The sequence below is a fragment of the Lissotriton vulgaris genome, chromosome 10 (assembly GCF_964263255.1).
Source record: "Lissotriton vulgaris chromosome 10, aLisVul1.2, whole genome shotgun sequence".
NCBI lineage: Eukaryota > Metazoa > Chordata > Amphibia > Caudata > Salamandridae > Lissotriton > Lissotriton vulgaris.
Window position 1 is genome coordinate 147,144,008 of NC_141698.1, and position 144,179 is coordinate 147,288,186.

General features: G+C 41.7%; 1 pseudogene; it reads left to right on the top strand.

Annotated features, from left to right (window-relative positions):
• The first annotated feature begins 48,206 nt into the window (after positions 1-48,206).
• Positions 48,207-111,088, top strand: LOC147684852 (lipase maturation factor 2-like; annotated as a pseudogene).
• The last annotated feature ends 33,091 nt before the right edge of the window (positions 111,089-144,179 follow it).

The following is a 144,179-nucleotide window of genomic DNA, read 5'->3' on the forward strand; positions in this document are numbered from 1 at the left end:
GAATGTGAGAGTGGCTGTATGAATCATTGTGAACTTGTATCAAGGATTATATAAGAGAGTAAATATGTGTTAGTATATGTTTGAATAAGTAAGGTGTGTATAACTGTATAGTTGAGGAAATGGAGGTGTGATTGATTCTTTGCATGACTGACTAGGTGTGTGAGTAACTCCATGGATGTGTGACAGTCTGTGAGTGCCTGTTTACACTGAGTGTATCTAAGGTTATATTAGAGTCTGAAGATGTATTATCACATAAATGATATCATCAGTGATGTAATCAGTAATGTCAAATGAGATGTCAGTGATGTCATCAGTGATGTCATTTGAGATGTCATCAGTGATGTCATCAGTGATGTCATTTGAGATGTCATCAATGATGTCATCAGTGATGTCACTGACCATGTCATGAATGATGTAATATGTGACATCATTAGCAGTGGATTGCGGGTCCGCGATATATAGTTAGTGCAACTAACTATATATGGAATTTCAATGGTTTTGTGCAAATAAAATAAGGTTTTTTTAAATGCTAATCCCTAACTATATATGGTCTATAACCTATGGTTTTTTCAGTGAATTTTCAAGGTTTTGTAAATGCAAATTCCTAACTATATATGGTCTATAACCTATGGTTTTTTCTGTGAATTTCATTGGTTTTTTAAAAGCTAATATCTATAGCTGTAAAATATATTATTTATTAAGTGACGTATCACGTAGCCCGTGAGACGCCTCATGATGCATCGCATAACCGTGACGTATCGTCTCTGCAGCGCAAACCAAACCCAAAACGTAAGCGCGCCAGAACACGCTTAAAGATATATATATATTTTTTTAACCTTAATTAGACAAAATCCACACGTGCACATATCACAAACGTTCAAAAAACACAATATGTCGGACTCCCGTTATGCTGCCGGTTAGCTGCCCGGTTAACGTACCAGGAAGCACCTTTACCGCGAAAAATCACATTTTTTTTTTCACCCCCCAAGGGAACTTTAATAGCCCCCTCATCAATCCTAGGGGTTCAGGAGGGGTCTGCCTTACCCCTTTCATTTACACCTTTTTTTTTTTCCACCTCTTGTCTCTCGATCCCACAGAGAGACAAGATGGCGGCCGCTCCAGACTGTTTACAATGATAACAGCCAATCAGCTTCTCCTCAGACTCCCGTTACACTGCCGGTTAGCTGCCCGGTTCGCGTACCAAGACGCGTCTCTACGGCGAAAAAATCGGATTTTTTTTTTTTGGGCCCAGCGTGGCTCTATAATATCCCCTCATCAATCCTAGGGGGTCAGAAGGGGTCTACCTTGCCCCTTTCCTTCATTTCCCCCTTTGTTTTGGCCTCCTCTTGTCTCTCGATCCTACCGAGAGACAAGATGGCGGCCGCTCCGAACTGTTTACAATGTTGACAGCCAATCAGCTACTCGTCAGACTCCCGTTACACTGCCGGTTAGCTTCCCGGTTAGCTGCCCGGTTCGCGTACCAAGACGCGTCTCTACGGCGAAAAAAACTGAATTTTTTTTTTTTTTTGGGCCCAGCGTGGCTCTATAATATCCCCTCATCAATCCTAGGGGGTCAGAAGGGGTCTACCTTGCCCCCTTTCCTTCATTTCCTCCTTTGTTTTGGCCTCCTCTTGTCTCTCGATCCTACCGAGAGACAAGATGGCGGCCGCACCGGACTGTTTAGAATGTTGACAGACACCGGAGAGCCAATCAGCTTCGCATCGCAAAGTTCCGATAAGCGAAAAGTACGCGAACCGGATCGCTGCCCGGAGCGCTGTTACAGATATATATCTTGATTTAAACGTTAATTTCTCAAAATCCACTGAAGCACATATATTGAGACCTAGCAAAGGCACATCGGGGTAACAGTCCCTACAATTTTGCCAAGTTTCGTGCAAATCCATTCAGCCGTTCGAGCTAAAAGTGAGGCCAACCGCCCTATGGAAATTAACATGGGAAAAACGCGTTTTGGGACCCCCCTTTTTTCTCAGCCCCCCCTTGACGAAACCCCCCCAAATTTCTAGGAGCTGCTCAGAAACAAAATGTGCCATTTTCCTGAAAATTTCAGCCGATTCTGTCTACAAACGCCAAAGTTATTAGACATAGAATTTTCAGAAATCCCATAGGGAAAAAATCCTAACTATATATACCTACTGGCGACCGCCAGTAGGTAATATATATATATATATATATATATATATATATATATATATATATATATATATATATATATATATATATATATATATATATATATATATATATATATATACATATATATGGAAAAACCTCCGTTCTCCTGCCACAATCACTTCTGACCTGATCGCGCTGGAAACAGACACGGACCACACTTGGATGCTGGTTAGTTTCGTTTATTCAGCTGTCGCCATAACGTTTCGGCTGAAAAGCCTTGATCACATGACAGCGTAACCTTGTTTTTTTGGCGTATTTAAAGTGCACAGTGCTCATTCGTGATTGGTTCATTTGAATTTTCACAACCATAGGGTAGACACAATTGACGGACTTACACATCACATTAATACGATATATACACACGTATTTACAATGAATGTTTACAGTTATTTACTGTCCACTCTCTTTCAATATTGGGATAAATCCCTAAATATTCTTAAACAATTCCGGGTTAAATCCCTTTGTGTAATTAAAGAATATTTACCACATTCCTAAGGTGTTGCCACACTTTTGCAGTCCTGGGTTAAATCCCCATGTTGGCCTTTTTTCCATTACTGTGTTAAGAATTATATTCAACATTGCATTTGATATTTTATTTTTCCTTGCATTATTTGTGTTCTTACCCATACCCATATAAAAGTGCTCCTGTGCAAAAAAGTGTTTAAAAACTGTGTAAACGAGGGCTATACATTTTCAATTTAGATAGTTATTTCATTGTTATTGTTTGTAAAGCCAACCTTTTTCCCTCCTCCATTGTACATCCCACTACACTTATGTTTAAGTTTTTCATTTTGCCATTAATGTACCCAGTTACATCACTCTTAGTTATCATTTGCTTCAGGTTGCTAATTTAAATACTATGTATCAGTAAATATGGTCCTTCTACTTATTACTCAATTGTCACATGTGGTTGGTTATATCAGCGAATATGATAGTTGCCAAACAGATTCCGTATAAAATTCATTATTCACAATTTATATCCTGTTCACCTATATACAACTATATATACACACATACAAGTATACACCATTATTCAAAAATATACATCTATATATCGCTCATTTCTAATTCATTTATGTACATCCTATTTACATACTTATATTGTTGACACTTCTTTATTTTTCATACTTGGGCATTTTTACCATTCATAATCCCTAGTTATGCAAACATGTGTACAAATCCTCAGTCAAATTCAGACCTACAGGCTGTTTACTATTAAGCTTGAGTATGTAGTTGGTTTCCATTTTACGTAATTTGTTTTCCCTATTGCCTCCCCTCCTGCTCGCACTTACAGCATCCACCACCCAGTATTTTAGATCCTTGTTGTTGCTTTGGTGTTGACTTTTAAAATGCCTCGCCACGGGATAGGTGTTATCCTGCGTGGTTATCGCCCTTAAATGCTGCAATATCCTTTTATGCACGGGAAGCTTCGTGCTTCCCACATATTGCCGTTTGCAGGGGCACTCAAGGACGTAAACGGCATAGTCCGTTTTGCAAGTCAGGACTTTTGTGATGCGATGCTCTTGATCACTAAATCCGTCCTTGTACATTTTTTGTTCACACCATGAACACATGCTTTGCAGGTTTTACACCTAAAAAAGCATTGATTGTTCTGATACCAAGAACTACTGTCAATAATTTCTGGGCAGGTTGCCACCAATCTTTGTCTCATGTTGGGAGCTTTGCTGAAGGTTATGGAGGCTTTCTTAGGGAAATCCTGACCTATTAAAGGGTCACTGCTGACTATTGGCCAATTTTTGTTGATAATTTTTCGTACTTCCTGATGTTGATTGCAGTACCCCACTATTATGCGGAATGGTTCTTCCTGTTTGTCGTGGTCAGGGTTAGTTGCGAGTTCATTGTCTGATGCCTCAGCCGAGGCCTCTCCAATACCTAATACCTAATACATCCTTACGGTCCTTGACCATGGATTTTCTAATTGCCTGTTGTATGACCCCTTTGCTATACCCTCGCTCCATGAACCGCTTGGCACATTCATCATATATATATATATATATATATATATATATATATATATATATATATATATATATATATATATATATATATATATATATATATATATATATATATATATATATATATACATATATATATGAACGCACAGTTGTGGCTGTTCCCCGAGCCTCTGTTTCGGCGGGCACATGGCAGGGGTAGCCACCCCGTCAATATTAACACAGTTTCACCGGCAGGTTCCCTCCTCCAGTCACGGGAAGAAACCACACAGGAGCCGTGGCCTCAATTCAAGATGCAGTTTATTACGAGCACAACGACCATTGTGGTTTCTTCCCGTGACTGGAGGAGGGAGCCTGCCGGTGAAACTGGGTTTATATATATATATATATATATATATATATATATATATATATATATATATATATATATATATATATGTAAACATATAAATCAAACTTCAACACAGTCCCTAGACACCACAATGTAGGCAATCAATACACTGTGGCGTGCACATGTAACATAAAGATAAAAACCACACCTCAAAGGACTGACACATGTGTACAAGAATAAAAATAGTCATGAATCACAACCTCTACAGAAGATTGTATAACCAGGCAATATTGACATATGGCAATATAAATAGAGCAACAAAGGAGAAGAAATAAGAATTGTAATGAGTAAAAGGAATAGCAACATAGAGGGTTGTTGCTAGAGACAAGAAACATAATAGTGATGAAAAGGAACCAACGATAAAGTCGTCTATTGGTAATCCACACCGATACCCATCTAATACTGGGTCCCCATTGATCTCATGGTAATAGGTCACACCATCTGTTGATAGCCTAACCCAATAAAATATAAGTAAAACCAAATGCGACTTGACCTTCAGACCCAGCTTTATCTTTGAAACATTAAGACAATAGAAACATGTTGTGCAACCTCACACCATAAGAAAGCAAACTACACACACAATATATATAACTCACCTACCAGCCCCACCTTAGAAACACCTTAAAAATAGATAGAAATTAATTTACCTGAACCGCCGAACAGCAGCACCCAACCACAACTTCTTTTCTCCTGGAATGACCCAAAACAAAAACAATAGATGACTAAATGTAGTAAGAGGTAAAGAAAAAGGCCTCCAACTAAAACGTAAAAAAAGACTATCCTCCATAGGATTTAATGGGAGTAATTTAAGGAATATATTAGAAATGTTTATTAAAATGTTTAAAAATGTGTAACACAATGTTCCAAAAATTATTTAATTAAAAAAAATATATATTAAATATTATTACATATATCAAAATTATTTAATATACATTAAATAAATGTTTGTTAAATACCAGCATGAAAATGTATATCAACATGTTTCTACAAATGTTGAAACAATGTCTATGTGAATTAATAAACAATTACTCACATTTTCTTCCTGCATGTAACACGTTTTAAACAATTTATTACACAGTAAATAATAGTGTCACACGTGTAATACTATTCAGTCAGTCAAAACTTTATTCGGAGACATGTAAATCATGTCCATAAAAGTACATACATATAATAATAATACATGTTAAAAGAAAATACACTTTACAATCCCAATCCGCAAAAAAATACAGTATGATACATATAACGATTCAAATAACACACTTTAAAAAGTTTCCAATGAATAAATTATTTTAGAAATTATTTTAAAAATTCATGCTTTTCCTAGAACTAATTGCCTTGAGTAAATAACTAGCCGTATAAAAACAGATGTCAGGGTGATGCAAATTAAAAAGTAATTTCATTGCCGCTTTGATGGTTCTTGCTCCGAATTTAATAAATAAAGGTTTTAAAAAGAATTTACGATATTCACTATACAGGTTACATATAAGTAGAAAGTGCTCTGTGCTTTGTTCTGAAATGTTGTCGCACCGACATGGACCTGTAGGGCGCATCTTAATCTCAGGGAATGCAACCAATAGGTGGACCGTACCCATCCTCATCCTGGTAAGAACAAACCGATGTTGCCCTTTAGTTACCTGGAAGAGGTAAGGGTGTAGGCCCACAAATTCGTTCAATTGGTTGTAACGTATACAGGTGGAAAGTTTGAGATCATCCGTTGCTCGTCTTTCAGCACAGTGATTTAAAAAGATTGATTTCAGACTGTCTTTAGAAAGATCCAAAGCAGAACAGTGATCTAATGTAACGTTTAACCCAAACACATTAGAGAAGGATTCAATTGTGTATTTAATCCATGGGATTTTGAGAAAATAGTCTAGACGTAAACAATCCTCAATGATAGCCCTATTAAATGAGGTTTCGTCTTTCATCCAGACCGAACGCCATAGTGTCAGAGGTCTCAACAGTAATAGGTCATTTAGATGATTTAGTCCTAGTTCTTTGTGGACCAAATTATTAGCAGTGGATGTCGGGAGACACAATAATTTTTTCAGAAATTTATTCTCTTCTACCTGTAAAGGTTCTACCCTGGATACCCCCCATACCCCTGCTCCGTAGAGAGCAGCCGAAAGACACCTAGCTTCAAAGATCTTAAACATTTCTTTGGGCCTTCTACCACCTAATTTGCTTGCAAAAGCAAATATTCCATTGGCGCTCCTGATCATTTTGTCGCGCACCACCTTATGCTCGACATCCCAGCGACCATTTTTGGAAAAGGTAACCCCCAGGTAGCAGAAATTTTCCACACACTGCACCACTTCACCATCAATAAGAAACCTATAGGGTTTTTTAGTTTTAACATTTCTAGCTCCACACTCCATCACATATGTCTTGCTCTTGTTAATGACCAACTTTCTTTTTTCAATAAAGGCCACAAAGTTGTCCATCAAAAGCTGTAGACCCCGAGGAGTCCTAGAAAGCAACACAGCGTCGTCCGCATAGAGTAACACGGGGATGGTACTTGTGTTTACTCTAGGGGCGTCCGCTGGTGCTTTCTTAAGGATCGAGTCTACTTCATTAATAAACAGAGTGAAAAGCAGGGGTGCCAAAACACACCCTTGTCTGATACCTCTCCTGACCCTGAATTTGTCTGTACATTCGCCCGAAGGCCCGTACCGAACACTCGAGCTAAGCCTCTCGTACAAACGGGCCAGAAAATATATAATTTCCCTAGGTGCTCCCATTTCTAGCAAGGTAGTCCATAGTATGGCATGATCAACCAGGTCAAAAGCGCTGCTCAGATCAGCGAAACAGAGGTAGAGTGAACCATTTTTTGCTCGGGTGTATTTCCCTATCAGGAGTTCCAGGTTTAAACATTGTTCAATGCAACCTCTTCCTTTCCTGAACCCATATTGGCACTCTGTCATTATCTGATTAGACTCTGCCCATTCTTCTAATCGGACGAGGAGTACACGGCTCATAATCTTGACGGACGAATCCAGCAATGAAATTGGCCGGTAGTTTTTAACGTTTCCTCGGTCCCCTTTCTTGTGAATGGGGACTATTATTGATTCAGACCAAGTACACGGGATACTATAGCGAACAGCAGCATTAAAAACTTTGACTAGTACTGGCCCCCAAGTCTCAGGTGCGGATTTATACACATCAACTGGAACACCGTCGGGTCCCTGGGCCTTTCCGCCCTTACTAGCCCTGATACTACTTGGAACCTCCTGTAAGGTGATATCTAGGCTAAGTACTGGCCAAGAGCAACTTGTCGGCAACATTACCATATTGGAATTAAAAATGCCGGAGAAATGCTGTACCCATGATTCCTTACCTACGTTTGAGGTTAACACGGGGAATTTATCATCTTTTAAAAAAGGGCTGTTTACTACTGTCCAAAAAAGAGTACAATTTTTCGAAACAGCCGCTAGATCAAATCTCTCCCAAGCTTCCTCTCGTAGTTCAGCTTTCCTTTGCTTAAGAGCTAAATTATAGTCAGATCTGAGCTTAGCTACAGCCGTTTTGTCTCTAGGTTTGGTGGATAATGCCTTTTTTAGGGTCTTCAGGGCCACAGTACATACATTATTGAACCATCCCCTGGCTTTATTGTTAATATTTCCAGCAGCCCTAGTAAACTTACCACTAATAAAAACATTGATTTTAATAAAGTGAATAATACAGGCCTCCATATTTGACTTCTCATCAATGATTGATGTAATGTCATTTGAGCAGCATGAGATAATGCAATTAGAAGTTACTTCAGCTTTATCCCCAGCCCACCTTATTCTGAATCCGTTCGGCCTATGTACATCAATGTTTGTGATAGGGCTACTATCTGGAATTATGCAAACTTTCCAAAACCTAGTTTCAATAACAAGACAGTTATGATCACTAACCATATAGTCTACAACCTTGACATCAGAACTAAAATGAGCTAGTTCGGAGGACATACAAATAAAATCAATTACAGTGTTCGCCCCCCTCCCTACAAAAGTTGGCAAGCTATCACCCTTCCCATCCTGCTCAATCTCTAGAACCTCCATATCATAGGCGAGTAGGAAGGAGTTCAAAGTTTCTCCATATGTATTGTGTGGGAAATGTGTAGCTGGCTCTCCAACACGGTTCAAAGTGCCACACAACTCTTGATTAGAGAGAGGGCAAACAGAAATATTAAACTCTCCAACATATATAAACTCAAAAACTGTATTAGAAGCTTTCATCAATTGTTTGATTCCGATGTCTAATTCTAAAATAACCATGTGTCTGCTAGCATCAAAAACATTATTATACATATTAATCAATAGAATGTTTTTGTCTGCCTCATCAGCTAACCACAGCAGTTGGGAATTATTGCCCACGGTGATATGCTCCTTCACCCTAATTCGCATTTTCGCAGAAATCAGAATTAGCAAACCACCTTTGGCCCTCCCTGAGGTAGTTGCCACTGCTGGTAGCTCATATGCTACAAAACCATCAAGGCCCTTAAAGTTTAGACACCAGGTCTCTTGTAGACATAAGATATCAAATGTTCTGATTAGTTCTAGCCACCCTAATACTTCAAATTTAGAGGCTAGTCCTGCTATGTTCCAACTAGCAATATGGCAAGATGTTGATGCCCCCTCTAAGATATTGCAAGGTGTACCCACAGACTTAAGCAGTGTACTACCTATAGTATTTGGGGACAGATTTAGGTCTACTCCTGCGGATACTTCGGCAATCTCGTGTCTGACCTCTTGTCAATCGCAGTTATTAAGACCAGACAGGGCATCAAACCTGTTTTGTAATAGCAGGCTTGGTACTAGGGGAGAAGCCCAACGGTTATGCATATTCAAGTTGTTGTCCCATCCTAATGCTGGCGTTTTTGGTAGGGTTACATTTTGCTGTTCCCCATAAAAGAATTTGAATGTTAGGGGAACCACCGTACCTCTTCTACGCTGAGGCGGAAGAATATGCGTTAGGACATTTGGGAGTACTCCAGGGTGTGCAAAGGTCACCGCCACACAATCCCCTTTAAATCTTTTGGGGCGATTCCCAATCCAGGGAACGCGTTTGACTGCTTTAATATCGTGTGCCAGTTGCTGTATCCCTCCAGGTGCTAACCTCATATTACCTGAGAGCCAATGGAGGGCCTTACTAGTCAGAGAGCTAGATGACTCGGTGGTGCCGGCGTCCAAAAGGGGAACATTAGCTAACACCAGCACAACAGGTGAGGCTTCCTCAATAAACTGCAGTGGGTCTATACCGTGAACTTGTACTTGTGGTAAATTTACTATCAACGGGCGCCCTTCTGCTGTTGTTACGTGTTGATTATCTTTTGGGGCCGGCATATGGGCTTGATTAGTCAGCACACCAGATGGCCCTTCTCCAACTTGGTTAACCCCTTCGGTAGTATTTCTTGTTGTTAATAAGGTATTAAGACTGCCTATTTCCTCCGTCAACTTTGTTTGCACACCTCCAAGTCTTTTTATTTCAGCCTGCAATTTATCAATTTTAGAGATCAGAGGTTTTACAATTTCATTAAGTTTACCCTCTAAAACCTCAAGCAGTTTACTAAACATTTCGTCATCCCCTCTGTTTCTTAAAGTCCCTTCCCCTACAGCCTTTTGGGGAGCTCTCGAGGAGCCTGGGGATAATGTTCTTTTCCTTTTCACTCTTGGCCTTGGACCGCCCTGTTTCCGCTGATTCTTCACACAGGCACGCACAGGCCGGGGTGTGTGCTCAGTCGGAGGTAAATCGTCCTCCACAGGACCAATTACAGTTTCTGGGTCTGAATCTATAACATTGTCAAAGTCTACATCCAGAATAACAGGGGATGGTATCGTGATCAATGGCTGGCTACCAGACTCAATAATAGGTGATGCATTTGATGAAACCCTGGTTTCCACCAGCACGAAAGGGCTATCGTCAGTCGACAGAGGTAAAGTAGGGCTTAACCTGCGCAGATCTGGTGACTGGCTTAGCCCTAGTGATTCCCTCCTTTGTTCGTTTATTTTCTTTACTGTTTGCACAACATAGTTATCCATGGTGTTTGCGGGCAGAGCAGCAGGTTTCTTTTTGGACATCATCTGTATATAATGCAGTTAACAAACAACACAGGGACGACAACGGAGTCTTACTTGTAGGAGCGTCTCTGAAGGAACAGGGGGTCGGGCCCTGCCCCTGCCTCTTCCTGCCGATGACGGCCGTAGACGGCCCGCCCTTTGCCCGGGCTTAGCCCGGCGTCCCGCACGCGTCCCGCGCAGCGGTACGTTAGGTCAGTTATGTAGAATATGTGACAACCTGGGGGCGGGGCTCTCAGGGTGCGCAGACCAGCTGACTCGGGTCACGCAGGGACTCCTGGACAAGCGAGTCCCTGCAGCGCACACACCTGAGGCTGATGACTTTCTCCCCTCGCCTGTGCAGGCAATCCAGGCAGCAAACTTTCACGCAAGGCGCTACGGCGGGTCCGAGTCCACAAAGAAGCAATGCGGACAGAGCAGCAGAGTCCCAGAGCGTCCCGCAGCAGATTCAGGCAAGGCGTTTCCCACAGGTGCCACGGAGGGAGGGCACTTATCCCGGTTACCAGCCTGGGGGCGGGGCTCTCAGGGTGCGCAGACCAGCTGACTCGGGTCACGCAGGGACTCCTGGACAAGCGAGTCCCTGCAGCGCACACACCTGAGGCTGATGACTTTCTCCCCTCGCCTGTGCAGGCAATCCAGGCAGCAAACTTTCACGCAAGGCGCTACGGCGGGTCCGGGTCCACAAAGAAGCAATGCGGACAGAGCAGCAGAGTCCCAGAGCGTCCCGCAGCAGATTCAGGCAAGGCGTTTCCCCTCAGGCAAGGCGTTTACTATTCAATATATATAAAACAATGTATGTTACTTACCAATATATGAATGTATGTAAAATGTGCTTTTAAATATTGCAATGTTAAAAAAAATTAAGAGTGGTTATTACTGAAAATGTATTCTTGAACATTTTGTCTGCATTTGTTTAAAAGCTATAAAACAACTTTCTTTCTTATATGTATAAAAATATATAAAAACTTGCAATAACAATTTTTTCTTCAAAATAAAAATACAAAAAAATGATGTACATTTTATTCTACTAATAATGTTTATTGTACAAATATTAAAACATTTCAAACACTATGCTTTCCTACCATATCCAATGCAAAAACTACTATTACAAATTACTAAAGACTACAAACATAGCACACACTACTCCTACTACACTACAAAATAAGCACATATGTATACCACCAAATGCATACATCTTTCTTCTCACAGTACAACACAACTCACCTCAAACACAAGGGGCTAATTATGAGTCTAGCAGTCCACGTACTACCAAACTCATTGGGCCGGGACGGCGGAAGTCTCTTGCGTGCCCTATTACAATTAGGGTGGTTGGACCGCCCTTGCCCAACCTCAGCTGCCATGGAACCACTGTCCCATGCTGGTGTTGCAGCAGTCAGGAGTCATCAATATGCTTAGTGGGACCGTCGTGGCCCTGCCACACATATTTGGAGTTTCCTCTCCACTGGGGGTGTCGTGGAGGTTCCTTTTCCATGAACACCATGGTGGAGAAGAAACAGAGGGGGGCCTGCAGGGCCCCCTGTGCCTTCTTCACATGTGGATGCATATAGGCGTGTTCAAATGTGCCCCATTGTATACATGCACCCCAGTTCCTGCAAAGCATGGACTTAACAGTCCATGCAGTGCAGGAACTGCTTTTGACGTTTCCATTGCAGTGCCCATTTTTGGAGGCACTGCCATGGGAATGCCAAAAAAGGCCCATCAGACAGGAGGAAACTCCTAATCTGGCAGGCGGCCTGACCACGGCTTTGGCAGTGCAGTGGCGGTGGGGGACCCGGAAGCACACCGCCAATATCTTAATCAGGCCCAAAATGTGTTTAAAATACTATTCCCACTCAACAATGAAATACTTGTGGGAAGATGTTGGATAGTAAAGGGGAAACATTTATTATTCCCACTTCATTATCACTTAACTCAGGAAAAGTGCTAAAGACTAAACAGGCTACATTTACTACTCCAATTCCAATATCACTTAACTCAGGGAAGGTATGGACCATAAAAGGGGCAACATTTACTATTCAAACTCAAATATAACTTAACTCAGGGAAGGGTCTTGATACTAAAGTGGTAACATTTACTATTCCCACTGCAATAATACTGAAATCAGGGAAGTTGCTTCACACTAAAGAAGCAACATTAGCGATTCCCACTACAATAAAAATTATGTCAGGGAAGGTTTTGGATACTAAAAGGGGCAGCATTTGCTATTCCTACTCAAATCTAACTCAACTCAAGGAAAGGGCTGGACAGTAAAGGCACAACATTTATTTTTTCCATTCCAATATCACTTAACTCTATTATTTCCAATACATGTATTAACCGATAAATATATTAAAACCATTACACGAAAATATATACGCTCATTCACCCCACCCCATCTTCCAACCTCATGGATATAGAAATTATAATGTCCCCGCCTCAAGAATGCTCGAAGTTGTATAAATTGCATTTACCGGTGTAAAAACAAGGTTTAGGGATGCCAGCCCTTTGTTAATAGGGGTGTATACTCCCATACAATTATTTATATATAACCGATATTAAGGAAGATCGCATCCTGAAAGATAAAAAAAGTAACATTTAAAAATCCAGAGTTATTTACAGTGGACAATTTCAGAAGGCATCTAAATAAGGCATACAGCAGTAAATAAATAGAGACTTATAATAAATCCAAATTTGTTTAACCCCTTTGGTGCTCATGATGAGCTCAGCTCGTCATGAGGCACAGTGCTCCTGTGCTCATGACGAGCTGAGTTCGTCATGACCACACACCTGTTTCCATTGACCTTCAGCACAGGAGATAAATACCTCAAGCAGCCAAGGTGTTAAAACAAGTAATCATTTGCGGCCCTTGCCGTGCACACCTTCTAAATATGGAGGGAGCATACTGTACTGTAACATAGAAGGAATAAGGCGCAGAAGGCAAACTTAAAGTGTGATGTGCTAGCCTGTCAAGGACTGGTATTAATCTGTGGCGACTCTGTAAGTGTAGACCTGATAGAATTCTTGAGCTTCACCAGCCTGGCTATGTTACATGCCATGTTTTTGGTGAAGTACAAATCTGAGGCCTCCCTACAAGTCCTAACACCCTTTGCCCTGAAAATAGGGGATTGCACGCAGCGTATATCGGCAGACAATTTGGGGCAGCAGCAAATATGATGTTGCCAGGATTCTTTATGGCACTTACATTGCCTGCATAAAACACCCTCCTCCTTGTGTGCCCAAGCTGGATGAAAGTCTAAGGTCCACAATCGGAAAGGTTTTCGACCGACCGAGTATGATGCGAGTTAGGAATATCCCAATCCGAACCCCCAGCATTCGGAATGACCGAGCCATATGGAGCAGAATTGTACATCTCTACTGTAGGAAGGTACATCCTGACTATGGTTGCCCCCAACTTTTTGCCCTGTGTTTTAGCTGGTTTTGGACATAGTCGACCTGGGACCCTACCAATCAGGACCCCAGGCCTACTGCTCTCTCGTTAAAATGGATTCCATGTACCCTAGGTACATTTCCAATTGGTACTGGGCCACCTTATCAGACCCTGTAACTCAGGGCATAGGTGTACCCAGGGCCGCCAGGGGCTGCAGCATGTATTATGCCACCCCTGGCTGGCCTCCTAAATTTGACACAACTGGCTGCACGACAGCTGGGGCGAAGACGTGTAACCACCCTTCGCTTTAGGTATAGTAGCTCTATATCTAACCATACAATGGACACCCGAGTTCCTATCAGTCACTCCTATGGCAGGCCTTAACGATCCTGAAGGCAGAGTGCGTGGGCTCGTGTGAGCTAGGTTCAGGCCCGAGCCGAGCCCGGTTGCAGCTTGCGGAATCAAGACCCAATAGCTGTTCCATGATAACGCGTACCATAACGGTAACTCCGGTGTCGCGTTATCAAGGCATGTCGAGTAAGGTGTCATACGAATCGGGGTGCTGCCCTCTCACCAATTCTGGCGATGAGGTTAGCATTCCACCCTTCTAGAGGGACACGACATGTACGTAACTGTGAACCCCGGTTAAAGTTAACTGAAGCCTCAGCTCCACAAAATGGATGCTGCCACCACAGACACAAGTCTGACCTCCTGCTGCTGGGAGTCCTTCCAGCGAGGAGCACTCGGACAAAGGGTTTCCTGTCGAGGGCGGTGTTCGCACCGTCCCAGACGGGGTTTGTGTATTCTGGGTAGGTAGGGCTTTGGCGAGAAGGTGACTGCGGAGTGGCACCCCGGTGCTCACTACGCATCTGCCGGTTAGAACCAGTTCCAGGGGCGACAGCCCTGGCCTGGGGAAAGTCCGGCAGGGGAGAGGGGTGTAACTACCCCCCTTCCTGGTCCCACCCTTAGGGCAGGACCTAGTCATGTACCCACCCCTTTCTTTAGAATAAAGACCGGAGCGGGGACCCTTCCAAATTAGATCATCTTTGATTCAAGAACTACTTTCTACGAAAGGACATTCAAGACTCTTCTCAAGATTTCTCCCTTGTGACTAAGGAGTAGTCACCCTGCATCAGCGGGCACCAACTAAGAACTCTGCGGTTTGCTGTAAGTCCTTCCTCAAGGAATCCGACTGCCCAGCTCGACGAGAACCGGCTTCCCTGGCACCTCTGACCTCTACCCACGTCATCAGCTCAGCTGTGATCTGTGGGTGCGACGAGACCTCGAGGGACCGGCCATCATCAGAACCTGCACGCTCTTAAAACCAGCACGACCATCGAGGTAACTCTCTGGTGAGTGCTCTGGGGTCCGAGAAGCCCCGACCCTGAGCCGCTCCAGCACCGAAGTGCAGTCTCCCAGCATCTCCACGATCTGCGTGGGGCCCTTCTGCTCGCTGCTCAGCACGTTGTCTGGTCACTAGCCGCTGGCTTGTGCCCTTCTGTGACGACATCCGAGAATCATCACTGCTGGTCTGGTTGCTCCAGACTGGCCCTTGCTTCCATCTTTGCGAGAAGCACCCCGGACCCTCCTGGTCCACTCAAGACGCCATCTTAGGCCCACCACGTGGCCCTGAGATCTGCCAAGGCTTGTTGCCCCATCCTGGGCCCAGCGACGCCGACAGCATCATCCTTCGTGGGACAGCTCGCACCTCCACCGTGGTCGCCGACAACGCCTCCTGGTCCGTGAGACTGCAGAGCCTAGCGTCGCCCACTCACCTGGTCGAGGTGACGGCCAACCGGTGCCTTCCTGGTACCCTCTGACTACTGGCTAGTAGTACGAACTTGGTCCCCTCTGCTTTCAGGTTTCATCAATCTCCGATCCAGGCTTGGATCTCTACGAACTATTCAGCACTGGTCGCCGGCCAGCAACTCCTTTTCTTCCGGCTCCTGGCTCGTCAGCGAAGACCCCGACGCCTGTAAGACTTGTGCAGCCGCAGCCCTCGTGGCTAGGTAACTCGGCATTTCGGTGCCTGCATAGCCTCCTTACTCTAGGGTCCTGAGTCCCTCGCTTCCGACTTGCCTTATCGGGTCCGCCCGAGACCTTAATCTTTCCGTGTCCTCGGACACTTGTTTTAATTGTGCACTTGAAGTATTTGCTAAAGAGATTTGGTTTGTGCTTAGTACCCTGTCCTCATAAAGAGTACAGGGCTGTTGTGATTCTTAATAAATATACTGTTTATTTTCATAACACTTGTGTGGTGTCCTTTCACTGGGTGTTCAAGGGGTACATGTGTGGTAAACAGCTGGCTTAACGCGCCCTCTCAAATCTTTAGCCTTAGACTGCTCGTATCCACGCTACTAGGATAGCTGGTCTATAGGTTGACTTACAACCAAACACCATAAGGGTCGTTGGAACGATACATAGCGGTCGCTAGAATAGCGAACGTTGCATATCGGGCCAACTTCTCACATTGGTGAGCAGCGGTTGGGATTTGAGCTTGCTGTTGTTTTACCACACGTATCCTAAGAATATCTTGTTGAAAGATCGCACAAGTACTGTTAGTACATATAACCAAAAGCTTAGAATACTCTGAGTTCTACTGAACCAGCTGTTGTAGCTCCTCAAGGCTTAGCACACCTTGGCTACAACTCTTAGCAAGGGTACAGTAGGGAAACACGTAGTGTAGGTAGGTGCATCACTTACACCACACTAGAAACAGTATGTCGGACAAAGGAGGAAACTCTGGGTCTCCCCTTGTGTCAGTTGACCCTCCACAGGTCATCCCTTCAGGATATACTGTGCTGAGCTTCAAGGAGTTAAGACGACTGTGTCACTCCAGGAAGATTCAGCAGGGGTCTAACCCCACAACGTCCTTTCTGATTGGTCTCTTGGAGACTTATGATGCCAGAAGAGCTGAGAAACTTCGTAGCTCTTCTAATCCAGAAGGAGACATGCCTCCCCTCGAGGGAACCCGGGACGATCCTGACCTCATCCACCTCGCAACTGAGAACAAAGATGTGGAGGAGGATGAGGATGAGGATCTCTCTGGGGATGAGGCAGATAAGGGACAGGTAGAAGTCGTCAGACTAAGCAGGTCCAACTTAAGCAAACATGATAGCGGTACTGGGGGACCCCTGGGGCCACTATCAGGTCAGCTTAACATTGGGAATGGACGAGCCCGATCTCTGTCAAGAGACTCTGGCAGATCCCTTCAAACCAATGGCTCCCACAACTCTTCTCAAAGAGGGATGACGTCCCCTCAGAGGAGAGTGTACGAAGCTAAGGAAAGGGCAGCTAATCTGAGGATCGAAAGGGAAGAACTTGCCCTGGCCAAAGAAAGGCTTGCCTTTGCTAGAGAGCAACAGTTAAGTGGGGCAGTCCCCACTGGTGGCAGCAATGTACCTAGTAATAGGGAAAAGAGTTTCGATACGAAACACCTTGGTAAGATAGTGCCCCCCTTTAAACAAGGGGACGACATCCACAACTGGATTACTGCTTTGGAGAGGGCCTGCACTGTGCAGGGTGTTCCCCAGAGTCAGTGGGCAGCTATCTTGTGGCTCTCCTTTGAAGGAAAAGGAAGAGACAAGCTCCTCACCACAAGGGTGGAGGATGCTAACAATTACCAAATCTTGAAGAATACACTCGTTGAAGGGTTCGGCCTAACCACTGAGCAGTACAGGGTGCTGTTCAGGGATACCCAGAAAACGCAGTCTCAAGATTGGTCTGATTTTGTCGATTGTGCCACTAAGGCTTTTGAAGGCTGGCTACTGGGTAGTAAGGTTACTGATTTTAAAGGATTGTATAATCTAATTATGAGAGAGCAAATCTTAAATAATTGTCAGAACCAGTTATTACATCAGCACCTGGTAGACTCTGATCTGACCTCTCCACAGGAATTGGGTAAGAGGGCAGACAAATGGGTCAGAACCAGGGTCAGGCCTAAAAACCAGGGTGGTGACCAGAAAAAGGAATCAACCAAGCCTCAAGAGAAGGGTGGGGATAAATCCACAGAGAAGACTTCCCAAGGGCCCCAAAACTCCAACAAGGGTGGTGGGTCCCAGAACACTCCTTCAGAGCAGAAGAAACCTTATTGCCATACCTGTAAACAGGTGGGCCATTACAAAAGTGATGCCAAGTGCCCTAAAAATAGCAATAAGGAAAACATACCCCCAAGTAACACTCCCAGACCTCCTGTTACCACTAGTGGTAATCCCCCAGGTGGTGGGAGTGCCCCCAAGAATGTGGTGGGCATTACTTTGGGCAATCAGGTGGACTATGGCCTAGCCAGGTCCCCTGACCACACTCTTGTCTGTGAGACTGGCATGGGGTTTGCCAACTTCACTACTGGACCCCACATTTTGGGAAAGTATAGACAAGAAGTTTTAGTGAATGGTCAGAAAGTTGAGGCATTCAGAGACACAGGGGCCAGCCTCACCATGGTGAGTGACCATCTGGTCCCCTCTGCTCAACTGACCCCTGGTTGTACTTATCAGGTGACAGACATTCATGGAATGAAGAGAAGGCATCCCATGGCAGTAGTCAAGCTCAGCTGGGGTAATGTCACAGGGCCCATGAGAGTGGCAGTGACAGATAACCTACCTGTAGATTGCTTACTGGGGAATGACCTGGAACTCTCAGCATGGGCTGAGGTGGAGCAAGAAACTCATTCCAGAATGATAGGCCTATCCAGACAGGTTAGTGGGGCAGTAATAGCTACAGCCCCAGTCCAAGCACCATTCCTCCCTGAAAAGGTTGGAAGGGCAGTGGTAGCCACTGCCCAGGCTCAGACAGACTTTCCAGAGCAGGATAGGAGAGCTGTGACAGTCACAGCCCAAACACAGACTGAGTGCCCTCCTGAAAAGGTTGGCAAGGTTGAAATGGTCTCAGCCTCTACTCAGACAGATAGTGAGGTTGTGAAGCCTGAAACGATGGATCACTCCACTCAAACAGAGAGCATTGAGGAGGAAGAAGAGTCTTCCCCCTCCCAGACACTAGGTGAGAGCCAGCCTCCTCAGGGAACTGACTCTACCCCTGTTGAAGGAACTGCCCCAGAGGTAGTCAGGCCTAGCCTGGCAGAACCCCTGATGGCAGTGGACCCTTCCCAGGTGGGACCCAGTCTGGAGCAGGTAACCTGCACCTCTCTACCCTGCCTCAGTCAGCCCAGGGCTGAAGAGGACAGGGAGGCCAGCGGCGGACCCAAAAGGGCCCCCTGTCCAAAAGAACCCCTTAATCAACAGATTAGGATCACTGAAGCTGGTAAACCTAGCCAAGTGAAAATAGAACAGACTCCTGAGGGATCCCCCTCAAAAGTAGTTAGGGAACTCCCACAGCTGGACACTGTTGGGCACAGCCAAACATGGGGCCTAAAAACCCCAGACCTGACCTGTCCCTCCAGTAAGCCAAACAGAGGGACTCAGCCTCCAGCTTTAGGTAGCCAGAGGCTGACCCTGAGAGCTCAGTGCATCTCAGCTAAAGAAAGAAAGGCACACATGATGAATGGTGATTGGAGGAAGTTGAGCCCAAAGGTAGAGGAGCCTCACTTCAGTACTCCATCCCAGCATCAGCCTTCTTCTTTCCCAAGACACACCAGAGGCAGAGATTCCCTATGGTGGAGACCCTCAGATACCCTTAGGGTGAGGGGTTGCCTAGTGGACCATGACACAGGGGGAAACCAAGCCAGAGCTGGTCCTTCCTTATATGGCCACTTAGGTAATAGAGGCTTACCTGGACAAGGATAGCCTTATCTCCTTTCGTTTGGGGGGGGGGGGGTTGTGTAGGAAGGTACATCCTGACTATGGTTGCCCCCAACTTTTTGCCCTGTGTTTTAGCTGGTTTTGGACATAGTCGACCTGGGACCCTGCCAATCAGGACCCCAGGCCTACTGCTCTCTCGTTAAAATGGATTCCATGTACCCTAGGTACATTTCCAATTGGTACTGGGCCACCTTATCAGACCCTGTAACTCAGGGCATAGGTGTACCCAGGGCCGCCAGGGGCTGCAGCATGTATTATGCCACCCCTGGCTGGCCTCCTAAATTTGACACAACTGGCTGCACGACAGCTGGGGCGAAGACGTGTAACCACCCTTCGCTTTAGGTATAGTAGCTCTATATCTAACCATACAATGGACACCCGAGTTCCTATCAGTCACTCCTATGGCAGGCCTTAACGATCCTGAAGGCAGAGTGCGTGGGCTCGTGTGAGCTAGGTTCAGGCCCGAGCCGAGCCCGGTTGCAGCTTGCGGAATCAAGACCCAATAGCTGTTCCATGATAACGCGTACCATAACGGTAACTCCGGTGTCGCGTTATCAAGGCATGTCGAGTAAGGTGTCATACGAATCGGGGTGCTGCCCTCTCACCAATTCTGGCGATGAGGTTAGCATTCCACCCTTCTAGAGGGACACGACATGTACGTAACTGTGAACCCCGGTTAAAGTTAACTGAAGCCTCAGCTCCACAAGATGGATGCTGCCACCACAGACACAAGTCTGACCTCCTGCTGCTGGGAGTCCTTCCAGCGAGGAGCACTCGGACAAAGGGTTTCCTGTCGAGGGCGGTGTTCGCACCGTCCCAGACGGGGTTTGTGTATTCTGGGTAGGTAGGGCTTTGGCGAGAAGGTGACTGCGGAGTGGCACCCCGGTGCTCACTACGCATCTGCCGGTTAGAACCAGTTCCAGGGGCGACAGCCCTGGCCTGGGGAAAGTCCGGCAGGGGAGAGGGGTGTAACTACCCCCCTTCCTGGTCCCACCCTTAGGGCAGGACCTAGTCATGTACCCACCCCTTTCTTTAGAATAAAGACCGGAGCGGGGACCCTTCCAAATTAGATCATCTTTGATTCAAGAACTACTTTCTACGAAAGGACATTCAAGACTCTTCTCAAGATTTCTCCCTTGTGACTAAGGAGTAGTCACCCTGCATCAGCGGGCACCAACTTAGAACTCTGCGGTTTGCTGTAAGTCCTTCCTCAAGGAATCCGACTGCCCAGCTCGACGAGAACCGGCTTCCCTGGCACCTCTGACCTCTACCCACGTCATCAGCTCAGCTGTGATCTGTGGGTGCGACGAGACCTCGAGGGACCGGCCATCATCAGAACCTGCACGCTCTTAAAACCAGCACGACCATCGAGGTAACTCTCTGGTGAGTGCTCTGGGGTCCGAGAAGCCCCGACCCTGAGCCGCTCCAGCACCGAAGTGCAGTCTCCCAGCATCTCCACGATCTGCGTGGGGCCCTTCTGCTCGCTGCTCAGCACGTTGTCTGGTCACTAGCCGCTGGCTTGTGCCCTTCTGTGACAACATCCGAGAATCATCACTGCTGGTCTGGTTGCTCCAGACTGGCCCTTGCTTCCATCTTTGCGAGAAGCACCCCGGACCCTCCTGGTCCACTCAAGACGCCATCTTAGGCCCACCACGTGGCCCTGAGATCTGCCAAGGCTTGTTGCCCCATCCTGGGCCCAGCGACGCCGACAGCATCATCCTTCGTGGGACAGCTCGCACCTCCACCGTGGTCGCCGACAACGCCTCCTGGTCCGTGAGACTGCAGAGCCTAGCGTCGCCCACTCACCTGGTCGAGGTGACGGCCAACCGGTGCCTTCCTGGTACCCTCTGACTACTGGCTAGTAGTACGAACTTGGTCCCCTCTGCTTTCAGGTTTCATCAATCTCCGATCCAGGCTTGGATCTCTACGAACTATTCAGCACCGGTCGCCGGCCAGCAACTCCTTTTCTTCCGGCTCCTGGCTCGTCAGCGAAGACCCCGACGCCTGTAAGACTTGTGCAGCCGCAGCCCTCGTGGCTAGGTAACTCGGCATTTCGGTGCCTGCATAGCCTCCTTACTCTAGGGTCCTGAGTCCCTCGCTTCCGACTTGCCTTATCGGGTCCGCCCGAGACCTTAATCTTTCCGTGTCCTCGGACACTTGTTTTAATTGTGCACTTGAAGTATTTGCTAAAGAGATTTGGTTTGTGCTTAGTACCCTGTCCTCATAAAGAGTACAGGGCTGTTGTGATTCTTAATAAATATACTGTTTATTTTCATAACACTTGTGTGGTGTCCTTTCACTGGGTGTTCAAGGGGTACATGTGTGGTAAACAGCTGGTCTAACGCGCCCTCTCGAGTCTTTAGCCTTAGACTGCTCGTATCCACGCTACTAGGATAGCTGGTCTATAGGTTGACTTACAACCAAACACCATAAGGGTCGTTGGAACGATACATAGCGGTCGCTAGAATAGCGAACGTTGCATATCGGGCCAACTTCTCACATCTACAGGCTGCGTTTCCGAAGTACTGCTTATAATGCTGGATACAGACAGACTTTCCGAATTGTGCCCTCCATCTCGAATCGTCAGTCAGAATCAGACTTTTGGGGGCCCGTAGCAGACCCCTTGCGCCCGGAGCATTTCCAATCTGCCTTGTGGGGGTACCCATAATTCCCCCCTTACCAGACATGCTCAGTGTGTCAGGCACCAGGGGGTGACTGCCACAGGGTGCCAGATTTTCCCCAGCCACTCCTTTCTTCAATGGAAGCCTATGCATTTGGTCGGAACATAGGCTCTGTAACAGCAGGAGGGCTGCCGCCCCAAAACACATGCCGCCCCGGGGCAGACCACCGCCCCCCCCCCCTGCCATGCCACTGAGTCAACGGCTTCATTTTCTTTGCCATTTTAGCTACATGATGTCGGACAGTACTGAATGATAAACCACTATTTATCACTTTACCCAGTAATTTCTGGAAATGTCAAAAATTCTCTTTTGTTCAGGTCTGCATCCATTCAGATTGTACTCTTTATATTGTAATTGTGTTGTCGTGCTTTAGGGGCCTTTCCCCAAAGGAATTTAGGAGTACATAAAGTAGTACTCCTGCAACACTCTTTTACATCCTTGTATTTGCCGTTGTAAATTAGCCATAAAATATCTTAAATGGGAGTAAAATATAAACACTCAGGGACAATTAATATACAGTGCTTACACCCAGAAAGGATTGTGCCCTCCTATCACTTTTACCAATAGGGAGTTGGATGCTTCTTGCCAATTTACAAAGGTATGTAAGAGTATGTGAAAGATAGCTCCTCTAGTATCACTTTCCCTGCTCATGAATGTTTTTGTGAAAATGCTGTGATGTGTTTCCGGCCCAAGAGACTTTACGAATTGTGCCGTCCATCTTGAATCGACAGTCAGAATCAGACTTTTGGGGGCCCGTAGCAGACCCCCTGCACCTGGAGCCTTCTTAATAAGGCTTGTGTGTGTACCCATGAGCCCCCCCCCCCTTACCAGACATGCACAGTGTGGCAGGCACCAGGGTGTGCCTGTCAGAGGGTGCCGGATTTTCCCCTGCCACTCCTTTCTTCAACGGGAGCCTATGCATTTGGTCAAAACATATGCTCTGTAACAACGGGGGGTTCGGCCCCCAAAACCATGCCGCCCAGAGCGGACCGCCCCCCCCCCCCACCCCCCCTCTTGCCATGCCACTGAGTAAACTGCTTCATTTTCTCTGCCTTTTTAGCTACAGCATGTTGGACAGTACTGATTGATAAATCACTATTTATCACTTTACCCAGTAATTTCTGGAAATGTGAATAATTCTGTTTTGTTCAGGTCTGCATCCATTCAGATTGTACCCTTTATATTGAAATTGTGTTGTCAAGCTTTTCCACACAAGAATTTAGGAGTACATAAAGGTGTACACCTGTAATTAATATACAGTGCTTACACCCAGAAAGGGTTGTGCCCTCCTATCACTTTTACCAATAGGGAGGTGGATGCTTCTTGCCAATTTACAAAGGCATGTAAGAGTCTGTAAAAGATAGCTCCTGTAGTATCACTTTGCTTGCTCATGAATGTTTTTGTGAAAGTGCTGTGATGTGTTTCCAGCCCCAAAGCCTATTATTTTTATCACTCGCAAGTAAGAAAAATATCAGAGCTCACTTCATTATCTCCCTTAATGTATTGCTGTAGCATTATGGGCCACACTTACAAAAATTCTGAACTGCGATTTCCAAATTGTGATTCTTACAGAATCACACTTAGGAAATTGCAATTCCTAATATACAAAAGACTTCTGGGCCTATTACGATGTCAGGCGGAAAGCCCTCGCCTGACATAGTAATCGGGCCCTAAGTTATAAAATAGTGAATCCTAGTGGGGTTGCAAATCAACCTACCTCATGAATATTTATGAGGTAGGTCGCAATTTGTGACCTGTTAGGAATCGCTGCCATCACATGGATGGCTGCCTGCTTGGGTCAGAGGACCACCATATCTATGATTGCTTTTAAATAAAGCAATTCTACAAAATGCAGCCCGTTTTCCTCAAAGAAAAAACATGGGATGTGTTTAGCTAAAGAAAATCAAACATTTACATTACATTTTGTAAGAGTTGGCAATTGTATTTGTACATTTTTTATATTCTCAAAGTAGAAAGGATCCCAAAGAGACCCCTTCCTATTTGTGAAGTGTTACAACTACCTTTAAGCAGCTGCTAAAAAAATTATATTTTGTGACTATAATTCAGTCACAAAATATGAATGACGACTCCGCGATTCGGTATTTGGAAGGGATGCCCTGAACATGCCCTTCCCAATTGCAGTAAAAACAATAAACATAATTTGGTGTTTGCATATTTTAACCGCTTCACTGCGGCGGCAATTCCGCCGCAGTGCTAGGGGGTGGGGGGGCCGCGCGCCTCACCTGCGCTTGTGATGGAACCGCTCCGTCACGCGCCTCGGGTGAGCTGTGCTAGTGACTGAACGGTTCCGTCACGAACGCGCCCGCTCAATAGAATGCGCCTCGCAGGCGGAAATCAGCGCCGCACAGGCGCGTCAAGCGGGCCGTGACAGAACCGTTCCGTCACTAGCACAGCTCACCCGAGGCGCGTGACGGAACGGTTCCGTCACAAGCGCCGAACGGGTTAAAAAGCATTTGTCCAGTCGTAATTGGCTCAATTCTGCATATCAGCCAAACACTGAAATACTTTGGACATTTGGCCTATTGTTCCCCCTGGAGAATATAAAACACCTTTGATGGTTGTTTTTCTTATGCGCATGTGCACATACACACATACACCTGCATGCTCATATGCACATGGGCACGCACAAGCACATGTGCGTACACACTCCCACCCAAGCATGGAAGATCTAAAATTTACATACATTTGTCTACTTCTTGGAAATGCAAACTCGCTAGCTTAATCCAACTTTTACCTGTATAAATCTGTACTTCCACATGTCTCTAATGCTGCATAATTTCCATCACATAGAAAGCTCAGATGTTCCTAAACACCCAGTGGTGTAACAATAGCTTCCGCAGCTCCAGGGATGCGGGGGTGGGGCCTCAGCTTCAGGGGCCCCCTTCAGCACTGTGCACGGCTGGCAGGCACCTGGCCTGAGAGCTCCTGACTGGGCCCGGAGCGTGGGGGCCCCATCCATGTTATTTGCAGGGGGTCCCCTCCAATGTCTTTAAGCCACTGCAAACACCTGTGCACACTGCACAGGGCCCACTCAATAGAACATAACCTGATTTAACATGACATCATTTCCATTGCACAAATCCCCAGACACGCCGTTGCCTTGTCCCCTAATTCACAAGCTCATAATTGAGCTGAAGCTACCCCAGAGGGTTCTTCCTTCAGTTTTGAACACAGCAGTCATCTCAGAGGAGCTTACATGTCATAACGAGAGACAGGAAGGAACACAGCTCTTCCCAGGGCGAAGCAGTCGGAAGCAGGTAACGACATTTTGTTGACTATCACAGTAAATGTGCTAGAAATTACAATAAAGATTACGAACTGAGACCTGTGCTTCTGGAAACTGTGACGCCTGACAATCCTTGTCCTTTAATTAGTAGAATCCTTATTTGCGTACGATTTTTCTGGTATGACAAACAGAAGGGATTGATTTTTCAAGGACATTGATGAAACTTAATTGCAATAAGAGATGCAGAGCATCCAAATCGTGTCGTCCCTCTGGCAAGCACTGCCTCACTTGGAACTGTATTTTTTGGCTGCTTTCGTTTACTTAGCCTTCAGCAGTTTTCATTTATGTTTGCCAGACGTCATTCATTCCCAAATTGTTCAAAGTACTGATCTGTCCTCAATAAACACAGAGCCCAATTTAACTTGTAAAAACTGAACATGAACGTGCAAATATTAAGATATGGATTAGAAGCTGGTACATTATTTTTAGGAGGTAATTTAACACCTCGTCAACTTGACTAACATAAAACAAAAACTTTATTTACGTGCATTAAAGGTTAATAAAAAATTTAATTTTGCCGAATAAACAATGACAGGGCGGAGCCCATAAATGCTAGATCTGTTCTAGAGACACAAGCCATGGTTCTTTTTAGCAGACTGGAAGGATACAGGAGAGAAAAAAGGTTGGTTGATTTATTACAAAGCCATAAATAATTGGAATCAAAGACACCTTAAGATGAGTGTGTAGAAATACATAGGAATAAGCATGAAGCCAAATCTGCATATCCAATTAAGACGATGTGGCATAGGCAAAACAATGTATTCAAGAAGCAGAATGCAGGGGATCAGAAAGCATGAATCCAAGTTTCCCTGCATCGAGGGTTGATGAGTAAAAAAGCATTAATCCATCTCTACACTAATGCTAAAATGACATCCCTACTTAAGCATCTTAAAAAGGAGGAATAAAAGGTGTCAGCATGTGTAGTCTTCCTAAGAAGTCTCTCCACAGTCAATGGGTCATGTAGCATGAAGCTACAAAGACATAGCTTGTTCAACAATGCTCTCTCTCAGAAGGCGTAAGAAGAAGTGGGCACTTTTCCTACTCCCAACAGCACATTATTTAAAGTATCTTTCCTAAGAGTCTTTGTGGGTCATGCCATCTGCTCTAGGTACAATCCTAAGGGTAGTTTTCCGTGGGATAATGATGTTCTTCTCTCGTAATAATTTGTCCATGGTTCCCACAAAGACATTATTCTAGCTAACGAGAACACGTCTTTCTCCTGCAACACAATACATAAGAAAGAACAAATTCTACAGCACACACAACATTCATCTATTAATTCTAAAATGAGAGTTTCAAGCGAGATTTATTTCAGGCCTACAAGATTTAGCTAACATAAGAAACCAATAAATGAGCTTTACAAATTTGTATAGGAAAATAAGGAACATTCACTTAATGCATTTACCTACAATTAAAACAACTCAATTGTTAAACACGTTTAGTAAATTAATAATGGAAAGGGAAGACCACTCAGTCCCCCCGAACGTATGGATGGGTGCCCTGATCCCCCCGGGAAACCATTTTTGGCGGGGGGCGTGGTTCAGCTGGTATGCCCAAAGCGGCGTAGCCGGAGCATGCCCTTCCCGCCCAGAAGGGGTTGTCCTAGACACCCACAGGGAAGGCCGTGCCTCATGGGCATACCTGAGGAGGGTCCCCGCCCTCCCGCAGATGGATAAAAGAGCGGGAATCCGAAGAAGCGTCCTCTTGTTCCAGTGCTCTGAAGGCTGCACCACTCGTTGCTCGTGAGCCCTCGACGGAACAAGCGGCAATTTTGGCCCACCCACCAGCCCCTATTGCAATGTTTTTGAATAAAGTGATTTGTTGATGATATCAGATTGTATTAAAGAGATGCAGTCAAGTTGTTTCAGCATTGAAGGAATGTGTATAGGCCTTTCTTCCTTTGTAGAAAAGTAAAATATCAAGTAAGGTAATTGTCTTGTGCTTTAGGACCTTTTTCCCTTTGTAGAAATTGAAAAGTTGATGAATCATCAAGCTGTTTTAGGTGGATTTTCTTCCCTTAGTAGGTAAAACAACTGTCGTATTTATTTTTTGGTCGGGCGGTAAGGTCATGATCGGTGAGCAGTAATTTCAAGGTCCCTAGGGGGGGCGCCACCCAGAATGGATGGGAGCGCCTGGGGGGAGGCGGCCATTGGCCCCGCCCACGGGGAGGCGGCACCCACTACGGATGGGTCACCTAGGGGGAGACGGCCATAGGCCCTCCCAGGGGGGAGACGGCTAGATGCCACTCCTACGAATTTCCCGGGGGCCGGATATCCGCGACGGCGGAAGAGAGTGTGGGGAAGGGGGGGGAGTCCACGCTGTCCTTTTTACAGATACCTCACACGGGGACTCAGATGACCTTTAAGATGGCGTCGAGTGAGAGGGGGCCCCCACGACAAGGGTAGTTACAGTTGGCAACGAGGGTTAAGTCCTCTGCGCATGCGCCACTCACACCGTGAGGGCGGGAGTTTGGTAGTAGGGATCTGACACCGGTTAAGACCTTGCTGTTGGCCCTTAATGCTAGGATGTACAATTTTAATTTAGAAGGTATACATTTTCAGGGTGCTAGACTCGGCTAGGAAACCTTTGTATTAGAGAGCTGTTAAGGTTAGCCAAAGAACATGTCTTCATCAAAATATAATGAAAGTAAAATTGTACATAATTCATGAAACGTTTTAATTAAATTTTTTTAATTTTGTTTCATATTTTAATGAATACGGCCGGGGGGTAACTTCCCCCCGCCTTCCAAAAGCTCAAACCAGTGTCTGTCTCCTCCCCTTGGGGAATTGGTGTTGGGAGGGGGTGGCGGGCATCCCGGCCATATAGTCAGTTTCACAACATGAGCTTTTCACGTTAATGTTTTCTGCTAGTTACATTCACTTTCTACATTCATTCTCCATGTTTCTTTTCAAAGGTCTAAGCACATCATGTTTTGAGTTAATACAATTCAAATTCTAACACTTCATGTTAATACGACAAAAGATGATATACGGGTGCGCTCTACACGTGTGATTATAATGCACCCCTACAAATAAAATGCAATTTTTGCTATATCAACATCAAAGGCACTCCGTGCTGGACATATAGGACTTCCATTACGGTCACAGCAAAACTAGGGGTGGGAGGAAAATTCCCTTCCGCCCATGGAACTTGCAAAATGTTGGCATTTTCACGTTCCGCGCGGAACACGAAAATGTCAAAACGTCCGCAATCCACGGCAGAACGGAATTGTATTGCACAAACGGTGTCATCTTTGTGGATAAATATGCAGGGCAGGAATATTTCTGGCACAGTGCTCCTGTCACAAAAATTAAACCTCAACAGGAAGCACTTACAGATATAAATAAAGCAGGTGTCTGAGTTTAAGCTCAAATTCAGTAACTCATTAATCAGCCCAAAAAAATTGTGAGCTTTGTCAAGGCTGGGCAGGTGTAGTTTCTGCGCATATCTACCGTCGAAAATTAGATGTGATGCTTGATGGAGGCCTTTGCATCCTTGACTTTCACGAGCGCATTTCCCGTGCAGTTCGTGTGACCAGAAGCTTCTTTATCCTCAGCTGCTGCTCTGATCGGTCTCTGACCTTTTATAAACACAAGAGGCATGTGTAAACCCGCAGAGAAGCCCCGCCCCCGAAATCTCCACGAGCACGCGAAATTCTGTGTGTTTACAGAGATTTTTTGCCGTTTCGCGGAATTTTGCAAATGGCAATTTCGCAAATTCTGCCCAAATGTTTACCCTGAATTTATTCTTTTGGGTTCTATATCATCTCATTCCAGACTACCCACTTCTCTGTATACTCAACAACAGCATCATGGGTCAGTCGTTCAGGAGGGGGCTTTTTTACCGCTGGTTGACCCCACCCCTTTTCTTGATCTTCACCAGGGTGCCATCAAGAATGTCAACCCCTCAATGGGCTTCTTCTTGTTTTTCGTGCACTACTTCCATGTATGACCAAAACCGGGCACAAATATCTTAGGGCATTGTTGGGTTGGGGTGTAGACTGTTGATCACACTCTCCCTTACAATTGCACATCAAGATCTTATTGTCGCGCCCAAACTCTGGTGGCCATGCCTGCTTCCAAAAAAGAGCTATACGATGCTTCATTAAGGTGGCCTCTAGACTGAACATTTACATTTTTTTCTAGTCATGGAAATTAGTTAGCTGAGTTTGCAAATCATATGCACATTTTAACAAATGCTCTCCATGTTTTGTTTGCGAATAATGCATTCTTAGGGGAAACTGTTTGTATGAGTAGCCCTATAAATTCCTATATGTTGTAATATAGTTAGGTGTTTTATATGATTTATTGCTCCCAGCGGTATGAAATAAAATGTATAGCTGGATAAAGTTTGGCAGGAGAGACCTGTTGATATGGTCTTTGAGCATTTTTAAGTCCTATCTTGGGATAAACATGTGTGTGTCTTATTTATAACTTGGCTCAATTATATCTGATAATAACCTGTTTACATTAACCATCCTGCCATAGCTTATGATGAAGCAAGGTGTGCGAAATATGCTTACAGTGAAACTATAAATAAAATAAGGTGCAAAGTTAAATACGGAATTTAGAACATTGGTGGTCCTTTTTATCAATGTCAAAATGCTGTGAGTACAGCAATATCGAAGAACGGAATACAGAGGATAAGTATATCACTTTTTAAAAAATAATAACATTTTAAATATTGATTTTTAAAGTAGTGTATTGAATATCATTTTTAGTATGGTATTTATTAGATAATTTTGTAAGGTGTAGTGGGGTTTCAGGTGGTTAGTACTTTTTGAAAATATGTAAAGTATGCAATGTTTAATGTAAAAATTAATTTATGGCATTTTTTAATTATTAAACTATTTATTGCCACATGCCCTAATTATCAACGTGTCTTTTCATACCTTCGACCTCTACCCAAGGTTGTTAGTTTGTCCAGATGGTTCTCCTAACTAGAATGCTACACTGCTAAAGGAATTCACTGTTTTAAACACATAGGCTTTTACCAGATACAACATTTCAAATAGAGCATTCCACTTAGCCATGGAAATTGATGATCATATCTACCCATAAGCTTTCTTCCGGAATCTCATCATATTTTTATACACATTATATTGAGGGTCTATACCTTGGAAACTCTGCTCTCTAAGTATATAATTGAGTCTTGTGCTCACAGCTCGGTAATGTAGCAACATAGTCATCTCTTCATCTACAGTGAGTCTCTAGGAAAAATCTCCAGGTGATATAAAGACATGAGGTTTTTTTCTGATTCGATCTATGCTGTTGAATATCATTGTCAGGCTGGCTAGGTGATCTTGTATATATAACAGCATGTCATTGACACAGAACAGTATCATCCACTCTACCCTGAATGTGATAATGCCCTGTTCAGCCAATTCCATCCTGATGAACTTAGTTAAAGGCTATATAGCAAGAGCAAACAACAAAGGGGAGAGCAGGCATCCTTCTTGATTTTTTACCTGCAAGTAAAATCTCTAGAGGCTTTTTGCCATTAGTGGCAGATTTTGAAACCTCATCTCTGCAGTAAAATAGGGTCTAATGTGAATTGATTGCAATAATCTTACCAAGTACCCGCAGGAAACCCTGTAGAAAACCTTCTCAGCATCTAATGTGACAGGTGCTACGTTGATCATGACTTTTCATATGGTTGTTGAGTTGCCAAGAGCCTCGAGATTTCCACAATAGAAAATGTGTCCTGAAGAGACCCTTTAAGAGTTTGAGCATGATACACTGTAAACCCTTCAATACCTCAATACTGCTGAATGATAAGCTGTTCCTGAATGGTTGCCTGTCAGAATATAAAATACAGAGATCTCAACTGACACAAATATTGTGTCCTAAATATGACTTACAGAAATAGTGTTCAATTGTATGTATTTAGTCAATTATTATTACCAATGGGTGATATTTTTGTAAACAATATTTAAGAATTGATAGGTTTGTCAGACAATAATTTGGCATTGATATTCTGGTACTATACCCCATGAACTGTACTACACTCCTAAATCAGACCGTTGCAGTAATTTCGTAAATCGTGGATTGTAGAATGGGTAAAGGCTGTGTTTCATGTACTAGGGGCATACGTGCTTCATTTCAGGGTTAGTTAGGACTGAGCAATCATGAGAGCATTCCTTAGGTGTGGGGAAACTCTAAATTACTATATTCTTGGTGCTCAGGAGGCAAGCTATGAAACGGAGAGATATTGGTTTGTGATTTAGAATGTGTCTTTTCTCCTAAATAGGAAAGCTGGACACATTTTAGAAATAATCAGTTGCTTTGAATAGACTGTACGTATTTGGTCTATCATAATAATTTCACCAATGCCACAGTGCTCTTAATGAAAGTGCACAAATCCCTCATACTTTTACGATGACCTTTGGAACACCCCTCATCAGTTCAAAGGGGATTTAGCACTTGAAACCATTGGCCAGTAGCTGCTGGTATTGAAATCGTATCTCTTGGAAACTAAGGTTGCCAACATCATTAAAGTTATGAATCTCTAAAACCTAGAGTACTCTTATAGATATTACGGTCTAACTCCATTTTGTGGCAGTCACCTTGGAAATTTCTAATGGTGATACTGCAGGTTCTTTTAGGTCCCTACTGATAGCATGGCTGTCATAAGCCACCTGCCTGGATCCCAAATGATTCCAGCGACGATAGTTCCCAAATCCTCCCAAGATTGCCCTTGGTTTTCAGAAGGAGACACTGCTCCATTGGCAAATCCCAGAGCGAAAGGGGTTTGGATGGAGAGAGCATGTAGAGTCAAACATGCTGTGGCTCGTCTACTCAGCAACATTGCAGCAGGCATTCACACCAGTCTGATGAATGGTACTGGCAGATATGGTATCTATATTAAACAAATTATAAGGCTTTAGTCTAGTATTACCTCTATCTCTTAAGGCATCACCACACAGAAGCTTTTCAAATCTCAACCATCCTTTAGTTTTGTTGTTGTTTTGTTTTCATTGAGATTGTCCGTAGAGACTTCTTTATCGCATTTTTGGACACTCTAGTGAGTATGATTTCAGCATCAAACCCACAAGAAAATTTGGACGGGGTTAGCTTCACCCAAGTCCTCTCTGGGAGAGACCTGCCAACAGTATGTACCAGCTTGAATAAAAACACTGGTTACCTTTGTCAGCAGCATGATGTTGTGACTGAGCTCAGCGCATAGAATCAAGTCTGTTAATGTGCCTCTCCTTTTCTTCTTGTTTTTTTCCATCCATTTGTGAGACTAATTCGGGACGTTCTTTGAGGTGAGGTCGAAGCCTGAGGATCAAGGGAGCTGGCAAGACAGAGTCCTGAAAGCCAGAAACAGGTAAGTGGTGGTCGAAGAGGCTATGCAAAGGGGAGGGGTTTGGATGGTCTTTAATAAGACTGCTTTAGAACGTTCATAAAGGTCACATTCTAATTGTTTGTAACAAGGAATAGGCGCAGATAACTTGAGGAGGCTGTCTCCTAGAAGGTGCTTTAGAATGTTCACAAAGGTCACTTGCTTATAGCAAGGAACAGGTGAAGATAATTAATTTGATGAGGCTGTCTTTTAGAAGGTGTTTTAGAATATTCACAAAGGCCATATTCTAATTGCTAATTGCTGATAGCAAAGCACAGGTTCAAGGGATCAATTTGAGGAGGGCTGTCTTCCAGAAGGTTTACGTTGATGTCATCTATGCCGGTTGCTTGATGCTTATTCTGGTGGATTTTCTGGATGTTTTCATGGCGCCTTAAACCTGACCTTGCATGTGCATGGTAACACATTTGTAAAAGCTAATAAGCCTTTTTAAACAAACTGAAGTACACTAGCTGCAGCTAGCTATTACCAACAGCATGGAATATGATCAAAAGTTAGGGTACAAGACATTTGTTCATTCATAAGTGTTGGGAGGAATGATATGAGTGATGCTGGTAAATTGTGATAGTCACAAGAGGTGAGCTCTGGCAGGAATCCTGATAATGGCTGTAGAAGCATTTGCCCATTCCCAAAGAAAATTAGCTTTCAAAGTTAACAATTAAGACTTTGTGCCTCTATGAATGTTAATACAACACATTGAAGTTGAATTATTAATGAGTACCTTATTCTTTGGGTGGAACACCGGGTGAATGTCTCACAGCTCAGAAGCATTGTTCAGAATACGAAGAGAAGAAATTCTATACATACATAAGGAACACATACTACCACAACATTGGAGGACTGGCCGCTTTTAGTGTTATGAAGCAGCCTTCCCAAACAAGTTTGCACATTTCTACTTACTTAAGGACATCATAGATGTAAGTGGGGGGTCTGAAGCCAGCCATAACTGTTACTGTGAATATTACAGTCATATTCACTTATGCCATATCAGTTACTACATAGTGGTGGTTTCTGTTCCTCTCCACAACCTATTCAGACACACCAGGGTTACTCCTACCTCTATTGACTGGTCTCCTCTGTGGCTTGCATGCATGTTTACATTCCAGAAGATTTGACTGCCAAGATTGTTACAAATCAAGTGTTCAAATGTTTTTTTTTGTTAATTAAATGAAATGATAATTACTTGCCAGCTTGGACAGATGTGCCTAAGGTTGTCTTAACAGGCTTTGTCTCTCTTGTAAGAGGTTCATGGTTTCACCACTTTACGCAGTCTGGGCACATTGCTTTTCCTCTCCTTAGCACACTTCAGGATATGGCCAAGAGTCGGCAGTCCACCAATGCGAATCATCATACATTTTTCTTTTATGTGCTTTGAATACGGTGTCACAATGTATGATAGGCTGCACAAAAATATGGAATTATTGAAAATCATCCAAGCATGTCACCATTTTGCAGAGCATTTTTGTCCTAACTTCAAGATAATTTCCTCATGCCCTGTGTTTAGATATCTTTTAAGTGGTATAGAAAGTAGGGGACCCCTCTATAAGAAATTGGCTAGTTATACATAGGGAGGAGAAACTAGTTTGAAAAGGCCTATAACTAGACAATGAAGTTAAAGAGATATATATGTCTTTTGCCCCACTATATATAAACTGTCACCAACCATAGAAGTGCATTTTGTTCAATATTTATTATTTATGAAAATATTTTTTTTCCTTTTTTCTGGTTATTAAAGATAAACATTTTTTAAATACATTCTATTGCATTTGATAGAGAGTTAATATTTTTTATGAACTTTCTGATTTGAGTCTAAAGAAGCACACATAGTTGAGCATAAAAAAAGAGGGAAAAAGACATGATTCAGGCAAAGCGGTAGATGAAACTACGCGCGTTTCGGCTGTGGGGCCTTCATCAGGTAATCCATCTTTGGCAATAGCTGGCTCATGATATGAGAGAGAACTGATTTAAAAAGCACGAATGTCTTCAGAGCTTTGTATTCCACACGTCGTTGTATATCAGGGATAAGTACATGTATATAGCAGAAGATTGAGTCTTAGAGCTACAAGTTTAATCAGTTTGTCATTTGTTCCTATGTTGTTTGTGGGTCTGTTATCAAAGGATGCTGATGTGCCCACCATAGACATAAAGTCTGCATCACTAAAGCCAAAGGTTTTGAAGTTAGCCATGTTTATGGTTTCCTTACTTGTCAGAAGAGGAATTTAGCAAAGGAACAAACCAAGTTATTGGCTGATCCTAATTTTAGGAAGACAAATCTGTTATTATTTATATGTGGCTAGAATCATATGACCAAGGACATGTATCTGAAACTCAAAAATGTAAGTAATAGTTGTTATTCATTATGTTAAAATAGACTGGTTATCCAAATGAACATCCCCTCATAGAACATTGATAAATCATTTCTCCAAAATAGTCGAGGAGGGGATTTTACAATGCTACAATTGGTTTCAGCCCAGAGAGGTTGATTTAGAGACTCCTCACTAGTTCACCTGCGCTAAAGGCACAGTTTTATTTAAGACTCTTGTCTTGCTGCACCTAGTTTTGTTAGTCCAACAATCAGTCTTGAGCTGGTAATGCAGATCTTGGAAGATAAAATGAATGCTTGTACTTATTAGAAATGACTATGTGTATTTATTTCGAATGTTTGAATTTTATATTGCATATTCAATATTGCCACTTGGTCTTTGATATGGATATTTTCTTTTCCCCCTGCCCCCTCCCATTTGCCGCCTTTTCTCCTGTACAAAAAAGCTAAAAAGCGTATTTTCCGATTATTATTGTGCAACAATCTCTGTCTTATTGTATACATTTATTGTTGTGTTATCTTACTTTTATGATTGTATAATTTTCAATAAAGAAATATTGTGTTGTGCATAGTAAATTTTCTACTATGCAATGCCCCACAGCCACAGGTGATAGTAGGCAACAATTTGTTGTTGTTGATTTTCCGCATGGGTTCCAGTGTGTGACCCATTAAAACTTTGTAGAGAGTGATGAAAGCTGAGAGCAGACCACCATCTTTGACTTTGATTTGCTGGTTATGAGGAAGAAAGGAAACTCCGGAATCAGTTATTACCCAGGCATTTATATTCAATATGCCTCACGACTAGGCAATTCTTTAGCTACCATATTAAATTGTTCATGATTTTCTTTTTGCCTATTACAATAATTTTGGTTTTGTTGAGATGCACCTTTAATCTGTAGGCGATAGTGGAATCATGTAGCCTGTTGAGAAGCCTCTACAGACCTATTTTAATTTTGCTACAAGTACAGCATCGTCTGTGCACAGAAGATTGAATATTAATCATCTTCTGATTCTTAATATATTTCTAAAGTATTTTTTTACTTTTTCACTGTAGATAGATATTTGTTTAATGCATGGACATGTTCCATGTCTATAAAGATGCACAGAACACACCTGTGTAAAGTAAAGTGTGATTCAAAACTAGACAAAATGTTTCTTCCAAAAAATAGGAGCATTCACATTTTTAGAGGTAATTCAATGGAGATGCAAAGCTATGATTGTAAGCCTATCAGCAGCATGTGATTGCTCATCTGGTGCACTATACACGTTAAATGGCACAAGATGTGCCAGCTATGGATATACTTCACAGTGTTTTTTTTACCTTAGGTTGCCTCACTCCAGCTGGAGAGAGAGGCTCCTGTAAGTCTCTCAGGAGCTTTTACTGTGATTGGCTGGTTGCAACATGAGGAGAAACCTTGCCGGCCATGTGCGGCGTGGGATTGGCTTTTAGTATGGTAATAAAATATTAATTTGCATATAAAAACAACTAGAAATTCCCTGAAAAACCAAAAATGAAAGTAACATTATAGTCAGGTGAAATGTTCGGTAACAATGTAACATTTTAAACTCTAAATACTTTAGGAATTAACTAGTTATAGTTTTCGCAAGTAACTAACGTAAGTAACATAAACATAACATAACATAACATGAGTATTTGTAAAGCGCACGTTCACCACTACGGGCATCTTGGCGCTGAAATAACAGATGTTTGTTGTTACCCAACTCAATGGTACTCATTTTATCGACCCCAAATGGATGAAAGGCTGAGTGGACCCGCCGGGATTTGAACCTGTGACCATGAGGTCGAACACAGGCCCCTGCAGTAGACGCATTAGTCCACTGAGCCACCAGACCCGGTATAACTCACACCCCTGCCATGCATTGCTAATTACCTCACATATTACATCACTAATGACATCTTTCATGACATCATTATTTACATCACTGCAACATCTGCAGTGAAATTTTGATCAGAAAACTCTAGATGGCAAGGACATAACTTATAGTAATCTTATGACACTACACTGGAATTTTGCAGAATGAAAATATGGGTGGTTCTTACAGCACAGTTTGACATGCTTTTTTTCTCATAATCAGACCTCCATTAATAGTTACGCTGTGCTCCAGGTGCACTATTGTATGTATATAGTACTGGTAGGTGTACAGACATTTATTATGAATTTTTCGAGTACAAGAAAGGTTTCATTAACATACATTACAATTGGACTGTGATGGAGTTTGCTGAGATACAGTTTGATAGAGTGCTGCTTAGCAATAGTCATGTCTCTCATAATTATCAGAATCATTTATTTTTGTTATACTATTACACATTTTAAAATGTATTTATAGTGGTTTAGCCAAGTGTACATATACTTTCACTTAGAGAGTTATCAATTTTACATCTAACATTTCCTAACTCAGCTTCTGTATATTGTCTTTCCCTATTACCTTTCAATCTAAAATTGAACAGATAGATGTATAGTAAAGCAAAACGAAGGAGACTGTGTTACGTAAGGTTCATAAAGAGTAACAGAACAGAAGCCCTAGATAGAATTTAAGGGCATTAGTGTCAGGCAGAGTGTTTCTGTAAGTTTAAGAAGAGCACACCTGCAGTTAAGGTACAGCCACTACATACTATTTACCAACGCAAAACACAACACCACAGTAGTACCACAAAACAACAACACATCACCATGTCAACAGCACAATTGTGTAGTGGTGTTGTGTTGATATGTTGTGTTTGTTTTTGTTTTGTCTTGTTCATGGCTTGCTGTTGCTCTTGTTCCTATTATTGTGTTGTTTTGTTGGAACTGTATCATTTTGTGTTGTCTTTTATTTTTGGCACAACTTTAGCAACTTCTGTTAGAGATATGGTGGAAAATAAACAAATACTACTGTAAATGAAAGTAAAATAACACTCGTCAATATCAATAACTTTACACAATACCAATCAGCCCCTTACAGTAACAACGTGCCCTGAAATACCACCTCCCAAGCTCGCTCTATTTGTTTCAATTGTACAACTTTGTAGTGGAAGTAATGTCCAGAGCTTTAAGGATTTATATTTACTAACTTGACTGGACTGTCCAGACTCTTCTCATACTGTGTGCTTAGAATTTGCTGTGATGGATACAGTCTTCATATCATCACCTGACATATTATCTCTTACATATTGGGAGAACTCACCCTAGAAGACATTTTGAGGTTGTTTAGGATCAGCTTGTCATATATGACATTTCTCTGTTTTGTAATCATAAACACCAGACCACATACAATAATTTGACCCCAGTCAGTGATATTCTTCCACTTCAGTATAATCTGTGATGTCTTGAATACCATTGACAAGACCATAAATCTCAGAATAGGTGGTGAAAACCTGAGTGATTTCTTCACAGCCCATCTGCTGAGTCTAAAATATAAGAATGACTCATTACAGCATGCAGCTTTTTGAATATAGATCTGGGATTTGTAAAATTAAGTCTAAAACTGGCTCTGCCTTTAGAAACCCTTAACCCAGTGGCCTGTCCACCACAGGGTCTGTGAATTACAGTAGCAATACTCTGGAGTATGATTACCTCAACTGATTTTTCCTTCTTGGGTCCACCTTGCAAGGAATGGTTGTCCCTTTTAGGGGCATTTTGCTTTTTCTTTTCAGAAAGAAGCCCACTTTCATGAACTGATAAAAATCAGAAGAGAATGTTGGCTGCCCCAAATAAATAGGGCCCCACTCAGTGTTCCACGGTCATAAAAGTTATCCACAGGTGGATGCACTTTCATCACAAATATCCCCTTAATGCAGGCTGAGATATCTAGATATAGCAGGTGGTCCTCCGTTGAGAGAGTGGAGGCTAAAGTGTCTTCTAGTTCTGCAGGTTTGAGGCCATTTACAGTGATCTGCTCCATGTGCCAGCTTCCCTCACCACATCTGCACATTGCACCAGAGGTGGTACCCATTGTTTGAACAATGTAAGCATGTGGCTTGGCATTAAATGAAGCTGTTTTGTGAATATAGTAAATCTCAGACTGAAGATCCCTCATATGTGAAATTTGCTGTTTTTACGCACTGCATTTTCTAAATAAAATTAGTTTTCAAAACATTGAGTGCCTTATTGTAGAACATACTGTTTTGTTGGTAATTTTAAAAGAAACTATGGGCCTCATTTTGGAATTGGCGGGCAGAGTTAAAGGAGACAGGGTGGCAGAGGACTTCGCATACTCCGCCCTGTTTTTATTCTTTCAACCATATTTAGTGATGTTTATGAACATCTGTATAGATTGGCAGAAACCAACACCATCATCGTTCTTGTCAATGTAGAAAAAGTTTGACCGACAGCTCCATCAAACTTCGATGCTGACCGTCAAATGTTTTCAAAGTTTTTACTTTTTTTAAATAAATTCCCAAAACAGGAGTTTGTTTTAGAAAAATCAAAAACTAATAACCTTGTTATCATGAGAGTTTTCTTCTATATTGAGGGGGTCATAACCACAAGGATATACTTGGCAGTAACGGACTGTAAAATCAAAGCCATCTGAACAGCCATTCTAAGTAGGTTGGACGGTCGAATCGCTTACCTCTAGCTGCCCCACCAGTTGAATGGCTTACTTTCGATGGCCCAGTTGTGACTGAGTACCCACGCCACCAAACTCTAACTCAGGCTCATTTTAAATCTATCTATCTATCTATCTATCTATCTATCTATCTATCTATCTATCTATCTATCTATCTATCTAGCATAGATGTAACATATATAATATATATTGCAGAGTGTAATATGCTATTTTTTTACCACTCTTGAATGTGGGGACGGACCATGACTCACATGAGGTGACATCTTTAGTTGGTCAAATAAATGATAAAAAATAGCATGTTATACTCTGCAATATGCAAATATGATTTGCAGCATGTCATTTTCCATGTGAAGTTTTTTAAAAAAAGGTGCGTAACCAAAATCGTGATCGAAATTATTACATTTTGCACAGTAAAGGAGATTCACATTGAAGATTCGTTCTGACTAATAGCAGAACTGTGTAAATTAAGTGCTACATGCAAACTGTGAGGCAGTAATCAATGTGTTTCCTTTGAGATGTCATTGTTGATGTCCTCAGTGATGCCATTCAACTTGTCACGAGCAATGTAAAATAGGAAGCCATAAGCAGTGCATTGCAGAGGCGCAAGTATTAATTAGCTCAAAGAGGTCTCCCAGGCCCTGCGTCCAACCTCCTTGGGTGCCTAAACTTCCACTGTATAAAACTTTCAGCAGAGCATTGGGCCACAGGGCCTGGCCTTCAGACATTCCCTGTGTTGAACCATGCTTCAGACAAGCAATCCCCATCTAGCATGACCTTTGGCTATTCTCAGAATGGGTTTGGACACACAAACTCCAGCTGTAGAGGGCCTTCAACAGCCCCACTCCTCATGTCTTGCTTTTCCTCATCTATCCCACTGCACCTAAAAAAGAAAGAATCAAATGGTGAGAATTAGAAGGGAACGCAAACAGATTGTTCCTAGTCTCTCCAATCCCAGATTCCTGATGGATTTATTCCTGGCTGTGGACACCAACTTCATATTACAATGTTTCTCTCTCCAACAGGCGTATTGTGAGAGGAAGGAGCTATGTATCAGTGCTACAGGAAGGAACCAAAGACTGTTTAAATGTTTTCTTAGCCTATAGGAGACTAATAATGAGATTCTTGCACTGCCCACCCTGCAAGTAAGAGAAATGATTCAGTGTGCCAGAGCAATGCTAATTGACTGTTCAGCAGCACTTCACAATGATCTGAACATAGAGGCCAGTACTAAGTGCTGACTCTATTCTAACTAGCTATTAGGCTACCAAAATCTGGGATAGCGCAAACACCATCACTCCTTTACTTCAGTCCTCCTACTGAGTTTGTGGAAAAATAATGAATCTGATCCACAAGTTGACTACGAAATGTGAAGATTACAGTTCTTCTTTCCAGTGTAATTTTTCCACCTACTCCCACAGTTGACAACATGTTTCTGTAACCAGATCCAAATTTCAAAAGACAAGTTCCATTGTGTGATAATGCAACCAGAAGATCAGAAAGGTGTCATTAAAATAGCAAGTGATCCAAAGCACATCTATTATTTAGGCTGGTATTGTGTCTCTCCATAACTGCAATTCAAATATTGATTTGAGTACAAAAGGAACAATTCAGAAAGACAGTCATAGGTATGTGTAGTAGTTTTTCTATGGTATTACTTGATGTACACCTAAATGCAATTTTTAAAGGTATGGACATGGACCTATGCACATTTAAGCCCTATTCTTCTACGTGTCAAGTTCTCTGCAAGAGTCTGTAGAACTATGTATCATAGTTCAAAATTGTAGGTGTATGTGTGGGAGTGGCAAGGGGTAGTGTCGGGAAAATCTATCACAAAGTGGGAGAAGGAATGGGAAAATTAAGCAAAAGTACAGACATGGATCTATGCCTATTTTAGTTCTCGCTGTGATGTGCAGTGTTTTCCGCAGAGAGTGTTTAGATCTAAACACTGTTGGTCTACATTTGAGGTGTAAACGGGGGTGGCTGGTTGCTGTTGGCTTTGGTGCGCCACTCGCCTAGTTTCCTGCATGACAATCACCCTCATTTTCAAATTCCTAGTACATTGTTATAATGATAAGTACACAATTAGTGGAGTCTGCCTGTCTGTCACAATCTGACCTTGCTTGAGGAAGGGTTTGACATCCTGGTACTTTTCACTAGCACATACTAGTGCGCCTGTATCGTCCTTCATGACTTTTTTGGCTAAGCCATGCCTTTCCTTGATCCAGCCCTGGCCTGCCAATCTCCAAGGCCTTCTTGTCACACCCTTAGATGATACAAAGCAAGTGACACTTTTTAATGAATCCCTGGGTGCTTTAGCTTACAGCCCTCTACTGCCCACTGCTGCCTATCAATTTATTAATTTCTTTTTATTTTAAAAAGTTTTATATAGCGCTTGCTAGACCCGGAGGTATCAGAGCGCTTTACATGAGCATCAGATCATAGTTACAGGTTACATCGTTACAAAGGTTACACAGTTCTTAGAGCATGGCAACATAGTTACTTGTAAGGTCGAGATAAACAATAAGCACAAATACGTAAGGGGAAAAGCAGGCAAGGTGAGAGATTCAGGGGAGGGGGGTTGGAGCAGGGGAAGTAGACAGATAATGAAGGCGGGAAAGAGGAGGGGAGGGTGAGAGACACTGTATGGAGAGAGGAGGGGAAGGGCGACGGGGACACAAACCGGTAGACCAGTCAGGGCAATGTCCAAAGTCCAGTAAAGCTGTGATCCCAGGGGAAGCGGTATCCCTTCCTTATCTCCATTGCGAGAGGCTCCCTTTATGCAGTGGACTCTTTCAGAGGGGTCTCTGAGACTCCAAGGCCTACATACTGGATCCTTCCGCAAAAAGGGGAGAGGGAGTGCTTTGGCAAGGGGAGCCATACCATACCTCAAGTGTGAGTGGCTCCCTTGGCGCAGTGGACTCACATAGCGGGTTCGCTGAGACTCAGGGAGGAGGAGTGCTTAGTCAAAGGGCACAAAGGACAGGGGGGTAGGTAGAGTAGCAGGCACGGGGAGAGAGGATAGGAGCTAGGGAAGAGACAATAAGGAGAGATGAAAAATCACTGAGTGGCCAAAGATACTGCCTACGTAGGAACCCTGGGCGGGACAGTCTCTTACCATTCGACCTGGCAGCATCAGAGTCATTACCTCTGAAGACTCTATGTTGTTAGGTCACATGTAGTAAACATATACACTGTACATGCTTTAGTTGTGCACACACAGTGTATCTCTTTAAACAGGTATCTGCTTTCACTTTCTCTTTGCTGCTGCTGTGTCCCTTATTCAGTCAGATCTGCAAAGAGGACACAACCAAGGGGGGGGGGGGGGGCATATAAACGCTATATCGCACTGGTCCTGAAGAAGGAGCCCGCAGGTGCCTTGCATTTCATCACAGGTAAGTTGGACTCCCAGTGTGCTTGATCGACTCCTCCAGCCAGTCCATCTGTGTCCCCAGCTGTCTTGCACCAGAACACCCTTGAGCAAAAAAACCTTGCCCAGGGCAATCCCTAGCAGAACGATTTTGTAACAACTGTAAAAAGTTATACGGTCACTGTTTACATTTCACAAGTTGTACATCATGGTTGCTTTGCCCAGATACTGTGTTTCGGTAATATTTTCATCAATATTGTATTGTTTAGAGAAAATGTTAACTGAGTCACCTCTATAAGAGCTCTAGAGTTGGAGCTGAATGAGATGTGATCTTTTAACAGTTCTGGGTCATGAAGGTCTGTAGACCATGTGCTCATCCATTCACTGGCCTCTCTGCTGAGCACACCAAGCATTGGTCACATAAGTGCAAAATAGAGAGGGAGTGTGACTGGGAGTAAGAGTGAGCTTGAGTGACTAACAATACATGTAAGAGAGTGTGGAGTTAGAATAAGGGAGTTTGAGTGAGGATGAATGAGTATCAATGAGGATAAGAATTGTGTGAATGTGAGTGTGAGTGTGCTCGGGAGTGTGTTACAGTTATGAGTCTGTCATACAAGAAACACCCCTCTTCCGCCTGAACAATACTAGAGGGAAATTGGACTCACTCGCTGAAATTCAGGCCAAGTATTGTGGCTGCCACTTGGTGTAAATGTTGGACTGGACTGAGGAAGTGGTTGGACAACAGGGAATATCTACTACAAAGTTGGAGGAGGGATGGGAAATGATGCTGGTCACAGAGAGTGTCAGGCAAAAATACACCTAAAAATAGTGTTTTATAATTTACCAATATTACACTCACTTCTACTACATTCGTAAACAGGCCAAATAAACTCAAATCTACATCAGCTGAGCCTTGGAATAAGCCATACACCAGAATTGCCCTCTGCTAAATACTACAAGGGAGTCACACTTCAATCAATGAAGTCAGAGAATAACACAATTAGCAAAAATATCTACACCTAAAAAAAAGAAAAACAATATTTATATAACGTTAGCAAATTCAGACACTAATGTAAATCACATTGCATTGTAAAAATGTAAACATTACAAATGTGCATAAAGAGAAGATTACAAATATGTAAATTGTTAAATACATTTTTTATTTAAAAAACCTATGACTCTTATCACAACTACTTCTACCTCAGATATTCTCAAGGATTAATCTGCTTTAGAGAAAGGGTTAAACAGTGATGAGTTGTCAACAGGTTTGTCTGCACCCTTTCTATCTAATATAGACCAGTAGTTAAAGCGCATTATCCTAGGTAATTTGATAATATATTCTGTGACTTCTTCCATCTAGTATCCAGAAGTTCCTCTGCTGATAGCGATGAACGCTGCCCTCTTTCTATGTAGTGTGAAAAGGAAGTGAGAAGTTGTGAAATTGTGGTCCTTGAACCTTTGTAAATTTTCTCGACCCAAATTACTAAATTGGTGATGTCTTACGGAACAAATGAGACACAAAATGGGCACTGAACTGCAAAAGGAATTTTTCTGCTGTCACAAAGGGCAGCTGCACTGCAGTTTTTGTGTATCTCCGCTGCCACCCTAAGCTGAGGCAACCCTGACTGATAGTGGGAAACCACAATTTATTGCTGGCTGAAGTCCTGTCCAATCCATGTTGAGCAGGACACTCTGTGCCAACCATGGAGGCAGAAGTATAACCACGCATAGGTGAAATCGAGGGGATAATTCATTTAAAGGTAGGCTCAAAATTTCACTCTACCAGCGGAGTTTGCTGAATTTTTCCCACTTCGCATTTCTCTTGGAGCCTGGAGTTCTGACAAAATCCCACCAACTGCCACAATGCAATTTTTTTTCTCACACGTGGCTCACCAATGTTAAGTTGCAAGCAAGAATTTGCATACCCTAGAGCTATTTGCGGGCGCTGGAGCGCATCTACATGAGATTTCTCAATGCAGGGCGCAACCATTCTCAATGACAAAGGTGCTGCTTGGGTAGAAAATCTACTGGAGTGGTAGAAAAAGCACTGTCTGCTGCATTGTGCCATTTGTGCTGATTTTACAGAGTGGAACAGCTTCTGTCGCTAAGAATCAGTGCAAACAGCACAACATGCTTTATTCTGCAACGCAGTAATGACCATGGGGCATATTACCAACAACTAGCGATAATTATCGCTGTGTTGGCTTAGCGGCAATATTTTTATCACCGAGCTGCGGCGATTTTTATCGCTTAGGAACCTTGCTATTATCAAGGTTTAGCTCCTAAGCAATACAAATCGGCCAAAATGCATGAATGTCGCTGAAAAGTCAGCGATAATAATGCATTACCAAGCTAATGCTCTTAACCATGTTATCCACCTACCATTGGATAACATGGCTAAGAACTGCTCAGGGGCAGGTGTTAGATTTTGGAGCTAATCGCGCTTAGCGCAAATATCTCCAAAAGTTGGTAATAGGAGATAGCGATGTTAGCGACTGTTTCCAGTCGCTAACACCTTGGCACGCCCACTTTGCTTGTCATTAGTGATAAATATCACTGACATGCAAAGCGAGGCCCAAGATGGTCGCTATCTCCTACTAGCTGTCGCTAACTGGTGTTAGCGGCAGCTAGGTAATAGGGAGATAATTTTATCTCTGCTTTCTTGGCTTTTAAAGCTAAAAAAGGGGAGATAAACCCCCTTGATAATATGCCCCCATGTTAATAAAAAGTTTGACAAGGGTTCATGGTCGCCTAGTTCTTAATTGACATACACCAGCATCCCTTTTAAAATAGATTAATCCAAACTGCAAGAAAATAGTTTTCTGCATGGCCAATGAGTCACACTGGCCTCTTGCCATTTTAAAATGAAAGTGGGCAGAACTCATTACCATCTTGGCAAACAGGCTTTCCACAACCAGTGTAAACACATGATTATGCAATGGTTAGGTTTCTGATGAAGCGCTAGCAGTGGTACCCCATGGGCACCATAATGCACACTTTGGCAGCTCTCTTTTCCGAATGCCTGTTTTATGAACCTGCAGCTCTTTTTGAAAGACCAACACTAACCCACTGGCTGGAAATCAATACTGGATCTACTTTAATGAAGGGTCAGGCTTCTGGTCAGCAAAACGCATAACGCTACATTTTTATTTAGCCAACTGTTGACATCAGGCTGAATTATGTCTTTGTAGGTGGGAGAAAACAGTTAGGTTATTAAAGAAAATGACAGCCAGTGTTTTATAATGATAGTTTCCCAGGTCACTGAAACTCACCAAGGCATATACAATTACTGCAGTGCAGGGCGCATTTTATGATAAGATTGCTTTGAAGTTCAGAATCTCTGAGAAAATGTTAGGAAAGAAAAGGCATTGTGTTGTGCAGATTTGTACGTCCCCAATAAATACTGCTTCTGCTGCCTGATGACTTTTTTTCTTACAGGAACAAAGCCCAATACCAAACAGCACTACACAAATGAATAGTATAAATCCCAAGGCCGCCCTGTTATACACGGATTACAAAAAAGGAACAATTGCAACCATGGAAACCAGGAGTCTGTATATGGTGTTAGTCACCTGACCCAGAGAAGTTGTTTTCAAAGATATATCTCATGCTAAAAAAAAGGTAAGAAGTTATCACTCAGATCCATTATTTGTGGACTTAGGTGCCTATTTATGAGGCTGTTCGCATCGCTCTTGCACCATGCAATGTGGTGCAAGAGCGGTGCAAACCTTAAGACAGATTTGTGAAGCCTCTAAAAGCCACTTTCTGTGACTCTGAGTGGCTACAAATATCTGGACTAACACAACGCAGCACAAATCGATGTGTTGAGTTACTCTGCCTTGGGAAGGCATTTCATGAGCTTTGTGGGAGGTGTTCTCATGCAACTCCCATGATTTTTGACACATTCCCAGATTTAGAAAATCAGACTGATTGTTATCTGTAACTGCAATTAATATTTCTTAGGTCATTGACAGGTACCCCACAAAGCAGTCCGCTATTGCTCCTGCGTTATGAGGTAGGTAGGAGAGAAATTTCGGAAAAGGCTAAACTACGTCCGATTCTATTCTGGCGCAGACTTTGGACTACGCCAGAGCTCTCCCACTACGTGGATGGGTTCATTGATGTGATTAAAGCTGACCATTATAATAAAATCAGATGGTTTAAAACTTTAAAAAATGCATTGTTTAATTTAGGACTAACCGGTAGATGCATCAACGTTTGAAAATGCGATTTCTTATCTGCGAAAAATAAGGAATCGCATATAAAGAATCGCAAATGGCTATGCATCATTTTTTTCGCAAAATTTTTGCGTGTCGGTAAAATTCGCATTTTTCACAAATTCGCATTTTTTATGCGATTCCTTAACTGCGAAATCGCTGTTTGCGGTATCGCATAATGCGATTTCACACACATGATGCATCTCATTTACCGCCAACTGCCTAAAAGCCAGTACAGCAATTAGGCGCAGCTGCCCCTCAGTTAGAAGGTGTGGTAAGGGCGTTCACAGTGTGAGCTGTTCGCGGCGGTTGCTGTTGGAGTCTGGGACTTGCCTTTGAAAATGGAAATCGAGAATTCCGTTGCCGAGGGGCCTGCTCGAAAACGCAAAATCAAGTTCTCTGATCAAGAACTGGAAATACTCATCGAGGAGGTGACTGCAAGACATGAGCAGCTGTTTGGAAAGCTGTCTCTTAAGGTTCCTGAACCTGTGAAAAGGAACCTATGGATTGCAATACAATCAAAAGTAAATGCAGTCGGAGTGGCACATCGTGACATCAATAATCTCCAGAAAAGGTGGTATGACCTGCGCAGCCGTGCAAAAGAGAAGCTAGCCAAAAGAATGAAATCTTCAAATCTCACCGGCGGCGGAACACCCAGGGATACAGGAAACACTCCCCTAGAAGAAATGGTGGAAGCCACACTTTTGCCGGAGACTGTAGTCGGAGTGACGAACATCGACACATCGGAGATTCCAACTCCTACTGAAGGTAAGTGATTGCTATGTGTGTTAAAAAGTGTGACTTCAGTCACTGAATTAACAAGTAATGATGTGTGTGCTGCATTTTGAATTAAAACTGATCTTCCTGAGTCCCAAAGTCTCTCCCAGTCATGATTAGAAAGACTTAGGAGCAGTGCATTGTGGTAGTTGTAGGTCTTTTGTTGGACTACATAATGATGAAGATTAGCATCACATATAAACATCGCCACATGCAAATCGGAAATAAGACACAACATCATTTTGAGTCAATTCATTCTTGAACTTTATATAGATATAGAGTAATGTCATTGCAAACAAAAAGTAACAAATGTTTTCACATTTCGTTGATCCATAGAGCAATTACAAGATCTCATCGAGCATGACTTAAGGGATATGCACCACTCCGAAGGGCCTGATAATGAAAATGAAAATGCTCCCAGTACATCTAATGCTCATTCAGTGCCAAGTGAGAGAGAGCGAGTGCGTCAACTGCTCCAGACTGATTCTGAACCAGAGCAGAATGAAAATGTGACACCAAGCCAGCCACAAACCACTCCAGCAGTGTCAAATATATCGATGAGCAGGCGTAGGAGACAGCAACAGTTCAGACTGAGTCGAAGTGCAGCGCATGAAAGTGGAGTGGATGCTGATGGAACCTTCACAGGCAATCATGTGGAGGACAAAATTTTGAAGGTGCAGCGTCTGCAAGGGAAAGACATTCGGATTATCAAAGGCAAAATGGGTCACATAAGCGAACAAATGGGCACTCTAGCAAGCAGTATGAATGCGATGATCAATGTTATGAAAACTGGCCATGAATCAACAACATCAAAGCTTGACCGGATTGCTAACTCTTTGGAATTGATGTGCAATTTGTTTAACAAACATCAAAAGATTTCTGCAAAAAAACAGGAGAAACTCTTGAACAGCATGCAGACACATTACAAGGAAATAACTTCCCTTACTAATTGTACCTGTGCCCTCTGCAAACAAACACTATCCACACAGGTACTTTTGATGAAAACTTTCAAACACATACAAAAAGGTGTGGGGGCATCCCTAGCGACATCAGCCGAAACACAGTCCAAGGCATCCACTGGAAATGTAAATGAAAATGAGGAACGGGGTGACACCAGTGCTGAGAGTGGCACATCTCAGCATGCCTTGTGTGCCACACGGAGAAGTGTAAGAAAGCAGAGTGATGCCACTCATGGCAAAATGCTTACTGTGAAAAGTCCTGGAAAGGCATTAGGAGTGCGTGGCCACAAAAAATGACATTTTGAAAAATCTTGCAGGGTATGCATGAGTGCCATTTTTGTTCAATTCTACTTGTTCATTGGACCCTGGCTGGTTTTTTGGCCGACAATTTAATTTAAATTTCAAGTTGAGTACGAGTCATGTAGGCATTCATTTTATTTGACCATTAAAATGCACACATTTATCTCAACATGAACTGTTTGGAGTTTTTCTTACCTCTTTCAAAAATAATGCTGTGTGATCTCTGCCCTTCTCCTCCTGCCCTCTGCTGCCTCTGGTCCATGTGCTCTTGGTTGAGGTTGTGGAGGCTGATTTATGTTCGGAGGTAAGACATCGTCCTCATCAAGTTCGATTCCCCTTTCCGTTGCTAGATTATGTAGCATTGCACATGCAGCAACAATTTTGCAGCAAATGTCTGGTTGGTACTGCAATGCTCCTCCAGTTTTATGTAGAATCCTGAAGCGTGATTTCATGACTCCAAAGGTACGCTCTATGACATTCCGTGTTGAAATGTGCGCCTGGTTGTAGTGCTGCTCTTTCCTTGTAGTTGGGTTCAGGTATGGAGTTAATATGTAGGACCTCACTCCATAAGCACTATCTCCTGCAATAGAAAGCAATGTAAATGTAAGGTAAGCATACATGTGTGCAGTTCAATTCAAAGTCTGTAGAGTTGAATGAATCTTTTACCTAGTAGGTATCCATCTCCAAATTCACCTGAGAGCAATCTTGCATGAATGGCACTATGTCTAAAGATGAAGGAGTCATGGGCACTTCCAGGGTAACTGGCAACTAGGTCTGTGATTATGGTTTTTGAATTGCAGATAGCTTGAATATTAAGGGAATGGAAGCATTTCCTGTTCCGATAAATATATTCATTTTCAGAGGGAGGACAAATGGGAACATGTGTACCATCTACACAACCAATTACATGAGGGAATTGTGCCATATTGTAGAAATCCAGTTTGGTCTTCATTAACTCCTGGGGTGTGGATGGGAATTGGATATGTAACCTTATTCGTTGTAACATGGCATTTAAAAAGGAATTAAAAAATCGGGAAAGGGAACTCTGAGACACGCCACCAGCAATGGCCACTACCCCCTGAAATGACCCCGATGCAAGGAGGTGCAACGAACACAATACCTGCACATGGGTAGGTATGGCTTGTGTCCTGCGTGTTTGCCTCTGCAGGATTGGGTCCAATTCCTGAATTAAATCTAATATTAAAGTGGCATTCAGCCTATATTTCTTGAATATCTCAGCCTCTGTCTGCCCCAATAACGTTATGCGCACTCTGAAGATCCTCTCCTCGATGAGCCTTCTCCTCCAACCTGCAGCTGCTCTCAGCCTCTGTCTGCGTGCCAAAAAGTAAAGTGCAGCCATCTTGAAAGGCTGGGTCATGGTCTGAGAGGTCCTTATATGCAGTACAGGTGATTGACAGATCCACTCCTGCCACTTGCTGAAATTAGCACCAAGTTTGAGTTCTTCTTATTTTTGCATTTCCTAATAGCGATTTTTGACACAATCGCAAATTGCTAATTTTGATGCATAGCATTTTTTCGCAAAATGACACGAAATCGCAATGTTAGCGAACTTTTTTGGAAATCGCAACTGAAAATGCGATTCCTAAAAATGCGAAACACTGCCAAATAATGATGCATACCGATGACATGCTTTGCATTCGCAAACGGCCGTATATTGCGATTCGCACCGTTTGCGAATGCGAATCTCGTTGATGCATCTGGGCATAAATGATTTATGGACCGATCCTGCTGGGGCTTTATTTCCCACTAAGTCTGTTTTAAAAAACATTTTTTGGGAAAATGTTGTTAATAGGAGTATGCTTAGTACTAACAGTGGGACCATGACCACTAGTTTCCTAGAAGTCAAGATGTACCCCATTTATGAAAAGTATTGGGATTACATAACGAACCCCATGGACAGAAAACTGCTATTCCAACTGAGGGCAGGCTCGCTCCCCCTTTGTAATTTAACATCTAAATGGAAATCTGGGGGCGTAGCAATTTGTCCAGTCTGTGGGGTAGGAAATGAAACTCTAGGTCACTTTTTGTTTTGTTGCCCAGCATATTCCGCCCCAAGGCGAGCCTGGTTGGCTCCTATGTGCAGGAATTTAGGCACAAAAAGTAGCTTGGTGGCGCTGCGTATTGTAAAATCCACTACTGAAGATTGGATTAATATTGCCATTGCAAAGTACTTGGGGTGGGCATGGGTCTTAAGGCAGAGACGGTTGGTAAGTTAATTACCACTACCAAGTTGATCAGAGACTGCTAGACAATTGTCTATTCTCTGTAAATGCATATTAATAGCCCAGAGACTGCTAAACTAATGTTTATTCTCTGTAAATCTTTTTGCTGACCAGAGACTGCTAGACTTCTGTCTATTCTCTGTTAATGTTTATTAATGTATCATCGGTTTGAACTCTTAATGTTATAGATTTTTGAGGATTTTTATATTGTCATTCTGATTATCATCCCTCTGGTATTTTTAATACTAATGATCTTTGCACCTGTATATATGATGTGTCATAGTTTTAATTGTGTAAATTGTGTAATGTGTCATAGTTCTTTAAATTGTCTAAATTGTGTAATGTGCTTCGTCTAATTGACTCTGTAAATTTAATTGCTTTTTATTATATGTTTGTATGTCTTGCTTTTATGAGTAATACTCGAATAAAGCACTTTGAATTGAATTGAAAATCAGACTCAGAAATACTTTATTCGATTTTAGCAGTATATCAAATCATAAAAGCTTCACAATATATATACACATTTCATAATATACATAATCACCCTCCATTAAAAACAATTTTTAAAAAAGCATTAAAATAATACATTGTCGATATAAAGCAGTTCATATTATATACATATAATCTATATATATATGCTTACGGGCAGCTACGTGCTCTAGAAATCCGGTAACATTAACATTAACATTAATTGTCTCGATCAGATGCATAATCAGTTATCATCATTAACTTCCGTTTCTGCAATATACTTTTTAAAAAAAACAATCATAACCATGATACAGTTCTCACTCTCTAATTGCAGCAGGCTTAAGTACGCAGGTCTACATTGTCGCCAATAACCCTGTCTCAAGTATTGTCTAATCCATCTTCTGCGTTCAATATTGTAATGTTTACAGAATAAAATCAGATGGAAAGTGGATTGTCTAGACAGATTATCACAGGTGCAGGGTGCCAGATTCTGTGCCCAGTCATTTCTTAAAGGAAAGGTTACCAGGCGAAAAAATAGTTCAAATCTGAACCGTGTTAATATAAAAGGGTCAAGGCCCACGTTGCAAATAGTTAAATAGGGTTGAATCAGTTGGCATGTTAGGGTCATTTGGTGTTGAATGACTGTACATTTCAAGAGTACACCTGAGGTTCTTAATATTTCAAAGTGACTCATACATAGTCTTTTCAGATCTTTCCTTGATATCCCGCTATTATTATCTGGGTTACTGTATAACTCTGGTCTTTGCAAGTCTGAGAGGGTATTCTTAACATACATTAACCACGGAATACATTTTACATTATCCACGGCCATCGCATCCTTTATAATGTCCCGATTAAGTCCCAAGGCTTTCGCCGTCCATACCCTATGCCAGAGTAAGATTGGTTAAAGTTTAATAAGATCGGAGATGTGATCCAGACCTAACTCTGCGTGACAGCTAAATGTTGCCGCACCCTGCGGCAGCGCTAATAAATATCTTAAAAAACAGTTTTCAACTATTTGAATAGTTGGTGCATTCTGGAAACCCCAATACCAGCCCCATATAGAGCGATACTCCTACATTTTGCATATACATTTTTAGAAGGATTTGCATTGGTCTTTTGCCCAGTTGTTTAGAGAAATTCATAAGGGCCGCTATAGAGCGTTTAAATAGCAGGGTTCAGATCTTTATGGCTGCCCCCCACAGGCCTGAACCATCGAGCAATACCCCCAGATAGGGGAAGGTTTTTGTACATCCAATTGTGAGGCCATCCACCTTAATTTCCTTATGTTCGGCCCGCCCCTTCCCACACACCATCATAAATGATTTTTTGGCATTGATTTTTAGCCCCCTTGACCCCATAAAATGATTATATTTTGCTAATGCCCTTTTGGCACCCATCTTTGTTCGGGCCATAAGCACTGCGTCGTCCGCATAGAGGAGTGAGACAGCCTGTCTCTCACCAAATCTCGGGGGTCAATTGTACTGGTCTCCAATTCCCCCTCCAAGGCGTTCGTGTAAATGGAGAATAGGAATGGGGCCAGCACACAGCCCTGTCTCACCCCCTTCTCTATGCGGAAAGGCCCAGTGCATTCTCCCTTTGTTCCGTATCTCACCCTTGCTGTAGCCCCAGAATACAGCTGGCGAAGGAATAGTACTATGGCGGGTTCCACTCCTATTTCTTCCAGGGTTTGCCATAACTTCGCATGACACACACACAGTCGAAAGCGGATTTGAGATCAAAGAAGATGGCATATAAGCGTTCTTTCTTCGCCTGTGTGTATTTCCCCTGAATTAATACAAAGTTAAGAACCTGTTCTACCGTACCCATCCCCTCTCTAAAACCGTATTGAACAGGGCTCAGGATGTTGTTGTTGTTTGTCCATATATGGAGTTTATTTAGGCCCACCCTGCCTGCTAGCTTCATAAGGGAGTCCAATAGGGAAATTGGCCTATAATTAGATGGGCTCTCTCTATCCCCCTTTTTGTGTATCGGTATTATCACCAATTCGGACCAGGTTTTAATAAATCCTATTGCACAACATGACTGCCGGACACGCGTGCATATTGGCGCCCACAAATCCGGGGTCAACTTAAAGACATCATTTGGTATTCCGTCAGGGCCCGGAGCCTTGTTCCCTTTACTACTGATAATTGCCGTCAGAACTTCGTCAAGGCAAATTTCTAGGGCTATCGGTGAGTGGTCCATAGTTGGTGCATCGTTTCGATGATAAGACTTGGACTTTCCCCCTCCCTTTTGTAAACATTTGAGAAGAAGTCGATCCATGCCCTTTCATCAATGGCGACCTCTACTGTTGCCATATCCTCCTTAGTGAAATAAGGGGCTCTAACTGCTTGCCAAAACAGCTTAGGGTTTCTGCTTTCTGAAGCTAAAAGCAGATTTTGCCATGCTTGTTCTTTAAGTTCCCTTTTCCGTTGTGACCTAGCATGGTTATATGCCCTTCTACAATTTCTTATTAATTCATATTCTCTAGATTTAGCGCTAAGCGCGGCTTTTAGCTTGGTATATGCCTTTGTACATTGGGTATCAAACCACCCCGTGGGCTTAGCATGCTTTTTACTGGTTTTAATTAGAGTATCATGTATTACTGCAGTGATACTTCCAAAGGCATCCTGTATTTCTTTATGTGTGGACTTTTCGTCTAGGCAGACCTGAATGTGTGGCAAAGCTTTAGTGATAATCCCCTTGTTTATTTTCACTGGATCTAAAGCACTCCACTTTAGGCTAAAACCATTTAGTCGTGCCAGTGTTACATCCTGCACCCATGCCAGAGCCTCGATGGTGGTGGATTTATTGGAAACTGGTAGGGTTAGATAAAGACTAATAGGCATGTTTTCACTGAGGCCATTTGAGTGGATCTCAAACTTCTCCACCCGGTTATGATGTTTATTAGGGACTAGTATAAAATCAATGACCGATTGTAGGCCATAATATCATTTATTTTTTCCCCTTTCTCTGAGTGTGTGAAATGATTCGCACTATTACTTCCTTCCCACTCATCTTCTCTGGAACTACATGCATATGAATTACAAATGCTGATGTTAAAATCCTCTACCCACACAACAATTATAGCTCTATGTAATTGGCAAAGTACAAGTGATTTAAGTCTTCCATCAGATTATTCAATACATCCACAAAATTTCCGTTTGTATTATTATAAAAGTTCACCACCAGCAAGCCTAGCCCCGATATTAGATGGATGGACACCATTTGATAATAGGGGGAACACTTCAGCATTTTTATCCCCCGCACTCTCAGTAAATTAGATACATATACACAAATTCCCCCTTTGTGTCTACCATGTGCGGAGTATACCGCCAGGATGTGAAAAGTCTTGTAGCCATCCAGGTGTTTTTCCCCTATAATCCATGTTTCCTGAATGCAGAGTATATCAAAGTCATTTATAAAGTCCCTCCATACTGTGTTAGAAACCTTGTTCTCCAAACCACAGGTGTTCCTGAAAACTACCCTTACCCTGTCTCATAATGCCGCTGCCTTTGTAAGTGGGGGGTTAGTATTTTCATTAGACAAAGGCACAGCTACTTTTGCCCGGGTCACCACTACACATGCTGGTTTCCCAGTGGGCTTATCATCACTTGCTTTGGGGATAGCTTGTATTCTATTCAAATTAGTTTAATCTGCATCGATATAGACCTCCACGTATGATGTAGTTCCTAGTGCTAGATCTTGTGTATTATGGGGTTCTGTTGGTACACCTCCTATTTCTTCCCCTTCCATGGAAGTTACAACCCTACCCTCACTCTGCTTTTGAATGCAGCCCTTATGCTTATTATAGCCCTCGTTCCTTCCGCACCGTCAGTCACAGTCATTTAGACCGGACAACACTGTAAATCTATTAGGCCCTAAGTACCTATTAAACCCCTGTATACCCCATCTCTGTCCTCCTAATTTCCCACCCTGGTATCCTTCCTGTCCGTGGGCGACTCTCCTGACTTGTTGCCAATTATTCCCGTTAGCAGGTCTTGTTTGATTTATGGGTCTGTAGAAAAAGCCTAGTGGTAAGATCTCAATACCTTGACCCCTAATCCCCAACAACAACCTACTTCTCTCATAATCCTCTCAACTGGTGCTTGGCTATTAAAATTAATCACCACACAGTCACCCTTTTTTGATTTCCTAGATCTGCCAAGCCAAAACACCTGTCTAACCATTATGATATTCGGGCCTACCATCCTACCCTCTGTTGTATTATTAGACAGCCAGTGCATAACCCTATTTCTCAGCTGATTTTAGTTCTCTCTGGCTCCCTCCTTAAGGGGTGGCACATTTCCTAGTATTAAGACCAGTGGTGCAGACTGCGGTGGTAGGTTGAGGGTCCGGAGCTTGGCAGGGGTGCTTGCTATTTCAGCTACACTTCTTACTCCCTCATCCTTTGTGGAACATGTGTTTACCCCGAGATTCCTCTGCTCTTTAAGTTTAGTGTTCTTCTCACTACCTGTTTTATTCCCTGTGTTGTTCCCTGAGTCACTCTTTGTTCTGATCAATCGTATCCCTTCAGCTACACTGGCTGCTTTCAGACATGTGGTGGGGAGGGTAGGTTTACCCTGCTTACTTTGCTCATTAACATGTCCCCTGTTTTGCTTAACTGATTCTAGATTCCCTGGCCCATTTCTATTGTTTGCAACTACCTTATAGAGATTGTCCACCATATCATTTAGGACCTTCAACCTCTCAATGAGTGGGAGAGTGAATGATCTTAATAGGTGATCCATATGTGCTATGGTACAAACCCCGTCACTATCGGCTGTGGCTAGAGGTTGGTAATCAATCTCTGGGGAGGGTGTAGATAGTGCTAAGGGCGAGTTTAGTCTAGGAGGGCTAGGTTGTGTAGCCTTGGCTTTACTCGAAGATGTTTTCACCAATTTATTAGTAGTTTTCGGGACTTTAGGTTTCCTACCTACTTGACACTTCCCTCTCCTTTTCCTTTTTCCTGCTTGCTTGGAGCACACAGGTCTGCTATCATTTGGCATTGTTTTACTTTTTAATACTATTGAATGGAATTCCTCTGAGGAGACACTATTACAGGTCGACAAGTTATCGTCAATGGTGGATATAGCCTCATATAGCTCATTTCCTGGGGATATCAAATTAACTGCAGTAAGTCTTTGGCCATCAGCATCCTCTGGTGTACCCGCATCTCTTATTGCACCTAGCGACAACCTTTTTGTAGCACCAAGTTCCAAGGATAGCCGCTTCTCCATTAATTCTATTTCCCTCCCCAACACCCCGGCTGCCCTTGTGAAGAAGCTTTCTAAGGTCCCAATTGTACTGCCACCTGGTCTCATCAGTTCAGTCTTTCTCCCCTTTTTAGATTTGAGGGCCATCTCACTTTGAGAAATGTGAGGCCGAAAGTTCACTGTATTTAGGTCACAGTCACAATCTTCCCTGTCTCTTTTTCGCCTCTTACCCGTCAGACGCCAATTTTTAGGGGGGCGGCCCAGCCCAGCCTCCTCCGGCCTCCGAGGGCCACAGAGGGCCCGCCCTTTGCCCGGGCTTAGCCCGGGGCTGCCCACGCGCTCCCGTGACGTGGGGGCTGTCCTTTCTTTTTTAAGCGCCTCCGGGCACAGAAACGTCGGTGGCGGCTTCCGCCGCTAAGTCCTCTGGGGGTTGCACTCCCCCCTCCGCACAGCGGTCGCGGAATGTAATGCTGCGGCGGCGGGAGGGAGGTCAAAGGAACCTGCAGCCGTGGAAATCAGGTAGGTCTAGTCACGTTTAGATTGCCCCCACAAGTGTACTGATAGCAATAGCAAGACATTGTACACCTGGGAATGCACCACATTCTTACACCTTCTAGGGGAGGGGTAACAAGGAGAAATATCTCTATTTTTCCTTGTTTCTTTCGTTATGTGTGCTGCATTCTCTAGCACACATTGAAAGAGAAATTTGCCTCCCAGGATTGTTTTTGTGCAGTAGTGTGCCCCTTCTCCTTTCTGGCAACAGCAAATGCAGGCCTGGAGCCAGACAGGGAGGAAAAATGAATAGTCAACCTATCACTGTGAATTCTCATTGCCACAGAGACCAAGGTCCTGAATAAAGGCCTCAGCTTATTCCAATTCCCAAGATTGCCAAATTCTGGGATAACTGTGCGCTTCACAATCCTTTCGGCAAAATATGACTGAGGACAGTTTTTTCAAGACAAACCTAGTCCAGAATGGACAGACAATCATCTAAACAACCCCTCTAGGTTTAATCCTACAGCCAACATAATCCTAACAAAATGCTGGTTTTCGAACAACAGTACTTGAGGAGGTAGCCAATGGCACACAGGGATCCACCTTCCACAACTTGTCCAATTTGGATTTGGCAGCCATAAAATCCTAAGCCAATGACATCCGGATCACCATAAAGTAGGCTGACAACATGGCGCCATTGTGAGCATGCCAGTTTGCCATCAGAAACTACTATAGGCCTATCTTCAATGATCCCATGGTACGTTTGAGTACCCAGATCACCCCAATGGTATCCACCACTGAGACACATAAATGGATCAGCAAAAAAGAGGCTGACTTTTTGGTGAATACCCAACCCAGGACCCTCTGTTTTTATACTCTCCCTAAAATAACAAGGGGATCTACCCACGACCTGGGAGACCCCTAGTCTTGGGGATTGACTCCTTATTAGAACTTTGCCAAGTTTCTGTGACCACTTTCTGCAACCTTTGGTAAAAAAGACTCCCTCATTCATACAGGACACTAGAGATGTGCTTAATCTTATCAAAGATACCAATAACACATACTGATTGATTTACTAATAACACTTGAAATTGAGGCATTCTACACTAACATCCCCCAAACTGCCACTTTGGAAGTGGTTGAGAGAGTGCCCTACTATCTGAAGACTAGATGCCACCTACTCGAGTAAGCTTTATCACAGAATGTGTCACATTAGACCTCATTGACATTTTTTTCCAGGATGACAACCATCTCTACCATCAGACCCAGGATTCTTCCATGGGGAGTACTTTTGCCCCTAGTCTGGCATGCCTCTACATTTTAGTCTTGAGGAAGAAAATATTTTCCATGTATCCAATCGCTACCAGACCAATATATCCCTCTGGTGCTGATACATTGCTGACATCCTTCTCTTTTGGAAGGGAGACAGGGTCACATGTGATGCTTTTTGTGATTAGATTGACACTAGTAACCTTTTCTTACACTTCTCCAGCAATGTCTCTGATGAAAAGCTCCCCATTTTAGATCTCATGGTCAACTTGGAGGATGGGGGAAGACTGAGTATGACAACGTACAAAAAGCCTACAGATTTCAGCATTGTTCTTCTCTATTGCAGTCACCATCCAGAGGCATTTAGTGATAACCTCTCCTATGGCTAATTTTTCCATACATGACTACAACACAAATGCACAATTAATATCTGAGAACCTGGTGAAACAGGATTACATACTTTAACCCCATTCACTCCTGAATCAAGCAGGATACGGAAGATAATGAAAAAGCACTGGGGTATCTTACAGACCGGAGACCTCATCATACCACAACCCAGGTTTGCCTTCAAACGCACCTCAGATTTCAATGACATACGGGTACACACAAGACCTTGGACACCCGATATGTCTAACTAAAGGTTAGATTGGGTGCTTCCCCCTGTGAGCTGCCATTTTCCCTCCGGCTCATGTGCAGTCTGGTGTCCTACCACTGCTGCAAAAGAGGTCATGCTGACAAATACATTCACCTGGACACAAAAACAAATACTAATTGCAACACAAAAAACTTAATTTATACAGTGAAATTATCTTGTGAAAAAAAGTATATAGGTATGACTACCAAACCAGTGAAGACACTCATTATTGTACACTTTAGAAATGTTAGATGCCAGAGGACCAGCACTAAGATGTGCACAAATTTTGTTAACCATGGCCATCAGCTGACAACATAAGGTGGATGGAGCGTGAGGCCGCCCTAACTTTAACAAAGGGGCCATCTTTAAAAGGGATTTATAAGTGACTCAGTAACCCTTGCGGTGGTCTCCCCTGCCCCCTTTCTATCTCCAAAGTGGAGGGAGACATCAGCACTGCCCCCTTATCCCACTCTTTATGACGTGGACAGTGGGTCTCCCCTCTCGGCAGACAGAACCGGGTGCTTCCCCGACAGGCCTCCTTTCCACGGGGTGGTCTGTAACGCGAGGCAGACCTGCCTCACCATGATGTGGCTATTGGTGCAGCTACTGTGCCCACAACTGAACTGCCACACCGGGCATAACCAGTTCCTATGTTTGGATAGACCCCACCAATTGGGGCTGCATCCTTTTATTTTCAAACACCCCAATTTCTGAAAGTCCGGATGGGATTTTAAGGTTAATTAACTACTTTTTTCACTCTTCCAACATGGCTTCCATGCACTACCGGTTGTGCCGATGACCCCGCTCATTAACCAACTGCATACAATTAAGAGCAACACACTGTTTGAACTACTGACCTACCCGATGCCTTCACTTTTGAGACCCCGGCGATGGTGTAGTTCATTTGGTGCATTGTCAGTCTCGCTCGATACCAGGAATTATCTTGTGGCCTCCTGTAGTCTCAGTGATATCGCAAGGAGACACGGAAACTACCCAACTTGGGTAAGTGACTCAGCATCTACCCACTACTGTGTATGAAAACGTTCCTCCATCCATTCACCTGCAGAGTGTCACCTGCCCGTCACATGCTCTGTTTTTTCCTGTTTTACACTCATTGTGTGACACTTTTAGGGTTGCTAACATATATAAAATGTTTGAACTGACTAGATGATAGAGCTCTGTTGTACTTATGTATTCTTTTTTTCTGATTTCAGGTCAGCTCTTAAGGCACCTTTTGTAGGTAAACCTTCATAGGGTATGTAGTGTTTAGATTACCATACATTCCACCCCAGGTTCCAAACTTTGTGTAGATCAAAATCCACTGGTCCTGATGAATTGCCCTTTTGATCATTATTGACTTCTTGAAGGAAAGAAACATGTCAGCCTTTTAACTTTTCTGGCCAACAGAGATCAATGTCTCTACTGGGAGCCTCCGCCTTTTTAACTGGACAAGCATACTCAACGATTAAAATTAAATACAGCGAATTACCTTCTCTATATTATATCACACTTTTCATGCACAAACACACTACAATTAACAAATCTACACTTTGTATACTTGCACTTCACATATGCATTGGGACAAAAGATCTCCAATAAAGAGGCCCCTTGAGGGTGCCCCTCAGGCATTGCAGCACCGGCCCGACGAGAAGCAAAGCCTTTTGATGAAGCATGACACCGCATTGGTGTGTGAGGGCCCTAGTTACTAAAGGAACTGTCCCCCCACCTTCTGAGCCTTCTTCTCTGACCTGATATTTTCCCTCCTTCCTACCCCAGGAACTGCATAACCTTGTTAGCACATGACAACATAACATTTTGGCTCTCACGCTGGCTTCTCTTTCACCTCATGTTTGCAGCAGAGGAAAGTGAAGCTGACAAGTGGTTGCCCCACTTGGTGGGGACAAAGATAACTTGCCTATCACTGCGAGAGTGTATGCTCATCAGTTTCCTGTGTGGTTTCAGTAGTTCTCAGATGTTGCCATCTATGTGATTAAGTTTGCCATCCTTCTGCTCTTCTTTGTTCCTGTTCGCCAACTGAGGATCTTCTCTAAGTATGGGCGAAATGCGCGAATTTAAGATCCGCAAAATTTGCGAATTTTTTTCTTACGTGTTCGCAGGCTATTTTGCGTATTCGCGGGCCGCTTGCAGCGCACAGACCGCGAAGTTACCCATGTGACCGTACATGGGCACGGCCATCTTGTGCGCGTTGCGTATTTCCGTTTCCGGGCGCTATTTGCAAGCTTGCGTTGTGTGCAGGGCGCGATTATGTGTTAGCTTGCGTTTTTGCGTGCTCGCAGGGGAAATATCGCGAGTACTTACCCACGCGGTCCTCAATGGGTGCGGCCATCTTGTTTTTCATTCATTGCTATGGTCCTGGGCATGATTTTTGTATCCAGCTTGAATCTTTGCCATCCTTTCTTTGTTAGAAGTTTTTTAAAAATCTTTTTTACTCATTTTCTATCCCTCTCTTTTTCTACATCTATATTTTGTGTTTTTTTCTACTTTTGGTTACTTTAAAATTACTTTTTTTTACTCTTTTTTCTTTTCTTTACTTTTTCCCTATTCTTTCCTTTTTTTTATTTTACTTTACTGTCCAGGACCATGGCAAAGGGAGCCAGCAAATATCTGAAGGGGAAGGGTCCTGCACCCCGTAGCCAGCTCCCTTGCGGGCGCTTAAGAGGGGAGGATGTGACGGCCAGGGAGATTTTCAGCCCGGTGGAGGTGGCTGCACTGATCTTTTATGTGCAGCACCACCTCCCCAAGACCGTGGCAGCAGGGGGCAGGCTCCCGTCAGTGTATGGCCTCCGGGAGCGTCGCCAGCTGTGGGCTAAGGTGTGCCGGGCCATGCGGAGGGAGTCGAGGGTTCGGCGCACCTACCATCAAGCGACGCACCAGTGGTCGGACCTCATTGACCGCGAGCAGGACTTGCTACACCTGCTAGGTGTGGAGATCCCTGGCCTTGGAGAGTAGCTATTTAATAACTACTTTTTTTTCTTCTGCTCTGTGTTATATTGCTAATATATGTTTTTCCCAAAGAGCAAGAATGCTGCCGATTCGATTACATTGCAGGTAAATTTAACATTTAAATAGCTTCTGTGATTGCAGGTGCTTGCCCGCTCAGTGGCGTTGCTACTGTGCTTACTTGTTTGCAACTTTATGCTTATTTGAGAGCAGAACTGCGTAATGCTAGAGAGACTAGAGACTCAAGTCTAGTCCTTCCTTTGTACTCCTGCTGCCAGTAAGAAGAGATAGTGGTGGATTGATAGGTTGAGTATATTATGACTTGTTATTTAGTAGCTGTACATTTTTTTAGTGGTCTGCAATCATGATGACGGACTGTGTTTGTCACGTCACGTGCTGTTGAGTGCTGGAAGTCGTAGTAGAACCTTTTTGTTGTTGGTTTAGTTAGTGATTTACATAACTTTCCAAGTAGACGGTCTTCGAATCCAGCAATACTGTACTATCTCTCCTAGTTGACCAGATCAGATAGGTCAATCAATACATGTAGTGCAATTGTTGGTAATTTGTTTCCCCAAGATAATTTTAGATTGTGGTCAAAGAAATCAAATATTTAAAAAAAAACAATCATCCATGTTTGTGTTTATTTCATGATCATTAGCACCTCCCAGGGGCAAAAAGACTGAAACTCCGGTAGAACAAGGTGGGCAGGAACGGTCCTCTGCGGGCTCTTCTGCTGGCCCCAGTAAGTTCTTCTGTTGTTAATATTAATAATTATACTTCCCTAACTTTTTTACAGGTCCTATTCATTCAAAATTATTTCCTAATTCTATTTTTTACAAAATAGTCTTTGATCTTCTTGTAGACTGTTTCTACATTCGTATCCTGCCTCTACCATCACTCTCTGTGCTACTACTATTATTTACTATTATTATGAGTCGGTCTGTGTAGGTAGCTATGCTTGCCCAGTCGGCAAACGGTGTTAAACAAAACTCTGACCAAGGCACTGAGTGCAGTCCTCTGGGTTGCCCTTGCTGTCTATTCCAGTCTTCTTAATGTAAGTGCTTTGACAATTTCCAACAACAAAATGTCAATGTGTCCAACAAGAATAAGCTAGTAATTGGCTTTTTTGATTTGATAGGAGCACATACCATACCGCTAGTGTTTCAGGGACTATTCTGCACATACAGAAGTATGGACAAGAGAAATAGGACATTGTTGATGATAGGTGCAGTTCGACTTTCCACATACCTCAGTCCAAACAGAAGTTGAACCCCCAATCCACTGAACGGCTATCTAGTGTGTCTGACATATGATTACGTTACGACCCACAAGAACAGAAGAAGAATACCGCCGAGTCCCGGCCTCAGAGTCACAGAAACATGCCTGCACACTGCAGCAGTTTAAAGTTCAAACCCTTCCGCTCACTCAGTTGTGAACAAAAACCACACAGTGTTTGTTAGTTTTAAAGTTTTAATTTCAAATAAGAAATAAAAAAACTATTTCTTCATTTTTGATAGCGCAGTATTGCGAGCGAGCACTGGTGATGAGATAGATGACGTTAAAGTTTAAACAACATTCCCTTGAATCAATATACCTTAACACATCAAATTATTAGAATAACTGTGCATGAGCCCACACCTTTTTTAAAGTACTTAAAGTACTGCTGGTGATGAGGAGTAGGTGGTGAATTGTCCTGTTGGCAGAAGGGCATTGGAATCTTCTGTATGTAATTATAAAAATGGTGCACGTTAAAAAGCAAGCATTCATCAGTTGTGCCAAAAAGTGTAGCATTTAATGGCTAACCATATAAAAGGTTATCACCCTCCTCAAAACCGTCACTTTTTTTCATTCCCAATAATTAAAAATTGGTAACATAGGGGGTATTGTATGGCATCTGTAAATATGACATGCTTTTTCTAGACGTCACAACATTGGATCCGGCACCTAACACCAGTGCCGGGGCCAGCAGTGCAGAGGGGTCCACTCCAGGTGATGCGGCGGCGCCACAACAAGTCCCACCAGGAGGAGTTGGGGGGGAAGGCTCAGCGGCGGCGTACGGTGATAAAGTATTATACTCCTTACTTATTGACATTTTTGAGAAGGCTCGCAAAGGAGTGTATATGATGTACTGTACAGTAGACAGTACACTAGTACAAGTACACTGTACTGTTAAGAACAGTTACTAATTTAGAAGTACATTTTTGCCAATCACGGAGAAGACAGTCAACCTTGACTTAGCCATAGCATTAGCGGCGGTAGTTCTCGGGTAAGCAATGGCCCCTTCTATGACTTCAACTCAGCTAGGAAACTTTTATCGTGAAGCCAAGTCATATCAGATGAACTTGAGGGATGTGAAGAACGAAAAGGGAAAGAAGGGCGAAAGGAAGGACGAGCGAGTTGTAACATTTATGACTGTAAAGAACGACACGTGTTTTTGAATGTAGGCAGATGTGGCTGATAGGAAGGAATCACATGCATGGCTGCTTGAAGCAAGGATGGTTGGAGAAGAAAGAAAAGATAACTGCATGTGTGGGTGAATCAGAGAAAATGCATGTGTGGTGTGCATTGCAATATATCATTTGGGTCAAACTCAAATGCAAGTCAAGACAGTGGTTTACCAAATAAAATGAAAAGGGTGTTAGTTGGTTGTTGAGAAAAAGTAAACTTGGTACAGTTGAGACAATAAGAAGAATGATAGACGTTTACTTTGGGAGCCTGGATGGTATCTTCTTCTTCCTCATAGATAGCAGAGGTGTATGTAGTAGAGCAGACGCTCAGTGGATGAAGAGTGTTACTTTGAACAGCATGTCCGTGCCAGAGTAGCAAAGCTGAAGAAATCCAAATACTAGAAGTTGTGATTGTTCAGAAATATTCCCTTGACTAACAGTACAGTAGTTTACTTTGCAAGCACAGCATATATTGTCAATGTATTGTATGGTTGACATTATGTCAAGTAAAGTTCCTTCCTACGGCACTTATGGGTACCACACTCCTTTTTTATTTTTTTTATTTATTTTAGTTCCACACTTCCAAAACATGGTAGACATTTAGCAATACATACTTTCCTTATATGGTTTTTACACAGTAATCATACATTATTTAATCCGCCTATCACACTGGGTCATATCACGAAACTTCCCCATCAAAAAAATAGCCCTGAAAAGACACAACTGTAGGTCTTTTTAACATTAATTATGCAATGGTGTAGCTAGTAAAGTGCATTACTACATTACTACTACAGTTATTAGTCCATATACATCTATCTTTGTATTACAAAAAGAAAATAAATCATCATTAATTATTCAAATAAGTCAAAAATACATAAGACCCAATTTGCGTTTTTTTGCCCCCTTCGATGAATATAGACTAAATTCCAAACTTGCAATTCTGTATAACTTGGCCCTCCACACCTCCAATCTTGGAGGTTCCTGGCAAAGCCAGTCACCAGCTATACATAAACGAGCTACAGTCATTGCTAAAAACACAAAGTATCTGAACTTGTATAAGCTGCCCCCCTTGGAAACCTCTTGACCCATCCCTAGCAACATCAATGCAATGGTTATCCGAACAGGTGTTTCTAAAACATCTGATAACAATTTTTCCATAGCTTGTATGAAGGGAAGCAGTTTATCGCAAGTATAGAAAATGTGATCTATATCTGCTTCGGGTGAAGCACATCGAAAACATTTACCATCATACCTAATACCCCATTTTTTCATTTGTGCCGGCGTATAATATAACCTAAATACAGTTTTATAGTATTGTACTTGCAAATTTGCTGACATAAGTGCTTCCATTGCTCTTCCAATTGCTTCCTCCATTGCTATATCTATTTCATTCTCCCCAAGGGTTTCCACCCAGTATAACATATGTTTTTCCAGGTCATCCTTCTTTCTTGAATTTAGGATTTTATATAATCCACCAATTCTACTATGAGCCTTTAGAGCCTCCATCAAAGGGTTCGATATTATTTTGATATGCTTTTTAACTAAATAATCTCTAATTTGCAAAAATTTGAAAAACTGTGTTTGAGGTATACCATAGACCTGTGTCAATAAAGAAAACTGCTTAAGATTACCAATTTGATCATACAGATCCCCTAACGTCTCAATCCCTTTGACCTGCCAAGACTTCACCACACTGTCATGGCAAATAGCCGGGAGCAGTTTTTTCGCATTTATTGGGGTATAATACGTTATGTTTCCTAGACCAATTATTTTGCGTACTTTCTTCCAAACTTTTCTAACTGCTGCTACCGTCTTAAATTTCGTTTTTTTGTAGTAACTCCATTCTATCTCCTTAAAGAGACTTCGATTTGCTGTTATTCCCAAGGTCAAGTGATACATCGAAATATTTAGACTCAATGTTATTGCATTGCTTCCCTCTTCACCTCCCATTAGTAAGATATACATCTTTTGCAAAAAAGCAGGCATAATAATACAATAGAAAGTCAGGGACCGATAGTCCCCCTCTATCTTTTGGTAGCGTCATAAGCAACATAACTCTCCATGGTTTACCAGGATTCCATATAAATCTAGCACACAATGCCTGTAGTTTTCGAATTTGGGCCGGCAATATCTCTAGTGGTATAGATCTAAAAAGGTATAAAACCCTTGGTAGTATATTCATTTTCAGTATGTTAGTTCTCCCAATTAAGGTAAAATGTAGTCTCCCCCACTTCTCTAAAGATTCCTCTATATTTCTATATAGCGAAACCCAGTTGGCTGACACTACTTCCTCCATAGCTGCCCTTATCTTGACCCCAAGTAAGTTGCTTCCACCACTACTCTGGGATCATCAACCTTCACTGCTAGAGAACACACTAACTGTGTCTTTGCTGCATTTAACTTGTAGCCAGACAGTTGGCCAAAAGTCTTAGCTAAACGTTCAATTTCTACCACTCCAAGAGCCGGGTCTTCTGTAGTCACTGCAATATCATCTGCAAAGGCAAACACTGTATGAGGGATACCATGGACAAAAAAAGGTTTAATCGCCTCACTACTTTTTAACATACCAACAAAAGGATTTATATACAGCGCGAATAAAAGAGGCGAGCAGGGACATCCCTGCCTTGTTCCTCTAGTTATCTGCACTGCATCAGAAGTCATATCCATTGCCGCAATCCTAGCATTGGGTGCCACATAACGCGTTTGTACTGCTATCATAAACTTATTTGGAAACCCCATGTTCTCCATCAGCATCCATAGATAATTCCATTCTACACGATCAAATGCTTTTTCAGCATCGAGTAAGATCAGCCCTAGGCGGCGTTTCTCTACCTCTGCTATATCAAACAAAGTAATAACTTTATTGATATGTGCTACTGTTCCTCTCCCTGGAATAAATCCATTTTGATCTTCAGATACTAATGAGGTAATGACTTTTGATATCCGATTTGCTAGAATTTTGGATTAGATATTTCCATCACAATTTAAAAGTGATATAGGGCGATAAGAACCCGGCTGATCTATCTCCTTTCCTTTCTTGCTAAAAACCACAATAATGGCTTCATCCCATGATTTCGGTGGTGTTCCTTCTTGGGCAGCCCTAAATGTAGCTAACATCAGTTCTTTAAGTTCCTCAAAAAAAACTTATATATCTCCCCTGGTAATTGATCGGGCCCTGCTGCTTTACCCATTGCCAAAGTTTTTACAGAGAAAGCTACCTCCTCCTTTGTTAGCGGGGCCTCCAATAAATCAACCATTAATGGGTCTAATTTAACAATTGATCCTAAAGAAGTCAGATCAAGTTCCTCCGCATTGATTTGTTCTGTTTTATACAATTCTGAGTAAAAGTCATGAAAAATTGCCAATATATTTTGAGGCCCCTTTTTTAGAATCCCTGTTTTATCTTTCATAGCAGGTATATTCCGACTAGCCTCCTTCATACGTAATTTCAATGCCAAGGGTCGTCCAATGGCTTTACCATACTCATGGCAGATCATGCGATGTGCCAAGTTCTTCCTAGCATTTTCGTTATCCCATATACTCAGTATCTTTACTCTTTGTTTTGCCACCTCTACCTCTAATACTTTAACATCTCCCTGGGCAGCTATCCCTCTCGTTAAATCCTCCTCTGCCAATTGTAGTCCCCTATATAGCTTCTCCATCTCTGTTTTGAACTTTTTTAGTCGAGCAAGCCCAAAGCTTAAAACCTCTCCCCTAAAACAGGCCTTAAATGTGTCCCAAACATTATTAACTGAGGCCGAATTTATATTAGTTTTAAGAAATTCTCCTATCCACTTCTTCTTATAAACTATAAATTCTTCATTATAGTATAATTTTCGATCAAAAGTGAATTTCCTTGGTGCAATCGGAGACCCCCACCCTCGAACTGAAAGAACAATAGGTGTATGATCGGACAAAATGTTGGGATACATATACATCTTTACCTCGGATAGATGAGGTACTTCCACAAAGAAATAGTCCAATCTAACCTTTTTCTGGTGGGGATAGGAATAATAAGTAAAGCCAGGGTCCGCGGAAACAGGGCACTCCAAACATCCACAAATCCATTATCCTTTAACAAATTAAGGAGAGCCCTGCACACCTGCGGCTTCCTACCTTTATAAATCTTCATCCCCCCATCAATTTCGTATTTTGTTAAACTAATGTTCATATCCCCACAAATAATCAGGGGGGTGGCCCATGTTGCCAGCTCTTCATGTACTCGATCCAACACCCCAGAATCATCAATATTGGAGCCATAAATATTGCATATTGTGAAATTACCATGTTGTCCCACACACTCAACCATCGCCCACCTTCCATTTGTGTCTGTTGCTTTCCGGCGTATCACAACCAAATCTTTTTTAGCTAAGATAGCTACTCCCCGCATCATACCGGATTGCTGTGAGGAAACTAAAGCAATAAATCCCAATTCAGCTAATACTTGATGTTTATTCCATGGAAGATGGGTTTCTTGTAAGCAAAACAAGAAGTCAGAACAGTCCCTTTTACTAACTAGCGAAAAAGGATAGTGCTTACTCATATAGTGCCGCCATAACTCAAGGGATCTTTACAATTAGAGCCACTCTTAATAATTGTCACAAGTTATAAAAAAACAATTAATGAAAAAAACAATTCAGGTAAAATATTTTTGGTAATTTATTAAAAAATACACAATATAAAGCATCAATAACTGTGCCACAGTACGAAGTAAAAAAGAGTGTCAGCATCATACAGAAATGATGTACATCTCTACAATGTCCACAATACAAAATTTTAAAAACAGCAAAAAAATTTAAAAAACCAAGTTGTCGACGCAGCGTTTCGGTTTCTAAATTGACACCTTCATCAGGACAGGGTTCTATGCAATAAAGAAATAATGAATTAACACAACATTTTCTATAGTCTCACGAACTACATATATAAAAAAGCAACCCATCACTCTCTTTTTTTAAAACATCTTATCTGGTTTTTCACAGTGATCTTATGTTGATGGAGCAAAAAGGGCATATTTCTCACACATCTATTTCATTCTAATGAGAGGAACTTATTTAAAACACACTAACAGCAGCAGTCAAATACATTGTGGCACAACACACAGTGGCAATTAGATCCCCTGAGCTACGTAGAGAGTTCTCATGGAGGGTACTATATAGGGCAATGCCTAAATCCTGGCAGTTCAAGTATGAGAATAGTTTGGCTGTCAGTTTGAATGTGCAGCTTGTGGTGTGTTTTAGACTTACTTAACAAACGGACTCTATTATCTTCGAGCCGTATCTTCCTCTGCTTCAATTTGAGGTAGACAATCCTAGTTGATCACAGGTCATCAAAAGAAATTCGAATGGATTATAGCAAATGGAAAGGAATCTCCTTCTGTCTGGAATTACACGAGACCTTCCATTAGAAAAACAATTTCACATAAATCTGGATGTCATTATCAGTGCGAGTCACACCAAGTTACCTTAATATTTTATTGGAGTTTCATTTCTATAGAGGAAAAAGGAGCCACCGGTATATAGGACTGTTATTCAAGCTTCCTTTGGAAAATTAAGAAAAACAGGGTATTCAAATTAGGTCCCTGATGTGCAAATTGTGCAAATTATATCACGGAGTGTCAATTCCCAACATTACTGCTCCATAAATACGGAGGACTCACCCCTTTTAATAAGGGACCGGCGAAAAAATGCAGCACGTGACTGGATGTCGTCAGGCTCTTTTCTTTATAGAGGGATTCGGATGATAGTTCATTAAGATTGCATGGGGTTTTTTTTCTGCATTCACCACCTTGAAAAAAACATATAATATTGACGGGTTTATCAATTCCCCACTAAGCTTATCAGTGTATTGCACAAACTGTCTCCATATTTAAGCATAACTATTTATGCAATTATCCGAAGTCTTTTGTAACAGTATTTCCACATTTCCGATGTTATTTATAAATTGGGGTTCTCTAAAATGACCATGTTATATGTGTCAATGGTCGCATGCATTAAAAGTAAACCACCTTGCTTTTAAATCTTTGCGTTTCTTCTTCATAGGTATAAATCTCTGGTTCACCATGACCCAGTTTTAAATAAACTGACTAACTAACATTGCGAGACCCGAAGTTTATTTTTTTAAAGATTAAGCGAGATGGGTGCTTTTTCAGTCCCACTCTTTGTACGAAGGCTGAACTATTAGCACTCCGTCGGGGCCGCTATCATAAAGGATCACTCCTATTCAAATGCGCAGCCAGACAGTGATTATAATGTAGCCTTACTATAGGCGCCCGGAAAAAACTAGACGACATCCAGAACGATGTAAACAGCTATAAAGATTATCTATTCAACAAAAAGAGTAATAAGTTTGGGAAAGATGTGGAAAAATACAATCCGGAACATGTGTATCCCTATCTTCAAAAAGACTTTTATGATCGTCCAAGAGAGTCTTTTGCCAATCGTAGACCTTGGCAACAAAATCCAAATCAAAATTTTCAAAAGAAAAAAGTAAGATTCTTTGACACTTCCTACTCAAGCACAGACTCTGAGGCAGAGAATCAAGATGAAAGTAGAACCACTAACAGAGATAGGGAAGGAGTGTCAAGTAACACTAAGGATACACTTCCTTTTTTAGCTCAGCGCCAATCCTATGGACAACAGAGAGGGAGAGGCAGAGGGAGGGGGAGCTATGCCCCTCAACCTCAGCCATACCAACGCCCCTACACCAGGAGCCAGAAAACTTGGAACAAGTAAAAAAAGCCCCTATAATTAATCTATCGGACACTATCCTCACCGAAACAGAAACTAAACTTTTAGAAAAGGGTCTGGGCTTCGCCATAGCATGCCCAATAGATAGATTTAATCTGGAAAGAGATTTACAAAACTTTTTTAGAAAAATTAGATTATTAACATTCTTTGAAGGCAAAGAGAGAGCCCCATCTACCAATAAATCAGGTCTTAAACCGAAATCAACTTGGACCCCCCATATTGGCCAAACAAAAAAAGACATAGAAGCCTTTGAAAGGATTGTAGAAAAAAGTGTAATGGATCTTCTAGATCAGAAAAATTGGATTCAATTTAATCTGACTAAAGAAGAGAAAGAAGCTTTAAAACACTTAGAAAATTGTCCAAAATTAACTATCAAGCCTGCCGACAAAGGCGGAAGTATTGTTATTATGAATACTGCCCAATACAATGCCAAAATGATCGTGATGCTAGATAATAAAGATCACTATCAGAAAGTAAGTAGGAATGATTGGTCTCAACTAAAGGATGTAATTAAACGCACATTAGACCTAGCTAAAGAAGATCTTGTTATCTGTGAGGATGAATACAGATTTCTATGGAACAGTAATCCAACCATACCTGCCCTATATGGACTACCTAAAGTCCATAAGTACCTGTATGACCCACCAATGAGGCCCATTGTAGCGAGCATTGGCTCACTGACGGAGCCACTCAGTAAGTACGCGGACGTCTTCCTACAACCATACGTCACAAAACAACAAGCGTACATTAAAGACACAGGGGCCATAATCCAAAAAGTGGAAACCTTACCATTCAACCCTGAAACCCAGTATTTAGTGACCCTCGACATCGAGGCACTGTATACAAACATACCTCAAGACAGCACAATAAATATGATCAAAGAACTTCTCTGCCCGATAGACAGGGACCTAAACCCACAGGAAATATTCATCATTGATTGTGTCAGCCTCGTTCTTAAAAATAATATCTTCATCTTTAATAAGGAATACTATAAACAGATAAAGGGGACCAGTATGGGAGCCACCTGCGCTCCTAGTCTGGCTTGTCTTTATGTAGCACAATTCGAAAACATTCACATTTTCAACCCTGCAGCCCCGTTCTTTGAAAATATATCTGAGTGGTCCAGATATATTGATGATGTTTTTTTTATTTGGTCAGGACCTGAGAACACTCTTAAAGAATTTATTTTATGGCTAAACCTGGGAGATCCCAATTTAAAATTTACAGCAAATTATGATGCCCATAAATGCGAATTCCTTGACATTGTCATCAAACATGAAGACAAAAAACTCCAAGTAGAGCTTTTTACTAAAAAGACGGACAGGAACACCATGCTCCACTACTCTAGTTATCATCCGCCATGCCAGAAGGATAATATACCCTTTGGGCAATTTTTAAGACTAAAACGAAACTGTAGCAATATGAAAGACTTTGAGAAACATGCTGCTGTGTTAACTAATAAGTTTGCAGAAAGAGGCTATCCAAAGCGCATGATCAAACATGCCTTCAAGAGAGCTAAATATTTTAATAGAGAGAATCTTTTTTCAAAAAAAGAGGATGAACAAAAAGAGAAACGCTTAATATTTGTTACCAACTACAGCAGTATCAGCAACAAAATCAAAAATATAATAAATCGTAACTGGAAGCTGATTAATAAACCCAATAAAGAAAAAATAGCTAAACCAATGTTTGCGTTTAGACGCAACCCCACCATAAAGAAAAGCCTGGTACATACCTATAGAGAGTTACCAACCACCACACAACTGAGTATAAACAACGCCCCTCTTCCAACTGGAACATTTCCGTGTGGAAATTGCTGTAATTGTGAAAATATCATCAGCGGTGATCATATTGAACAAAACAATGTAAACCATAAAATAAATTCATTCATCAATTGTAGGTCAAAAAACTTAATTTACCTGATAAAATGCCCATGCAACTTGCTGTACGTAGGAGAAACCAGTCGTGAAATACGACTAAGAATAACTGAACACAAATCAGCGATTCGAACGAGAAAACGAGGCGCCCCTCTAACTGAACACTGGCAAGAGGCCAACCACACAATTAAAGATCTCTCTTGGTGTGGTTTGGAAAGCATCCAAATGAATCTAAGAGGTGGCGACATAGATCGTAAAAGAAAAAGACGAGAACAATTCTTCATGTCCCGTTTTAACACCGTGAGAACCGGGCTTAACAGTAAAGAAGACTGGGAGCGCATTTTATAAATTTAGGGTAAAATGTATTGATGCTCGGACCTCTGGCAACATGTAGTGACCACTCAGGATATTTCAAAGGTGGTCGGATACATGCCAACTGATTGATAGTATTAACTAATAAACAGTATTTTATAAATGCGGATAGATTGTTTTAGGTCTAGATGCCTGAACCCATAAAGAATAGAGAGGCTTTTTGTTATGAATAATCCATGAACGTTTCAAAAATAACCTGATCTAATGTAATCAATATTGTTTAGGAACATGAACAGTAACGTTCAAACTTAAAAGAAACACGGAACTGTAGCAACCTAAATGACGAAAATAACAACAAACTATTGCTGGAGTTCGTATTTAAGGTTGGTTTTGATCTAACAATGACATAAACAGTTTAACTAAAAAGATATAAGGAACTATCGGAGTCGCAATTTTATTAATAACAACAAACTACTCATGTAGTTTTAAAACATAGGTCGCATTTGAGCAATGGACTACCCCAGTAGTTCTCTTAAATTCGTCGCATGCCATGACACGTCAAAAACATTCTCAATATCGCGAGGTTTTCCCGAATATGGCGCGAAGCTGAACCACTTAAATAAACAAGAGCTGTCAGCCCAGTTAGCTACAACCTGAAGAATCCGGAGTGGAAAAGGAGCAGGGAGGCCGAATCTCGGACGCGAGGTAAGCGAAAAAAAACCCCGCCTTTAGTAAGGCTACATTATAATCACTGTCTGGCTGCGCATTTGAATAGGAGTGATCCTTTATGATAGCGGCCCCGACGGAGTGCTAATAGTTCAGCCTTCGTACAAAGAGTGGGACTGAAAAAGCACCCATCTCGCTTAATCTTTAAAAAAATAAACTTCGGGTCTCGCAATGTTAGTTAGTCAGTTTATTTAAAACTGGGTCATGGTGAACCAGAGCTTTATACCTATGAAGAAGAAACGCAAAGATTTAAAAGCAAGGTGGTTTACTTTTAATGCATGCGACCATTGACACATATAACATGGTCATTTTAGAGAACCCCAATTTATAAATAACATCGGAAATGTGGAAATACTGTTACAAAAGACTTCGGATAATTGCATAAATAGTTATGCTTAAATATGGAGACAGTTTGTGCAATACACTGATAAGCTTAGTGGGGAATTGATAAACCCGTCAATATTATATGTTTTTTTCAAGGTGGTGAATGCAGAAAAAAACCCCCATGCAATCTTAATGAACTATCATCCGAATCCCTCTATAAAGAAAAGAGCCTGACGACATCCAGTCACGTGCTGCATTTTTTCGCCGGTCCCTTATTAAAAGGCGTGAGTCCTCCGTATTTATGGAGCAGTAATGTTGGGAATTGACACTCTGTGATATAATTTGCACAATTTGCACATCAGGGACCTAATTTGAATACCCTGTTTTTCTTAATTTTCCAAAGGAAGCTTGAATAACAGTCCTATATACCGGTGGCTCCTTTTTCCTCTATAGAAATGAAACTCCAATAAAATATTAAGGTAACTTGGTGTGACTCGCACTGATAACGACATCCAGATTTATGTGAAATTGTTTTTCTAATGGAAGGTCTCGTGTAATTCCAGACAGAAGGAGATTCCTTTCCATTTGCTATAATCCATTCGAATTTCTTTTGATGACCTGTGATCAACTAGGATTGTCTACCTCAAATTGAAGCAGAGGAAGATACGGCTCGAAGATAATAGAGTCCGTTTGTTAAGTAAGTCTAAAACACACCACAAGCTGCACATTCAAACTGACAGCCAAACTATTCTCATACTTGAACTGCCAGGATTTAGGCATTGCCCTATATAGTACCCTCCATGAGAACTCTCTGCGTAGCTCAGGGGATCTAATTGCCACTGTGTGTTGTGCCACAATGTATTTGACTGCTGCTGTTAGTGTGTTTTAAATAAGTTCCTCTCATTAGAATGAAATAGATGTGTGAGAAATATGCCCTTTTTGCTCCATCAACATAAGATCACTGTGAAAAACCAGATAAGATGTTTTAAAAAAAGAGAGTGATGGGTTGCTTTTTTATATATGTAGTTCGTGAGACTATAGAAAATGTTGTGTTAATTCATTGTTTCTTTATTGCATAGAACCCTGTCCTGATGAAGGTGTCAACTTAGAAACCGAAACGCTGCGTCGACAACTTGGTTTTTTAAATTTTTTTGCTGTTTTTAAAATTTTGTATTGTGGACATTGTAGAGATGTACATCATTTCTGTATGATGCTGACACTCTTTTTTACTTCGTACTGTGGCACAGTTATTGATGCTTTATATTGTGTATTTTTTAATAAATTACCAAAAATATTTTACCTGAATTGTTTTTTTCATTAATTGTTTTTTTATAACTTGTGACAATTATTAAGAGTGGCTCTAATTGTAAAGATCCCTTGAGTTATGGCGGCACTATATGAGTAAGCACTATCCTTTTTCGCTAGTTAGTAAAAGGGACTGTTCTGACTTCTTGTTTTACCTTGACTCCTCGTCCCTGGAACGGATTTTGAGAGGAGACCTCCCTTTCTGTTTTTTATTGTGTATACGGTTTGTCAACCGGGGAGGTTGTGTTCGTGCACCTCTGGGTAACCACACCCATCTGTCATTATGGAAGGTATCAAAACCCTTAGCTATAATGAAGAACAATTTAATAAAATTATTAATGGGACGGTCAAAAACATCTCCACCGTCAGAATAGATAACACCAATGAAGATGAATGGCGAAATCTTTGGAATGCTAAAAAGAAGACGATAAGAACTGAGTTACACTCAGATTTTCTTATCGATTATTGCAAACGAGGGATTATTCCGAAAGGCCTCCAAGTGAATAATGAACCTGGTATATTCATTAATAATCGAAAATTCTTAGAGAATTGGACCCTTGTGGCCAACAGGTGCAGCCGTGACTGGATGCATTTAATTATTGAAACAGCTACAGACATCCTAGTCATGGAGAGGCAAGAAATTAAAGACTTGGAGCAAAAACGTTCTGATAGCACAGCCTTAGAAGACGCCCGGATAAAACTAGACGACATCCAGAACGATGTAAACAGCTATAAAGATTATCTATTCAACAAAAAGAGTAATACGTTTGGGAAAGATGTGGAAAAATACAATCCGGAACATGTGTATCCCTATCTTCAAAAAGACTTTTATGATCGTCCAAGAGAGTCTTTTGCCAATCGTAGACCTTGGCAACAAAATCCAAATCAAAATTTTCAAAAGAAAAAAGTAAGATTCTTTGACACTTCCTACTCAAGCACAGACTCTGAGGCAGAGAATCAAGATGAAAGTAGAACCACTAACAGAGATAGGGAAGGAGTGTCAAGTAACACTAAGGATACACTTCCTTTTTTAGCTCAGCGCCAATCCTATGGACAACAGAGAGGGAGAGGCAGAGGGAGGGGGAGCTATGCCCCTCAACCTCAGCCATACCAACGCCCCTACACCAGGAGCCAGAAAACTTGGAACAAGTAAAAAAAGCCCCTATAATTAATCTATAGAACAGAAACTAAACTTTTAGAAAAGGGTCTGGGCTTCGCCATAGCATGCCCAATAGATAGATTTAATCTGGAAAGAGATTTACAAAACTTTTTTAGAAAAATTAGATTATTAACATTCTTTGAAGGCAAAGAGAGAGCCCCATCTACCAATAAATCAGGTCTTAAACCGAAATCAACTTGGACCCCCCATATTGGCCAAACAAATAAAGACATAGAAGCCTTTGAAAGGATTGTAGAAAAAAGTGTAATGGATCTTCTAGATCAGAAAAATTGGATTCAATTTATTCTGACTAAAGAAGAGAAAGAAGCTTTAAAACACTTAGAAAATTGTCCAAAATTAACTATCAAGCCTGCCGACAAAGGCGGAAGTATTGTTATTATGAATACTGCCCAATACAATGCCAAAATGATCGTGATGCTAGATAATAAAGATCACTATCAGAAAGTAAGTAGGAATGATTGGTCTCAACTAAAGGATGTAATTAAACGCACATTAGACCTAGCTAAAGAAGATCTTGTTATCTGTGAGGAGGAATACAGATTTCTATGGAACAGTAATCCAACCATACCTGCCCTATATGGACTACCTAAAGTCCATAAGGACCTGTATGACCCACCAATGAGGCCCATTGTAGCGAGCATTGGCTCACTGACGGAGCCACTCAGTAAGTACGCGGACGTCTTCCTACAACCATACGTCACAAAACAACAAGCGTACATTAAAGACACAGGGGCCATAATCCAAAAAGTGGAAACCTTACCATTCAACCCTGAAACCCAGTATTTAGTGACCCTCGACATCGAGGCACTGTATACAAACATACCTCAAGACAGCACAATAAATATGATCAAAGAACTTCTCTGCCCGATAGACAGGGACCTAAACCCACAGGAAATATTCATCATTGATTGTGTCAGCCTCGTTCTTAAAAATAATATCTTCATCTTTAATAAGGAATACTATAAACAGATAAAGGGGACCAGTATGGGAGCCACCTGCGCTCCTAGTCTGGCTTGTCTTTATGTAGCACAATTCGAAAACATTCACATTTTCAACCCTGCAGCCCCGTTCTTTGAAAATATATCTGAGTGGTCCAGATATATTGATGATGTTTTTTTTATTTGGTCAGGACCTGAGAACACTCTTAAAGAATTTATTTTATGGCTAAACCTGGGAGATCCCAATTTAAAATTTACAGCAAATTATGATGCCCATAAATGCGAATTCCTTGACATTGTCATCAAACATGAAGACAAAAAACTCCAAGTAGAGCTTTTTACTAAAAAGACGGACAGGAACACCATGCTCCACTACTCTAGTTATCATCCGCCATGCCAGAAGGATAATATACCCTTTGGGCAATTTTTAAGACTAAAACGAAACTGTAGCAATATGAAAGACTTTGAGAAACATGCTGCTGTGTTAACTAATAAGTTTGCAGAAAGAGGCTATCCAAAGCGCATGATCAAACATGCCTTCAAGAGAGCTAAATATTTTAATAGAGAGAATCTTTTTTCAAAAAAAGAGGATGAACAAAAAGAGAAACGCTTAATATTTGTTACCAACTACAGCAGTATCAGCAACAAAATCAAAAATATAATAAATCGTAACTGGAAGCTGATTAATAAACCCAATAAAGAAAAAATATCTAAACCAATGTTTGCGTTTAGACGCAACCCCACCATAAAGAAAAGCCTGGTACATACCTATAGAGAGTTACCAACCACCACACAACTGAGTATAAACAACGCCCCTCTTCCAACTGGAACATTTCCGTGTGGAAATTGCTGTAATTGTGAAAATATCATCAGCGGTGATCATATTGAACAAAACAATGTAAACCATAAAATAAATTCATTCATCAATTGTAGGTCAAAAAACTTAATTTACCTGATAAAATGCCCATGCAACTTGCTGTACGTAGGAGAAACCAGTCGTGAAATACGACTAAGAATAACTGAACACAAATCAGCGATTCGAACGAGAAAACGAGGCGCCCCTCTAACTGAACACTGGCAAGAGGCCAACCACACAATTAAAGATCTCTCTTGGTGTGGTTTGGAAAGCATCCAAATGAATCTAAGAGGTGGCGACATAGATCGTAAAAGAAAAAGACGAGAACAATTCTTCATGTCCCGTTTTAACACCGTGAGAACCGGGCTTAACAGTAAAGAAGACTGGGAGCGCATTTTATAAATTTAGGGTAAAATGTATTGATGCTCGGACCTCTGGCAACATGTAGTGACCACTCAGGATATTTCAAAGGTGGTCGGATACATGCCAACTGATTGATAGTATTAACTAATAAACAGTATTTTATAAATGCGGATAAATTGTTTTAGGTCTAGATGCCTGAACCCATAAAGAATAGAGAGGCTTTTTGTTATGAATAATCCATGAACGTTTCGAAAATAACCTGTTCTAATGTAATCAATATTGTTTAGGAACATGAACAGTAACGTTCAAACTTAAAAGAAACACGGAACTGTAGCAACCTATATGACGAAAATAACAACAAACTATTGCTGGAGTTCGTATTTAAGGTTGGTTTTGATCTAACAATGACATAAACAGTTTAACTAAAAAGATATAAGGAACTATCGGAGTCGCAATTTTATTAATAACAACAAACTACTCATGTAGTTTTAAAACATAGGTCGCATTTGAGCAATGGACTACCCCAGTAGTTCTCTTAAATTCGTCGCATGCCATGACACGTCAAAAACATTCTCAATATCGCGAGGTTTTCCCGAATATGGCGCGAAGCTGAACCACTTAAATAAACAAGAGCTGTCAGCCCAGTTAGCTACAACCTGAAGAATCCGGAGTGGAAAAGGAGCAGGGAGGCCGAATCTCGGACGCGAGGTAAGCGAAAAAAACCCCCGCCTTTAGTAAGGCTACATTATAATCACTGTCTGGCTGCGCATTTGAATAGGAGTGATCCTTTATGATAGCGGCCCCGACGGAGTGCTAATAGTTCAGCCTTCGTACAAAGAGTGGGACTGAAAAAGCACCCATCTCGCTTAATCTTTAAAAAAATAAACTTCGGGTCTCGCAATGTTAGTTAGTCAGTTTATTTAAAACTGGGTCATGGTGAACCAGAGCTTTATACCTATGAAGAAGAAACGCAAAGATTTAAAAGCAAGGTGGTTTACTTTTAATGCATGCGACCATTGACACATATAACATGGTCATTTTAGAGAACCCCAATTTATAAATAACATCGGAAATGTGGAAATACTGTTACAAAAGACTTCGGATAATTGCATAAATAGTTATGCTTAAATATGGAGACAGTTTGTGCAATACACTGATAAGCTTAGTGGGGAATTGATAAACCCGTCAATATTATATGTTTTTTTCAAGGTGGTGAATGCAGAAAAAAAAACCCATGCAATCTTAATGAACTATCATCCGAATCCCTCTATAAAGAAAAGAGCCTGACGACATCCAGTCACGTGCTGCATTTTTTCGCCGGTCCCTTATTAAAAGGGGTGAGTCCTCCGTATTTATGGAGCAGTAATGTTGGGAATTGACACTCCGTGATATAATTTGCACAATTTGCACATCAGGGACCTAATTTGAATACCCTGTTTTTCTTAATTTTCCAAAGGAAGCTTGAATAACAGTCCTATATACCGGTGGCTCCTTTTTCCTCTATAGAAATGAAACTCCAATAAAATATTAAGGTAACTTGGTGTGACTCGCACTGATAATGACATCCAGATTTATGTGAAATTGTTTTTCTAATGGAAGGTCTCGTGTAATTCCAGACAGAAGGAGATTCCTTTCCATTTGCTATAATCCATTCGAATTTCTTTTGATGACCTGTGATCAACTAGGATTGTCTACCTCAAATTGAAGCAGAGGAAGATACGGCTCGAAGATAATAGAGTCCGTTTGTTAAGTAAGTCTAAAACACACCACAAGCTGCACATTCAAACTGACAGCCAAACTATTCTCATACTTGAACTGCCAGGATTTAGGCATTGCCCTATATAGTACCCTCCATGAGAACTCTCTGCGTAGCTCAGGGGATCTAATTGCCACTGTGTGTTGTGCCACAATGTATTTGACTGCTGCTGTTAGTGTGTTTTAAATAAGTTCCTCTCATTAGAATGAAATAGATGTGTGAGAAATATGCCCTTTTTGCTCCATCAACATAAGATCACTGTGAAAAACCAGATAAGATGTTTTAAAAAAAGAGAGTGATGGGTTGCTTTTTTATATATGTAGTTCGTGAGACTATAGAAAATGTTGTGTTAATTCATTGTTTCTTTATTGCATAGAACCCTGTCCTGATGAAGGTGTCAACTTAGAAACCGAAACGCTGCGTCGACAACTTGGTTTTTTAAATTTTTTTGCTGTTTTTAAAATTTTGTATTGTGGACATTGTAGAGATGTACATCATTTCTGTATGATGCTGACACTCTTTTTTACTTCGTACTGTGGCACAGTTATTGATGCTTTATATTGTGTATTTTTTAATAAATTACCAAAAATATTTTACCTGAATTGTTTTTTTCATTAATTGTTTTTTTATAACTTGTGACAATTATTAAGAGTGGCTCTAATTGTAAAGATCCCTTGAGTTATGGCGGCACTATATGAGTAAGCACTATCCTTTTTCGCTAGTTAGTAAAAGGGACTGTTCTGACTTCTTGTTTTACCTTGACTCCTCGTCCCTGGAACGGATTTTGAGAGGAGACCTCCCTTTCTGTTTTTTATTGTGTATACGGTTTGTCAACCGGGGAGGTTGTGTTCGTGCACCTCTGGGTAACCAAACCCATCTGTCATTATGGAAGGTATCAAAACCCTTAGCTATAATGAAGAACAATTTAATAAAATTATTAATGGGACGGTCAAAAACATCTCCACCGTCAGAATAGATAACACCAATGAAGATGAATGGCGAAATCTTTGGAATGCTAAAAAGAAGACGATAAGAACTGAGTTACACTCAGATTTTCTTATCAATTATTGCAAACGAGGGATTATTCCGAAAGGCCTCCAAGTGAATAATGAACCTGGTATATTCATTAATAATCGAAAATTCTTAGAGAATTGGACCCTTGTGGCCAACAGGTGCAGCCGTGACTGGATGCATTTAATTATTGAAACAGCTACAGACATCCTAGTCATGGAGAGGCAAGAAATTAAAGACTTGGAGCAAAAACTTTCTGATAGCACAGCCTTAGAAGACGCCCGGAAAAAACTAGACGACATCCAGAACGATGTAAACAGCTATAAAGATTATCTATTCAACAAAAAGAGTAATAAGTTTGGGAAAGATGTGGAAAAATACAATCCGGAACATGTGTATCCCTATCTTCAAAAAGACTTTTATGATCGTCCAAGAGAGTCTTTTGCCAATCGTAGACCTTGGCAACAAAATCCAAATCAAAATTTTCAAAAGAAAAAAGTAAGATTCTTTGACACTTCCTACTCAAGCACAGACTCTGAGGCAGAGAATCAAGATGAAAGTAGAACCACTAACAGAGATAGGGAAGGAGTGTCAAGTAACACTAAGGATACACTTCCTTTTTTAGCTCAGCGCCAATCCTATGGACAACAGAGAGGGAGAGGCAGAGGGAGGGGGAGCTATGCCCCTCAACCTCAGCCATACCAACGCCCCTACACCAGGAGCCAGAAAACTTGGAACAAGTAAAAAAAGCCCCTATAATTAATCTATCGGACACTATCCTCACCGAAACAGAAACTAAACTTTTAGAAAAGGGTCTGGGCTTCGCCATAGCATGCCCAATAGATAGATTTAATCTGGAAAGAGATTTACAAAACTTTTTTAGAAAAATTAGATTATTAACATTCTTTGAAGGCAAAGAGAGAGCCCCATCTACCAATAAATCAGGTCTTAAACCGAAATCAACTTGGACCCCCCATATTGGCCTAACAAATAAAGACATAGAAGCCTTTGAAAGGATTGTAGAAAAAAGTGTAATGGATCTTCTAGATCAGAAAAATTGGATTCAATTTAATCTGACTAAAGAAGAGAAAGAAGCTTTAAAACACTTAGAAAATTGTCCAAAATTAACTATCAAGCCTGCCGACAAAGGCGGAAGTATTGTTATTATGAATACTGCCCAATACAATGCCAAAATGATCGTGATGCTAGATAATAAAGATCACTATCAGAAAGTAAGTAGGAATGATTGGTCTCAACTAAAGGATGTAATTAAACGCATATTAGACCTAGCTAAAGAAGATCTTGTTATCTGTGAGGAGGAATACAGATTTCTATGGAACAGTAATCCAACCATACCTGCCCTATATGGACTACCTAAAGTCCATAAGGACCTGTATGACCCACCAATGAGGCCCATTGTAGCGAGCATTGGCTCACTGACGGAGCCACTCAGTAAGTACGCGGACGTCTTCCTACAACCATACGTCACAAAACAACAAGCGTACATTAAAGACACAGGGGCCATAATCCAAAAAGTGGAAACCTTACCATTCAACCCTGAAACCCAGTATTTAGTGACCCTCGACATCGAGGCACTGTATACAAACATACCTCAAGACAGCACAATAAATATGATCAAAGAACTTCTCTGCCCGATAGACAGGGACCTAAACCCACAGGAAATATTCATCATTGATTGTGTCAGCCTCGTTCTTAAAAATATTATCTTCATCTTTAATAAGGAATACTATAAACAGATAAAGGGGACCAGTATGGGAGCCACCTGCGCTCCTAGTCTGGCTTGTCTTTATGTAGCACAATTCGAAAACATTCACATTTTCAACCCTGCAGCCCCGTTCTTTGAAAATATATCTGAGTGGTCCAGATATATTGATGATGTTTTTTTTATTTGGTCAGGACCTGAGAACACTCTTAAAGAATTTATTTTATGGCTAAACCTGGGAGATCCCAATTTAAAATTTACAGCAAATTATGATGCCCATAAATGCGAATTCCTTGACATTGTCATCAAACATGAAGACAAAAAACTCCAAGTAGAGCTTTTTACTAAAAAGACGGACAGGAACACCATGCTCCACTACTCTAGTTATCATCCGCCATGCCAGAAGGATAATATACCCTTTGGGCAATTTTTAAGACTAAAACGAAACTGTAGCAATATGAAAGACTTTGAGAAACATGCTGCTGTGTTAACTAATAAGTTTGCAGAAAGAGGCTATCCAAAGCGCATGATCAAACATGCCTTCAAGAGAGCTAAATATTTTAATAGAGAGAATCTTTTTTCAAAAAAAGAGGATGAACAAAAAGAGAAACGCTTAATATTTGTTACCAACTACAGCAGTATCAGCAACAAAATCAAAAATATAATAAATCGTAACTGGAAGCTGATTAATAAACCCAATAAAGAAAAAATATCTAAACCAATGTTTGCGTTTAGACGCAACCCCACCATAAAGAAAAGCCTGGTACATACCTATAGAGAGTTACCAACCACCACACAACTGAGTATAAACAACGCCCCTCTTCCAACTGGAACATTTCCGTGTGGAAATTGCTGTAATTGTGAAAATATCATCAGCGGTGATCATATTGAACAAAACAATGTAAACCATAAAATAAATTCATTCATCAATTGTAGGTCAAAAAACTTAATTTACCTGATAAAATGCCCATGCAACTTGCTGTACGTAGGAGAAACCAGTCGTGAAATACGACTAAGAATAACTGAACACAAATCAGCGATTCGAACGAGAAAACGAGGCGCCCCTCTAACTGAACACTGGCAAGAGGCCAACCACACAATTAAAGATCTCTCTTGGTGTGGTTTGGAAAGCATCCAAATGAATCTAAGAGGTGGCGACATAGATCGTAAAAGAAAAAGACGAGAACAATTCTTCATGTCCCGTTTTAACACCGTGAGAACCGGGCTTAACAGTAAAGAAGACTGGGAGCGCATTTTATAAATTTAGGGTAAAATGTATTGATGCTCGGACCTCTGGCAACATGTAGTGACCACTCAGGATATTTCAAAGGTGGTCGGATACATGCCAACTGATTGATAGTATTAACTAATAAACAGTATTTTATAAATGCGGATAAATTGTTTTAGGTCTAGATGCCTGAACCCATAAAGAATAGAGAGGCTTTTTGTTATGAATAATCCATGAACGTTTCGAAAATAACCTGTTCTAATGTAATCAATATTGTTTAGGAACATGAACAGTAACGTTCAAACTTAAAAGAAACACGGAACTGTAGCAACCTAAATGACGAAAATAACAACAAACTATTGCTGGAGTTCGTATTTAAGGTTGGTTTTGATCTAACAATGACATAAACAGTTTAACTAAAAAGATATAAGGAACTATCGGAGTCGCAATTTTATTAATAACAACAAACTACTCATGTAGTTTTAAAACATAGGTCGCATTTGAGCAATGGACTACCCCAGTAGTTCTCTTAAATTCGTCGCATGCCATGACACGTCAAAAACATTCTCAATATCGCGAGGTTTTCCCGAATATGGCGCGAAGCTGAACCACTTAAATAAACAAGAGCTGTCAGCCCAGTTAGCTACAACCTGAAGAATCCGGAGTGGAAAAGGAGCAGGGAGGCCGAATCTCGGACGCGAGGTAAGCGAAAAAAAACCCCGCCTTTAGTAAGGCTACATTATAATCACTGTCTGGCTGCGCATTTGAATAGGAGTGATCCTTTATGATAGCGGCCCCGACGGAGTGCTAATAGTTCAGCCTTCGTACAAAGAGTGGGACTGAAAAAGCACCCATCTCGCTTAATCTTTAAAAAAATAAACTTCGGGTCTCGCAATGTTAGTTAGTCAGTTTATTTAAAACTGGGTCATGGTGAACCAGAGCTTTATACCTATGAAGAAGAAACGCAAAGATTTAAAAGCAAGGTGGTTTACTTTTAATGCATGCGACCATTGACACATATAACATGGTCATTTTAGAGAACCCCAATTTATAAATAACATCGGAAATGTGGAAATACTGTTACAAAAGACTTCGGATAATTGCATAAATAGTTATGCTTAAATATGGAGACAGTTTGTGCAATACACTGATAAGCTTAGTGGGGAATTGATAAACCCGTCAATATTATATGTTTTTTTCAAGGTGGTGAATGCAGAAAAAAAAACCCATGCAATCTTAATGAACTATCATCCGAATCCCTCTATAAAGAAAAGAGCCTGACGACATCCAGTCACGTGCTGCATTTTTTCGCCGGTCCCTTATTAAAAGGGGTGAGTCCTACGTATTTATGGAGCAGTAATGTTGAGAATTGACACTCCGTGATATAATTTGCACAATTTGCACATCAGGGACCTAATTTGAATACCCTGTTTTTCTTAATTTTCCAAAGGAAGCTTGAATAACAGTCCTATATACTGGTGGCTCCTTTTTCCTCTATAGAAATGAAACTCCAATAAAATATTAAGGTAACTTGGCGTGACTCGCACTGATAATGACATCCAGATTTATGTGAAATTGTTTTTCTAATGGAAGGTCTCGTGTAATTCCAGACAGAAGGAGATTCCTTTCCATTTGCTATAATCCATTCGAATTTCTTTTGATGACCTGTGATCAACTAGGATTGTCTACCTCAAATTGAAGCAGAGGAAGATACGGCTCGAAGATAATAGAGTCCGTTTGTTAAGTAAGTCTAAAACACACCACAAGCTGCACATTCAAACTGACAGCCAAACTATTCTCATACTTGAACTGCCAGGATTTAGGCATTGCCCTATATAGTACCCTCCATGAGAACTCTCTGCGTAGCTCAGGGGATCTAATTGCCACTGTGTGTTGTGCCACAATGTATTTGACTGCTGCTGTTAGTGTGTTTTAAATAAGTTCCTCTCATTAGAATGAAATAGATGTGTGAGAAATATGCCCTTTTTGCTCCATCAACATAAGATCACTGTGAAAAACCAGATAAGATGTTTTAAAAAAAGAGAGTGATGGGTTGCTTTTTTATATATGTAGTTCGTGAGATTATAGAAAATGTTGTGTTAATTCATTGTTTCTTTATTGCATAGAACCCTGTCCTGATGAAGGTGTCAACTTAGAAACCGAAACGCTGCGTCGACAACTTGGTTTTTAAAATTTTTTTGCTGTTTTTAAAATTTTGTATTGTGGACATTGTAGAGATGTACATCATTTCTGTATGATGCTGACACTCTTTTTTACTTCGTACTGTGGCACAGTTATTGATGCTTTATATTGTGTATTTTTTAATAAATTACCAAAAATATTTTACCTGAATTGTTTTTTTCATTAATTGTTTTTTTATAACTTGTGACAATTATTAAGAGTGGCTCTAATTGTAAAGATCCCTTGAGTTATGGCGGCACTATATGAGTAAGCACTATCCTTTTTCGCTAGTTAGTAAAAGGGACTGTTCTGACTTCTTGTTTTACCTTGACTCCTCGTCCCTGGAACGGATTTTGAGAGGAGACCTCCCTTTCTGTTTTTTATTGTGTATACGGTTTGTCAACCGGGGAGGTTGTGTTCGTGCACCTCTGGGTAACCACACCCATCTGTCATTATGGAAGGTATCAAAACCCTTAGCTATAATGAAGAACAATTTAATAAAATTATTAATGGGACGGTCAAAAACATCTCCACCGTCAGAATAGATAACACCAATGAAGATGAATGGCGAAATCTTTGGAATGCTAAAAAGAAGACGATAAGAACTGAGTTACACTCAGATTTTCTTATCGATTATTGCAAACGAGGGATTATTCCGAAAGGCCTCCAAGTGAATAATGAACCTGGTATATTCATTAATAATCGAAAATTCTTAGAGAATTGGACCCTTGTGGCCAACAGGTGCAGCCGTGACTGGATGCATTTAATTATTGAAACAGCTACAGACATCCTAGTCATGGAGAGGCAAGAAATTAAAGACTTGGAGCAAAAACGTTCTGATAGCACAGCCTTAGAAGACGCCCGGATAAAACTAGACGACATCCAGAACGATGTAAACAGCTATAAAGATTATCTATTCAACAAAAAGAGTAATAAGTTTGGGAAAGATGTGGAAAAATACAATCCGGAACATGTGTATCCCTATCTTCAAAAAGACTTTTATGATCGTCCAAGAGAGTCTTTTGCCAATCGTAGACCTTGGCAACAAAATCCAAATCAAAATTTTCAAAAGAAAAAAGTAAGATTCTTTGACACTTCCTACTCAAGCACAGACTCTGAGGCAGAGAATCAAGATGAAAGTAGAACCACTAACAGAGATAGGGAAGGAGTGTCAAGTAACACTAAGGATACACTTCCTTTTTTAGCTCAGCGCCAATCCTATGGACAACAGAGAGGGAGAGGCAGAGGGAGGGGGAGCTATGCCCCTCAACCTCAGCCATACCAACGCCCCTACACCAGGAGCCAGAAAACTTGGAACAAGTAAATAAATCCCCTATAATTAATCTATCGGACACTATCCTCACCGAAACAGAAACTAAACTTTTAGAAAAGGGTCTGGGCTTCGCCATAGCATGCCCAATAGATAGATTTAATCTGGAAAGAGATTTACAAAACTTTTTTAGAAAAATTAGATTATTAACATTCTTTGAAGGCAAAGAGAGAGCCCCATCTACCAATAAATCAGGTCTTAAACCGAAATCAACTTGGACCCCCCATATTGGCCAAACAAATAAAGACATAGAAGCCTTTGAAAGGATTGTAGAAAAAAGTGTAATGGATCTTCTAGATCAGAAAAATTGGATTCAATTTAATCTGACTAAAGAAGAGAAAGAAGCTTTAAAACACTTAGAAAATTGTCCAAAATTAACTATCAAGCCTGCCGACAAAGGCGGAAGTATTGTTATTATGAATACTGCCCAATACAATGCCAAAATGATCGTGATGCTAGATAATAAAGATCACTATCAGAAAGTAAGTAGGAATGATTGGTCTCAACTAAAGGATGTAATTAAACGCACATTAGACCTAGCTAAAGAAGATCTTGTTATCTGTGAGGATGAATACAGATTTCTATGGAACAGTAATTCAACCATACCTGCCCTATATGGACTACCTAAAGTCCATAAGGACCTGTATGACCCACCAATGAGGCCCATTGTAGCGAGCATTGGCTCACTGACGGAGCCACTCAGTAAGTACGCGGACGTCTTCCTACAACCATACGTCACAAAACAACAAGCGTACATTAAAGACACAGGGGCCATAATCCAAAAAGTGGAAACCTTACCATTCAACCCTGAAACCCAGTATTTAGTGACCCTCGACATCGAGGCACTGTATACAAACATACCTCAAGACAGCACAATAAATATGATCAAAGAACTTCTCTGCCCGATAGACAGGGACCTAAACCCACAGGAAATATTCATCATTGATTGTGTCAGCCTCGTTCTTAAAAATAATATCTTCATCTTTAATAAGGAATACTATAAACAGATAAAGGGGACCAGTATGGGAGCCACCTGCGCTCCTAGTCTGGCTTGTCTTTATGTAGCACAATTCGAAAACATTCACATTTTCAACCCTGCAGCCCCGTTCTTTGAAAATATATCTGAGTGGTCCAGATATATTGATGATGTTTTTTTTATTTGGTCAGGACCTGAGAACACTCTTAAAGAATTTATTTTATGGCTAAACCTGGGAGATCCCAATTTAAAATTTACAGCAAATTATGATGCCCATAAATGCGAATTCCTTGACATTGTCATCAAACATGAAGACAAAAACTCCAAGTAGAGCTTTTTACTAAAAAGACGGACAGGAACACCATGCTCCACTACTCTAGTTATCATCCGCCATGCCAGAAGGATAATATACCCTTTGGGCAATTTTTAAGACTAAAACGAAACTGTAGCAATATGAAAGACTTTGAGAAACATGCTGCTGTGTTAACTAATAAGTTTGCAGAAAGAGGCTATCCAAAGCGCATGATCAAACATGCCTTCAAGAGAGCTAAATATTTTAATAGAGAGAATCTTTTTTCAAAAAAAGAGGATGAACAAAAAGAGAAACGCTTAATATTTGTTACCAACTACAGCAGTATCAGCAACAAAATCAAAAATATAATAAATCGTAACTGGAAGCTGATTAATAAACCCAATAAAGAAAAAATAGCTAAACCAATGTTTGCGTTTAGACGCAACCCCACCATAAAGAAAAGCCTGGTACATACCTATAGAGAGTTACCAACCACCACACAACTGAGTATAAACAACGCCCCTCTTCCAACTGGAACATTTCCGTGTGGAAATTGCTGTAATTGTGAAAATATCATCAGCGGTGATCATATTGAACAAAACAATGTAAACCATAAAATAAATTCATTCATCAATTGTAGGTCAAAAAACTTAATTTACCTGATAAAATGCCCATGCAACTTGCTGTACGTAGGAGAAACCAGTCGTGAAATACGACTAAGAATAACTGAACACAAATCAGCGATTCGAACGAGAAAACGAGGCGCCCCTCTAACTGAACACTGGCAAGAGGCCAACCACACAATTAAAGATCTCTCTTGGTGTGGTTTGGAAAGCATCCAAATGAATCTAAGAGGTGGCGACATAGATCGTAAAAGAAAAAGACGAGAACAATTCTTCATGTCCCGTTTTAACACCGTGAGAACCGGGCTTAACAGTAAAGAAGACTGGGAGCGCATTTTATACATTTAGGGTAAAATGTATTGATGCTCGGACCTCTGGCAACATGTAGTGACCACTCAGGATATTTCAAAGGTGGTCGGATACATGCCAACTGATTGATAGTATTAACTAATAAACAGTATTTTATAAATGCGGATAAATTGTTTTAGGTCTAGATGCCTGAACCCATAAAGAATAGAGAGGCTTTTTGTTATGAATAATCCATGAACGTTTCGAAAATAACCTGATCTAATGTAATCAATATTGTTTAGGAACATGAACAGTAACGTTCAAACTTAAAAGAAACACGGAACTGTAGCAACCTAAATGACGAAATAACAACAAACTATTGCTGGAGTTCGTATTTAAGGTTGGTTTTGATCTAACAATGACATAAACAGTTTAACTAAAAAGATATAAGGAACTATCGGAGTCGCAATTTTATTAATAACAACAAACTACTCATGTAGTTTTAAAACATAGGTCGCATTTGAGCAATGGACTACCCCAGTAGTTCTCTTAAATTCGTCGCATGCCATGACACGTCAAAAACATTCTCAATATCGCGAGGTTTTCCCGAATATGGCGCGAAGCTGAACCACTTAAATAAACAAGAGCTGTAAGCCCAGTTAGCTACAACCTGAAGAATCCGGAGTGGAAAAGGAGCAGGGAGGCCGAATCTCGGACGCGAGGTAAGCGATAAAACCCCCCGCCTTAAGTAAGGCTACATTATAATCACTGTCTGGCTGCGCATTTGAATAGGAGTGATCCTTTATGATAGCGGCCCCGACGGAGTGCTAATAGTTCAGCCTTCGTACAAAGAGTGGGACTGAAAAAGCACCCATCTCGCTTAATCTTTAAAAAAATAAACTTCGGGTCTCGCAATGTTAGTTAGTCAGTTTATTTAAAACTGGGTCATGGTGAACCAGAGCTTTATACCTATGAAGAAGAAACGCAAAGATTTAAAAGCAAGGTGGTTTACTTTTAATGCATGCGACCATTGACACATATAACATGGTCATTTTAGAGAACCCCAATTTATAAATAACATCGGAAATGTGGAAATACTGTTACAAAAGACTTCGGATAATTGCATAAATAGTTATGCTTAAATATGGAGACAGTTTGTGCAATACACTGATAAGCTTAGTGGGGAATTGATAAACCCGTCAATATTATATGTTTTTTTCAAGGTGGTGAATGCAGAAAAAAAAACCCATGCAATCTTAATGAACTATCATCCGAATCCCTCTATAAAGAAAAGAGCCTGACGACATCCAGTCACGTGCTGCATTTTTTCGCCGGTCCCTTATTAAAAGGGGTGAGTCCTCCGTATTTATGGAGCAGTAATGTTGAGAATTGACACTCCGTGATATAATTTGCACAATTTGCACATCAGGGACCTAATTTGAATACCCTGTTTTTCTTAATTTTCCAAAGGAAGCTTGAATAACAGTCCTATATACCGGTGGCTCCTTTTTCCTCTATAGAAATGAAACTCCAATAAAATATTAAGGTAACTTGGTGTGACTCGCACTGATAATGACATCCAGATTTATGTGAAATTGTTTTTCTAATGGAAGGTCTCGTGTAATTCCAGACAGAAGGAGATTCCTTTCCATTTGCTATAATCCATTTGAATTTCTTTTGATGACCTGTGATCAACTAGGATTGTCTACCTCAAATTGAAGCAGAGGAAGATACGGCTCGAAGATAATAGAGTCCGTTTGTTAAGTAAGTCTAAAACACACCACAAGCTGCACATTCAAACTGACAGCCAAACTATTCTCATACTTGAACTGCCAGGATTTAGGCATTGCCCTATATAGTACCCTCCATGAGAACTCTCTGCGTAGCTCAGGGGATCTAATTGCCACTGTGTGTTGTGCCGCAATGTATTTGACTGCTGCTGTTAGTGTGTTTTAAATAAGTTCCTCTCATTAGAATGAAATAGATGTGTGAGAAATATGCCCTTTTTGCTCCATCAACATAAGATCACTGTGAAAAACCAGATAAGATGTTTTAAAAAAAGAGAGTGATGGGTTGCTTTTTTATATATGTAGTTCGTGAGACTATAGAAAATGTTGTGTTAATTCATTGTTTCTTTATTGCATAGAACCCTGTCCTGATGAAGGTGTCAACTTAGAAACCGAAACGCTGCGTCGACAACTTGGTTTTTTAAATTTTTTTGCTGTTTTTAAAATTTTGTATTGTGGACATTGTAGAGATGTACATCATTTCTGTATGATGCTGACACTCTTTTTTACTTCGTACTGTGGCACAGTTATTGATGCTTTATATTGTGTATTTTTTAATAAATTACCAAAAATATTTTACCTGAATTGTTTTTTTCATTAATTGTTTTTTTATAACTTGTGACAATTATTAAGAGTGGCTCTAATTGTAAAGATCCCTTGAGTTATGGCGGCACTATATGAGTAAGCACTATCATTTTTCGCTAGTTAGTAAAAGGGACTGTTCTGACTTCTTGTTTTACCTTGACTCCTCGTCCCTGGAACGGATTTTGAGAGGAGACCTCCCTTTCTGTTTTTTTCTTGTAAGCAAACCATATCTGCGGCAACATGGCGCAGCTCGGCCACAACTCTTCTTCTTTTATTGAAATTATTCAACCCAGAGACATTTAGCGAGCATATTCGAAGATCTCTATTCATAGACATACCGCTCAACTAGTGTTTCCACAAGACTTGGCCCATTTAACGTTCTAAACACCATATAATATCTCTTATCCATTTGTCTACCTTTTTGAAGTGTGTATTATTTAACCCCTTTTAACCCCTCCACCAAACCCTTCCCCCTCCTCATCCCTCCCCCTCCCCTTACCCCGCTGCACCCTTGCCCACCCCCCACCCTTCCCAATAACGAAGCATTCAGACTTATGGTCCTGTAGATATAGCTGACAATCCCCCGCTCACCCCCACAAAACTACACTTATGTACTCTGTCATTCATAAGGGGTAGGATTAATATACATCCTTCCTCTACTAGTATGACCTAACTGGAATATAGATTAGGTACCCACAGAGCCTCCTTTACCCTCTTTTTTTTATACCCCTTTTTTTCCCCCTTCCCTGTTTTGAGAAAAAATGTCAACCTTGTGGTAAGCTCACAAAAAATAAAGAACATTCATAGTACCATCTTTCTGATTTCTGCCCCATGTTTAGTGCTTACTCGGTTGCTCTAGTAATCTTACTCAGAAACTCCTTAGCTTGTCCCACATTGGAAAACAAATGAGTTCTCTCCCTATAAATTATCTTCAATTTTACAGGATTAAGAAGGAACACTTGGGCACCCTTAGCCTGTAATGGGGTTATTAACTGTCGTAGTTGCCATCTATTATCAACCGTATACTTACAAAAATCAGGGGTTACAAAAAACTCAAACCCAGGGCCAGGCCGTTTCTTGTTAGGTCTAGCAAGCTTAAATACCTCTTCCCGGGCCACAAAGCTGTTGAAAGAGATTAGCAGAGCCCTGGGTCTATCTAAATTTCTTTCTCTTGCCTTCTCCATCACTTGCCCAGGAGCCCCTTTCAAATTAAATGGGAAGCGATGCTCCCTCTCGACCTCCCTGTCCCAATCCCACTTTGTTAATTCTGGGAAGGCATCCTTAAAAAGATTAACTATGAATTTGCATGGATCTTGGCCTTCTTTTCCTTCAGGGATATGGAGGACCTTCAAATTGTTTCGACGAGCCCTATTTTCAAAATCCGCTAACTTCCAGAGGGTATCCTGCTTTATCCCTTGTAGAGCTTCTGTAGTTCCTTTTGGATGTTCAACTGCGTCTTCCAAACTAGAGATACGAGTCTCCGCCTCGTTGAACCTGTTAGCTGTATCGGCTTGTGATTTAGCAAGCCTTCGAACTGAGTTTTGGAGTTTGCGACACATATTCTGAACTCTGTGGCTCTCCTCCCTGGTCTCATCACGCAATGAAATTATCGATTCATATATCAATGCTAGCGAAATCTCATTATGCCCCTGATCAGTAGTCTCCTCTATAACTGTCTCAGTTCTGATATGATCTGAGGCTTCACTGTTTAAGTCTCGTACAGTAGAGGGGCTATCTTCTGTATTATCAATAGAATCGTCCTGGCATAAGCTACTAGCCGGGCTCCCACCTTCCAAACTCATTTGCAACGCATAGTGCGATACCAGATCTTCACAAGACAATGGTAGGACGCTTCGGACATAGAGTAAAAGTCTCCGGACTCTCCATCTAGCTGAGTCTGTTCCTGCCCCTGTCCCTCTCCACCAATGGCGCCGAGGTCGGTGACAATATCATCACCCTCCGAAGGTGCAACAAGAGTTAGAGTCTTTACACCGTCCCCCTTGGCTCTCTCTTTTCCTGTTGCTGCTGCCGTCGCTGCTGCTGCTGCTGTGAAGATAGACGGGATCACCACATTCTTATCGTGCCTCCCATAGTTTAACCAGCATTAGCCCCTACTTGTGTGCGGTCCTTCACTGTCTCCACTGGTGTTTTGGGCTGAGTTTTCTTACCCGTGGCGGATTTAGCCCCTTCTTTGGTAGCTCCGTTTCCCCCCTGATCTTCTGCAACTTTCTGCTTCCCCCTTCTACCCTTAGGCGCCATATCTTCACCTTTCAAGGCAATTTGAACACTTCAGTGCTTATAGTCAATGTTTTTATTATATTAGCAGTTAGCAATTAATAGCAATTATTAGCAGAAGCAAAATAAACCCAATGCTCTCACTCGGTGGGTAATTTAATTATTATTTATTGCCTTTGCCTTTACCTTGCAGTGGCACAATTCTCTGTGTGCTGTATTCGCCACTTCACGACTCTCCTGCCAACACCTGAGCAATCCCTCACTCAGTTTTCAACGTCTTTCGGGTTACCACTGCAGTCCTCTCGCTCCCAACACCATCCGAGGCAACAAGAGACCAAAGTGGAACACCGCAGCTCAGCCTCCACCACACCACTGCCAATCAGTTTTCCGCCAAATATTCCACTGATCCTATCCTCCGGCAACAGGGCAACACACAGAACTTCAAAGCAGGACTTCCTGCCTTCAAAACGCTGCCGAGTGTGGGTGTTTCTGCGTCTTTCGATGTCTTGGGCTTTCTTCCCCCAGTGCTCCTGACTCCTTGCTCCGCCTCAGCCTCTGCTCCTATCCTCCATCAACACGGCAGCACACCGAGTTTCCAAACGCTGGGACAGCCTGCCTTCAAAAACGCTGCAGAGTATTAGTGTTTCGGCGTCTTCGGCTTTTCTTTCTCCACTGCTCCCCACTCCTTACTCCGCCTCAGCCTCAGACTCTGCTCCGAACTCACTGCTCCACAGGTGTAAAAGATCAGGAGCCCGCCGTGGAGCGCCGTGACCCTGCCACCACCTACTACCGGCGTTATTCTTTAAGAGGACACCATCCGCCGCTTTCGCGAAGCACTATAATTGCTTCTCACCACACTCACTCCCTATGTTAATAATTTTCTTTCAGCTGTGTCATGGGTGGACTATCGCTGTTGTTCACTCCATCTATCAAAACAAAGCACCTAAATCCATCCATCATATAAGCAAAGATCATGTGATCAGCAGGATATAGCATCAGAAATGAATAATCTTCATTTTCCTTTTGTACTGGTCAGGGCCTGGGGGGGCAGTGTGAAATATAAATTAAATTGAGCAGTAGCCCTTGATGTAACCGAGTATGGCAAGTGCCACCCCTATAGAAAAATAGGAGCTTCCCTATCACCACCTGCATGTACGGCTTAAAGTAGTGCGAGTCTGCGTCATCATGGCTTGTGTCTGTTTTTCTTGGGTGCAAGCTGAGTGAGCTGGCATTATGCTGCCGGCTAGGCTACCACAAGTTCACGTACAAGTAATTTCTTTTGCAAAACAAGAGAAAAAAAGAAGACTGGTGTAGTCTCTGACTCTCTGACTATGTAGTAGTGAGTCCATAGTACTGCTAGTAGAATTCCTGAAACTCCCACTAATGTCATAGGACTACAAAGACGGGGGAAAGATGTATTTATTATTTATTTATTTAAGTAGCTTATACAGCGCGCAGCTACCCCCAGAGGGGTGTCCCGGCGCTAAAACAGAAACTCAGTAATGAAGGAGAGGATCAGGCCGATTGTAGGACTAGAATCATAATCTGGAGAACACCCATGTTTTAAATTTACTACGGAAGATGGATTCAGACAGGCAGAACCTGAGGTCGAGTGGGAGGCAGTTCCATAGTTTAGCAGTCATTACGCTGAACCCTCTGCCGCCCATTCTGGATCGTCGAAAGCGAGGTGCAATCAAGAGACGTAAGTTGTTAGATCTCAATGATCTGACAGATTGAGATATTACCACTCGCTTTTTCAGGTATCCTGGCCCAAGGCCGTTGATAGCCCGAAAGGCGAGGGTGAGAATCTTGAATTGAATGCGGCTTGCAATGGGAAGCCAGTGTAGCTCTTTGCAATAAGAGGCAACCGACTGACGGTAGGGGATATTTCCAATCAGTCTGGCTGCCGCATTCTGAACGATCTGAAGACGATCGACCAGATATTGAGGGGCACCGGCATATAAGCTGTTGGCGTAGTCTAGATGAGATGTGATGAGGGCCTGAGTGATCGTTCTGCGGGCTTCCAAGGGAAGGTAAGGAAAGATCTTTTTAGTCATGTGAAGTTTCACGAAGCAGGCTGAGGTGACCTTGTTAATTTGCGCTTTGCAAGAGAGTGAGTCATCGAATTGAAAGGTACATGCCAAAATGTTATACTGTGCTTGCAAGTTGCTAGTGTTACTGACTGTGAGACAACTTTTCGATGAATTATTTTGAATTAATGTTAAAGTCTATTGGCTACAGTATTTTTCTTTCTTTCTTCATATAGATGCTCCGCAACAAAAGCTTACCCGGAAGGAGATGGCTGTCCAGGCCAGGGCCCGCAAGCTGGAGGCCATTTGCGCTGAATATTGGCGGCTGTGGGCTCGGGAGCAGGACGAGGAGACGGCAACTACTGCATCCTCCTCCATTGCCCCCGGGTCCACCAGCCTCCAGCTAAACAGCGCCGTGGCCCGACAGCCTCCCGCCACCGCCGCAGAGCAGCAAAAACAACTGCTGCCCCCACCCCCCAGAGCCTGGATGACACGTGTTCGCCGTCTCAGAAAAAGAGTGGACTTCCTGGAGCGCTTGGCTGAGAAACAACAACGCCAGATGATTGACCTCCGCAAAGACCTTTGGGACCTCATCAAAAAGCTTCGGGACCACCTGTCTACAGGACACCGCCGGAGGAAGTGACTGTCCCTTGCTCCTTTTTTAAAGACTGTTGGGGGTGTGGGAATCAGGAGTTGGGGATTTGTGACTTTTCAGAGGACTATTTGCTATTTGAAATGAACAATTGTTTGGGTTAGGGAGGGATGGGACTAGTTTTTTTTTGTCAGGGTTAATACAATTATTTATTTTACATACTTCAACATAGTGTACGTGTTGATGTTATTTTGTGGGGTGGTGGGCGGGGGTTAGGGCACATTTGGTTTCTCCAAACTTACCAGCATGAATTATCTAAAACGTCCAAAAATGTTCAAAAGTGCCACTAACAGAGTTAGTGAATTCAATTGGCCTACTAGTACTTTACTAGTACTACTGTTAGTCTCTCCTCCGAGTCCTAGCCCATTATTCTACCTCCCCAAAATGCTTATCTTACCTGTGATTCGTATTTGAGAATAGAGCTAGGCACAGCACTGGCTGCATGGCAAATGATGATTACGCCACCCCGGACCGAAATTCCGTTGTTGTGGTGTTAGTAGGAGTGGTACCACACTAGCAGTAGCGGCTTATGAAAAACAAAGTAAAAAAATGGGACATTGAGTGGCCTGAGAGGAGTATTAGAAGGAACAGTAGCCTAAGCAATGCTGAAGATAAGTATGGGGAAAAAAGAATTGCATGGATGATTATGGCTACAACAAGAACAGTGACACAGCAGCATAACAAGTCTTCTTGACATGTAGGAGGGTGATGTTGACGATGGATCCAATCGATGGTGGGCATGAAATTCAGAATTTGTTTTAAAATACTCGTTGTTTTTTTAACCAGAATTACAATATCCTAGGATTGATCTAGCTGTCTTAAAATTGATTTGAGGAGGTTGCTTGCACCTTATCCTCCCCAGAAAGTGTGTGGAAATATTGTTGTAATTTACTCACACCTCAATGAAAACCATACAGCCCGGGGGAAGAGGGTTAGGGTTTGAAACTTGGATGGGAATGGGGTTTGTGGGGAAAGTTTTGTGGAGAGAGGAAAAAAAAAAGCACAGCATGGACAAACAACAAATGTAGATAAACAAATCTTTGGATATGAAGCTATCCATAAATCTTTTGAGGGACATAAAGGAAATGCATGCACTACTGCATGCATGAAGTTGTTTGCTAAATGGATAGGTTACTGAAAAGTAAGTAGTACTTTCTACAATGTACTAACTATGAAGAAACAATGTGACAGTACAGGGCTGCAGTAATTACACAATTTCACTTGCCTATCTGCCCTCAGAGAGAAGAACCACTTAGTACATTAAATTAGTTTAAAAAATAGCAAAGACAAAAGTATACAATGGCTGGAGGGATGGATTGAAGCAGAGAGCAAACAAATGCACAGAGTCACACTCATAGAAGTTCAGAGCAATAACATTACTTAAAATATAAGTAGAAATGAAGATGGATACTGTAACTGTATCTTGTTGTAGTTGTCCTGTGAATTTGGGAAATTGCATGCATCCAGCCATTCCTCTTTTTCGCGGTACTCCTCCATTCCATCTGACACTCCGTCGATCAATGTTGGGGACCAGAAGACACCTTGTCCACTGCCTGCCTGGCGGATGCTGAATTGCGGGTCGCTAATTTTAAGCCTGAGTTCATCCTTTTTGCCATTGCACAGTGTAAAAGCCGGCCTGTAATTGTTGATGGAAAAACAGGAAGTGATATTAAAATACCACGGAGAAAAAAATATAAGGTACGCTGTGTGGTGCAAAAATAACACTTTGAGTTTCAGAGTCGACAGTATTACAAATTTACAATACATACAAGCATTATTTCGAAAGTGCATACTCTGAGTCTCCATTTCAAGGATAAATAAGTGTGGGCGAAATTTGCGGATCTTTCCCCTCAAGCTAGGTGTAAAGTGTAAACTGCGATTTTATAGCAAAATTAGACCTTCCCAGCAGTGCCCCCAGACCCCTCAACCAACCCCCAAACATCTAGAACCCCCCCAAGCAGCCCTCAAAAACATGCGATACTACTACTAGGCCTAACTTTGAACCATGCCAAAACGCTTTTTGCAACTAAACCCCCCTTTTCCACCATGGATTTTCTCCAAACCACTTGCATCCGATATTAGACCTTCCCAGCAATGCCCCCAGACCCCTTAACCCACCCGCAAAAAAGTAGAAGACCCCCAAACAGGCCAAAAGCACAAATGGAAAATGTGACACTTAGAAAATTAGAGGCCTACCTGAAAAATCACTCCAAACGCGCTCTGCAGCTAGGCCCTAACTCCCCTTTTCCATCATGGGTTTTCTTCAAACCACTTGCAATCAAATGTAGACTACCCCAGCAGTGCTCCCAGACCCCCTGACCCACCCCCAAGAACCTAGAACTCCCCCAAAAACACGCAAGTGAGCAAAAAAGTAAAAAAACACTCAATACTGCTAGGCCTCAGTTTAAATTGTGCCAAAACGCCGTCTGCAACTAGTCCCAAACCCCTCTTTTCCACCATAATTAGACTATACCAGGAGTGCTCCCAGACCCCCAAACCCACCCCCAAAAACCTAGAACCCCCCAAACAATCCTCCAAAAACACGCAAGTGAGCAAAAAAGTTAAAACTTTTTCACCATGGATTTTTTCCAAACCACTTGAATCCGATATTAGACCTTCCCAGCAATGCCCCCCGACCCCTTAACCCACCCGCAAAAAAGTAGAAGACCCCCAAACAGGCCAAAAGCAAAAATGGAAAATGTGACACTTAGAAAATTAGAGGCCTACCTGAAAAATCACTCCAAACGCGCTCTGCAGCTAGGCCCGAACTCCCCTTTTCCATCATGGATTTTCTTCAAACCACTTGCAATCAAATTTAGACTATCCCAGCAGTGCTCCCAGACCCCCTGACCCACCCCCAAGAACCCAGAACTCCCCCAAAAACACACAAGTGAGCAAAAAAGTAAAAAAACACTCAATACTGCTAGGCCTCTATTTAAATTGTGCCAAAACGCTGTCTGCAACTAGTCCCAAACCCCTCTTTTCCACCATAATTAGACTATACCAGGAGTGCTCCCAGACCCCCAAACCCACCCCCAAAAACCTAGAACCCCCCCAAACAATCCTCCAAAAACACGCAAGTGAGCAAAAAAGTTAAAACTTTTTCACCATGGATTTTTTCCAAACCACTTGCATCCGATATTAGACCTTTCCAGCATTGCCCCCAGACCCATCAACCCACCCGCAAAAAAGTAGAACCACTTGCATCCGATATTAGACTTTCCCAGCATTGCCCCCAGATCCCCCAACCCACCCGCAAAAAAAGTAGAACACCCCCAAACAGGCCAAAAGCATAAATGGAAAATGTGACACTTGAAACATTTGAGGCCTACTTGAAAAATCACTCCAAACGCGCTCTACAGGTAGGTCCTAACTCCCCTTTTTCACCATGGATTTTCTTCAAACCACTTGTAATCACAATTAGACTATCCCAGCAGTGCTCCAAAACTCCCAACCCCCCCCCCCCCAAAGACCTGGAACCCCCCAAACAGCCCCCCAAAAACACGTAATACTGCTAGGCCTCCGTTTAAATCGTGCCAAAACGCTGTCTGCAACTAGGCCCAAACCCCCCTTTCCCACCATGGATTTTCTTGAAAACACTTGCAATCAAAATTAGACTTTCCCAGCAGTGCTCCCAGACCCCCAGACCCCCCAAAAAACCTAGAAACCCCCCAAACAGCCCCCCAAAGCATGCAATACTGCTAGTCCTCAGTTTAAATCGTGCCAAAACGCTGTCTGCAACTAGGCCCACCATGGATTTTCTTGAAACCACTTGCAATCAAAATTAGACCTTCCCAGCAGTGCTCCAAGATCACCCCGACCCACCCCCACAAATCTAGAACACCCCCAAACAGCCCCCCAAAAACATGCAATACTGGTATATCCAAAACATGGCAAATTGCGCTGTTCACAAGAAATTGCTGTTTTGAGCACTTCCACTACTTCGATCCTCTTGAAACTTACCTGGACACTTATTACAGCGATTCCCAAGAATCTCAGCAAGGCAGAACAAAATCGAACCACTGCGCTCTTTGAAGAAGAAGAAGAAGAAGAAGAAGAAGAAGGTCTACAACTAGTTTTCACCTTTCACCCAAACACACGCGCCCGCAAAACACCAAAAAAGGCCAAAATTCTGCCAATTCTGGACCTTAAACCACCCTTAAACCTTACCAACATCATTATGAATGAGCCTGCATTGGATCCTGAGCCCTAGACTCAGCGGGAACCCTACCAACTTAAACCCAATAACCCTAGTACATCGCACTGAACCCTAAACCCTAGATATGCTTTGTCTGTCTGTGTCAAAGAGCCTAGGTATGCTACATCAGTATGCTTCTCTCAGTGGTGCTTGCCTTGACCGTCTGCATGGCCCTGCCGCAAGCATGGGCCAAAAATCCGTTCCGCTCAAGAATTTGCGAATTTTCGGTAATTTTGCGAGATTCACGAAAAACAAAAAACAGCAAATTTCGCAAACATAACAGATGTTTGGCCCAAGCTTGAGGCAGGGCCATGCAGACGGTCAAGGCAGGCACCACTGAGTGAAGCAACCTGATGTAGCATACCTAGGCTCTTTGTCAGACAGAAAAAGCATATCTAATGTATGCAGCAAGCCACATAGCCCCAATTTTACATGAACTGCTGTCTGGAGTGGAGTGCACTATGCCTGGCATAACAACAACAGTACACTGCCTCACCCTCGACGGCTACAACCACGAATAGACAGACATGTAGTTCTGCTGTAGTAGTTGTTGTAGACTGGTTTGCCTGTTTGCCACTCACGAATTGGCCATAGTTCTTCCGTAAACCGACGCTGATTATCAATCCATCCTAGTGAGTGACTACAAAGAAAAAAGATATACTATTCAATCAATCATCATGGTATATTGGTAAGTGAGCCCACTCCAAGGACATTTTGCATATTGGAAAATGCAACATAGTGGCTCCTGAAGTTGAAGTACAATTTGAATTAAACAAGGTAAAAAAAACAGAGTAGTAGACATGAGTTGCAATTACTGTGTAAAAGATTAAATAATAACAAAGACAAGATATATAATTCATTTCATGCACAAAAAACAAATAGAAATTGGTTTCATCAGAGCCAGACAGTCATTGCTGTCCACTGCATGCCATCTTCTCATTATTCATTACCTGTTCTACTTTTTGTCTGTATATTCTTAGGAAAATGAGGGCTGCCAGGGCAGCCTCTCCTGTCAATTTCAGAAGTAACTCTGTCAGCAATCAGCAAGCATGTATTCAGGCAGTAATTTCAGTCCCACTTGAGGGGAATCGTCTACGAAGACAAAGTTTCTTTATTCTTAGTCATCCATCTGCCTTGAGGGAAATGGATATGGGGAGTCTGGAGGAGGAGGATAGAGGAGCATGATTGAGTTGTGAACTTGTGAACCTCAGGAATGCAGACTGCGGCACCTTCAAATCAATAAGGAAAATAAAATGAAGACAGTGCTGCTGATGGACTTGTTGTGATTAGGTGATTAGAGTTTTGTTGTGGTAAAAGTTGCAAAAAAAAGAAAGACACACAGGAATAAAAGTGAATAAGGACGAAAAAAAGGAATTCATTTTCAGGCCTCGGTATCAGGGACGTAAAACTCTATGAATTGAGACGGGAGTAGGTCAGCTAACAGAGAAGAACTTCTGTCACCTAAGCCAGTGTCCTCGTCTTTCTGCGTGCATTCACGTATTTTGTAATCTGGTGGTATGAAGTGCTGATTCATCTTGATCAGTGTTAACCTCTCCACATTTCTGGGCGAGAGGGGGGTCCTTTTTGAAGTTACAATGGCACCAGCAGCACTGGAAACACGTTCAGAAGACACGCTTGCGAGTGGGCAAGACAAATAATTTAGAGCCAGTTTGGTGAGCACTGGCCATAGAGCCCTTTTCCTGTACCAATACAGCAATGGGTTCTGATTAACAAAGACCTCTGTTGGGTCATCCAGATAGGCCTGAATCATCGACTCAAGGTTCTCCACAGTTGCTCCACTTTGCGTACCATCTGCGGCCTTTGCAGCACTGGAACAAGCAAACCCTTGATGAGTTAGCCAATCTGCTTCCGACAATATTATGGCTGGGCCTGGTGAAGGTGAGGATGATGATACGGTTGCTGGTGTCATTAACAGCTGTGAGGGAAAATGATTCCCTTCGGCCACAGATTCAGAAGTGGAACTTGACGCCGGATGGCCTGCTGATTCAGTTGTACTTCTGCCAGCTCCTTGAATTTTCTGCTGCTATATTTCGAACCGAGTGGCTGACACAGCTAGCCAATGTTTGTACTTTGAAACATCTGCTTCATCAAAAGGAATGAATGCTTTGCTGGCCACTGCCTTTTTCTACAGTGGATCCAGAATAGTGGCACAAATGTAATTTTGTTCTGTATGTATGTTTTTAAGCCTTTCATTGGCAACTAGGCGGCTTAATAACCTCTCCGTCAAATGATATGCGTCTTGCTTTTCAGCATCATCTCGGAACGTTGAGGACACCGCCTTCAGTTGGTGCTCTAGCATATGCAATATTGGAATAGCTTTGCCCAAAGAACAGTCCTCCCTGCTGACCTCACACGTGAAGACCTCAAAAGGACGAAGCATGTCTGTCAGGCTTGCAACCAGCTTCCAATCCTCCAACTCTAGCCTCATGTCTTGCACAGTAGACCCCAGTTTATAGACATAATCATTGATTACCCCCCATTGCTCAGACAGACGCTCAAGCATGTAAAAGGTTGAGTCCCAACGTGTTGCCACCTCCTGTATGAGTCCTTTGTCTGCCAGTCCACGTTCATGTTGAATGCTCCTCAGCTCCTTCCGGGCCTTAAAAGAATGGCTGAAATTTGTGTAGATTCTTCGGCAGGTGGTGAGTAACTTGCTGACTGTGTTTTCTTTTTTCAAGAAATCTTGCACCACGATGTTAATACTGTGCGCCAAAGACGGCACTCTGAAATAGTCACCTTGCTGCGTGGCCTTAACTATATTACTGCCATTATCCGTGGAAACATAACCAACTATGCGATTTCTTGGATGCAGCGATTCATAGACCTTCCTATTAAACTCCTCCAAAAGGTTAGGTGCAGTATGAGTTTTATCCATGGCAAACATGGCTACTGTTGCATGTTTCCGACTAGCTTGAAAAATTGGGGCAGTGTCAACACCTGCAGACATCTTTTCTCTAACCCCTGCAACAGAGACCCAGTGTGCAGTGATGCACATGTAATCAAGGGATTGGCAACTGGTCAACATGTCTGTTGTCAGGTGGATACTGTGAACAGCACTCTTCTGCAAAGCTGCACCAATCACCTCCAGCACATCTTGATGTAGTGCTGGAACCGCAACTCAGGCAAAATAGGACCAGCTAGGAACCTTCCATTTAGGGCAGACTGTTGCCACAAATTCTAGAAAACCCACCCCTTCCATGAAAGAAAAAGGGAGAAGGTCCAGCGCTAACATTTTAGCCAGCTTTGGGTTATACAGACGTGCCGTTGGGTGGTTGCGTTCAAATGGCGCCTCCGACTAAAACATTCTGCTAATGGTGGGCTGGACCGTTTTACATGATGATGATGATGATGATGACTTCTTCAAACCAGTTATGCCCAGTGATGTACTTTTTCGTATTGGTGTCTCTCCCAGACTGTTAGTGTGCCTCATACATGTTGCAGGGGTAGAGGGTGTGGGCGATATCACTGCAGTCTTGCTGCCAGGGGTACTGGGTGTACCAGAAAAAATATCTGTCACTTCTTCACTTTCCCCCTGCACGATCAGCCCCTCGTCATCATCAGATGCAATATCAATACATTTGGATTTGTTTTTCTTCTGGCTTCCTGGATCTTACTTAGGTGCGCCTCCCACTCGATAGTGTGGTGTTTTTTTAGATGACCTCTCTTGCCACCGGTACCATAGTTGGTACCAAGCTTACCCCGAATAACTGATGTTTTACAAATCGAACAAACATCCATGTTTTCCGCCCTTTGGCTAACAGTAAAGAAGTCCCAAACTGGGGACTGGAGATGTCTGCTGGTGGTGGAGGTGCTAGTTTGAGTTTCAATGCCAGATGAAGTGGAGGATGGGCGTGGCTGAATTTGTTTCTGTTGCTCCCTTACAGCACCACTATTTGAGGTAAGGGAGGTCGAGCTGGATGGAGGTCCCTGCCGGCCCTTCTGCCTAAAAAATATGGAAGCTGTAGGCCGTGTTGGTGTTGCAGTTAACTGCGTTGGCGGTGATACCAGTGCCACGCCGCCCACATCCCGCTCAACAGCCATTGGGGATAGGGTGAAAATGTCTGTCTGCTGCATGCCCGCTGGGGCTGGAGTGACGAATGTGATGACTGGGTCGTCGTCAGACTGTTCATCAGCAGCAGAAGACACAACTTTTTGTTTGTCGTCATTACCCATAACTGAAAGCCTTGCGGGAACCTTCCTTTTAGGCTTAGCTACCTTTGTCGGCTCATGGCGTGCCTCACTCTCAGAGTACATTGGTGGGTTCCAATCAAGATCAAGGTCATCAGAATTAAGGGGGCTTGAAGAAGAACTTGTAGTAGTAGGACTAGTAGCCCTCCTTGACCTTTTTCTTGCTGGGGATCTTGAAGACAATGGATCATCATCAGGAGGAGTAGCTTCCTTGGATGATACCTCCGCATGAATATCAATTTCCTGATGTGCCCCTACTTCTGGAGGAACAAGCGTTGTAGGCAGTTGTGCCGCTCCATGAACCTCTAGTTGCACCTCTCAATGCACCTTTCCATGCGCCTCTCCTTGCGCCTCTACTTGCGCCTCTCCTTGTGTCTCTCCTTGCGCCTCTCCTTCCCATGTACTTGTGCTTGTACTAGTTGCACCTGTGGTTGTCATTGCGGCTGTGGTTGTTGAACACTCGTCAGCTGAGTTACACCCGGCGTTGATTGGATGATACTTTCTCGTGATGAGCCATTATCACTGGTCGATGGTGATTGAGAAACTAAAGTGACTGCCTCAGCAGCACTCATGGTCTTGGAGCTAACTTGGCATGGTGGCACAGAGCCCAATGAAGCTGAGGTGCTGCTTCCAGCTTGGTCCCCGGCGGACACCGCTGCTGCTGCAGGCGTCGTTTTTTTTTTACCAAAAAAGGTGTTGGTGGGCCCACCAGTCTCCTTGGTAGGTGGGGCCAATTGCTTCTTCTGCTCCTTCTTACTGGCAGTGGCACTGGCAACTTTTTTCGCTGAGGCGCTACGGCCACCTTTCTTTGGGCCCATCTTCTTCAGATGTCAGAATAGCAGGCCACAGTTGCACGAGTTGCAGAGTTGTCTTGTCTGTGGCCACACGTGACGTCATTTGATGTTGTGCTGCACACACAGCTGCAGGTTTCTTCCTGGCACTGGTGGTTCTCTTGTGCACCTAAAAGCAATGGAAGCCAGAGGAACATCAGTTAAACACCCCAAAAAGTTGAAAAACACACAAAAATCACCACAATCCAATGCCATCCATGCCCTCAATGATGTTAAAATTCCAGACACCCCACAGAAAGACTTGGTCTATGCACCACTCACTACCCCTGGCCCTAACGGAAGAAAGCAAGGCAAACTGGGTGCAGGCCTGAGCACACTGCCTGGCTTCAAAATGGGCCCTTGACCCCCAGCTACATGGCCAGGCCCTGCCTGGACCAGGCCTCAAAATGGCCCCCACCCACATGGCCAGGCCCAAACACCACCCCAAAAAGTCGAAAAACACACAAAAATCACCACAATCCAATGCCATCCATGCCCTCAATGATGTTTAAATTAAAGACACCCCACAGAAAGACTTGGTGCATGCACCACTCACTACCCCTGGGCCTAATGGAAGAAAGCAAGGCAAACTGGGAGCAGGCCTGAGCACACTGCCTGGCTTCAAAATGGCCCCTTGACCCCCAGCCACATGGCCAGGCTCTGCCTGGACCAGGCCTCAAAATGGCCCCCACCCACATGGCCAGGCCCAAACACCACCCCAAAAAGTCGAAAAACACACATAAATCACCACAATCCAATGCCATCCATGCCCTCAATGATGTCTAAGTTAAAGACACCCCACAGAAAGACTTGGTGCATGCACCACTCACTACCCCTGGACCTACTGGCTAGTGAGACTTTACAGGCACCCCAAAATAAAAAAACAACAACATATAACAGTGAGCTAAAATTCTGTGACATAAATGAGAATTAAGTTAAAAAAAATCACAGAAACAGTTGTATCATGCACCCATGACTAACCCTGGGCCTACTGGTTAATGTGGCTATCCACAATATATATTTTTTTAAAGTTGTGAAAAAAGTTTTAAAACTGTAGTTGCAGCAACTGCAATGCCTGAAACAAACACCAACTTACTTGTAAAATCTCAAGTCCAAAAGTGATCCAAACTCCAAAGTCCAAAAAGTCCTCAAATCCAAATATCTAGCAGCAGCCAAAAATAAATCCTTCCAGCTCCAGATCCAAATCAAAAGTGACCAGGAAATGGACATAGCACTGGGAGGAGCCTGCTGGACAGTAACAGGAAGTTGGAGACTCTGGGGCACTAACTTCCTCCCACCCCCCCCCAAAAAAATGGACTCCTTGCACTAAAAAGTGCAGCCAAATGTCAATCTGAGGAGCTATTCTGATCAAAATCATCATTTTCAGAAGGTTTATGCTGCCTGCGGTGGATTTCTTGTGCTGAATTGCAATTTTTGCAATTTCGGGAAAGTGAGCTGTTCAAATCTCCCACCGGAAGTCAGCTGCGCTCCGCATATACGTGTTGGGCATTGTTTACTCCCGTGATGGGTGATCGCGGGCCCTTATGACGTACATGCGTTGTCAAACTCTCGCTCTGCAAGATAGCAGGCTGCGATGACATAATCGCGGTCGAAAAACTCTCACGCGATCACGCAGCAAGTTCCAAAATGGCGCAGCACACGCAAACCGGGAGAAAAACAACTCGGCGGACTCAGAATCACGGTAAGTCAACGCAGCGCGCGCAATATTGTATTTTTCAATCGTGATCAAGCAAAAAAATCCGCAGCTTGCGAATTTGCAGATTTCTGGGCAAATTTGCGCGATTCGCGAATTTGCCAAAAATCCGCAAATTTTGCGAACGAAACGGATTTTACGCCCAAGCTTAATCTTCTCCTTTTATTGCCAAGTTTTGCTTCTGGTCTTAATCAACATAACAGGAAACTACAACTTCTTTAACATACAAACCATTGTACTATGCTTCTCATTTCTGGACAATGATCATGTAGGATTCTGGTTGGGTCACAGCAAAAAGAAAACCTCCAGCTCATGGACATTAACTCTGCAGAAAACCAGATCACTGAATCCAAATCAGTGTTTATGTACCATGAGTTTATGCAGTGGCTGAATGCCGTCATGATGCCAACCGTGGAAATTGGACCACTTTCTTGGGAAATCCTCTTTTCTGTTTACTGGTGTGCCTGCGTCAGGGGCACAAGCTGTGGACGTTTTTGCAGATGGCTGTCTTTCTGCAGCTGCTATGAGCATGGTCGCCATCAGCTTGATGCCCTTTATGTGCATTGAGTTTTAGTCTATTGGGAAGCTTTGGCCTGGCATCCACCAAATGTCAAGTTTTGTGGACCGTTACCAGTTGACACACATTTATGGGCTCTTCAGACGAATGCCCGGATTAGGGGGCTGTCCTGAGGTCATAGTAGATGTAAGCTGTGGCAATGAATCCTGGATGATTTATGTACAAATCAGGAAACATTAGTACTCCACCGCTATTTGTAGCTCTGTACCAGCGTCGACTTGACAAGCAGATATGGTTTGCTGCTTTGGGACCCCAGTCTTAAAGTCCCTGCTTCACCAACCTTGTCTACCGATTGCTGCAGGGGAACAAAGATGTTATAAACCTGCTGTAGGTGGTGGAGTCCATGTATCCCTTCAGGTCCCAAACTCCTGCGTTAATCACAGTCCAGCTCTACAAATACTGTTTTACAGAAGCCAATAAAAAAGGAGAGCTGCCCGATAGTGGTGGCAGCATGGGAAGAATTGTATCCTACTGTGTTTCTGGGTGATGCCAAACATAAGGCAATGTTAATGGCACCATGGTCGACTGGATTAAGGGACTCTGAGGTGAGCTACGGAGCCACCCCTGTCATTTGCCCTTAAGGTTATCCGGGCGATGTCCCCCAATACACTGCACCTGCTGTGCAGTGATCGTTTCTCCTCCCGGCGGTCACAATAAGCCTTCTAAGAGCAATCGTGAGTTGGATATCTTTCAATAAGTCCAAAGTCACCTGGCATTGCTATGGAACAGAACTTGGAAGTCAAAAACACAAAAGCCACAAAAAAGCGCCAAAAGCAGAAATAACAGAGGGCAAACCAGAACTAAATCAAAGACCTGCAGCCCAAGCTGCGGGAGATGGGCTAAATAATGTCAAGAGGAAGAAAGCAGAAAAAAGTTAGTCCATGCACACCTCCTTCTGCATCAGAAACACTGTTACTGCTGGATCAATCACAGTCTGTGCTCTTTAATTTTTAGCCAAAACATGTTATTATTCTAATATGTGCATTATGTTAAATATGTATGCTGTCTTTCTGCCTTTCATTTCCATCTTCTCCACTGTGGCTATCTTCTGTCGGAAATAGGGGATTCTGTCAGAATTTACACAATCCGAGCCAAGTGCTTAATATCCAACTTAAAAACTTGGATATTTGACAAGTAAAGCTCCCCCCTCCCTCAAGCGCCTTGAGACCCTCTGGGTGAGTAGTGCGCTATATAAATTCAAACTTGACTTGACTTGATTGGCGTTGAGACACTGCCTGTGGAAAAACGTCGTCAGTTGTAAGGACGCTCCTATGTGATATAGTTCTGCTGGTCATGGGCCCAGGTTGGCCATTTCTACATGCATTGCTCTCTTCCAAGTTCTCCATCAGCATCTATCAATTAGGCATATGTACTGTATATGCAAGTTCCAAAATACTTATCCTTCAACCCATATTTCGTTTTCCCTTGGTCATCTTTTCCATCTAGGACATATCACCTAGTGGTGGACAATGAACTTCATGTATCCATGTTCATATTGTATCACAACACATGTCCAGTCTGTTCTTTAGGGACTTGAGCCGGATACGCTGGTTTTGTCAGCCCTTAGCCCGTGCCCATTTTTAGCCCATGCCTTATTGGCCTGTAATGCACTTATTTTTATCCCAAATTAAGTTTTATCATGAAGGTGTCGCAGCTAAGGATTCGGGGCCACACAGCATGAATTACCTTTAAATACCCCGACAATGCTGTGATTAGTTTTTTTTGTTAGAACTGTGGGTAGCAGCTAAGTGAGCCATTGTTAAAATCAACGCCTATACCTATTGGACGGATTCCTGATCAAATATCTATCACAAAAACACCGACCAACAAAAACATTGCCGCAAAAATATCGTATACAAAAATATCGTCATCTTATACTTAAACAAGGATTTACACAAATATCGATATTTAAATATCATCCAAAAAAATATTGTTAACAATTATATCGACTACAAACATATCGACCACAAAAATATCGAAAATACATAAAATAAAAAAAAAGGTAGCAAAAATATCGACAATATTATTCAACATTAAATACACTCTCCTCTCAACTACGTAACAATTTAATTATAAAAAAATTTAAATAAATACTAAACAAACATATATAAATATATTATATACTTAAAATACATATAACTAAATTATGTATACACCAATAAATATAAACATACTTAATAATTAAAATATACTCAATAAAACATATTTATTAACATACATTGCATATACAATTTTTTTTACATTATAAAACAAATGTATAAATTTTATCTTAAAACACCTACAAAGCATATTTAGTTATATACCACTAACAAAAAACAAATAAAACACCCTAATTAAAAAGTAACGGCTTCCAAATTCAAAATAATTTTCTCAACCAATAAATTTAAAGTACAACACCATTAACCAATTAAATTGCAGAACAATTTAAATAACAACTATAAAAACAATTACCTAACTAACTATAATTACCGTTTTTTGGCCAAACATGAAGGAAGACTGTTACTTTGCTGAAGAGAGAGAGAAAGAAATTCCACAACAACTACTACAACAGATTATACAACACAAGTAAGAAAAATCTTATTTTATTGAATATTAAATCCTCAACATCCTTAGTTTAACTCCCTAAAGTATATAAATGCTCTCTTGTTTTTATTGAAACAAAACTTTCTATCAGCAACAGCAAAAAGAATAATCTACAAAAACTATTTTCTACCTTATCTATTCCTACATAGAAAAGTAACTAATAAATAATAAAGTTGCAAACTAACTAAAAATGAAGTGACATTGTCTAAGTTTTTTAAAAGATATAAATATAACTGACAACTAATACAAATATTTTTAATTGCAGCTTCAACAAACTTCATCTACCAAAGAACATCCACCAAATTAAAATCTTCTACTAGAAAAAGTAAGTATACTTATAGTTTAAATGAATAATAACAAAAGAGAAATAACAAAGTATCAAACAATATTATTAATAAAACTATTTTCTACCACAACTACAGGAATTACAACAGTGAAACTTCAATCAAAATAAATAAAGCCATCAACAAAACAGAAAGACCAATATTGTAAGTATTATTTTTAAATTACTAATTAAACATAGACATTTTAATATAACTTTTGCATATTTACTAAAACACATATATATGGCTTCACAGATACACCCTTGAAATGGCTGAAGGAGCTACTTTTATCACATCACAAACAGGAAAATTAATGCTCAGCTACATGGGTTATACCTACACCCAAGAAAAAGTAAAAGATAACAAACCACATTGGAAATGTAGCAAATACTACTTAACAGCATGTTATGGTAGAGCTACAACTGTAATTAACAATGTTGTAAATGTAAGAGAGCATAACCACCCACCCAATGTGACCGAAGTAGAAGAATATTTACTAATATTCAAAATGAATAAATAATTTACATTTATATTTTTAAATTACTACCCACCCTTATCCCCTATAAAATAAACATCTCGCTCCTAAAAATAAAAATAAATATAAAAAAAATTAGAAAATAACATTTACTATTTACATAAAAACTTTAAAAATATGAAAAACATAACATAACTATTAAACAACTAAACAAATTAATCCATTAAAAACATAATATCGATATAAATTACATCGATATTTATTTCAACTATATTTACTACATCGATATTTCACAATGTCGATATTTCTGCACTACTAAAAAAACGATATTTCCTACATCGATATTTAAGACATCAATATTTTACACAGCCGACATTCTTACCTCGATATTTCTTCTTCTTGATATTTCCACATCGATATTCCTGCTATACATACAACCCAGTAGACATCTATAAAGAATGTTGATAGGATCAGTCTTAAGCTGAGGCTGCAAATTGACTTTTTATGCTTTGCTGGATTGCTGCTGGGATGGGGAAGGGAGCGAAGCAGTTTTCATTGACCACAAAGGACATTTTTCTAATGTATGCTGACAAAATTCTGTACAGTGTAACACATAAACACCCATACACAAACTCACACACACATACACTAGTGCAGATTCACAGGTACACACATAAACAAAAGACATGCTCTCACTCATACACACAAAAGGAAACTTATCAGGGATAGAGCCCAACGTACACTTCATGTTTCCCAACTGCCCAAATTCAACAAACAGGGCACCAGAGGGAGGCTCATAACCTTATATCCAAATAGAAGTTCAGATAGGACAGGAGGCTGTCCTTTTCCTTTATCATTGCTTTTGATTTAGCATAAGGTTACATGACTGACAGGCCTCAGATCATCATTACCTGACATGATGCACTGCGTGACGGTTGTGAAGCATGTCAGATATGTATTAGGTCTGTGTAAGGATAAGGTGTAACAGTCCATGCATGACACGTGAGCATTACAGCCAAGAGCGGCCTTTGTGCGGTGCAAAGTGATATTATAGCTTTTATATGTAAACAAATGATCAGTAGAACTGTTTATTTTCATGTAAAAGCTTTAATATGGAAACAATGAGATGTAAAGTGAGTCATGATAGTTCGAAGGAGGTCACCGCCCTTGTGCCCCCTATAAAGGAGCCACCATTGGACTCAGAATAAGGGCCTGAGGTAGGCCTGTCTGACTGGCTGCTGACAGCAAATTCGGGTTGGACTGGGTTGAAGTGACCACATCTCAAATGTAAGCTCATAATCTTGAAGCAGTTAATGGATCACTGTATGATACTGAATAACAGTTTGTTGTTTTTAATAGTGTGTTGTAGACAGAAGTATTGCTCCTTAGATGGTTCATTGGTGCAATTATTAAGTTGTGTATACTGTGGACTTAAATAAGTTGCCCACCCATACTTGTGGTACCCCAAAGCGCCGGGACACTCCATGGAGTAGCCATGCGCTATAAAAGACCCGTTTTAACATGACATAACATAACAAAACCAGTCCCAGGATGCATGTTTCCGGTCCAGGGAAGACCTGGCTTGGCAGTTTGGGCTGGCCTGTTCCTATGAGGCACAGGGTCAAGACTGATTTGCATATAGCTGGGTCTGAACTAGAGTAGCGAAGTGAGCTAAAGAATGATGATTGATTCAACCCAGATCTGTGATTGGGGGTGTGTGTCTGAAAAGTTTCGGTGCTCCGTCCATCATCTCCTTGTGTTTGCTTTGTTCACCCATACTTGTAAGGAAGAGGTGATAGAGCTCCCAGAGAAGTGTCTGCCTTTTCTTCTAATGTTTGTTTAAGAGACACACAAATCAACCTTAAATACCTATTTAGGGCATGCTTGACCAATTCAGGTATGTAATCATCAAAGGGGAATGGATCACTTGTCCTGCTCAACCATTGGGTATACAGGAAATGAGGATGGCCCAGATGAAAAAAGGCCCTCATGCACGTGATGGGTATGGTGGTATCTGAAGCGGTATATGTTGGTTCTCCGCTTTTAGATCACGTCAGTGCATAAAATCATTGGGTCTGATTTTGATTTATGCAGCCTCCACCAGGAGGTTTTTACCCATGGTTGACACAGTAGTGAGCCAGTGATAAAAAAGTTATGTTAAAAAGACACCTCAACCTAAGTTCTGTTACTTTATTCTTACTTGGTTGTGGGTCTAGTAAACTCTATAGGAGTGCATCAATTTGGACTGAGTTACGAGTACTGGATGCACTCAGAGTAGTAAAAAACTTGAAGGGGGGGAGAGATTGTGAAGGTATCTAAAAAAAGGTCGACATGTTTCTGCCTTAGTCTGCCTTGGTATAGGACTTACGGGCATTCATCAGGACCAGTGGTTGGGAAACGTGAGGTTTAACAAAAATTAGGTGCTCAAACGTGAACGAAAAAGGTATTAACCTGTTTCTGCGGACTAGAGGTCTTATGGTACCTGTAAAGAGTAAGCACAAGGTTTTGGCATTCATACAGGGTTTGGGGGAAGGGGGACATACACACCGAGCAGAACGTTGCTGCTTCTATCTATTCATACATGAATATATAAACAACTAAAAAATGGCAATACTTTAAAACCGGTTAACAATCATGGCAATGTCAACTCTCTCTTTTTCTCTCCATACTCATGCAGCGGATTTTTAGCGTGCTATTCGACAGTGGTAACATTGTGTTTTGTGTCGATCAAGAACGCCAATATTGACTACGGTAGTGATGGTGGTGAGCCAATGGTGGCTGACTAAGCGATACAGTGTGAGTGCTCAGCAATTGTTACCTCGCGCATTTAATTAACACACTCCTGTCGGATCGTAGAGCTCTTGGAAGGGGCTAGAGGGTAGAGAAGGGGTAGTTAGCATGGGTGGGGTGGAATACTTGCGGTTTCAGGAGACACCTTCATCGGTCTCGCTACCTATTGCACCCGGTCCTCAGCTTGCTTCGTCAATGCGCTGCTCTGCCCTTACTGATCCGGAAACAATAGGTACTGTTTCCGGGTCGTTAACTGGTTTTAAAGAATTGCCATTTTTTTGTTGTTTATATATTCATGTATGAATAGATAGAAGCAGCAACGTTCTGCTCGGTGTGTATGTCCCCCTTCCCCCAAACCCTGTATGAATGCCAAAACCTTGTGCTTACTCTTTACAGGTACCATAAGACCTCCAGTCCGCAGAAACAGGTTAATACCTTTTTCGTTCACGTTTGAGCACCTAATTTTTGTTAAACCTCACGTTTCCCAACCACTGGTCCTGATGAATGCCCATAAGTCCCATACCAAGGCAGACTAAGGCAGAAACATGTCGACCTTTTTTTAGATACCTTCACAATCTCTCCCCCCCTTCAAGTTTTTTACTACTCTGAGTGCATCCAGTACTCGTAACTCAGTCCAAATTGATGCACTCCTATAGAGTTTACTAGACCCACAACCAAGTAAGAATAAAGTAACAGAACTTAGGTTGAGGTGTCTTTTTAACATAACTTTTTTATCACTGGCTCACTACTGTGTCAACCATGGGTAAAAACCTCCTGGTGGGGGCTGCATAAATCGAAATCAGACCCAATGATTATGCACTGACGTGATCTAAAAGCGGAGAACCAACATATACCGCTTCAGATACCACCATACCCATCACGTTCATGAGGGCCTTTTTCATCTGGGACATCCTCATTTCCTGTATACCCAATGGTTGAGCAGGACAAGTGATCCATTCCCCTTTGATGATTTCATGCTATTTTGGAAAGTGAATGGATCCAGAATCCACCTCCCTCACCCTTGATTAGAAGACAATTCAGGTATGTACCTTAACAATATATATCTTCCAGGTATGTAGATGTAGAGGTAAAAATAGTGAACCTATAATTACAAATATATACTTATCTTCATGGTATTTTGGTAGTTGATATTTGTGCTACAATATTTGTATGCTCCATTTTCTACCATTAAATAAAACAACATCACATTTTAGATAGTAAGGGGCATATTTATCAAACTGGCACGCAGCACAGCAAGCCACCTTGCAGAGCTGCGTAGTATGCAGCTAGGAGGTTTTTTAGTCACCAGAGTAATTAGGTGCACAACCTGAGTGGCCGCAAAGTGAATAGAAATGTGGGGTAGATGGTATAGGCAATAGGGCGAGCGGTAATCCCTCTCAACCGCTCAGGGTTGGACCAGGATGATCCACACAAATAGCAAAAATAACAAAACCCCTGCACTATACAACGTTAGAACATTCTTGGTAATGCTGGTGTCGTTAAGGATGATTGGTTATGTACATCAACACTTTCAGAGTAACTTGATGAGAATCACAATCCTTCAAATAGATATATCAAAGTTCAAAAAAGACGTTCCGTTCTTGGTGTGAAGTATCACTTTATTGTTCCTTTAATTAGGCCAACACGTGTTTCATCCCCATCCACGTCTTTGGCAAACAGCGCCGGGAACCTCAAGAGGGAGCATGACACAAATAAGGTGTATCCGCCTATGTGAAACCAGAGCACAACTCTTTTATCGACTCCTCCCGGTTATAGCTCCTACTATTATCGATCCAGATTCAACTATCACGCGGACAGCGTTTTCCGAAATCGTTAACTACCCAAAAATAAACAAGTTAAAGCACCGCCCTGTACGGGTTTAACCAACACAAATTCGCCCGTGCCCACATGAGGCCCTGAAGATTTGCAGTGTGTTCCCTGCGATGAAACACGTGTTGGCCTAATTAAAGGAACAATAAACTGATACTTCACACCAAGAACGGAACGTCTTTTTTGAACTTTGATATATCTATTTGGAGGATTGTGATTCTCATCAAGTTACTCTGAAAGTGTTGATGTACATAACCAATCATCCTTAACGACACCAGCATTACCAAGAATGATCTAACGTTGTATAGTGCAGGGGTTTTCTTGTTTTCACCTTGCAGAGCTGCATGAAAGGGCAAGAACGCGCCATATTTAATTTGATACGGTTAATTTCTGTCCTGTCCTTTCCTTTAAATGGAGCACACCATGCTGCATTGCAGACAGGATCGTTTGTTTGCGGGAAGGGGCACAATGCAGCACACACAGAAGGAGGAAAAAACAAGGCAACATAAAGATATTTACGATTCATTTTGGAAGGGTTAGCAGTTTGACGCATTCCCATGTCTACCAGTAATAGTAAATCAGGGATTGTGCCAAAATCCATGGAATGCCTTCCTGGGACAGAGAAACGCATGTAGCGATTTGTGCTGTGTTGCATTACTCTAGATTTATCAAAGCATTCGAGGCCTCACAAGGTGGTCTTGCGTGGCTTGATAAATCTAACTTTAGTGTTGCATCGCCCTTGCACCCTGTTGCGTAGTGCACAGGCAACGCAAAACTATGACAAAGTTGGCCCTAATTGCATAGGGTGCAATATTTGCATTAAAGGACATCACATTCATAGAGAATGCAAAATCTAATTTTTATGATAAAACAAAACTTACAATAAATGGAAATTCCGTGGTTCAAGTATTATCATTCCTCAAAAATACTTTCCCTTAGATCATTCACCTAATTAAAAGCACAAAAAATAACCACATTAAAAATGTTGATATGGTAGATTTTTTGTGACTGTGTTATTGTTACTGATAATCACAGGTTACAGAATGTACAATGATCAGGATTATAATTGGGTATCTGTGCCTGGCACCAATGCTTTGCCTTCCTTTAGTCATATTACCCCCTTATTATTCAACAAGGGGTTTATCCAATGCCTCTTAGTGCTGCTAAATTGAGTACAATAAAAGAAATATGTATGTACTCCCTTCTTTTTAATCACAGCATATGCCTGCAAGTTCCTGGTTATTCACGCCCTTGTAATGTGATTTTGACTACTGGGAGACAAATTTGTGGTACTGCAGATGCCATACAGTAATGGTGGAGCATACATTACCATGTGGTACCACTTCACCCCGCTTGTGCATCACAGTCTTTAAATTATGAGGTTGAGTCATATTAGGAAAACAGACAACTGTGCAACAGATGTCATCTCGTCTTGTAGTGTAGTTCCTATTTTCTCTATAGGCCCTGCGCATTGGAATAACATAAACAGCAGTGTAGACGTAGGACTGCGGTCTTCTAGGTCTCTACTGACTATGTTAGACTTAATTTAGGTTTACGCCAGCTAGCTCAAAGGTCACTGGAAACGTTCTTGACTGAATAGGAAGTGATCAGCTTCCCTGGCTCAGACAAGAAGGGATTCAGCTTCCGACAACCACATAAACATGACAACTTTGCTCCTCAGAATAAGAGTCAATCTCTAGAGTTGTGTGAAACAATAGACAGCTATTTCACTCAGTCAGTTGTGCAGATTTACTTTCATCAGAGTGCAGAGAATAGAGAGACAGGCGTTTTCAATCAAATATATTATTTATTGAGCAGTCTTCCTTCTCATGCAAGAGAAATGAATTGCCACAATTGCAAGACTTGTTATTATGAAAAGTGCGTACAGTAGAAGGAGTATTACGAAATAATACTGTAAAAGCATTGATATGGTTTCTTAGCCGTAAGATAGTTAAACTGAATAAAATATATACATTCATATATACATTGGCTAACGACCTCAACTGGTGCTTCTAACTACGCCTACCCCGGTGTACCTGACCTAAGCCTAATACATGGGAGGGATTAAGTAGGTAGCAGTTTAAATTAAGTTGGTTTTGCCAAGAGTTTGTTTCAAGAATTCTCTCTAAGGGTTTAGTCAGCACCGTACCTCTGGAATAGAATGCCGGAGGTCTGGTATCTCCTTCTTAGGACCCGATATCCCAGTCACCCGCAAGGGTAGGCTGGAAACGCCGGAGCTGGATTTTCTCAGCAGGAGAAAAGACAGCGTCTTTCTCAGCGCGTCATGGAGGAGGGGCAGCGTCCGTGGGCTTCTCGCATCTGCTGGGCTCTCTGCAAGGGGACAGCTGTTCTGCTCCAGTATTCACCACCACCGTGTGTTTGCTAAGGCAACGTTGGTATATTTATACCTGAAAGGTGCCGAGTTTGACGTAAGTTTTTGGACAGAAGACTTCAATAAAGATGTCACTAAGAACTGGCCGTTCTTACAGTGCTCGCAGGAATTTTATTACTAATCAAAACAAAGCAAGCAGGGTTTTCCCAATTTGCTGGGGGTTTGGTATGTCGAAAGACCTCGGTGTGCTATCTAGGAATCTAAGGAAGTGGCTTCTGCTGTGTCATGGACTGTCATGGACTGCAGAGGCGAGTTACTGAAGTATGGCTCTGATTATTATGCCGTTTATAGGGATATGTATTGATTATAGCCCTATAGGGGCATGAGGTCACAATATTGATCGGGGTCCTAGATAAAACACATCAGTCTACCTGCCTTAAAGACACATTACATGTGTGCTTTCTTTGGCATGTGCTGTGGAGAGGGTCTCTTTCTGCTATCCTTGGATCACCTCAAGAACCCTACTTTGTTTCTCTATTCTTTGTTTTCCATGATGGGCCTTAGCATGCATGCTTATTCCTAGAGGCCAACATTGATTCCAAGTGCTTACAGTGACAAGCCCAGCCAAAGACTACCCTAGATGTGGTGGGCCTGCAGGCGACGTGGACCACTCCCAGGTTCTCACTTACATTTGGTCCCTCTGTTATCCTTCTACACTTCTGTGTTACTTTGTCACAGTCAATATGGCATGCGTGTCTATGGCTGGCACCTTGTCCACGCATGGTGCAGGTGGGCCAGTCCATCACTGAGGGGTCATCACAACTGGAGGTTGGTTGGTTATATGTTGATGTACCCATGTGTCACTACAAGTATCAGTCTGGGCCTTGTGGTCTACAGCACATTTAAGCCTCCTAGTGAAAAAGGGGTGAATAGATCTATTTTGTCAAAGTATGGGTCACAGTGAGAGTCTTTTTTGCCATTGATTTGATTATAAAGTTGTTTTTCTTTCTACCTGAAGCCTCATTCAGAATATAATGGTGAAGTAGGGAGCGAAAACAGCCAATAGGCCCTTCAGTATTTTGTCAGATTTGTGTTTAATCCACTTTTATGCACTGTAATGGGGAAAAATGTGCTACAGTGGTAGAAACGCCTGGCACTGGCTCTGTTCTTGTTATCCACCTTTGCACATTATTGCGCCAGCGTAATATCACCACATAACGTGATCCGAGAGTAGTTTGTGCAAGACCAGAGATGGGCAGTTTTTAAGCTGGGCACTAAAAAATTGACCCCAGTTGCACACTTGCTGCACCACATAGAATGCGGTTGATGGTGTTTTAAAAATCAATGCAACTACAAGCCCATGAGGATTGCATTATTTTATATCATTGTGTTGTAAGTAAACTTGTAGGAATGGCCGAGGTAGCCAGGAGGTATATTTTCAAGTGGAGGGTTTATTCATAAGAAGTTACAGGTTACAAGAAGGTCTCAAGAAGATCTCATAAAGGTCCTACCAGGAGCAGCATCTTGGCTACTCAGCCCACTCTCTCCAACTGTCATTCTCCACACAAGCAGGCACACCAACATTCCAATCTCTCTCTCATCAGGCACTCCAACATTCCACGCAGACACCACATTCATCCTGGCTGAGTAGCTAAGGAGAGGATGCATCAGAGGTAATCAAGTTACAACACATTGTTTATCCGAGCACATGTGGACGCTGTGGACTCTTCCTCAGCAACCCAGGGTGAATAAGTAATTTACTGAGTTTTCATTTCAGCACCAATTGATCAGACCTACATTTCCAAATTCGTACAAAATATGAATGCTTGAAGCTGTGTAGGGATTTCCTAATGTGCACTCATGTGGTGCGTTGCACTCTCTCGCAATCTCTTATCAAGCACTTTGGCATTTATGAATCATGCACATTGCATTGTAACTATTTATTGAAATATTTTGTGCTTTTATGGCTCAGTGAATTTGTGCAGAATAAAGCTTGATGAGTGAATTGATGAATCATGCACTTTACACATGAATATGATACTTACGTTTATGAGGCTCTCGTAAATTGGGGCGCAGCATATGTCTTTTGTGAATTGGTTGGCTGAGTGGGGTTTTCCTGATAGACCTTTGTTGTAAATTCATCTAAATGCCACATGGCTGCCCCTTTCTATTTTGAAAGATCAATGGAACTTTAATCAAGCTCTCTCCTCTGAAAAAGTGTCTAGTGTGGCTTACATTTATAAGCTGCAATTATGTATATGTTTCTTACTCACTTTATATAACCTGGTGAATATGGGCCAGATGTACAAAAAACCGAATGCTGAACCCAAATTGCGACCAGTGTGTTTGGATCCACAAAAGAATTTTAAGGCCGCGTATTGTGAGTCTCTAAGATTGGAGGCCATCATCGTGATGGTGGCCTACTCGGGTGAGCAGAGCACCATGTCTGTGATCACTTTTAAATATAGCATCCTCTTTCCCAAATTTTTCTTAAATTAAATGTGTTTAAAATGGAAATGTTATTATATTTATTTTTGTTTTTTTAAGCTTAGACAGTGTTCGCTTGGATCACAAACACTTTTTTATTCCCATAGAGGAAAAGGTCTGAAGGGGCTGTTCCCATTTTGGGTCTGATGTAGGAATTATGGGTTGCGAACAACTGTTCGCAATCTGAAACCCGTATTTCTGAGGCACTAATGGATTTAATGAACCAATCTATTTTCTAATAGGTAGGTTTGCTAAATTTCAGTTTATCTGAATTAACTCATGAATATTAACGAGCAGTCTCAAATTGCGACTCATTCAGATTGGTGGCCATCACAAGAATGGTGACCTGTTCAGCTCAGCAGGCCACCATGTCTGTGATTGACTTTAAATAATGTATACTTTTTTCTTTAAATATAGACCATTTTAATTAAAGGAAGCGAGGCTGCATTTAAAAAAGAAAGTTTTCTGTAAAAAAGAAAAAAATGTCTTTTCACATTCACAAAGGGGAATGGATCGTGAGTCCGTCACTTTTCATAGTTTTGCCACTTGATTTTGTTTGCAAAACATTGATATACAGCATACCGATTCAGTATTTGGAAGGGACTCCAATTCTAGATACCAAATCGGTATTTAATTGCAATCCTATTTTAGGTATGGAAAACACTTTCCAACTCGTGAAACAGGATTAGAGCATCTTAAATAGCATTTTTACAGTCTCAAATGCAGAATCTGAGTTTTTGTTGCTGTACAAATGCTTAGTACATCTGTCCCAATCTTCTTTACAGTGAACATCACCAGTGGGCAGTCCCAAACTGCGATTGAGGTAGGGGTGTCCTTGTCCTAGAAAGTGCGGTTGTCTTGTTGCCTTTCATATTGGAGAATTATTGTCTCACTGTAAGGCAATACAGCGTCTCTGGAATTAGAGCAAATAGTTTGGGTTTTTTGGTGGATGTCAAGAAGAATCATTGCTGAATATTGTCTTTGTCTATACAAATGTCATCTTCTTAGGTATTTATTAGTGCCACTCAAGCGTCTGAGTCCTGACTGATTATGGTTATTTTCCCATAGTTTACAGACTCCTGCTCACTTTTTAAAAAATATTTTTGCTAAGAAACTGGTTATTTGAAAAAAAGTGGTTAAATCAGAGTTCATTCAGTAACAAAACTATTTTTAATTCAACTAGTATATTGTTTGCTTAATATGTAAAATTAACACACATTTTTCCAGGGAATGTGGTCAAACACAACTGCTCTAAATTTCGTGCTGAGCTGCATTGCAATCCACATAACAAATAGAAAAGTAAGTAATGCAGATTATGTAGGTTAGCATTTAGGTTGCAGATTGTTTTTACAACTTTATAATATTCCATTTACATGTACAGTACATACAGATGGATTGCGACGATTCACTCTGTGACAGGGATATGTATCTAGGCCAGAGTTTCCCAAACTGTGGGATGCGGCCCCCTTTATGGGCGTTGAGGGAAAGTCTGAGCAATACATAAAGATGCCATTGAATTCAATGCTTATCTTTTCACAGTCACCAGTGTGTCAAAGTCAGAGGTCAATGTCAGGCTATGTCTTCTGACAAACTGCTGCCTATTCTTTATGGAAATTGTGTTTGCTTTTCTTTCTCTGACTACAAAGTGAGAGAAGTTTTTAAAGTAAATAATGTGACAATCTTGCTGGAGTACAGGTAGTGAGAAAGGAAAGTCTGTAGGATGTCGTATTTTTGCAACAAACACAAAATATAAATACCTATAAATGAAATGTATGAATTCAGCAGGTAGGAAAGCAAAAATGAAGCACATTTTTTCAAATTCTTGAGGGAACTGAAGATTGAGATTTTAATAGGATCAAAACATATCAAGACAGTTGACCTGGTAATGCACAAATACAACATTTTCACAGAAATGAGATTTCCGCACATTATCTTTCAAGTGCTATATATTTTTATCAGTAAAAATGTATGTCTCTGCAAAGCTAGTAGCCATTTCAATGGACAAATGTGCTGTTTGTAAATGACAATGTGCTACCAAGTAATGCTTTAATTAAATTAAAAATGCACCCCTTCTTACTAAGCTGGGTGCCATGATAATGCACCTCCCCCCACTATATTACAATTCGTATAATTTAAGAAGACATCGGAGATAGCAATGTAGACTTCCATCAATAAATCATGATACGGAAATAATGATTGCTATACATCACAATTTATAACAGTTTTGAACCTTATTAAAAAAATAACTTCCTTCTTCTGCTTCTTTTGAAAACCCGTAGAATATTGGTATTGACGCCATCACTATAGCAATGCAGAGTGGTAGTTAGCCAAATTAATCCTAATATCAACATAGTGTTATAGACACTATGGGGCCGATTCCGATTAGGTAAAATGCCCTTTGAATAGCCGTACGGAGTTTTTTTCCCGTACGAATCGTATGCAGAACCGTACCCATACGTACGATGTGTACCCAAAGCAGTTCTCCGTACGAATTGTACCGAAGACCGTACAACTCACTAATTCATACGAATCGCATACCGAACGCGCAGTACGCGATGTCCGTACGATCAAAGCTGCATTTTCCGACCCAGCAAGTACGAATCGTATCGACAACACTCCGTACAACTCTTTTTCTACAGGCGCTTAAAACTTCCGTAAAAGTAGATTTTGCCTCGAAATGCGTAGGAAACGGACCCCCATGGGTACGGTGCGTACACCCCATCATTGCAGGGGTACGGTGCGTCGGGGCATGAGGCATACACCCCTGGATTTGAGTGGTACAATGCGTATGTCCTCGTGCGTACACCCCATGATCGTAGGTGCACGGACCGTAGGGTTACAGTTCATATGCCCCAAGGTCGTAGGTGTATGGTGCGTACACCCTGTGCGTACACCCCTTGATTTTAGGGGTACTGTGCGTATGTGATAGTGTTGCCCTCCGTACGAACTGCTCATACAAGACGTTTACCGTACGAATCGCGTACTCATTCCCCGGTCCGGATTGTACTTGGCGGGTCGTAAGACATTTTTACGATTCGTATGGGTCACTGTGCGGGTCAATGTCATATGGATTTACCCTTCATTTTCGTACGGTTCGCAATGATTCGGACGTATTTTCTCACAACGGATCCTACTACGCGATTCAGATGGATTCGCAGATTCGTACGGAAACAACTACGAATACGAATCGTCGGACGGATTCATTTCCTGAATCGGAATTGACCTCTATATATCACTAGTTGGAAAATACAATTGGGACGTATTAGAAATCTGCTGTAGAAGCTCTTGTGCCTCTGAGGCATTACAAAATCGGTGAAACTGCCCTTTTACTGAAACCTTCAATTTGGATTGTTGCACAACCAATGCTTGAGAGCTCTGAGTTTTAACCAGTTGCGTGCGTCGGACGTTCCCCAGCTGTCTGACGTCACAGTGGGCGTGTGCGGAGGACGGCCGGGGACGTCCGAAACATTAATTAATAGTACATGGAAAATTTGAGATAGAGGGCCACTGTGCCGGCACCCGGCTTAGTTAGGCACTTACTAAGAAGGGTAATGTGGTTGCTTCCTCTCTCTTTGGGGGTGGGTTTTCTTTTCAGTGTTTTTCTTTTTTACACTTTTCTCGGTGGGGCACCTTTGAGGTCTGGTGGGGGGCATTGGGGTTAGGGGGTTTTACATTCATCTGAATATGAGCAGATTTGTAAGAATGTTCTATCTGACAAGGTTAAGAGGACTAACAATATATTTGTCTTGGTATACACATTGTTGAGGGGTTTTGAAATTGATTCTATTAAATCTGAGCTTCCTGTTTAGAGTCCTCTTTTGTTAAGGTTAAGGGGCTCAGAAGCAGATCCTTTTATTTTTTTTGGTAATCAGTATTTGAGAATGGGTCATAAAGCTAGAAATTTATCATGCAATGTTAACAGTATGGTTAATAGACGTAAGAGTGGTGCATTGATGAGATGGGTGGCTTCTCTTTCTCCTGAAGTATTATTTATACAAAAGACTCATCTGAAAGACAACTCGCTTAAGGTTTATATATAAGGTTTATATACTGAGGCATTATTCTCATGCGCTGTTTGTCTCGGTAGGTCCTGCAGTGAGAGGGGTCGCAATTGATTTGAGTAGAGCTCTGGATTGGGTCCTTAGAGATATAATAAGGGATCAACAGGGTTGTTATTTCTGGGGTAAGGCTGTGGTTAATTACCTTCCCCTTAATTTAGCAAATTACCATGCCCCTGTGATGGTTGAGCCCAAAGCTTTGCAGCAGATATATAAGATTGCGTTGGGAGCGGTCGGGCCAATTATTATAGGGGAAGATTTTAATTATATTGAGGAGCTTGCCAATGATACTTCTAACAGATCAAAAAAACAATAAGACTATGATGGTTAATAGTTGTGTTGGTAATGTCATTGGCAGCGCTGTAGGGGGCAATGGATGCTGCAGCTGCAGTGGCCTCCTGACAAGGGCGCTGGCACCTATTTTTTCACAAATTAAGCACTGATAGTAACTACCATTCAGTGGTGGGTGGACTCCAATTTATTTACATTTCTTCTAGCAAAGACAGAGCATCTCATAACCAAATATACCATCAATTGGAGGAGTCCCTCTATTTGGCCAGGAGTCAGGCGGTACTACTGCCCCCTTCAAAGATGTCTGCAACTTAGGCATGCCTTTTGATGCAGACTTCACCCTTGTTGTCCAGGTACCGAAAGCAGCCAGTGGTTGTTTTATGGCTAATCAATCTCCTGAGAGACAGTATGCCCTACATTGATATTGAACATCACATTCCCTTAGACAATGCCTTAAAGAAACCTTCTACATTTCACGGGCCAGTTCTTGCTAATTATCCCTAAGCCTAAGACTCTTTTGGGGATAGGATTTTCACTAATGCAGCAGTACAAGAGTGAACAAAACTCACTCTGAAGATTTGTTCCCTTTTCGGTCTACATGCTGTTCCAAAAGCAAATGAAATAATTTGTCAATACAATTGTTTTTAGTTTTTTATGTCCATGCTTAGTACGTTGTTATCTTTGCTCTATATCGACAAAATACTTGATAACATAACATAACCCATCACATATAACATAATACAACGTAACCTAACATTGCATATAACATAACACAACATAACATAACCTAACATAATTAGCATACCATAACATAAAATAACATTACATAACACAACATAACATATAACATAACAGAACACAAAATAACATACCACAATAAATTTATGGTGACTCAATGCCAATTTTAGGTTCCTAAATGTATTCTACACTTCACTGGCCAGTTTTTGCTAATAATCCCTAAGCCTAAGACTCTTTTGGGGATAGGATTTTCTCTAATGCAGCAGTACAAGAGTGAACAAAACTCACTCTGAAGATCTGTTCCCATTTCAGGCTACATGATGTTCCAAAAACAAATGAAAACATTTTAGTCAATACAATTGTTTTTAGTTCTGAATGTCCATGATTAGTACGTGTTATGTTATCTTTGCTCTATGTCGACAAGACACTTGATAACATAACATAACATAACACATACCATATAACATAATACAACGTAACCTAACATTGCATATAACATAACACAACATGACATAACATAACATAAACAGCATAACATAACATACCATAAAATACCAATGCATAACACAACATAATATATAACATAACATAACACATACCATATAACATAATACAACGTAACCTAACATTGCATATAACATAACATAACATAACATAAACAGCATAACATAACATAACATAAAATACCAATGCATAACACAACATAATATATAACATAACATAACACAAAATAACATACCACAACATACCATACAATAGTATAGCATAACATATCATAACCTAACATAACATAACATTGCTTTTAAGTTCAGGCTCGCCAGCTTCATTGCTAGCGGTTCGTGCAGGGCGTTTTAATGAGCTTCCATGCAACTCCAAAGAGACAGATGAGGCAGGATCTCCTGCATAATTTGTGCCCTGCCAAAGAATGAACGATCTTCTGACTCAGGTTGCCTAACTGCACCTAGGGTATCAGAAGGTAAGAGGCCTGGATTAAAGGATTTGGGGCAGACAGATCAGTTGAACCCTCTATTCAGCAGGCACTTGGGAAAGGAAGAGACCTCGGCCTTTTGTAGTGTGCTCAGTATGATTTGATAAATGCTATTCACAAACATACATGCGAAAAACACTGACATTGCCTCTCCTATCTTTATTGTGTGGTGCTCTCCATCCTGACTGCCTAGTTCTACGCAGGTAAAAGTATACATTTTAGTAGTAAATGTGGGAGGGATGGGGGAATGGCTTAAAAATGTGTATTACTTACTACCAAACAGGAGGTTTTTTTTGGAGGAGTGAGGAGACGTTAAGAGGGTGCTAGGAAAGGGTTTCCGGAGAGACATGTACCCACTGTCAAAGAAGTAACACCATTGCTATTAACAAATTTCACTCCATAGTTGCTAGAGTCAATATGGTCCCAAATGCTAGCAAATGTCCAGCACCACACATGGCCAACTACTTGTCCTGCAAAACCCTCCCATGAAAAATAAGGAAGGCAGGGCCTTAATGAAAAGCCATATGAACAAATGTTAAAATAAATGTACCTATTTTACGTTTTTATATTTATAAATACATGTATTTATTGTTAAAATTAAACAATAATTATTAGTTTCTAATAAAAAAATTCTATTCTTTTTTCTATTTAAAAGTTAGTCACTTTAATTAAAAACGTATCTAAATGTATGTAAATTATTTATGTACATAGCTTTAAATAATTGTTTTCAACATAATAAATAAATTGTATAGTTTAGGGGTTTTCTTAAACAGTAAAAAATATATATAATATAATATATTAAAATAATTTATTATTTAATTGCAAACTTAGTTAATAATGATAAGCAATTTTTGTTTTGCTATAAATTGAACAGAAACATTTAAAATGAACGTTCAATATTATCTACAATTAAAATATTTTTTGCATTTGTTTTAGGTTTAATAAACTATTAAGCATTTCCCTATTCTTCACTTTCCCAGTTGCAGACCCCTCCACCTGACTTATGAATAGTTAAATGTAGTAACTTTAGACTTAAAATAGACTCTACCCTCTTAATTTAGGGTGAAAAAACATGTACGTCTTCAATTTGGAGTACATTTATATGCCTAAATGGTGACTATGTAACTGAATAAAGTTACTCATGTCACACTCACTACTTTCCCGGAATCCAGGACTACCGCATGAGTATTGATTGACCTTCTCTCTTCCCTGGAACAGGCCCTATGCCCGGGACCTGACACTGACTGGTTGGTAGTCACTTTGTGGGAGAAAGGGTTGGGATAATAGAGTGATAGAAGTTGTAAGAGGCACTTTTGGCAATGGCATTATGGTTTCAACCATCTTTGGGTGAACAAGGATGACAGGATGGTGGATCACCTACAGCTCTTATAAGTAAGTAAGTAAGTAATTTATTTATTGTACAGTTAGTTAAAACCTTTACATAATTGACCATCTCTCATAAAACAAATAAAACTTCAATTTAAAAGACTAGTAGCCACAATTAAGAACACAATTAAAATTGCAAAAGAGATCCAGCCCCCCAGCCTTGGTGGGCCACAGTCAAGATTCTTCATCTTTTGTAATTGGAGATTTAGCAGCAGTTCATAAGGTAGAATAACCCCCTTGGTTAGAGTCCTAGCAGCAAAATGAGGGAGGGCGATTGAGTACAAGTTTAAAGTGCGAGGCGCAGCAACAACTTTTATGGCTCAGTGCAAAATGGCAGAGGTTAGTCCGTTAATATTCTTCTTCAAGGCTTGGATGTGCAAGAGTGCTTAGTACTAGATGTAAAAGGCGCTGTCAGAGACTTTGCATAGTGGGTCAGCGGCTGGCTCCAACCCGGCTCCAATGCCACTTCTCAAATAATCTGGTTGTATCTTTTTTAGTCTGAGATCAGGAGCAGTTAAAATTTTAACTAGGCAGCAGCTTAGTTGAATATCTTCACCAGAGAAACTTGCCAGCACCGCTTGCCTACAGGACCGTATTTGTTTCTTGTTAAAGATTGGTCTAAGCAGTGACCAGCTCTTCTGCATTAAATCCTGTCAATACAGCACTTGTAGCCACCAAGAGTTCTCTAATTGCTTGTACCTAACTGAGAAACAGCTGATTAGTAATAACACCAAAACTTGCATTGCTCAACCTATAAACATCTTTGGGCAACAATTCAACTTTTTGATAACTTCTCAGAAAGGAAAATATTGAGAAATGCTGGAGGACTAAGTTAGCCGTTCTTTATTGCATCTTATTATAATTTCTCTGGAAGACTTTTTTTGAAATTGATTTTCACAAGACCTTATTTCACAGGGTTACAGTGCATTAAGATGTATCACAAACTAAGAAGCGTTAATCAAAGTCAAAGTACAGGCATGAATAAACCAGGTTAACACTGGGAACAGTAGAACCATTCTGCATGGGGGCAGGAAGCACACATTAATATTCACATGATCTCTGCAATGGTTCGGTAATCCCAGGTGTTCCCCTTTCCATCCTGACCCCCACACAAATATATTGTGGCAGTGATGGAGTACCACCTGTGTCCCATGTTGACAACAGGTAGGAGTGAAATGGTTTTCACTGGGTCTTTATTTTTTGTTGCTTTCTTTAGTGATCTATTTATCACCTCTTACACCTTTTGACACTTTTTAACTGGACACACATTTCTTTTCTACATGAGAAAGTCACCGATGATGATAAAAACGTGAGCAAGCTGGTAAGAACCTGCCAGTAGCTCCTCTGGTGTTGCACACATGAGGTGCTTTCTCATTTCTCCACACAGTTTTCTTTGTGGTACACAAATACCTAATTGCTGATGGTATGTCATTTCGCGAGTGATCTGAACTACATTCTCCTTTTTTATAAAACTATTAGAAAGATGGCCACAGATGATTGGATTAGACTGTATAACTGATGTAGCAGTGGTTGGGTTAAGGTAGAAACACCCTATACCAGTCTTACTTAGAATAAATGGGTTCTGTCCGATGTTGCCAGATCTTTTTGTTTGAATATTTGATGATTGGAGGGTGATCTGGCCTGTAATTTCCCTCTGTAGCTCATTGTTGTTAAGGAGGAGTGAAATGGTTGCCATATGTACAGGAGCCTAGCGGGTGGCTGTAGCTGTGCAATGTGTCACTATTTGTGTTGCAGTAGGTCATGCTGTGCAGCGATGTGTGTAGCGTGGGGGTGCATTTACTGCCCCACTTGATAGCTACTTCGGGTTTGGCGATGAGGAGTGCAATAGCGACAAACCATCGCTTGGATTAGGGAAGGTCTTGTGTGTACCCGAGCAGTGCCATCAATGGCGTTGGCTTAAGCTCCAACTCTATTATACAGGAGATTTCCTCAAAGACTACCTTCCAATAGCTCGCTATCTTGGTACATGTCCAAGTAATGTGAGGAATAACACCCTACTGAGCTGGCGAGATCAAGTGCTCAACAATTAAGGCAAGTCTTGTTGCCAGTATTTTAGCTAGGACCTTATTATCAAAGTTTAAAAGTGACATCGGTCGATATGAACTACATTTCCGCGGGTCCTTTCCGGGTTTTGGGAGTAGAATTATGACTGCCTCTCTCAAAGTGGGTGGGAGCACTCCCATCTTTACCACCTTCTGGTACATGTCTATAAGATATGGTGCAATGGGAGCCTTATACTTCCTATAAAAGCATCCTGTAAACCCGTCAAGCGCTGGTGCTTTCGAACCGTCCAGTGCATCAATGTCCTCAATGACCTCGTCCTCCAAAAAGGGCTCATCCAGAAACTCCTGATGCACTTTCTGGTCCACCCAGACCAGTGAAATCCCATCTAAGTAGTCTCTGTAATCCGTTGGACACCCAGTGGCTCTGGAGGTGTATAAGGTAGTGTAATATGTGAGCACCTCCTCGACGACTTCTACATTGCCAGCTATCCGTGAATCCTCATGCCCGTTAACTCCACAGTTTGGCCTGCCGGACTGTTGCATTAATCTGGCAAGGGTTCCGCCCAGCCATTCACCCTCCCCATAGCACCCAGCAACTGCGTACTTGCAGAGGTAGTGTGCCTCATGCTCTGCCGCTTCACAGAATTCAGTCAGTAGGGTTGTGCCGCGTTGCAAGTTGGGAGACCAAGGGGATTTGCATTTATTCGATCGAGCTCTATCAGCTGTGCTTCTCTTTGAGTGAGTGTACGTCTTAGGTCCCTGAGTACCCCCGGCGCTCTTCGATATACACACTTCCCTAATGTATGCCTTAAAAGCTTCCCACAATGTGGCCTTTGATTTCACAGAACCCACGTACAGCAAGATATACTCGGTGACTGCATCCCCCAATTCTGATGTGAATACGGCATCTCTCAGTGCCATGTCAGGGAATCTCTATGGGCATTCTATCCCCCCGCTTGTTGGACTCTCATCTTTACCATGATGGAGGAATTGTCCGACAACGTACGAGGGAGATGGCTAACTGAGTAGATCCATAGAGCCGCCCCTGTGGAGAGGCACCACTAATCCAATTGTGTCCATGTATTGTGGAGTGCAGAGTATTGCATGTACCCATCCTGACTTGTGCAGTGGTGTCTCCAGGTGCCTACCAGCCCAAACCTATCTATGATGTCAAGCAGTGATCGCCTCGCCCTATACTTCGTATCTACCGTTGTTGCTGTACTATCGCTCACCGGGTCAAGGAGTAGATTAAAATCCCCACCCAGACATATTTGGTCTGCCCCATACACTCTATATGTGTGTGAGTAGTGTCAAAGAAGTCCAGGTAATCAACATTTGGTGCGTACATATTAATAAAGAGTACTGAGTGCTCGAGCAGGCATACCTTAACCAGTAAGTTTCGCCCCCAAATAGGATCACTGACAGAATTTCGACCTCATAAATATCGACCTACAAGAATATCGAGTCAACAATATTGAAGGCAAAAATATCGACATCCTATCTACAACATGGTAAGTACAAAAATATCGAAAATATAATATAGATGTAAAAAATATCGATGTTAAAAATATCGATTTGTTTTCTTTTAATATATAAATATAAAATTAAGTATATAACACTAATAAATAAAATATACATATTTAAAAGTATCTAATAATGTTTAAAATTAATAAATATTACATATATATTAATAATACATTAATTAAATATATACAGTAAATATATAATATCTATGTACTGAACAATAATTATTAATAATTATTTTACTAATTTATAAATTATTAAAATATATTCTAAATTAGTAATACATTTACAAACATAAAAGAATAACATAAATAACATGTAAGTAATATAAAAAATAAAATAAACATTTAATTTTTTTACAAATAATTATATAAAACGTGGGATAGCGTAAGGGTATAAATTACTATTCCTACTCCAGACAGTGCATCAGTAGGGAAAGCGTTTGATAGCGTAGGGGTAAAATTACTATTCCCACTCCAGAGAGTGCAACAGTAGGGAAAGCGTTGGATAGCGTAGGAGTAAAAATTACTATTCCCACTCCAGAGAGTGCAACAGTAGGGAAAGCGTTGGATAGCGTAATGGTAAAAATTACTATTCCCACTCCAGAGAGTGCAACAGTAGGGAAAGCGTTGGATTGCGTAGGGGTACAAATTACTATTCCCACTCCAGAGAGTGCAACAGTAGGGAAAGCGTTGGATAGCGTACGGGTAACAATTACTATTCCCACTCCAGAGAGTGTAACAGTAGGGAAAGCATTGGATAGCGTAGGGGTAAAAATTACTATTCCCACTCCAGAGAGTGCAACAGTAGGGAAAGCGTTGGATAGCGTAGGGGTAAAAATTACTATTCCCACTCCAGAGAGTGCAACAGTAGGGAAAGCGTTGGATAGCGTAATGGTAAAAATTACTATTCCCACTCCAGAGAGTGCAACAGTAGGGAAAGCGTTGGATTGCGTAGGGGTACAAATTACTATTCCCACTCCAGAGAGTGCAACAGTAGGGAAAGCATTGGATAGCGTAGGGGTAAAAATTACTATTCCCACTCCAGAGATTGCGACAGTAGGGAAAGCATTGGATAGCGTAGGGGTAAAAATTACTATTCCCACTCCAGAGAGTGCAACAGTAGGGAAAGCATTGGATAGTGTAGGGGTAAAAATTACTATTCCCACTCCAGAGAGTGCAACAGTAGGGAAAGCATTGGATAGCGTAGGGGTAAAAATTACTATTCCCACTCCAGAGAGTGCAACAGTAGGGAAAGCGTTGGATAGCGTAGGGGTAAAAATTACTATTCCCACTCCAGAGAGTGCAACAGTAGGGAAAGCGTTGGATAGCGTAGGGGTAAAAATTACTATTCCCACTCCAGAGAGTGCAACAGTAGGGAAAGCGTTGGATAGCGTAGGGATAAAAAGTACTATTCCCACTCCAGAGAGTGCAACAGTAGGGAAAGCTTTGGATAGCGTAGGGGTAAAAATTACTATTCCCACTCCAGAGATTGCAACAGTAGGGAAAGCATTGGATAGCGTAGGGGTAAAAATTACTATTCCCACTCCAGAGAGTGCAACAGTAGGGAAAGCATTGGATAGCGTAGGGGTAAACATTACTATTCCCACTCCAGAGAGTGCAACAGTAGGGAAAGCGTTGGATAGCGTAGGGGTAAAAAATACTATTCCAACTCCAGAGAGTGCAACAGTAGGGAAAGTGTTGGATAGTATAAGGGTTAAAATAACATACTTATAAATAAACGATTTTTGTAGTTATAAAAAAATAAACTATTAAATAAATATAAACCATATACAATACCTATACTTAATTATAAAACACATGCTTAGCAAAATATATTTTACCTAAAATAAATTTAAAATAATACCATTTAATAGTATTTAATTACCAATTAATAATTAATTAACAATTATATTATTAACAATACAATTAGTTTTAATTAATTATTAATTAATTCAATTTACTTTACTCCACAATATTTCCCTATAAAACAACTACCCACAACATAACACATTTATCCATTTATGAATTAATGAAAAATAATTAGCAAATAATAAAAATTAATTAACTATTAATTAAAATTAATTACCAATTAATTAAATTTATTTTATAATTCCTACTAATTATTAAATAATTAACCATAAATAAATTACTCCCCACCCTATTCCCCTATAAACCCACATCCCGCTACAGAAAATATATATCAATTAATCAATTACATTTTTTTTACACAATTACTTAATAATAATTAGCAATTAATTATAATTAATTATTTAATCCTACTAATTATTCATCAACTTACCATAATTAAATTACTTCCCACCCTATTCCCCTATAAACACACAACCCGCTACAGAACATATATATCAATTAATAAATTATTTAAAATTATTTTCCTATTATTTTCAAATAATTACCGATTAATTATAATTTATTAATACATCCTACTATATAATAATCAATTTAACATAATTAAATTACTTCCCACCCTATTCCCTATAAACCCACAACCCGCTCCGTTACTAAAACATACAATTTTCTTATAAATTAATTTATTTATATATAAAATTAATACACATATAATAGTAATTATTTTAAATACTTAAGTTAAACATATAACACATACATAATAAAAAACTATAAAATAATACAAATATCGATATTAGTGTCATCGAAATTAGTAACATCGATATATATGCTATCGATATTACTAACTTCGATATTACTTACATCGATATTAAGAATTTTGATATTACTTACCTTGGGTCGATATTCTGTCCTACGATATTCTTGCCTTCGATATTATGCTCCTTCGATATTTCAGACTCGATATTATGGTAGGTCGATATTTCCTACTTGATATTATGACTGTGTACCACAAGCTATACCCTGCAAAATATCTATGTACCCCCCCAATTGGTGGCCAGGGGTATCTTAACGGATATTGCTAAATGAGTCTCTTGTAAAAAGGCAATCTCCACCTGAAGGCGTTGCATATAATTGGTCACTTGTTTACATTTACGAGCATTATTAAGGCCCCTTACATTCCAGGACATCAACACAATATTAGCTTCTGATTATATCTTATTAACCATAATTTGCTTCTTGATTATAGAACTTGCCTGCTCACAGATACCTATTACTGCACTGCAACTGATAAGCTTTACTAAACCATGTTGCCAATTTTTGCTTAAACGCCAATGTCCCCCCACCCGCCTCCCATATCAATCTTCAGCGGAAAAACCCAATCCATTGCAACACTATTTAAATGTAAATGAAAATGAACACGCAGCATTCTACAATACTGCTTCAACTGCTTCAACTTAAACAGGAGCAACCGCACTCAGGAGGTGGCAACGCCACGCCACTTCCCCATTATCTTGCCGCATAAGTGCCTGAATGCATGGATATAGTCCGTCCCTGGTGACATTCACTGCAATCCAAGCATAAGCACGAGGTGACCTAATCTGGGTGCTATGCCATACGGACAGTCACTAGCCCACTATTGTCTAAGATTGAACATAGTGTCTGCCTAACTGGCAGCGAAGAGGTAAGCACTTGCACCTGAGTCCTGTATGTTCTGTGACTGCTGCTGGGATGGTGTTGCACCGACTTAGAATAATTCTGGCAGAAGTCCTGGGCGTCATGGGGGCAGTCGTGACCGTTCATCCACGTCCACCTTGGGCCGTACGTGGTACAAAATCCTATACCGTAGCCCCAGCTTCTGAAGGTACTCCTTCACCCCAGCATAATTGCATCTTGCTTCCTGCACCATTGCAGTAAAGTCTGCATAGAAGGAAATGGATGACCCGTGCCACTATACCTGCCCTTATCACATGCCATCCTCAGGGCAGTGTCCCTGTCTCTAAAATTCAGCAGACGGGCTATAATTGGCCTTGCCGGGCAGCTCGGGCTCGGTCACGGCCCAAGGAGACGATGTGCGTGTTCTACCACAAATGTGGTGGTGAAAGACTCACTACCAAAGAGATCCGAGAGAAGTGTTTCCATGAATCGGTCCGCTGCCCAGTGTTGGTGGACTCAGGCACCCAATGATCCAAATGTTGTTGGGCCGTCCCTGTGCCTCCAAATCCTCATTTTTAATGGTGGCTGATTTAAGGAGTTTCTCCATCTGTTCGAACTATTTGGTGGTCTGGACCGTGCTATTTTCTAGATCAGAGATCCTGCCCTCAGCCGTGGTTAAGCGCCCCTCGTGCTGGTCAAGTCGGGTGCACATAGATTCCAGCCTTTTGTCCAGGGCAGCAAAGCGGGTGTCCAGAGTCCTAATGCCCGCCCTAAGTTCCAATAGCTTGGTTTCAGGCCCGGCCGCTCCGGCCATGTGCATCACTCCTCCCTCCGCCATGTTGGCCGGCTGTGTCGCTGCACTGTTTCCAGGTGTTTTAAAAGGGAGGGTGCTTTGTCTAGGGTCTTTTTGGCCCATGTCCCTACCTGGTGGTTCACAGCAGTCAGCCACGTAGTTCTGCCCCCTCTTGCCACACTGCGTGGTGTGAGGAAATCTGCGTGACTGGCCGTATTTAACTGGATCCTCAATGTGTTCCAGCGCTGATCTTTCATCTGCCAAGGATATTTGGGTCTCTTCTTTCTGGCTTTGTTTTTATTTTATATTAAAACAAAATAAAGGCTTGTGTGTCCTTGCATGGATTCTACTGCTGTTGTTTTCTTACTCTGGTGGGCTGCGCTAATGGTGCAGCAGCGGGGGAGCTTCAGTAATAGTTGTGCAGCTCCCGGCCCAGTGGCAGGTCCCCAGGCTCACCTGTGGACCCTGTCACCATGGGGCCTCCGGGGAGCGTCTGCAGGACATGCTAGGGGATGCCTGCACACTCTGGGTGCCCACAACGCCAGGGCTTACCCCACCTGGGTCACTTGGTCAGACTGGGTACTCGCCAACCTCCTTAGGCCCCGCTGCTGTGCACGCCGGCTCAGACTACGAGAGTCCCTGGCTGCGCACAAGGCTGTAGGCCACTCCTTGCTCAATCTCAGTACACCAGTGCCAATCCGCACCCTGACCGCATCCTGCGCCGGCAGCCTCCCCACCATCTCTCACAGCATAATCCGTACCGGCTGTGCACCAGGGCAGACATTATTTCAGGAGTCAGCGGCAGAGCTACGAGCTTACGCGGCTATTACGTTCTGCAGCTTGGCCACGCCCCATTTCTCTGGAAGACCAACTTGAGAATGCCACGAAGTTCAATGAAGGCATGTCTTTGCCTTGACTTGTGCTTTTAATGGGTCAATTCTAAAGTCCATGAATGAAGCCGGCACCCCATGGAGAAAGTAATGCTGGGCAAGAGTTCAGCAAGGTCTTTGAGCGAGAGGAACAAGCATTAATGCACTGACTTTGATTTGGGATGTTTCTTTGGGCATGAGGATCTAACCACCGCTTGTTTTTAATTCCTTTTGTAGGTGATGTAAGATAGGCTCTCCATGAAGGCATGCAGTGGATGAAAGCAGGACTTGGTGGACAAAACAGCAGGTAAGTGTTAGTGGGTTTGTAAAATCCTCGGGAGAGGGTGAGGTTGGGATGGCAAAAAGATCAAGTGCAGCGATTTTCTCACAAACTGGAGAAAATGCAAGCAAAGACTGTAATAACTGGCATGATGTTTATACTTGTTAAGGAACAAACTACAGCCTTATAGAAGCTGTTATGTAGGTCTAAGATGGTTTCCTTGTTCTGGAGCAATCTAGGACCGTCTAGAGGTCTCTGGAAGGTATTGGGTGCTTATTAAAGGTTCTGGATACTTCTGGAAGTATTACACGTTCTGCAATAAACTGTGGGCCTCCAGCTGCGGCACAGTCATTGCTTAGGAGGACTGTCTTAACAGTTAGTAAAAGAGGAGGCAAGAAGACTGGTTATGGGGATGCTATTCAGTCGCACGCTGTGGCACAGTGGGTACAAAATGAAAGCTTGTGTTGTGACACTCTATCAACTCAAAAGTGTAAAAGTATATTTACTTGTAGTAAATCTACATATATAGATTTATCTTTGTGAATAGGGCTCATAATGATGAAAGCTTACCCTCTCAAAGAAGGACGTGGCCTTTTTATCATCCCAAATACATGTAAAGGAGAACCTTTGCGGGCAGTCATACAGAAGAGGAAGGCTCACAGAGATATACGGGCAACTGCGTCCAATGGAATATCACCAAGAGAGGTTGGATCCTCTTGATAAGGAAAAGACTGTCCATGATTGGTATGGGCTAGATTAGGGGTGGCCCGAGTGAGCTTGGAGAAGGGCACAAATCAGTCGCTGTTGATCTACTTCCTGGAGAAAACCAGCATGGCCAGAATGAAGAGCTGTTGGACCTGGCAACCTTAGGGTGGTCTTCACCCAAACATTTTGTCTCCCTTCTCCATTTTTCTGATCTCTTTTTGGTGGTCTTAGGACTCTGCACCCTTTACCACTGCTAACCAGTGCTAAAGTGATCCCTCCTCTGAACCTGGAAATAATGGCTTATCCCAAATTGGCATATTTAATTTATTTATAAGTCCCTAGTAAAGTGGTACTGCATGTACCCAGGGCCTGTAAATAAAATGCAACTAGTGGGCTTGCAGCATTGGTCGGGCCACCCACTTAAATAGCCTGTTAAACATGTCACAGGCCTCCATTGCCAAGCCTGCGTGTGTGCGGTTTACCCTGGCTTTTAGACCTGGCAAAAAAACCTTTTTCCAGGCATAAAGCTACCTTTTTAAAAGATATGAGTCACCCTTAGGTTAGGCCCTGGACAGCCCAGAGGGCAGGCTGCAATGTATCTAAATATTAGAACATGTACTTTAACATGTTACATGATCTGGTAGTGAAAAACTCTTACATTCATTTTTTACTACTGCAACGCCTATTGCTCACATAGGATAACATTGGAGTTGCCTTATTACATGGTATAAGTGTTAACTCCAAATGGGAGGAGATAACCACTTCATGTTGGTGTCCTTGGAATCACAATTCAAAATCCTAACTTATGGTGAAGTTGGATTTAGATTGTAATTCTGAACATGTCATTTTTCGAATGTTGGCATTTTCCTGCCTTATTCATTTAGTACCTGTAGCCTGTCTCTGGTCACACGACTGGGTGTAGCTGACAGTTGGGCTTTGTATGTTCCTCCTTAACAGCCACACACACTAGGGAGGTTAGATGTGCATGGATGTGCCATCACTGACAAGAAGCAAGGGAGGAGCTGGGCACAGTCCCGCTTACACCTGAATAGGCTAAGTGCTGCCCCCTGTAGTTAGTCTGGGCCAGGGCAGGGAAGGCAGAATGCCAAGAGGTTTCAAAATCCTCCAGAATCTTCACTCCCACTTCAAAGGAACAAGTGGGTATACATTTTGGACCTCAGACACCAACTCTTTAGTACACTTCTTTACCTGTGGATACACTGCCAGCAAGAAAGACTGCCACTCTTCTGGACTGCACTCTGCTTGACTCTTGCTTTCCTGTCCTGACCTGCTGTCCTCCTGCCTGGGTGAGAAAGACTGAACCTGCATCTCTTGAACTAAAAACTCAGAGTGACTAGTTTTTTTGTTTTTTTTTGTCCTCATACATGCCACCAGAAGGTGATTGCTCTAGATGGGATCTCTCTGTGCCTTACACACAAACAGAATTAGTTTCCGCCCCCGGATATATGTGCGGCCTACAGATTTCACCCAGAGGTAGGCTGTCTCCTTGTACAACTCCCATTTGCCTTGATGGACCCACACATGTAGCAGGGAGGACCAGACCACAAACCTCTGGCATAATCATTGGACCGTAGTTATTCCCTCCACCAGGCTTCTAGTGCCAACCAGACTTTATTAGCACTTGCTCCGCCACAGGCCATATCTGACTGCTGATCATCATGATGTTTTTTAAACAACCAGCGAATCTAGGTGGGGCTACCGATTTCCATTCTCTACAGATTTCCCTTCTAGCGATAACTATCCCATAGAAAAAGAATTGAGAGGCCACATCATTCATAAGGTAGCCCGGTGGCAGACCGAAGAAGACCAGTCTAGGGCAACAGGTGATCGGTAATAATAGAACCTCCCCTAAGAAGCCACAAACTGCCGCCCAGTATCTGGCAATCTCCGGGCAGTCTAAAAACATATGTAGGTCGTCCGCTGCTGGGTGTTTACATCTAGGACAGTAATAGTTATCCGTTGTTACCCTAGACAATTTAGCTGGTGTCCAATATACCCTATAAGCTGTAAACAGGTGATTCCTTCTGAGATTTGCCGGCTTGATTATTCTCTTAGACATAGTAAAAGCGTCAGTCAAAATTCTCTGTACCTCATCAGCATTCTCAGTTAGAACACTGCCCCAGACACTCTCGAGTTCAGAGTTCAAACTGTCCTTTACTCCAATAAGTGCCCGGTACCAGAAGGAGACCTCCCGCTACCAGACTCCCCTCCTGGAGATGGAGCCTAGGATCAGGTTATCTTCCCCGGTCCCCTATACCTGTCTTGCCCACCACGTAGACAACTGGTAGAACTTAAATCTAGTAAGGGAACCGTTGGTTAAATTCACAAAGGACTCCCAGTCCATAAGCCTAGTATTTACACATAGGTCACCCCATGTTTTAAAACCAGCTGCTTTAAGTGGCTGCGACAGTTGATCTAAAAGGCATTCCGGAGTGCCAGGGGAGTCCCAAATAGGTGCCTGTAGATTGTAATAAGGTATCCCCAACACTCTCCGGACATATCCCCAGTTCTTAAGCGCAGCCTGTAAGATCTTAAGGCAGACTTTTTTATAAAACTGTTGGTCCCCGAATTTGAAAAGAAAATATTCAACACCCTGTGGTTGGTCATGTAACAATGCCTGAAAGAGACGGCCCTGTGAAGAAGAATCTAATTTGTTAGCCAATATCCTGAAATTCTTAAAGTGAAAGGTGTGACAATATAAAAACAAGTCAGGTAAGGCCAGACCTCCCACCCTCAACCTTCTCCTCAGTTTCTTCCAGGCAATCCTGGATGATTTTGCGGCCCATATGAACGAACCGATCTTCCTTTGGAGGTAAGCGATGTCCTTAGAATCAAATGAAAGCGGGATGGAGTTAAAAAGAAAAGTTATTTTGGGGAGAATAATCATTTTGACCAGATTAACTCTCCCATATATGTTCAGAGGCAGACTTCCTCATCTTAACAGTAGCTTATACACCTCCTTCGCTACTATCTGCCAGCTGGTTTTAGAGATGTCCTTCAGTTTTTGGGTAATATATATATTCCCAGATACCTAATTTTTTGTTTGGCCCCCTGTATAGGAATTAAGTTAATCCAACCAATTATATCCGTTTTCTCCTTATTAATTTTATAGCCGGATACCTTTCCGAATTCCTCGGCCAGTTCAAATAACCGGGGAATTGCATCGACATGATTTGAAGTATATAAGAGGAAGTCGTCCGCATACAGGGCAGTTTTAAGTTCCAACTCTCCAAGTTTAAAAGGGGAAATAAGACTATCAGCTCCAAGGGAACAAACAAAGGGCTCAATATAGATATCAAACAACAAGGGGGACAGAGGACATCCCTGCCTAGTACCTCTGGAGATGTTAAACCATTCTGATAAACCGCCATTCACAAGGACTTTTGCTCGGGGGTTCTTATATAATGTTTTAACTCCTTCGATAAAAATCGAAGGGAACCCGAACCTAGTCATGGTAGCCCACAGGTACGCCCAATTAACCTGGTCAAACGCTTTAGCTGCATCGATTGCTATGATGGTAAGTGGCAACCCTCTCACCTCCGCAAAATCAATTGCCCCTATCACCTGGAACGTAAGCTCATTGAGCTGCCTCCCAGGTATAAACCCTCTCTGGTCTGGGTGTATAATTGTTTTTATAATTCTAGCTAATCTGGTAGCAAGTATCCCCGAAAAAATCTTCAGATCGGAATTTAATAGTGAAATTGGTCTATAAGACTCAATTTTTTGTGGGTCATTATTTTGCTTGGCTATCAGCGTTGTAGTGGCTTCATTCAGGAAGAAGGGATACTGTCACCTATTAAGAAAATCGTGTTAAAAAGTGTCTTCAGCACCAGGATGACTATCTCGAGATTATCGGAATAAAGCTCAACTGGCAGACCATCTGGGCCTGCAGCTTTGCCTCGGCTCATTTTCTTGAATTGCTGCCGTATCTCGCCTTCCGTAATTTCACTA